The 138,273-nt window shown below is 40.8% G+C and overlaps 10 protein-coding genes, 1 long non-coding RNA gene and 2 pseudogenes across 14 annotated transcripts; all 13 read right to left on the bottom strand.

The window, feature by feature from the left end:
* Positions 1-59,640: 59,640 nt before the first annotated feature.
* Positions 59,641-67,318, bottom strand: LOC119477835. The gene is made up of 3 exons (XR_005204325.1): positions 67,019-67,318; positions 61,029-61,117; positions 59,641-60,201 (listed from the first exon to the last, which is right to left on the bottom strand). It is a non-coding gene; the product is annotated as an uncharacterized LOC119477835 (long non-coding RNA).
* Positions 67,319-69,288: 1,970 nt separating this feature from the next.
* Positions 69,289-72,021, bottom strand: LOC119478084 (E3 ubiquitin/ISG15 ligase TRIM25-like). The gene has a single exon (XM_037752509.1). The coding sequence runs from the start codon at positions 71,881-71,883 to the stop codon at positions 70,195-70,197; it is 1,689 nt and encodes a 562-aa protein (XP_037608437.1). The 5' UTR covers positions 71,884-72,021; the 3' UTR covers positions 69,289-70,194.
* A 1,596-nt stretch (positions 72,022-73,617) lies between these two features.
* Positions 73,618-76,179, bottom strand: LOC119478095 (E3 ubiquitin/ISG15 ligase TRIM25-like). Its single transcript, XM_037752525.1, has one exon. It carries the CDS (start codon positions 75,985-75,987, stop codon positions 74,368-74,370), a length of 1,620 nt encoding a protein of 539 aa, XP_037608453.1. The 5' UTR covers positions 75,988-76,179; the 3' UTR covers positions 73,618-74,367.
* A 2,248-nt stretch (positions 76,180-78,427) lies between these two features.
* On the bottom strand, positions 78,428-80,317 carry LOC119478092 (tripartite motif-containing protein 16-like). The gene is made up of 2 exons (XM_037752521.1): positions 78,854-80,317; positions 78,428-78,823 (listed from the first exon to the last, which is right to left on the bottom strand). Exons 1-2 carry the CDS (start codon positions 80,107-80,109, stop codon positions 78,430-78,432), a joined length of 1,650 nt encoding a protein of 549 aa, XP_037608449.1. The 5' UTR covers positions 80,110-80,317; the 3' UTR covers positions 78,428-78,429.
* Positions 80,318-82,707: 2,390 nt separating this feature from the next.
* On the bottom strand, positions 82,708-85,410 carry LOC119478091 (E3 ubiquitin/ISG15 ligase TRIM25-like). The gene has a single exon (XM_037752520.1). It carries the CDS (start codon positions 85,249-85,251, stop codon positions 83,584-83,586), a length of 1,668 nt encoding a protein of 555 aa, XP_037608448.1. The 5' UTR covers positions 85,252-85,410; the 3' UTR covers positions 82,708-83,583.
* Positions 85,411-87,072: 1,662 nt separating this feature from the next.
* On the bottom strand, positions 87,073-89,715 carry LOC119478085 (tripartite motif-containing protein 16-like). 2 transcript variants are annotated; one of them, XM_037752512.1, is made up of 2 exons: positions 88,522-89,715; positions 87,073-88,461 (listed from the first exon to the last, which is right to left on the bottom strand). In XM_037752512.1, exons 1-2 carry the CDS (start codon positions 89,575-89,577, stop codon positions 87,892-87,894), a joined length of 1,626 nt encoding a protein of 541 aa, XP_037608440.1. In that variant the 5' UTR covers positions 89,578-89,715; the 3' UTR covers positions 87,073-87,891. The 2 variants fall into 2 exon arrangements, with proteins under 2 accessions (XP_037608440.1, XP_037608439.1); XM_037752511.1 differs by having other exon boundaries at positions 87,073-89,715.
* Positions 89,716-91,377: 1,662 nt separating this feature from the next.
* LOC119478096 (E3 ubiquitin/ISG15 ligase TRIM25-like) lies at positions 91,378-93,931 on the bottom strand. Its single transcript, XM_037752526.1, has one exon. It carries the CDS (start codon positions 93,744-93,746, stop codon positions 92,127-92,129), a length of 1,620 nt encoding a protein of 539 aa, XP_037608454.1. The 5' UTR covers positions 93,747-93,931; the 3' UTR covers positions 91,378-92,126.
* Positions 93,932-95,471: 1,540 nt separating this feature from the next.
* Positions 95,472-111,021, bottom strand: LOC119478083 (tripartite motif-containing protein 16-like). Of its 2 annotated transcripts, none has more exons than XM_037752507.1 (2): positions 109,448-111,021; positions 95,472-96,617 (listed from the first exon to the last, which is right to left on the bottom strand). In XM_037752507.1, exons 1-2 carry the CDS (start codon positions 110,759-110,761, stop codon positions 96,243-96,245), a joined length of 1,689 nt encoding a protein of 562 aa, XP_037608435.1. In that variant the 5' UTR covers positions 110,762-111,021; the 3' UTR covers positions 95,472-96,242. The 2 variants fall into 2 exon arrangements, with proteins under 2 accessions (XP_037608435.1, XP_037608436.1); XM_037752508.1 differs by lacking the exon at positions 109,448-111,021 and adding an exon at positions 100,843-102,291.
* LOC119478086 (tripartite motif-containing protein 16-like) lies at positions 103,953-106,594 on the bottom strand. The gene has a single exon (XM_037752513.1). The coding sequence runs from the start codon at positions 106,454-106,456 to the stop codon at positions 104,771-104,773; it is 1,686 nt and encodes a 561-aa protein (XP_037608441.1). The 5' UTR covers positions 106,457-106,594; the 3' UTR covers positions 103,953-104,770.
* A 1,468-nt stretch (positions 111,022-112,489) lies between the features above and the next one.
* Positions 112,490-132,858, bottom strand: LOC119478089 (tripartite motif-containing protein 16-like). Of its 2 annotated transcripts, XM_037752519.1 has the most exons (3): positions 131,487-132,858; positions 126,336-126,495; positions 112,490-113,478 (listed from the first exon to the last, which is right to left on the bottom strand). In XM_037752519.1, exons 1-3 carry the CDS (start codon positions 132,789-132,791, stop codon positions 113,267-113,269), a joined length of 1,677 nt encoding a protein of 558 aa, XP_037608447.1. In that variant the 5' UTR covers positions 132,792-132,858; the 3' UTR covers positions 112,490-113,266. The 2 variants fall into 2 exon arrangements, with proteins under 2 accessions (XP_037608447.1, XP_037608446.1); XM_037752518.1 differs by lacking the exon at positions 126,336-126,495 and having other exon boundaries at positions 112,490-113,638.
* Positions 114,198-115,034, bottom strand: LOC119478098 (annotated as a pseudogene).
* On the bottom strand, positions 126,985-127,873 carry LOC119478099 (annotated as a pseudogene).
* Positions 132,859-135,318: 2,460 nt separating the features above from the next.
* On the bottom strand, positions 135,319-137,927 carry LOC119478088 (tripartite motif-containing protein 16-like). Its single transcript, XM_037752517.1, has one exon. It carries the CDS (start codon positions 137,773-137,775, stop codon positions 136,099-136,101), a length of 1,677 nt encoding a protein of 558 aa, XP_037608445.1. The 5' UTR covers positions 137,776-137,927; the 3' UTR covers positions 135,319-136,098.
* Positions 137,928-138,273: the final 346 nt, after the last annotated feature.

Genomic DNA, 138,273 nt, shown 5'->3' with positions numbered 1-138,273 from the left:
AGGTGATAAAATTTTCCTCTAAGCTTGTTATCATTTCCTGCACCGAGTCAGCGAGCTGCAGCACACCTTTGGGGGAAACTTGGCAGAACTGATGAGGAAGGTGTGAAGACGAGAGAAGGAGAGAGGGAAGGAAAAAAGAGAGACTCCCTTTGGGTAAATTTTCACCTCTGATGAGGGAGGAGGGTGAGAAAAGAAGAGAAGAGACGCTCAACAAGAGTAGGAAAAGAGGGAGGGCATGAAAATCTTGAAGATTGAGCAGAATAAAAAAAGCTATGATGTGAGCTGATAATTTGATCTCTACCGGGGAATTATTTATTTCCCCTCGATTATGGTGTTGTGAAGTTGTCAGAGAATAATTGTGGAAGTGAAGAGTGGAAAACTGTTTATTAGACTCTAATAAGAAGGTGACGCTCTTTACACAAATAAACAGATTCCTCTAAACAAGCCTCTGGCTGTGAATTGTATGTTGTATGTTTGTTCCATTTATAATTATGTGTCTGCTGTTGTGATCTACAGAGATAGAACGCTTCTGTAAGTATCAACAGGTAAAGTTATATTAGTACTTGACTTGTAATTGAGCATTTAAGTTTATTCTTGAGCTTGGAAAGCGTAGTTTTACGAATCAATCCTAACTCGAGGTCATCTCACAGACTTCAAAAGCAGATGGAGTTTGCTCAGTTGTCACGGCGATGACATCACGTGACCCTAAGTTTGGAACTTCAGCATACTAGTAATACTATAGTATAATAGTGTAGCTCCATAGTGTAATCATTTGGTTAAAGGGCATCATAATGCACTTATATATGACATGACATATGGCAGAAGTATGCATTATGTACTACAGTAATAATGTAGTTCTATAATTTAAAAATGGCAATCTGTGGTATCATAATGTCGTCCTGCAGTATAATTATATGATCTTGTATTATGTGTGTAAAGCTTTTGTCCACCTGACAGATCAGTTCATCACTCAGTCAGTCTGTCAAAGAGAACTTTATTAAACCACAGACAAATTACAGGCTACAGACCATCTGTGTGTGTGTGTGTGTGTGTGTGTGTGTGTGTCTGATGTGAAGTCCATATGAGAGCTCTAATAGAGTGGAGTGTGGGATCAAAGGGCTCTACAGGCTGCCACTGTGGCCTGGTTCACCACCGATACTGACGTCAACACAGAGAGACGGGAGAGAGGGGGTGAGAGAGGGGTGAGAGCGGGTGAGGACTACCGAGGCACTTCATCAACAAACGCACACAAGCACATTTTTAGTCTGCGTAGCTTTTATTTTCTCCATTACATATTTTTTAGGGAGAAAAGAAAGTAAAATTCAGTAAAAAGATGAATTTTACATGTGCTATTTTGAGCATTTTATCAAGATTCAATACTTTTATATTGTAAAATCTGGTTAACCGGCTGAATATAATAGAGTTGAACACAGTTCATAACTAAAATAACTATATTTATTTGTCTCATTTTCAATCTGCACTATACTGTAGATATCCCTTCAACACTCACTTTACAGTTGCTCTACAACTATCTCTACAAAGCACACTTTAGAGCAGCTCTTCTCAACCAGTGCCTACTAAGAATTCCCATGAATAAAAAAACGCTAATTTCAATGACCAGTTCCGTTTTAATATCACCATGCCAATCACGATACATCATCAGTAGAGGCAAACGTGTTTTGCCACTGTTAGCCAAGTCCCCGGTGAGAGCAGCGGGCTTTGAAGCAAATTTTCATGGTGGCCAAACAGTGGAATTACAACTACCGTGTCCGTCACGTGATGCCACAAAAAGACTTTTTCCCAAACACTTACATTGGTAAAGAGATGTCCTAAAAGTTGTAAAATGCACTAATTGCCGAATCCAGAGTTATTTCCCTACCTCCGTTCATATGAACGACACCCACACCGTGAACCGCCAGAAAATCCGGGTACTTTATCATTTGCCAGTCGAGCCATTTTGGCTTCATGCGCCACTGAGCAACTCTCATAGGAAAATGGGAGCTCGCCTCCAATGCTGTATCCAGTTCTCTTTACACATCCATGCTGTTAGCTAGCTAACGTTCTCTCGGATGCAGTGACACAAAATGGATCGGTTTTTGAAACCAAAATGTGCCAGTAAAGCTCCAAAGAATGTGGTGAGGAAATATGACCCTGACTACATTCAAGTTGGATTCATAATGGCAGGCAAGGATGCTGAGCGGAAAGCACTGCGTGTTGAATGTGATGAAATCCTGTCAAATGAGGCGTTAAAACCATCGAAGCTCAAGATACGCATAACCATAAAGCACCCGGGATGTGTCGGGAAGCCAAAAGAACATTTCCCAAGGAAAAGAAACAGGCACAACAGAAAGTCACCACAACATTAACAACTCAGTCAAAAGCCACTTTCATAACTGCTTGTGTAGCCCGTAGCAAGAAACCCTTTACGATCGCAGTGGAGCTTATCTTGCCTAGCGCTATACGGATATGTGCCGAGAGATACTGGGGAGTTATGACATTGAATACCAACTTGTGGAAAGCATAAAGGCAAGCCCATACTTTGCCATACCTCTGAATAAGTTGACTGACATTAGCAATGCTGCTTTATTGTTGTACACTGCAGGGACAGTAATCTTCACGAGGATCTACTCTTTTGCAAAGAGCTTCCCACGAAAACAACAATAATGCGCTGCGTTGATGATTACTTCACCGAAAAAGGACTCGATTGGAAATACTGCACAATGATAGGAAAACATCGTGGTGTTGTCAAACAGATCCAAGAGAGGACGCCAGTCTGGGTATGCCACGGTGAGGAAATTTCCCTGCTGGTCAATAAACTCGTGACAACACCGGTGTCACCGACTACACCGAACATTTGACAAACCAAAATGATGCTCAATATAGAGAGTCAATTTAAGATATTTCTTTTTCATAACAGTATATGTTCTAAGAAATGTTTACATTTGTGCAAATCTGTGGTTGTACTCACTGGTTTTCAGCTTTCTTCAGCCCCATGCGCAATGTATTCTGGGATGCCTCTTCTACCACTGGTTTTGGTTTGGAGTCTGCATGTGGAACAGCTCAGTTAGTCAGAACATCTGGAGGGCTGGATGACCAGTAACCCACCCATCCCAAATAAGGAAAACCAGAGGGAGGGCAAAATATGAGAACATGCACTAAAACACACAAAACCGTAAAGCAGGACATGAAAACCCTCAAAAATACACATGAAAACGTACCGAAACACACAAACCACACAGTGAGAGTGCAGCTTGGAACCAGAAGAAAAAGCTGCTTATTTTAGATCCTGTCAACCTGGACACACACACACACACACACACACACACACACACATCTAGCCACCAATGAACTCTTGTCAAGGGAAAATTACCTGTGGATGCACAGCGAGTTGAAAGGTTCCTCTAAATGTGTAAAAAGTCCAATTTTTATTTCCATTAATACAAACTGAGTCAGTAACAGTTATGCAGATAATATTGGGTTCAGACTACACAGTATTTTTGTCAGTTAAGATGGTCATTGTGTCAGATTAGGCAATTATAGAGTCATAATTTCTTGCCGTGACTTTCCCGAGAGACATGACAGACTAAACGTCGGTCGCCAACCAATCATGGTAAGCTGCCTGTCACGACCTATACGGGATGTCATCGATAAAGAGGTTCTATGGACTAGGATACAATTTCTACATAATGAGTTTACGAAAATTAATATTAGACTAATAGTCAATGTTAGCATAACTATTATTTATAATGGCAGAGTTATAACATTGGCTGAAAATTACAGAATTTGCAGTAGATCTAATTTTCTTTTTTTACTTTTGATGAAGCTAGGCTGGCACTTTTCCCCTCTGCCTCTCATCTTTGTACTAAGCTATGCTAAAGACATCCTAGACCTATCTCTGTCCCGGATGCACAGAGATGATCCATTTTCTCATCCAACTCTGGGGGGATGTCAGGATTCCTTTAATATTCTGTTTACACAGGCTCAAAAGGCAAGAAGCTGCTTGCAGTTAAATTGCTCTAAGCCAATATTTTTTTTATGATCGTAATAAATAACTAGAAGGGCAGTCTGAGAGCACAGACTTTCGCCAAGGCCGTTTCCATGAGTGAAAAATAATGTGTGTATCCGCCCTGTGATTCGGATCCACTCCAAAATTTTATAGGTTCTCTCTTGGATCATGCTACATCCTTCCACCAAGTTCAACGAAAATCGGGTCAGTAGTTTTTCCGTAATCCTGCTGACACACAGACAAACAAACAAACAAACACCAAAAACACAACCTCCTTGGCGAAGGTAATACACTTTTTAACACACAGCTATAGTCTAGAGAGCAAGTTGCAGGAAATCCGTTTTTAAATCTCGATGCACTTCCTGCTAGCAACCAATAGAGGTCATTAAAGGTCAAAGATCAACAAGTGCATCTTTGCAGAACAGAGTTGACTGAGGGTTGTGAGAGTGTTCGCTTCAACACACAGCTACAGAGAGAGCACGCATCCTGCTGAATGGTGACCAGATGGGGACAAAAATGTGTGTGCGTGTGTGTGTGTGTGTGTGTGTGTGTGGGCCACAAGTTGGGTTCTAGTTGCCATGAATGTCTCTTTGAAAGAATAAAAGCTTTGAAAAGAATTCAAATGGGAGACAGATATGATGATGGTGATGTACTGTACGGTGTAGCTCTGGGGTGTTTCGTGTGTTTGTTAGTGTGTGTGTGTGTGAATGTGTATTCGCACGCTCATTTGCCTGTATGTGTGTTTGTTATGCTGACCATGAGTGTGTGTGTCTCAGTAGGGTTGACGTCAGGTGCAGCGCAGGTGGGCAGCAGGGGGAAGGGATGAAAAGGTCTACAAAATAAACACACCTGATCTCATTGGAATCGCAACAGAGTGTTTGACTGCAGTCATGCTTGAATGTTTATTTTTCACATAAAAAAAAACTGTATACAGAATTTTAATTTGCTTCAGACTAACACTGTAAAGGGCTGCTAGCGTCCTCTAGAGGCTGAAGCGTTCATTAAAGACACAAAATAAAAGTGTCGGACAGAACAAACAATATGCTGATGATTCAGTTATTCTCAGAGCTAAACGTGTGAAGTTTGTCCTCAGCATGGTACTCGAGGAAAGGTCATTAAAATCTAAAGAGTTTATCATCTGGGGATAAAGAATAATCACACTACATTTCACTGCAATCAGATGAATGTTGCCATCTCATTCTGCCAGCCTTTTGCCAATGGCTTTTTCTGGATGTAAGCGGTTCTACTCCTGAGATCACCTCTGTCCTCTTTTACGCCTGGTGGACGTACTGTCTTTCAGAGGCTGTAGTTGGCTCTTTTAAAGCTAGAGTGAAGATACTGGTATCATAACACGTTCTCACTCCCAACTCGTCAAATACCGCTGCTTGGTCAATGCCCCTTGGCATCGGAAACCGACGGACTCATTGCATGCAGAGTGTCCTTTAAAGATAAACGTACATTTTCACAGGAAGTTAGGTTTAGACAACACAACCACTTAGTTAGGGTTAGGAAATGATCGTGGTTGACGTTAACTTCACTAACTAGCGACTCACGGGACTCACGGGACTGACGGGACTGACGAGTCACATGAATAAAGACTGACACGACAAAATAAGTCAACGTTACTCTACGGGTACCTCCGAGTGTTGGTTTACGATTCCAAGGGGCGCTGCCCAATTGGCGGTGTTTGACGAGTTGGGAATGAGACCGGGTTGGGTATCATATGAAACTAGACGACCTAAGGAATCCATTGGTACCTCCTAGCTGGCATGGACATTAAAGGGGTCCCTTGACAGGGCATTCAGAGGATGTACGACTTTTTTATTAACAATAAAAGAGTTTCTGAGCAGTTTCCAGAACAGTGCTCGCCATCCAATTGCCAAAAAATGCAATTCTTACAGAAATATCCACATGTCAAACGTTTTTTACTGACACACTGACAGCTGTTGTTGCCTGTTGGGCTTGAGTTTGCCATGTCATGATTTGAGCATATTTGTCTATGCTAAATGCAGTACCTGTGAGGGTTTCTGGGCAATATGTATCATTGTTTTGTGTTGTTAATTGATTTCAAATAATAAATACATAGATACATTTGCATAAAGCAAGCATATTTGTCCACTCCCATGTTCATACGAGTATTAAATACTTGACAGATCTCCCTTTAAGGTACATTTTGAACAGGTAAAAAATGCAATGTGATGCGATTAATCGCGATTAAATATTTTAATTGATTTACCCAAATAATAATAATACTGAAAACAAAGAATAATAATGCTGCCATTAGAAATGTATGAGTCTGTATACATGCACAGGTAGTATTAGTATCCAACCTTTTAATATTGCAGGTGATTTCTATTATTTATTTTCACTTGGTGAGTGAACAACCTGACAACAGGAACTGAGTGGAAGTGAAGTTTATTTTTGACCAAAGTTATTTGTCACTTGTGTCTTCTTCTCCTTTTGTTTCTTTCCGTGTGTGTGTGTGTGTGTGTGTGTGTGTGTGTAGTTTTGCTACAAGGACAAACAGTGCCCCCTGGGGATGAGTCTCCTTCCAGTCTCCTCTCCTGTTATTTCTTCCTTTTCAGCTTCCCGCTTTCTCATCTTTTCCCCTTCCCTCCTTTTTTCTCTTCCCTCATCTCCTCATTTGTTTCATCCTCTTTTCCTCCAACATTCATCTAATCTGTCCTCCTTTTTTTTCCTCTTGTCATACAACCTCATTTATGTTCGCAGTAGAAGGGGAGGAGAGGGAGTGACACAGTGAGGTTGAGAGGAAGAGTGAGGTAGACACACAAAGAGAGAGAGAGAGAGAGAGAGAGAGGGAGGGAGGTCAACTGGCTAAAGAAAATCCACCTGCAGCCTCAGCAGACTGAAAACATCATCTTACTCCTCCCTTCACTCATTTTTTTTACTCTACTCCTCCAATTTCCACCTCATTTTTACTCCCCCTCGTCTCTCCGTCTGCTACTCTCAGTTTGTGTCTGTGTGAGTGTGTGTGTGTGTGTGTGTGTGTGTGTGTGTGTGTGTGTGTGTGTGTGTGTGTGTACAGGTATGGGTGTTAGTGGAGTAAATTGAGGGGAGGGCCGAGCAAATTTCCCCAAAATTGACATTGGTTCTAATATATCACACACACACACAGTACATGCACACACTCATGCATGCAGATACACATACACACACATTCTCATTAAAAGCAGCCGAACAAACCGACCGAAAGAGGGTCAGAAATGAAGACACGATGGAGGAAAAGCAAATAAATGAAACACTTTACCAATGTGACGGATGGATCGAGGAAATGTTTCATTTTTAGAACTTAAAATATACTCAGCACTAATAATAGAAGAATGAAAGGAGAGGATGAAGAAAAAGGATGAAAGAAGACAGTCATAAATCAAGAGTGGGAGCAGCTGAGGATGGAGACATGGAGTCTCAGAGTTGATGAAATCAAATAAGTTGTAAAAATGATGACAATAGGTCTATTTAAAGCTGCTACGAGGAACTTTCATTTTGTGTTGATTTTAGCGGTCCCTGTGGACAAAAGCGGTACTGTTTCCGAGCACCAGACTCCCTTTAGAAAATCTCTCATTCTACTGCAGCAGGGTCTGACAGTCTGCCCCGCGCAGTCCTGGTTGTGGTTCTCCCGTGCCTCCCTTTCCTCCAGCGGGCCCGGAATACAGCCTGGGCCTCTAACAGCGTGGTGTCGGTGTTGGCTCCCAGCAAGGACCGGCGGAGCAGCGAGACGAAGCTCTGCACCTGGCCGGAGGAGGAGCTGCTGCTGCCGAGCGTGGAGCTCCGACTGCAGGTCGAAAGCGACAGCAAAGCCAGATCTGCGTCTGTCTGTGGTGGTTTGGCCGCTGCCGGAGGACCCGCTGGAGTCTGAGCTGGAGGAGTTTCTGGTGAACCCGCATGATTTCATCTGAATTTGCACGGAATTCGACCCGGTGGCACCGATCACAAGCATTAAGAATAACTATATAGAAATAGCCAATCTTCTTGCTGATACATTTTTTTTACATGTGTATGTCATAAAGAGGCATCAATATTAAATTAAGACTGTTTTATAACCGGTTAAAAGTTCCTCACTGTAACTTTAAATAAAGGCCAAAATATTTCAATTGATAGTACATTTTAAAAAAGCAAAAAGCTAAATCAAGAGAGTGAATGAAAACTGAGTCTTAAAAACATATAAGAGAAGAACTCAGCAACAGGCTGAAGAAAGAAAATTTTATAAATGACAGCAAACTGACTTTAAAACAGGAAACAGCAAAAAAAAGAGAACTGAACTAATGCAGTTGCTTCGACTGGATTGTTGTAAATTAATCACACAATTTAAAACTAACTATGTGCAATGACAAATATTCTCCAGAAACCCTCACAGGTACTGCATTTAGTATAAAAAATATGCTCAAATCATAACATGTGATTATCATAAAGTGGGCATGTCTGTAAAGGGGAGACTCGTGGGTACCCATAGAACCCATGTGCATTCACATATCTGGAGGTCAGAGGTCAAGGGACGCCTTTAAAACAACCTAAAAATTACAAGTTGCGTTATTGCGTTAAAGAAATGAGTGGCGTTAAAACGAAATAGTGTTAACGCGTCATTATCGCATTAACTATAACTTAAATATTTGCACCTATTACTGTGAAATAGTGTTGTACAGGTACTGTTAGGAAACAGTTCAGTCTAAAGCTAAAATTGACCAAAATGAAAAGAGCTAGATTTAAACACAGCTGGTATGGTCCTTTGAAAAGATGTTGCGGTGTTCACAGCACTTTTATTTATTGTCGGCCATTGTTGTTTAATTGTCTGAGTTTTGTTTTTCTCTTTTCAGGTTAATACTATAAGGCTGTACTGAGTGAGGTAGTTGTATATTTATAATTAATAATCAGGCAGCCTGTCTAAACAGAATTAATATTGGTTTGGACATAAGGACCTGGTGGTGTGGGACGCACCTGGGCCCGACCTGATGTTGTTTTCTTCCCTTCTCAATATTGCTTCCTGAATGACAAACAGAAAGGACGGCCAACTAGAAGTTCCCTTGAACTGTTCAACAGTGTCTAACATCACTCTCTATTTGTTAATTATTAATATTTTAAGTGTGTGTTATGCACTATGTTGTTGGTAGTGCCCATGTACACTACTTTTTCCTAACAATCCCATGATGCATTGCTTTTCCTTTAACCAGCTTTCAGTGATGAGGCCCAAAGATGAAGATTCATAAGTGTTGCTCACTGTAGAGTAAACGTCTTTATCATGAAACATGCTTGTGATCCCTTTAGGGGTCTGAAGAGGTATATTTCACGAAAAATAAGGATTAGAGAAAAAACTAAATAAATAATACACATTATTTTAATACTCATGACCCCTGAAATCCTCTCATGAGCCCTTGTGGGAAGCGAATGAGTGAAGGAGGGAGAGATGTAGAGATGATGCTATAGGCTTTGATTAGGGCTGAGGATGGAGCGCCGAGCATCATGTAGGGCCTACACTAACACATTTTGGGCAATGAGGGAGAAAGGCAGTGATGGAGGGAGGTGAAGAAGAGGAGAAAGAGGTGGTGCAGCCCCTCCGCCCCCCTCCTGCCCTTAAATAAATTCCACTGGCGTCTTGTAAATTTTTATTTTTGTGGCGCTGCCGCTGCTGCTTTTTTGGCTGCGGGCCCCATCTGTCGGCCAGCTGCTAGATGTTTGGGAGGAGGAGGAGGAGGTGGTGTGTGTGTGTGTGTGTGTGTGTGTGTTTTCTCCCCTTAACCCTTCACACACACACACACACACTAATACAGGGAGGGATTAAACGCTATTGGATGGGAATGTTTGCAGGTTTATGAATATGCATAACAGGCGAGAGAGGTTTAGAGAGAGGGAGATGGGGGGGGTGTAGGAATGGAGAGGTAGGAATGAGGGATGAAGGATGAGCAAAAGATACCAGGTAAGGAGAAAGAGGGAAAATAGGAAAAGGGAGGGAAGAAGAAATTCCGAGAGAGGGAGGAAAAAGACGAGAGGAAGAAGAGAGGAAAGAGGGATGAAAGATGCAGGAAGGGAGAGGAGAAAGACGAAGAAGAAGAGGAGGAAGAAAATAGAGAAGAAGGCATACACATGGGGTGAGGAGGGAGGAAGGAAGGGAAAAGAGGCAAGGATGCAAGGAAAAAAAGGAAAGAGGAGAGAGAAAGGGAGTGAGAGGGAAAAGGGTGGGAAGAAGAGGAAGAACACAGAAGGGGACAAAGTGGGAGAAGCAAGCGAGGATGAAGAAGAGAGAGGAAGGAAGGAGAGAAAGAGCTGAAAAAGGAAAGAAGATAGAAAAAAAGGGGAATGAGTACAAAGGGAGAAGGGATGAGAACGGAGGATAGAGAGGAGGAAGAAGGGAGGACGGAGGAGAGAGAGTGAGATGAGGGGAGGAATGGAATGGGTAGGGAAGGAGAAGGTGGGGGGAAAGGGATGGATGGATGGATGTGTTTGGGCGTGGTGCCAGTCCCAGGATGGGGGGACCTTTGGGCAAGGCATCAGGGAGAAAGAGAAACAGATGGTTTGGGAACCTTTTATTAGGCGTCGGTAAAGAAAAAAAAAAAATCACCAAAAAAACATTAATCAAGCGCGCCCTGGAAACGGCAGCTACTTTCTGTCGCTGTGCAGTTTTTCTGGAGGTGCGTTTGTTTTTGTAATTTTTTCCTCATTTTTACCTGATTTTTCTTTTTGAAAGGTGTTTTTTTTTTTCATGCACACACTTGCCTGTACTGTGTTTGTGAAGATCCTCGTTGTAGCCGTATCCCATAATCCTCCTGGTTTATTACAACTTCGGTACTCCGGCGGTTTGGTTATCGACGTCCATATGGGGAAGCTGTGAGAGACGGGTTAAGAAAAAGAAGGTTGAAAATCAAAGCAGCAGAGGCAGAAGATATCCTCCAGATCCCAAAACACTGAATCCTACATTTCCCATAATGCAACTTGATGGTGCCTTTCTTAAGATTCTTTCAATTCAGTTTTTCCTCGCCAAAATTTAGCGAAAGTTTGCAGCGTTATTTAGCCTCCTTCACGACAAGCTAGTATGACATGGTCGGTACCAAAGGATTCATCAGGTTTTATAGTTTCATATGATGCCAGTATCTTCATTCACCTTTAAAACTACAAGCTACAATCCTAAAATCTAAAAAAACTTGGAGCTTTTAGTGCAAAAAAATATTTTAATAATCAAGAAAAAAGGCAAACCAAACCCAATGTACACAACACGTATGTCAATGTGTGTGTAGCTGTATTTTTTTTGTCCAGGTCAGACACTGTTGTGTGTGTGTGTGTGTGTGTGTGTGTGTGTGTGTGTGTGTGTGTGTGTGTGTGACCTACTTTTACTGAACGGACATCCTAAAACACAACATCCTCTCTCTCTCTCTCTCTCTCTCAGTGGGTTGATAAATCCGTTCGGGGTGATTCTTTCTTTCTTTTTTTATTTGTTTGTTCCAATGTTGTTGCTTTATACGGCAGTGGACAAAGTGTGTGTGCGTGTGTGTGTGTGTGTGTGTGTGTGTGTGTGTGTGTTTGGTCCTATTTATGGGACAAAAGCCTTCAGTGACCCAATAAGGGAAACAGAAATCAGAGCGTTCTATTGTAAAACAGCTCTGCTGCTTTTATCAACAAACCCTGTTTAAAAGAAGAAGAAGAAGAAAAACAGAAACTGCCCTGACACCATTTTTCACAAATTACTAACATACATTCTACTCTTATCTGATGCATAAAAATATTGTTTTCTTTGGTAGAGGGATCTTTTTTAGACAAAAAACAAACAAGTATACCTTCAATTATTTGACCCTAAAATCACTCAGAACAGAGCTGGTCATCCACTGACACTCTTCACCCCAAAACACACAACATCATGGCCTTAGCTTTCTATCAAACATGTGCACAGCAATCAATCATGTCCTAAAGTGTCAGAACACCCGGTGCTTGAAGTGGAAATAAGTGCCAGTACTCCTTTTATTCACATGTTGGCGTGTTTATCGGCCGCTATCAGCAATCTCTTGTGACTTATTCCTATTTATTTAAGCATGTTATACTGTGTCAGTCATAATCAGTTTTTTGTTCCAGGCTGTAAACATGTTTATTTCTGCTGTAACGTCGGTCATTTTAACATGGGGGTCTATTGGGATTGACTCGCTTTTGGAGCCAACCTCCAGTGGCCATTTGAGGAACTGCAGTTTTTGGCACTTCCGCGTTGGCTTCATTTTTCAGCACCGGAGGTTGCCGCTTGGCAATTACACATTTTACTGTGTTCCGTTAGATTTTTTTTCCTGTTTCTCTTTTCTTGATTGTGTGCATCTTATGCACAGGTGGAAAGCCAAAGAGGGATATGTACTAGTGACTCCTACTGGTTGGTCTCAAGCCTTCACCGCTGGGGGAAGAATCTTGGGCAGATCAACGTCAAACAACCAGGTGCTAGAGAACGCCCTCCAGGTGTTGCCCCTCACAAGCAGGTGAAAAGAAGCAGCTGGAGACACCATGTCTGACAGGCGTTGAACATGATTGTCTGCAGCCTCCACATGATGATGTTAGAGTCACAAGGACTGTAGTTCAGGAGGGAACTGGACATTGCAAAAAAAAAAGACTGGGTCCAATATTGGCATTGGACATTTTGTGATATATGTACATTGTGTACCATCCAACATGCATAGCTTGTTTGCTTGCTTGTCCTAATTTTCCAAAATGCCCTAACTTTCCCAAAGTGTTGTCATTTCTCAAAAATGTCCACACTTTCCAAAAACATCCTGACTTTAAGCAGATGTCCTCTTTCCAACATGTCCTTACTTTTCCAAAATGTTGTCAGTCTCCAAGAATGTCCACACTTTCCAAACATGTCTTGACTTTAAGATGTCCTCTTTCCAAAAATGTCCTGACTTTAAAATGCCAAGACTTTAAGATGTCCTCTTTCCAAAATGTCCTAACTTTCCCAAAGTGTTGTCACTCCAAAACTGTCCACACTTTCCAAAAACGTCCTGACTTTAAGAAAATGTACTCTTTCCAACATGTCCTCACTTTTCCGAAGTGTTTCCACTCCCCAAGAATGTCCACACTTTCCAAAAACGTCCTGACTTTAAGATGTCCTCTTTACAATAATGTCCTGACATAAAAATGCCCCGACTTTAAGATGTCAACTTTTCAAAATGTCCTAACTTTCCCAGTGTTGTCTCTCTCCAAAATCTCCACACTTTCCAAAAATGCCCTCACTTTGAGATGTCCTCACTTAACAAATATGTTCTCCTTCTAAAATGTCTTAACTGTCTAAACAAATGGGATCACTCCCCAAAATGTCCTCAATTTCCAAAAATGCTCTCACTTGCTTGCAATTTGAACGCCAGTTATCTGTGAAATGTCTCCTTTTGTTTGATTAAAACGGAAAAATCAATCAGAATTTAAATGTTTGTAATCTCAGCCTGGCTGAAAAGAAACTGACCACTAAATGTTTCTGAGTGCATTTGGACATTTTGGACAAACCAATTCTTGATCCCTTTTTTTCAGTTGAAGTGTGACCTGGCCGAGAAGCCTCCGTGTGTGATTGAGCAGACGTTACATTAGAGGCTCACTCTGGCTTTGGCACCATAACACAGCAGGCTCTCTGGCTGCAGAGTGATTTAACATAATGTAGTTCACCGACCGGCCTTTGTAAATCGCTACCTTAAGCAACACCTCCACACACATACAGTTACCTACCAGCAGCCCCCTTTTTTTAAATTCCTCTTTTAAAACATATTTTGCTGGTTTGAACATTTGGACTTTCAGCCTCATTTTAATTAGTGATTTCCTTCAAGTAGAGCTTAAATGAATCATTAGCCAGAAATCCATCAGCAGTGCCAATTTTTTACTGAAATAAAAACCTCAGGGGTGCACCAACCTGGCATTACCTATACAGTCATTTTATTCTAGTTTTCTCCCTTTTTTTCCTGCCGCTTTTTCACTTAACACAACTCCCCTGACTGAACGGGAGACAGGCCCTAATTGGTGGAATATTAGAAACCATTATTCCTAATTAAACATCACAGAACACACTGTCAGAGTTGGATCGGCGGAGTGATTTAAGACGTGCTGAACCTCTGGCTTCGTAACAAAGTCTATTAGTGGAGACGGACGAGGGACGCTTCGAATTGGCAAGCAGACGAACAGGCACAACAAAACTCTGCCAGGGTTTCACTAAAACAGGTGTGACTGTGTGTGTATGTAAACGCATGTGTGACTACACTGACAAAACACACACACACACACGCACACACACACCCTTCTTCATTCCTGTCTGTCTTTGATAAGGCGACAGAAAGATTTAATACTTATATATGTATGCATTAATTATCATTAAATCAAATGACAACGTATAATGTGAAAGTGTTCTAACCCTGCATCTCTACAGCGCTTTTTAGCTTCTTTTAGCATATCGTTTTGGTTTTCTGGCACTTTACTGTTGGTTCAGTCCTAGCGTTCTCATCTGCCTTGTTTTCCAGCAGCAGCAGACAGATGTTTTTAGCAAAAAAAGCTCTGATTAACCCAGTGTATACTACCTGCATATACAGTATGGCGAGAGCGCAATTAGCTGGTTATTGTGTGCTATTATACAATATTTAACTTGGCGAATCCTAGACACAAGTAAGCAAGTGAGCATCTACTAGGGCTGTGTATTGGCTAGAATCTGGCGACTCAATACATGTCGTGATACAGGGGTAACGATTCAATATATTGCGATACTGTAAGCAAGGAGATATATTGAGTTTTTTATCTGTCATAGTATAAAGACAAACCATATGTATAAAATCTGAGTTAAAAAAAGTCACTATGTGAAATGTCTACTGTGGGGACTAACGTCATTACACATGAATACGCTGGACTCATTGGATCCACAAGAGACAGTTTAGTGACCCCAGTATGCAGAAATATTCAAATACACCGTTTTAGAATAGGTGAAAATAACACATTTATTCTGCTTTCAAAAAACTGCATGCGATTATCATAAAGTGGGCATGTCTGTAAAGAACAGACTCGTGGGTACCCATAGAACCCATTTTCATTCACATATCTTGAGGTCAGAGATCAAGGGGCCGCTATGAAAATAGTCATGCCAGTTTTTCCTCGCCAAAATTTTGCCTATATTTGCAGCGTTGTTTTTCAGACACAAAATATATCTTTGGAAACTTTGGGATTAGAATTGAAAGTAATGTTTTGTACATTTGAATAATACTTGGACACAATGTGAGTTTGTCAGCAACATGAGGTTCCAGCTGAGTTCAAGAAAAAAAATATTTTGTTTCATACCTGTGTGGACAAAAGTATACGGACACCTGAACATTCCAGCCATAAAACCTATATGATAGTTGATGTTGGATACGCACAGTGGTGTTACAGACTGTAGGACACTTTGGCTGTGTAATAACCGAGCTGATGTTGTCCCAGTGTTGATGTTCAAACTCTCCTTCTGCTTTAGTGTCCCCACGTCTCTCAGTCCCAGCGTGACGCCTTCCTGATGATTTCAGGTTTGGGTTTATTGGTGCTTTACGACCTCAGACCTGCTGTCACACACATTAAACACAGACACACACGTCGCAGGCGACGACACACACACTCGACGCTCGATGCTACACGCTTACATGTGAATCTGGCAAACGTGCACACGACCACAAATAATGCAAGCGTTGGCTTCATTATCATTCTGCACCACCGCGTCTTCTACCCTTTAACGGCACACAGACGCACGCGGGCTGCTGATGGAGAATGCATCGTGAAAAATTTGATGTCACAATGAATGATAGCTTCATTGCAAAATTGAGATCAAACATGTCAAATAAGAAAAAACAAATATCAGGCAAGTGATAAGCAAAGAATGTTATCTGCAGGTTATCACTGCTGTCAGTGCAAAAGTGTGAAGGAGCTTCTTGACACTAGTTGGAGATGTAAAATACATCTAGTCACGTCAAACCCGACACCACAACATCCTCTAACTGTCAATCTGACAGAGCGTCTTCCTCAACAACCTTTTCCCTTCTACCAGTCATTTATTAATAGATCCATGCCAATTAACACTAATGAGCATTAGCACTAACAAGCATCCACCCTGACAAGAGTTTGGTACAAAATGTTGTGAACACAACCTGGGTAAGAGACTGCTCGTTTCTTCTCAGTGCTCAGCTACAAGTGGAGCAAAGAATGTAAATATGTCATCCTGGTTGGAAGAAAAATTCTACAAAATAACCTAAGTAAGGGATAATGTAAAGCGAGCGGTGGACTCTCACCGCCCTGAAGGGGATTCTTTTACAACAATGACCTGCTAGCTGTACATTATCCCGTTTATTACACGGCTACTTACTGAGGAAATCAATAATTTGACACAAAAATAGTCCGCCAGAGTCCGACATCAGAACTGCGCCCATAGCAATGGTCTGTTATACATAGCAACGGTCTGCTATACATAGCAACGGTCTGTTATACATAGCAACGGTCTGCTATAAAGAAATAACAGACCGTAGAACACCGTGATTAACCAATCAGAATCGAGTATTCTTGAGTTGAGTACTTTCAACTCTCTTCTCAAATTCATCCTCTCAGATTATGTTTTTTTCTGCCCCGGGACGACGAAATGTCCTCGAGCTCGAGCCCTGCAGCTAGCCACCGACTTGGAGAAGTTATCGGAAGTACTCTGTGTGACTAGGTCCGTTTTTCAAAATAAAGTATAACAAACGGTACTGTATACACAAAATACATATATGGAAATAAGACTGATTGGATTATATTCACCAGAAGTATAAAAAAATTACACGTCCCTTCAAAATGAAAAATAAAATACCACTAACTTGTGAGGGAAATGTCTTTAGTCTTTGATTTTTTGGTTGCTGAAAAAAATAAAATAATGAGAAAGAGATATATTTGACTTCTGGACGTCTCTGACTACATACATGCTGGAAATCAAACATCTTTACTGTATTAATTTGGATGTTTTCCAAAGTAAAAGTCTCTAGAAGTGTATGATTCAACAACTTTATACGCAATAAATCGTATTATCAAATGGCACCAAAGTATCGTGATAGCATCGGATCGGGAGATAGGTGTATCGTCCCAGCCCTGAATGATGCTCAGATGTGTTAAGTAGTAGCCTAGAGGCTGATGTATCTTATAATATGAGCAGAATACCCTAGTATGTAGTAGAACACAACCACACAAACACACAGAGACACACTCTGCCAACCATTCAACAGGTGCAGGTTTGTGGTTGCGATGGCGGGGGCGTTTGTGTGGGAATGTTAATTTCCTGTTTTGTTTTTTTGGGAGGGTAAAATTGGCTGCTGAGAGCCAGCCAGCTGATGTCAGAGTCTCTCTCTCTCTCTCTCTCTTTCTCTTTAAACATACTCTCACAACACACACTTAAGCTCTGCTCACACTTTTTTTTCTCCACTTTTTCCTCACACATTATAAACACCAGCCTCTCATATGGATCTGGCATGTCTCTATCATTTATAAACACACATAGCATAAACATAAATTACCTGCTCTCTCTCTCTCTCTCTCTCTCTCTCACACACACACACACACACACACACACACACACACTGACTGACCAGTCTCGTGCCAAAAATCCAATTACTCAGTCTGCTTTTTAAACAGAGCGTGCTGCATTAGCGTCGGGCCGTGTGCTTAAACAGGTCTAATAGTTGAAAGGTTAATTACTGATGCAGCAGTAAGCAGTCTGTCGCAATCAGCAGCTATTATCTCACACTGGAACTGCAACACCAAGACACCGGAGTAAGATGTTTATATTTCACAGAGAAAATGACCGAAGTTGTATTTAATACAGCGACCAATAAAACAGTATGTAGTGATGGTAGTGTAACAATTATAGTAATACTCTTAGTAGCAGCGGTATGTGTGCTCAGGTGTGTTCAGACTAGGGGTGTCACGATTTTGATTCTAAATCGTAAAACGAACGAAATTAGCTTCCGATTTCAACCATCGATATCAAAAGCAGGATTGTCGTTCCTCCCTGTATTTTATTTCTCGCCGCCCCCCGCCTACTTTTGTACGTCTGAAGGCAAAAATACACCTCAAAGACGATACAGCGTATCTTACCGGTAGCCTGCAGCTGCACTTTGAGACACCGTGGCAACTGCTGAAGTCGGAGATGACAACAGAACTGCTTCCCTGAGTCATGTAAACAACACGTTGACAGTAAAACTACAGTTTGTAGGATGCAGAAGATTTAAGGCCGGTTTATGGTCGCGGTAGTGAAGCCAACACAAGTTGCGGCTTCTGCGTGGTGCACGGAGGCTCCGCAAGTTATCGCGGCGCTTGGTCGGCAATGGTCGGCAACAAAACTACTTGGTTAGGTTTAGAGAGAAAACCTTGAAGGCTATTTTACCCATATGCAATAAATTCCGGGAAGGTCCATCATTCTGCATAATAATTAGTTATGTGCTTCTGTTTGTTGCAGGGAGAGTGTGTGTTTTTCAGAGCAATGGGCCTTCGGAACAGCGGGTGTTTGTTTTCATGATAACGGGCTGTCGGACAAATGGACTTTTGGTCCAATGGGACATTTTTCTGACTACAGGGGTCTCGGAATAATGGTCCGTCGGCACAATGGTCAGTCCCCAAATAAACGATCCAGTGGTCAACTTCGCAGGAATAGCGCAAGGCGAAAATTTGGACTTTGGATTTAGGATAACACAACATGGCCAAAAGTATAATAGTATCATTGTATTAGCGGTAGCAGTAGTACTAGCAGAGTAGCAACAGTAGTATCAGTAGTAATAACAAAAACTGAGTAAAAGTGAAATTACTTCATTGTTCTTTCCAGTGAATTCATCAATCCTTTAGTTCCTTCTAATGTTCTTGAACAAGGTGAGTAATCTCACTCCCTTAAACCTGATTCTCCCTGTCTGCATTTACTCCTCATCACCCTCCCCCTTATTTGTTCTCCCCCCTCTCTCTCTCTCTCCACACATTTGCCTGGACTGTGACATATGTTAATTTCTCAGTTGTGTTTCTCGCGGCCAAGAAAATATATTTCAGTCACATGAAGAAATCCACATCACGCCACCTATTGATTTCCTCTTGGCAATGACTTGTTTGTGTTTGTGTACACGTCTATGTGCATGTGTGTCTGTGTGTGCGTGCGCGTTATGTAAAGACGTATGTTTTGACACAGGAAATAGTGAATATGTGGGCATCATGTGTGTACATCAAGTCTCAGTATGGTTACTACACTGTTACAACACACACACAGAAACAGCAGGGCGTCCATTGTCTTGATGAAATAGTTGTTTTTCCTTCTAAAGGTGAAAACTATTTCAGTTATTTAGTTCTGATTCTATGTAGTTTTATTTGTTATTATAATTATTATTATTACTAATTCCATTATAATTATCATTCCTGACTGTACTAGTAGTAGCCATAAATTGTAGAGTTGTTCCAATGCCGATACCAGTATCGGAAATGCGTCCGATACTGCCAAAAATTTGGGATCGGGTATCGGCGAGTACATCAGTCTACGCGCCGATGCGATACCTTAATTTATTAACCCAGAAAAAAATCAACTTGTTTAAACGGAAATCAATTCTTCTTTGCCGACTCCAAAACAGTCGCCTTCACTGTGCTGTCGCCCTGGATGTATCATGGCTGCCACTGACAACTACTGTTTTAGAGCAGCGAAGAAGAACTGATCGCATGTAGTTTGTCACGTCACGATAGCAAACAACAACAGTGCGGTGCCAATGGCGAGTGTAACGGTAGTCAGAGAGAGGAAAATGTCAACCATTTAGCAACACTTCACAGTAAGTAAAACGATATGTACAGTATTTGCAGGCTTCCGTTTCTAGGGGTGGCATTCGCGTTGCCAATTTCAACACCAGCTACAGTATCTTATAAAACTGTCATCAGATCACGCGGAAAAAAAGGGACGAACCACAGCAGCAACCGCTGGAAACCGCCTTCCAACGACATGATAAATCCCACAATTCCATGTATTTGATTATGTTTTACAAAGGGTTTATCCTCAGCCGTGCCATACAACAATCACGCTAGTATTGGATCGGTACTCGGCATCGGCCAATACCGCAAATGCAGGTATCGGAATCGGGAAGGAAAAATGGTATCGGAACATCTGTAATAAATCGCATTCAATCGTAGTCATTTGAGTCCAATTTAAAAAATAAAGGAAAGTGAGAAGGATTATACTGGAAGTGATTGAGGGAGGGAGGGAGAGGGAGAGGAAGTGAGAGAACTGCAAGGAGGAGGAATGAGAGAGAGATTGATAGATTAGAGAGAGAGAGAGAGAGAGAGAGGAAGAGGGTAAAAAAAGAAAATGAGCGAGAATTAAGGGTAGGGGAGCGGAGGAGGGAGGGAGGGAGTGAGGGATGACAGAATGAAAGAGAGAGATTAATAGACGACAGAGGTAGTTCAGAGAGGAATGCTGACAAGTCTCTTTCAAGTGTTGGAGACCGACACACACACACACACACACACACACACACACACACATATACTTGTGTCCCAGCGGAGGGCAGGTGTAGACAGCACCACCATCTGTGTATCAAAGCTTCAAATATTACTACTGACACACACATTTTAATATAGGGGTGTGTGTGTGTGTGTGTGTGTGTGTGTCTTATAGATATCAATAGCAGGTATAAAAAAATACTTAACTAAACCTCTCTCTCTCTCTATCTCTCTAATATAGAAGGTTTTTGAGCGGGTTTTGTTATTTAATTGTTACCAATTGGGGCAGGTTTTGGATGGTACCAATAGAACCACTCGACGAGGTTCCAAGCGAGCCGATACTAGAAGACGGAGTTAAAACACTGAAGCCCACTGAGTGGTCAGACAGGAACGCCACTAGCGCGTTACGGGACATCCTGCACAAACCTGTCATTTATAAAATAACCAAACTGTCGTCAATAGCGACCACAATGTTTAATTCACCCGTTGAAGATGATATCATGTCACCATATTATAAACCATCTCAAAACTTTCTGAAACCTCATGCTATCGGGTTATTCATTTAATTAAAGTGTATTCATGGTTTATTAATTCTACAGGAGCTAAGCAGCTTAGTCATAAACTGTGATTGACAAGCTCAGTGAATTAGGCAGAGGCTAATACAACATACCATATACAGGCCAGAGTCAAATTATATTCAAGGTCTAGACGTATTTAGATCATCAGATACTCTTTTTAAATAGTACCAGCTCCTTCAGGGTGTATTGCATTATGGGTTGTTTGTAGTTGTAATGTTGCAAGGCTAGTGAGTTTGTTTAAAGTCTGTTTATAGTGTGTCGTTCAGAGTAAATCAGCCCTTAAAAGTAGTTTCTGACTCATGCAACGTCTTTGGCTGCCACCGGAAAATAATTTCCTGGCGACTAAAAAAGCATCTTCTGTCGTCTTTACTTCAGAAACGGACTGAATCATCTGTCAGGCTGCCGAGACTCACCGGTGTCACAAAATGTCAGTATTATACTTGGACATGCGACACAAATGTGGGATTTATGTTGTGCTTTAGCCTTTAATGGCAGTATTTCATGTTTCATTTGTAAAATGTTTCACTTTTACTAGGTGGATGGGAAAAGGAGACTCTCTTCTTCTATAGTGTCTCTGGGAAACTTTAGCAGGAGTGACTCAAGCCTAACAGGCAACAACAGCTGTCAGTGTGTCAGTGTGCTGACTTGACTATGACTTGCCCCAAACTGCATGTGATTATCATAAAGTGGGCATGTCTGTAAAGGGGAGACTCGTGGGTACCCATAGAACCCATTTTCATTCACATATCTTGAGGTCAGAGGTCAAGGGACACATTTGAAAATGGCCATGGCAGTTTTTCCTCACCAAAATTTAGCACAAGTTTGGAGCGTAATTTAGCCTCCTTCGCGACAAGCAAGTATGACATGGTTGTTACCGATGGATCCCTTAGGTTTATCTAGTTTCATGTGATACCTGTATCTTCACTCTAGCTTTAAAACTGAGCCGTTACAACCTAAAAATCGCAATTTGCAGTAATGTGTTAAAGAAATTAGTGGCGATAAAACAAATTTGCGTAAACGCGTTATTATCGTGTTAACTTTGACAGCTCTACTATATAGTTTAACTAGTTTACGGAGAGCCTTCCCACCCTGACCGTCATATAAGAGCAAAACAGCCGCCGTGTGAATATGGTGAATTGACCAATCTTAACCTTAAAAGGGGCGGGACTTAGGAAGGGTCAATTTGTCTGTTTACACGCTAATAATGAGAGTGTGTGTGCGTTCGTGACAGCAGAGCGGCTAAGCTTATGCCCTGGTATTCATTGTGGGGGGGGAGGTTATCCTCCTAAGGATGTTCTGACATGGCCGCTAATCTCAGTGCAGACTCTTCTTTTAATTTAATTACAGTTAACCGTGTTAATATTTCATTAAAGTATTAAGACAGAAGACCGTGTGGTTCAATCAGACCGACGCTGGTGCTGCAGCGTTCATACAGCTTCGTGTCACGCTCCGTCCCTCCCTCGCCATCATCCGCTGTCTGCTCATCCGTTTGTTCTCTCGAGACTTCCTCATCCTTTCATCCCCTTTTCTGACAGACGCTGGCGTACACACACACACACACACATGCACACACACACAAATGAATACACATATACAAAAATACTAAAAGAAACACACTCTTATGCAACTGCACACATGAAGAGTGTCAGCTAAATGCCCAGGAATACATGTAAATGAGAAGTTTTTTGTGTAACCCCCGACTCTAAACACACACACACACACACACACACACACACACACTCGTAGCTTGTTCTCTCCACAGGCCAGGGCAGATGTCTCTTGTCAATGTGCACAAGCGTCAAACGACCAGCCTGTCATATTTTCATATTTAACTATTCATCTCATTCTAATTTATGGAGTTCAAACACACACACACACACACACACACACACACACACACACATCGTCATATCATATTTAACATTAAGCAAGAAAGGTTTCTCGCAGGACACTTGAAGTATTTGCATTTTATTATGACCTTAAGTGTAGCATCTATTACCTACAGTCAAGTTGACTCTTCTCAAACTGAAACGTAACTGTCATCACACTTTATATAACAGAATTATAGTCTTAGTTTAGTCTCATTTTGATTAATATTATTATTATTATAACTTTAGTTCCGTATAGTTTTCTTGGACTTTTGAATGGACATTCATGTCATGAGTGCGCATTTTCGCATGTCAATTGTATGCCACTTTTCTCATGTCATTTGTACACCACAAAACGTAGAAAACCACTTAGTTAGGGTGAGGGAAACCGTCATGGTCGGGCTTAAAATAAGTAGAAAAGTAAGTAAAATACGTACGGAAACAACTATGGAAAACGTGACAATCGGCACGTGACAAACGTCACTAATGCAACTTACAAAACAAAACACAGGTCAACAACGGTCTCGAACACGGGTCTCTTGGTTAAAAGTCCGGGGTTTGTTGGGCTCGTCCACCTCCCCACCTCCCCACCATAAATGGCAGCATAGTATAGCATAGCACTGTAGCAGTTATATGCGGATGCATTTACATTGCAGTCAGTACAGGATACATGGTGTACAAATCACACGCAAAAATCAAGAAAGGCGTATTTGTTGCACGCTAAACACCTTACGCATTGTCGTGGCATTTATGCGCCTTTTCGTGTGAACGGGCAGCTTACGCACCAGTCTGGTCTCACACCCAGTGCGTCAAATACCGACGCTTGGTCAGTGGCCCATGGTGTCTTGATACCGATGCACAAGGCACCCTTCAGAATATGTATGAGATGCACCGAGCTTTCAACTAACTCCAATGTAAACCCATCCGCGGGAATATTAGATGCCCAGAGCAACGAACATAGTATATAAAATCAAGTCCTCTAAGGGCGGGGTGGTGGATGGGACAAACAAAGTTAAGGGATTTTTACTAGCAAAGTATGACCACATAACATAACATAACCACGTGTTACAACGTGACCAAATATGAACCTTCAGCATCAAGATACTACGCAAAAAGGCGTCACTATAATGACGCCGGGGGCTTCGGCAAAATATGACAAGTAGGGATGAGATCAAGCACACACACACACACATATTGAAATGAGAGGATTACCTTTGTGTGTGTGTGTGTGTGTGTGTGTGTGTGTGTTTGTGTGTTATAAGAAATTAGCTTTTACTGTTAATCATGAAGGGTATTAGGCTCTAATAATGACTAGACTAAATAGACTCTGAATGACAAGTAATAACATTAAGTGTGTGTGTGCGTGTGTGTGTGCGTGTGTGTGTGTGTGTGTATGTAGGGGGGGTTGTGGGATAAGTCGGCCTGATACTAAATTAAAGCTTCCAATTAGCCGGAACTATTTGATCTGCATTCACTAGGCCTGACCCAAAACACACACACACACACACACATCTGAAAGCATGTTTGACTTAGAGTGTGTGTGTGTGAGAGAGAGAGAGAGAGAGAGAGAGAGAGAGAGAGAGAGAGAGAGAGAGAATATGTGTACTGTGGTAAAGAGATGCAACATAAATGCCTGGATAATTAAAAATAAAAATAATGGTAATTTTGAAAATTGAAATATGATAGTTATTATGTAAATCCATGAATTTCAGCATATGAGTTATATTGATATAGAGAGAGCCAGAAAGAGAGAAAGCAAGAGAGAGAGAGAGAGAGAGGGTTTAGAGGAGTGAGCGAGCGAGTGTGTTCGCCTGGTTTAACAACATTATCATAATTAATCAGATAACACTGACATTATTGGTGTAGCAATTACCATTACACTTATCAGTCGCCTGCTAGTTGTTATTGTCCTTTCATTGTTTCATGTAATCATGACCATCATCATCATCCTTTATATGCTGATTAGTAATATCGACAATTAATTTACTCTATTTAATATTTAATTCATATCCTAAACCCTGATCTGAGCTGCTGCTGTGTGACGTTTTATCTGACTGGGACTTTGTCTTCAGTTGTAATTAAAGGATAAAGCTGGCGAGCCTTAGAGGACTCTAACCCCCCCGTTAGTGGCACTCAGACCCATTGGTTCCTCCTGGAGACGTATACTTTCTTTCCCCCATGTATCGTTATGTATGATTTATTTTTGATTTTTTAATGCCAGTATATATTTGCCACATTTGAGTCTATGCGGAGGTAGAAGGAAGTTACCGCTTTTATTGTTGTAGGCTGAGTAACCTGACGTCATATCTGTTCCGTATCCGTCAACCAAAACAAACCGCAGTCGGCCGCAACGAGCCAAAATGAGAAAGCAGAAAACTGCGGAGGGTCCACGTGGATACGACCTGCACCCTCACATGTTAAATCCAAAGTGGTAAACACTACACATCCAGTAAAGTATGGAAACACTTTGGGTTTCACACATTACCAGGAAAAGCAGAGCTAGACATCACGGCTAAAGCTACATACTAACTCTGTCGTGGACAGGAAACGTTATCGTATTGCGGTATCGTGTGGTCAAGCCAGCCGTCTCTCTCATCTCCGTGGTCAAATCCACAGCATATTTCACTCACTTTGCTTTTTTTCAGGTCTGGGCTCTTTAAATGCTGCATTTTGGTCTTATACTTCAACAAGACTCGATCAAAACTGAGTATATGTCTGGACCGTGTATGATCAGTCTGTGAATTTGTGGCTAAATTGTTAAACAAATAGTCAGCGGTCATGTCTGTAATGTTAAATCCAGCGGTACATGTCCACCAGGTCCGGCAAGGACACTAGGGGACAACGCTGCTCCGCTCAACTGACCTAGATGACAGCTTGGTCTAAGTTTCGTGAGCCAGACACGTTGCGCTGGACGGGCTCATTTGCATAAAGGACTGTTCTTCGCCATTTCATTTTGAAAGAGCAACGGCCAATGAGGAAACTCCAACACTCGGTCGACCAATCGTTCACTCAGTCAGTCACAGACTAGGCCAAAAATCAACTGTTCACACAGTGGCAGCTTTAAGCACTTGAGCAGAAGTGATTTTTGGAAGACATGTTGCGGCCGAGTACGGCATAGATCCGAAGAAATGTGCATTAAAATGGAATTAAATGTTCCCCTGACACCGAGTCTTAAACAAGAGAGTTAAGGAATGCTTTGTGGTTCAGAAAGCCTTCTGTGAAACGTAGGAAGTGGAACACAGCGTGGTCAGAGAAAGAAGAAGCAACCAGAGAACAATCCAGATGGACCTGGAGGAACTTTACTTACAAACCGTCCACCTTGTTTGTCCTGATGAGCGAGACGCAAATCCGCCGCCTCCCTTTTTTCCATTGGTGGGAATACCTTGTTCCGCCCGGCGACCGGATGGTGATGGATGATGATTGGCCGGCCGGATCAGGGTCTGCCGTGTATTTCCATACATCATCCGACTCTCTCTCTCTGCCCCGACGATCTGCACCTGCGCCGCCTCGCTTCCCCCGAAAATACCTCTGATTAATGTCCGGAGCCGGAGAGGGGAGCAGAGCGGGGAGATGCTGTGGTATTAATTAAACCAACCCTAACACCCACACCCCCCCTCATACATGTGAAGGAGGAAAAGAGATAGAGAGAAGGAGAGAATTGAGAGGGGGGGAGAAACAAATATTAAAAAAAACAGAAGGGGAAGAAAAGTGACAAGAGAAATAGAAGAGGGGAATAATGAGAAAGACAAAATGGAAAGACTGATAGAGAGAAGCATGGAGAATGTAAAGAGTGATGGAGTGAGTAAAAGGAAAGACAGATAGAGATATACAGAAGAAGAGACCACAAAAAGAGAAAGAGGAGGAGACAGATATTAAGAAACAGGAATTGGAAAAGAAATGGAAATAATGAAAGAGGAGGTGAGTTGTATGGAGATTGATGGGAGGGAAGGAATGAAACAGATATAGTAAAAGCCAAAGGAATAGAGACCCAGAGAGAGATAATGTGGATGAATGAAGGCCCCTCTGTAACCATGCCGGTTGCTTCTTTTGGTCAAGAGGCGTACCTGCTGATAATAAAAACCTGCAGCTATAGCTGCTCAGATAAATAACCCTTCTCTTGTAAACTTGCACACGGCGTGTGTTTGTGTGTGTAAATATAGTTTGGTATAACATCTGTGTTTGCAAGGTCACATTAGCCACTTAGCCTCATCTGATGACAAAAAAACACTAAGCAGCAGCTGTAGTCCTGTAGTAAAGGCAAAGGATTCATTCACTATTCATTAATGGGCTGGGACGATACACCTATCTCCAGATTCAGCACTATCACGATACTTCGGTGCCGATTCGATTTGTATTGCGATTTTTAAGTATTGCAATTTTTGTTCACTTTTTTAACACTAGAACATGGGAAAAATTTGAATCATACACTTCTAGGGACTTTTATTTTGGAAAATATCTAAATTAATACAGTAAGAATGTTTGATTTTCAGCATGTATGTAGTCAGAGATGTCCTTAAGTCAAATATATCAGTCATTGTCGCGCATTATTTATTCATTTTTAACCCCAAAATCAAATTTTCCTTCACAAATTAGTGGTATTTTATTTTTAATTTATAAGGGACATGTAATGTGTTATACTTCTGGTGATTATAATCCAATCAATCTTATTTCCATATATGTATTTTCTATATACAGTTCCCTCTTTGTTAACACTTTATTTTGAAAACCGGACGTAGTCACACTTGCATACTTCCGCTAACTTCGCCAAGTCCGTCTCTAGCTCTCCCGACAGCTCCGTTCTCTTTAACTATCCATGGTCAGCTTTGAATGCATTTAATATAAATGTCAGTATATGGGTGCTCTACAGTTGTAGCGTCGGCTGATTTGACCACGGAGATGAGAGTGGCGGCCGGCTTGACCGCACATTATGTAATACAATAACGTTTCCTGTCCATGACAGAGTTAGCATGCAGCTTTAGCCGTGATGTCTAGCATTGCTTTTCCTGCCAATGTGTGAAACCCAAAGTGTTTCCATAGTTTACTGGATGTGTAGTGTTTACCACGTTGGATTTAAAATGTGAGGGTGCAGGTCGTATCCTCGTGGACCCTCCGCTGTTTTCTGCTTTCTCATTTAAAGTGGAGCTCTTCTTTAACCTACTTTAGGTTTGAAGTGTAGACAGGGTTATAAGTCAGATGTGTGTTTCAGTGGGACAAAGACAGGAAGAAACAAAAGCTGACTCCATTGAACGCACCAAAAAAAACAATGAGTAAACAAAACGTTTCCCATCACTGAAAGACATTTCAAACTTTTTGAAGGGCAGCAGCGTCTCCCTAGTTTAAACCTCTGAAATATAATACTAATATTAATCCTAAAAATGATGAGATAATATATCAGCTTATTAAAAAGCTGAAACGATAATCTGAAATGAAAACAGGCAGAATATATAAAAAAAAAAAAGAGCAGCTCCCCCTGTGTGTGAGCGACTCTGCAGTTTACACCTAGCAGCCACTGTCTACAGCAAACACATTTATTTTTCAGCGGCATTATTTAAAAATGCAAATAGATGCAATTACACCCGCCTTGTTTATCAGCAGTTATTACCAGTATTTTGGCGTCGCCGCACTGAAGAGGAGCCATATTTCAAAGCGTTCGCCGTCGGCCGCTCGCTAACGCAGATAACGAGTTTCCCCCCTCGCAGATGTAATTACAAAACTATTTTCTGGAAAACAACTCCAGTCCCACGACCCCCACTAACACACACACACGCACACACATACATATATATAGATATACATGAGGAAACAAACACACACACACACACATATATTCCCTTGCAGCAGTTCTAAAAATAGCCTGGTCCTTACAGATAGAGATCAGTTGATGGATTCATAGTGAGGCCGTTATCACTGGGATTAATAATAATTTACTTTGTGTGTGTGCGTGTGTGTGTGTGTGTGTGTGTGTGCGTCGGAGGGGGGGGGGTAAATAAACTGTATATATTTCGGCATTTGTGTGTGTGTTTTCTGTCTCTGGATTAATCATGTTATTAAGGCTCATCATTTTCATGGATTTCTTAAAAAGAAGATCGCCTATAGGCTGTTTTTCATGTTTATTACCACAGTTTACAGTAGAAGAGGTTACCTCTCAGCTTTACCTGATAGGGAATGAAAGAAAAGGAAAAGAAAATACAAATAAGCCACTGATTGTTCCTTAAAGTCTCTGAACGTCATTGGAAAAATAACAAATAGTTAAAATAGAGTTTTGTGATGCAAGTTTGTTTATGTAATCCAGTTTTCACACAGGTTTGTGTATTCATCAGTTCCTTGAAAATCCTAAATAAACACCAAACCTAAAAACAGGGCTGGCTAAAGGCAAAGGCCATATAGGCGGTCGCCTAGGGCGCCACCTTTCTGGAATTTTTCAAATGAACAAAAGTAAGAAATAATGACAGAAAAAAGAAATAAACACAGAAAGAAAGAAAGAAAGAAAGAAAGAAAGAAAGAAATGACCCTGCCTCTTTCCTTCAGAGAGAGAGAGACAGAGAGAGAGCGAGGGGTGGGGAGGTGGGGGACAACTGTAGATTCGGCGTTTTTTTCACATTAAACTCGGTGAAATTACAGTTAAGTTCGACCAAAGCACTTTTGGTGATTGTTGGAAAGAGTCGGTTTAGGTGACTTTTATTTTGTTTCTGTCCAGTTTGAATGAAGTGTTTTACGCTGCTCCGCTACGTTCAGCTGATCTCAACATAAGGCGATCGTACTCGGGCACCTTGGGGGAGGTCTGCACTCTCCGAGTGCCATTCTAGTTGATCATGTTTTTCTTCTTTTTTGGACTTTGCTGTTTTATTTCTGTCCTTATTGTATTTCAAGTTAAGTCCAAGTCATTTATACAACCTCTATTCTTAGACTCTCCATTCAGAGGGAACAAATTCAAGAAACTTCAACGACAGAAGAGGGATCCTCCTTCCAGGATGGACAGACATGACATGTCTTTTTGTTTTGTGTGTGTGATTTTGTTACATTTGCTGCTGCAGTGATCAAAACACCGCATACGGATCAATAAAGTTGGTTCTAATTTGATTAATTTCATTCCTCTCATATGTGCTTTAAATAACTGTTGTCATGTCAACATGTAAAGTGTGAAGTGAAATTCATATGTTCATCATCCGCCATCTGTGCACACGTCAATCTGTCACACAAACACACCCAACAAACATACAGTCAAGGATAGTCTCCAGCCACTCACACACACATCTGCACACACACCTGCAAACATGTACATATGCACATGCTAAAATGTCACAGATATACATCATGACACACATCTGAACACACATATGAAAGCCCAGATGCCCAGTTAAACATATTTCACACACGCTCCTGCAGCGGAGGCGTTGCGGTGCAGATGTGTGTGTTGAATGCACAGGATGCGACGCCACACATGAGTGGTTGTCACGGCGTTTGGATGACAGATGTAGTACTCTGGTCTAGGCTCGGTTCCAGACGCACAGACGCGCGCGCGCACACACGCGCGCGCGCACACACAGCTAAAGCCACTCTTCATTTATCAATAATTGGTTTTTAATTCCATTTGGCAGCCAGCAGCGCGAGCGGCAGAACAACGACAATAATTAGTCCATCAGAGAGAAAGAAAAAGAAGGAGAAGAAGAGATGGGAGGCAAAGTTTCAGGGACCGGCTGAAACAGCGACAGAAACCCACCTGACCACTGATCGTTTTTTGTTGTTTCTTTAGACGGTTCATAATAAGAGAACAAAATTAGATGCTTAATTCAAACTGGGGACAGTTACATGATATGCACCAACACAGTCTCATGGTAGTTCGTGAAATAGTCACGAAATCTAATATATTTGATTCGTGTACATAGACACAAATTTCCCTTTTTCGTGACGCTCAGCACGACTTACAAAAACATGTTTTTTGTGTTTTCCTACTAATGCAGCAACATGTGACGCAAGTGTCAATATCCGCTCCAGTCTTTTCAAAATAAAACTACTTACTTTGACTTGTGGTTTCACACGGGACATGAACACCGGTCTCCTGTGTTTTTTGACCCATCCATTCACCGTGACCTCCTCCCTACGTGGCATTCTACAAACGAATTGATTTTGTGCTGACCATCACGAAACAAATGTGAAACTCGTGTCTATGTACACGAATCAATTAAATTTCGTGACTATTTCACAAACTGCTGTGCGACTGGGTTTTATGTACAGTACCTGAGACTACTGACCAACAGGATGCTCCAAGATGCCTTGACTTCATGAGCTTCTTTGTTTTTTACTTCTTCTTTTTTTCAAATGTATGCCCTAGTGGCCCCTAACAGGTTAATTTAACAAAGGCACTGACAATCCAGGTGTTAGGGACTTCCTCCGTTCATGTGAATGAGACCCAGTCCGAGACTGGACCGAGGGCTGGGAGGCGGGGTTAAAGAAAACCGCTAGTGCGCCTGCTCTATGGGCCCAATGGATGCGGAAGATCACCGGAAGATCCGGATACTTCATCACTCGGCAGTCGAGCCATTTTGGCTTGATGCGCCACTGAGTAACTCACACACATTCGGAACCGCTCTCTCTCTCTTGCTTCACCACTCACTTCCCACGTACACACACACACTCTACGTACTGGCTCTACTCCAAATGACCTACGCTACTCTTACAACACCTGGCTCTAGAGAGGGACATTCGCTTTTTCACGTCGACCACCGTAGTTCTCCTACACACTTGGCACACGGGAGAAGTTGCAATCTGCAACCTCACCGCTAGATGTCGCCAGATGTTACACACTGGACCTTTAAATACATTTCTACTGAAAACACTGTACCTTAATGAAAAATCACACAGACTATTTCTTACATCCAAACTAACCCAAGTACTTCTCCGTGTTTCTGTCCTAGAGATGAGCTCCTCGTGGCCCTGCAGTCGTTCATTATGACATCACATAATCAGCATAAAACCTTTAATCCTCCACAGAGATGATTCCAGATTGTTCCTCCGCTCTGGCCTCAGTTCATTACATTTTATTCATATTAACTAGATTAATTGTAATTAATTTCATTAGTAAAAGTGGAGCTGCCGAACATGGCTCTGACCGGCGGGACCTTTGACCTTTTGATCTGCAGAACAGCAGATTGCAGACAACACTCGGCCGGCGGGATGCGACCTCATTTAGAGTTTAATTACACACAAAACCACAGAGCAGACAAAATAAAACATCAGGTTTTTATTGTAGAAATCTTAAAGCATTTATTTGTTTCCATATTGTTGGTGAAGTGGATGTTAAACCCTATCAAACACAGACACTCAGGTGTTTTAACCTCAGCTGCTGACAGTGTGAACAAGAGTGTCAACGCTCTCGGAGAACTGTCGGAGTCAGCACACCGACAGGGTGATAACGGAGACAGAGACACAAATAAGAAAAAGATTCTCTGAAAGATGTCTAAAACATGTAATGTATCAATGTATTCATGTATTTTATTCTGTTATTTATAGGCTTTGGAAATGGATCATAGTTAATCGCGATTAATCGCAAATTAATCACACATTTTGTATCTGTTCAAAACGCACCTTAAAGGGAGATTTGAAGTATTTAATACTCTTATCAACATGGGAGTGGACAAATATTCGCGTTTTTCGCAGATGTATGTATATATTTACTATTGGAAATCGATTAACAACACAAAACAATGATAAATATTGTCCAGAAATCCTCACAGGTACTGCATTTAGCATAATACATATGCTCAAACCATAACATGTCAAACTCAAGCCCAACAGGCAACAACAGCTGTCAGTGTGTCAGTGTGCGGACTTGACTATGACTTGCCCCAAACTGCATGTGATTATTATAAAGTGGGCATGTCTGTAAAGGGGAGACTCGTGGGTACCCATAGAACCCATTTTCATTCACATATCTTGAGGTCAGAGGTTAAGGAACCCCTTTGAAATCGGCCATGCCAGTTTTTCCTCGCCAAAATTTAGCGTAAGTTTGAAGCGTTATTTAAACTCCTTCTTCACAAACTAATATGAAATTGTCGGTACTAATGGATTCCTCAGGTTTAGTTTCATATAATACCAGTATCTTTACTCTTGCTTTAAAACTGAGCCAGATACAACGAAAAAAAGTTGTGATAATTTGTTAAAGAAATGAGTGACGTTGAAACAAATTTGCGTTAGCGCGTTATTGTCGCGTTAACTTTGACAGCCCTGATAAAAACGAATAAGTAGTAGTCTCTATCTACAGTAGGAAAGTAAACATGATTGTAGGGTTGATGCCTTAAAATGCAGCAGTTAAAATGCCATTTTCGCTAACCAATTTCCTTTGTTACGTCAAAGTGCTTTTTTTTCTTTTTGGTTGCAAACCCTACACTTTTGGTTTAACTATAACACCAGTGGCGGCCTAAAAATAGAGAAGAAGGCTTGTGACTGCAAGGTTGCTTCAGGTCTGGCTGGTTTGGACCGGCAGGATAAATCAAGTTAAAGAGCAGCACCTTCCCCTTCCCTAATTACCACCGCCTAATTACCCACGAGCAAAGGCCTTAACCCCCCAACTGCTGAATTATTGACAAAACAAAGACATTTTTGCACACACAAAATAGAACTCATTTCCAGTGAGATCAGGCTCAGTTTGAACTGAGAACGCATTTCTGTTTGTTTCAGACTAAACTCCTGACTCAGATTATAATTTTAGTCCGAATGTTGCTGAGTTTAAACCTCACCTGGCCAGACAGATTTACACAGGGGAGGAGTGTGTGTGTCCTTTTATAGCCACAAGGCCAGATGTTCATGGTGAACGCCTCCCTCCCTCATTTTTCTCTCTCTCTCTCTGCTCTTCCTTTATCTCAATTGTCCATCCCCGTTCTCCCTTTTCTCATTTTACATTCTGTAAATACAACAGAAACAAACAACTATGAAATCTATCTATCTATCTATCTATCTATCTATCGTTTGTTATTCTCCTTTTGTTCCTCTCACTTTCCCACTACCACCTCTCACACACACACCTTCCTCCACAGCAGCAAGTTGAACAGCTGCACCTGCAGTCTGACAAAGGTGGGGGTTGTGTGTATGTGTGTGTGTGTGTGTGTGTGTGTGTGTGTGTGTGTGTGTACATTCTTCCTAACCTCCGACCTCCAGCTGCCATCACAGTAACATCACACCTTAGATATGTTAGATAAATCAAATCAGGCTCTACACGTCATTCTCTCTGCTCTTCTCTTCTCATCTTCTCAGTTAAATACTATTTATATTAAAACACATTAAGGTGCTGCTAACTCCCCTAGAAGCTGCAGTGTTCGAGAACAGCCACAATATGAAGGTGTTGTAACAAACAGGCAGCATGTAAATGATTTTTGCTATAGAGCCTTACCAGAAGAGGAGCTAGACATGTAAAGGTTGTCAATGGGATCATTAAGATCTAAAGGGTTCATCCTCTGGAGAGCAGGGAGGCAATCAGGCAATTGACCATTTAGTTAGTTAGTTTTGGATATTTTTGTTAAGAAGAGGATACTTTGTACTGATTAGGGGTGTAAATGGTAAATGGATGTGCATTTATATAGTGCTTTTCTAGTCTTCCGACCACTCAAAGTGCTTTACACTACATGTCAGCATTCACCCATTCACACTAAAGGCAGAGGCTGCCATGCAATGTGCCAACCTGCCCATCAGGATCTAAGCCAGGGATCGAACCGCCAATCTTCCAATTGGTGGACGACCTGCTCTACCTCTAAGCCACAGACCAGTTTCATCACAATACGATATTTTATCGATTCTTTGGACAACGATACGATATTTGCCGATATCACAAAGTCTGCCACGATACAATTCTGATTCGACTCACTTCAGAGGCCTGCGATCGATATGAGACAATATCATATACTCATTTAACACAATCAGTTACATTTATATCATGTCACAAAAAGCAACTAAAATATGATTCAACAATTTTACTTTACTTCCAGACATTTAAATGACAAACAATGTTGTTTTTAATAAAAAAAACAATAAAAATAGACCTTGCCAGACATTGCCATCAACTCATGTCCGTGTGGCTGTCCTATCGGAAAGCCTAACCAAAGCTCAGCGCCACTAGCACTGTTGGGATGTTTAGCTGCTCTTGGACGAAAATGGTGAAACAGACGTGCCACGGGAATTTCAAAGTAAAGGCATTTATTATAGACGATGATATGTATCAATGTTTTCACTTTGCATCGATGATATTGGATCGTTGATCATTCAATCGATATATCAATCCAGACTGATGGAACGTCTTTCCACTGGTAGTGATGGTGGCCCTAAAGGGAAGATCAGCTGGTAACCGAAATCATGAATCATCCTCTGGAGAGCATGAATATCAATAGCATAATAACTAAAGAATCTTCCTCTGAACCAAAGTTGCGGTTGGACCAACTGACCAGTGTCACCATCAGCCAGTGAACCTGCAGCGAGATTCTCAATCCACAAATCCCTTTAAATTATGAAAATGCCCTTTTTAGAGACTAGCTGGTGAAGAAAGTGGAACATATAGCAGCATAAAAGCCAGATGTTTGTTAAAGTTGTTGTTGAGTTTTGGACTTCCATTCATCTGGTCCAATGGGATGATAGAGTTACTCTGTGTCTGCTGGATTGGTCGTAGGTTAATGTTTGCTAACATTGAGCCAGAATAACTTTATAACATGATAATACTGTGTGTCGGACTGTGTCTGGAAGCTTCTTGTGAAATACCTCTGCCACCAAGTGGCCGAAAAAAATCGAATTCCACATCAAAGATAATTACAATTTTGACAAATTCTCTAATTTTTCAGCATTCAACGGCTCCCTTTCTTTCTTCTTTTAAATCATACATTTCAAGAACAATCAGTGGCCTTTAGCACCGAGTGAACTTTGTGTCTGATATTGTGACTTTTGAGCTTTAAGGCGGAAATGTAATGAAATGTAAACCTGCAGGTTTTAAGGATAATCCATTTCCCATACAGTCAGCTGGTGAGAAAATATGCTCTGCTATCCGATCCCTCACTCTCACACACACACACACACACACACACACACTCACACACTGGAGTGGTGAGTTGAAGCAGCTGCTGTGGACTGAGAGAGAGAGAGAGAGACATATGAAGATGTAATCAGAGAGAGTTGGTCAAACTCCTCCATTGAGGGAAATATTTCTTCCCAAGTTTATTTTCTTCCCATCCTGACTTCAGTTAGTCAAGTAAAAAAAATGTTGATGAGTAGGACAAACGTTTAATAAGTCCACGATAGGGCTATCACAATATCAGATTTTGACTGCATGACTATCATGGTCTAAAGAATTCACACTAAAGATATTAACGTGATATCTACCAAAAATTTGAAAAAAAAAAGAATGCTGTCGGTCAAGTTCATCTTTGTTTACTGTGTGTTTTGTCTCTTTTTTTGGCAAATGAATTACACATATACGTAATATGACTGCGACGATACACCTATCTCCCGATTCAATACAATCACAATACTTGGGTGCCGATTCCGTATGTATTGCGACCGGCTGCGGTTTGTTTTGGTTGACGGATACGGAACGGAAATGACGTCACGTTACTCAGACTACAACAATAAAAGCGGTAACTTCCTTCTACTTCCGCATGGACTCAAATGAAGCAAATGTATCGATTCTGGCATTAAAAAAAATCTATTTTAAAATCAAAAATCACTGTAGCCATCAAATGAATGAGGGTTTTCAGAATACATTTGATAGCTACAGAAATGATACGATGGCTCAGTGACATATTGGTGCCAACAAGACAAACTATAGAGCAAAAAGTCAGCCTCCTCACCAGTTCATGATGCATGTAGAAGATCAGGCAAATGAATGATTTATTTAAGGATTAATGATTTAGTCTGAGACTTAACTTTGGCATGAGAGGAGACAGCCAAAGTAACTAAAGTTTCATTTTGTTGATTTTCCTGCTTAGCCGTCTTAACTCTAAAGCTCAGTGAACGGAGAGAAAGACAAACATGGAGAGAAATAAACGGCTACAGACTGAAAGTCAACTTGAGGACAGACAGACAGATGAAAACAAAGACAGACAGATGTCAGGAGGGTGAGACAGAGCCCTCCGCCATCAGTTCACCAGTTGAACAAACTCCCCACATCCTTAAATATTTACTCGGTCGCCAGGACAACAGACATTCTTCCTGTCCCGGTATTTTGACGTTTGGGTTACCCCGTCTGGAAAACGTTGCTGTGATGAATGAGGGTATCAGATTTAAATCTGACCACTGGTGACGTTACGTTTTTGCCTTGTTAGGTTTCTTTTTTCCCCTCCAGTCTGAAGCAGGTGTGTGAAAGAACATCGTCAGCTTAAAGAAATGTTGAAAGGTCAAAGGTTAAAGGTTCTGCCTAGTGTCTAAACTCTACTAAATTTAACATATCATTATGTGTCCTCTCACATTTTCAAAACCAGTTAATATTAGAAAAATCTTTTACCGCGGGACAGCCTTAAGCTGCTTTTTAGTTTGATTTCACCATTACTATTTTTGGTAGCTATTTTTGGCCGTCTCCAATGAAGGAGTGAATCCAATGAATGCTCATCTTACAGTTAGAAGGAAAATAATACTACTCATTTAAAGGCTGTTAGAAGTCTCTTATGGTGTCTAAGTGGCTTATAATTGAAGTTGGACAGACTGATTTACCATCTGACGGAATAAAAATCTAAAAGTAGTCAGGAAATTCACTGTCTCATGTTTCTGTGGGGTGTTTGGATAATTCCCAGATATTCTCTGGGTTTCATAAAGAAGTACATTTTAATATGATATTCAAGTAAATCCACAGCGAGATGTAACCCAGTTGTGAAAATGATTCACAAATACTTTTAATAAATGATCGTAAAAGCAATCAAATTTTAAACTGTACTCTCAGCACTACACTATTAAACTTTAATCACATATTAGTGTACGATAATAGCGCCGAAGGAAACTGAATGGAACAAGATGGTAATGGCACAGAAGGGAAACGGAGGTTAGGAAATAGTAAAATATATTAGGTGTTTGGGAAACATTAGCTGTTTTTCTTTTTTCTTTTTCTTTCTTTTTTCAAACAGCCTTTCTCCTTCTCCTCCTCCCTCTGCTCTTTCTTCAGGCAGAAAAGTAATTTTTTTTTTTTTTAAATGTCCATGAGTAGAGAAATATCAAATTCAAAAAGTACTCCGCTGTCCATCATGTGGAGGCAACGCAGGAGAAACACAGACTCTTTCCAGCCGTGACTGTCTCACTTTACGATAATCCAGTGGTTCTCAACCTGAGGGTCGGGACCCCTAAGTGGTCACGAGATCATTTTAGCGTTAACTTGCTGCTCGCACGCACAGAAATGTAGCATGCTAAATATCTCAACCTGTCGGGGACTCCGGCCACGAGCTACAGCCAATGAGAGCGCAAGGTTGAGGGTAAACCTTGGTGGGGGAGGGGGGTCGCCTGTAACAGTAGGAACTTACTGTATGTGTTGCATTTGCAACATGAAGCAAAGTTGTTGTTGCATCTAGAGGAATAAACAATAATAAAGAGTGTGGAAACTGGCATAAACCGGCTATTTTGTGAACACGGGCCAATGACAATATAAGCAATGTGTCTCGCGTATGGTACCACGTCATTTACCAGGTATTTCTCGAATCTGAAAGTCATGTAGTGTGAACTTGGCTTAACCTGCTCAGTCAAAAACAGAGTCTACAAAGTGCTTAGTAGTTATTAAAAATACAAAAACAATTTTTAAAAAAATCATGTTAAAGGGACTGTTTGTAAGAATCAGCAATGACTTGTTAACAGCGACACCTGTGGCCGTTAAGTCAACGAAAGTCAGCGTCGGGCTCGCGCTTGTGCTCGCTCTACATAGACATGAACGAGCATCGTTTAAAACAGTGAGGCGACACCCATCAGCTAAAACCACAATATCACCCTATATTTCAGCTGCTTGGCAGTAATGTTAGCTGACCAGACGAAGGTCTCTCCATGAATCAATGCTGATCCTAGTGTTGGCTTTTCCTGCTTCAGACAGGGGAGACACGGAGTTTTGTCGGAGACGATAACATTACTCGCTGCGGAGCCCCGTCACTTCACAAGACACGGGAAACCTCTGTTGGTCTGGAGGAGCTGCAGAATTTATTTCTGCAGAAACGTCCACTAGATATTCTCAGAGCTAAACTAAATCTTCTGCAGTGTGTAGTGTGCGTGCATGCACGTGAGGGTGGAGCGAGAACGAGCGCAGTGTGTGAGTGAAGGCAAGCAGGCAGGCAGAGGAGCAGAGTACAGCAGAGACTCCGGCCCTGGAGACCAAAGCTACGGTCTCCCCCGCGTCCTCCGACTGTAACCAACACTGTTTTGCACGACAGGCTTTACTAGATATAACTTTGCGGTTTTGGTGCTTCTGTGTAGTTTGTTTTGGAGTCTTGTCTGAACAGCGTAGCCACACACGAGAGCGCATGGAATACCGACCCGCAATGATTTATACAGTACGTGTAAGAAGTTAAAAACAATCCCTTTAAATCAAACCTGTAAAAGTAATATCCCACCAAAGGAGGTCTAAGATTTGAAAAGTGATCCTGATTCTGATGAGGACCTGCTGACCTCATCAGGCAGGTTCCCGTAAGAGTCCTGTGGGCGAAACCCGTTTAAAAAGCTGAAGCACACAGCGTTCAAGGTTGGTGCGTCGGCTGCAGCTGTCATCCTGCATGGAGCTGCACGCTGCAGCGGAGCGGCGGCAGCTGTTGATTGGCAGCTCTAATGACATGCAGCAGTATTCAAACCAGAACGGAGGAGAGGAAGACGCTGCTATTTGGACAGATGCCAACAATTCGCTCTCCTCTTTTTCTCTCCTCCTCTTCTTCCTCCTCTCCTTTGTGTCTCCTTTTTCATGTCTTTTGCATCACTCTTCCTTCCCTCCACTCATCCCGTCCTCTCACCTTTCCTTTCCTATTTCTTCTTTTCCTTTCCTTCTTTATTATCTCCAGACTTTTGCACTCTTCCTTTCTCCTTGTGTTATTTTCTAAATTCCTTCCATATTTTTCACCCCTCATCGCTTCTCCTTTTACACTTATCTTGTTTTTCCTTTTACTTTCTTTTCCATCTTTTTATTTTTCCCTTTCTTCGCACTTTTCTTATCTATTATTCAATTTCACTTTCCTTTTCTCTCACTTTTTCTTGATTTTTTTTTTCTATTTCCCATCCATGTCTCTCCACCCCTCCTTCTCTATGCTATCTCTCTGTGTGTGTGTTGCTGACAGCTGCAGATCATTAGTGTAGCAGGTAGACACACACACACACAAACACACAAACACACACACCAACCACTTTGCGCACGCAAACACACACATCGCGGACGGACACACTGCTGCACCTGGCCCGTTGCATACAGTGTGTGTGTAAGAATGAGTATGCAGAGCTGAGGATGACAGAGATAAATAAACATTTTTAAAAAAAGATTTCAAACGGGCTTATTTTTAGTCGAGGCAAACACACACACACACATACACACACATACACACACATGCATGTTCAGATACAGGCTATAACCTCTGTGTAGTTAAGAGACCCAAAACAGGGCGAGATTAATGTTGCTACCCGCCACCAGAGACTACTGCACAGAGGCTACCCCGCCATGCACAGGAAACACACACACACACACACACACACTTTATCTGCTGACGTCTACATTTCCCATTGTGGAATTTATGCTAAATATGCATATCTTAATTGCATTATCTGAAATAATTAGCCAGTGTATTTTTCCCGTCCGTCCGCGAGCTGAGCAAACAGCGCCGCACTGCAGGGGGCGGGGCCCCGCCCGCTGCCGCCACTTCGACCAAATTAATCCAGTCCCCGTTTGCTAATTATGATCAGTTCTGCTGTGCGATTACACAAACTGAGAGCCAGGGGCAGATAGAAGGGAATTCATCCTTCCTTTTTCTTCCTTTCCTACCTCCTATGTCAAATAAAGCAATAGAATAAAGGTGAAGCAATAATCAGAGGAAAGGAGGGAGGAGGGAAAGGAACGATGGAAGGGAAGTTGTGAAGTAGTGACATGCATGAGGCATAGATAAAAACTTCTTCTGTGTCATCATAATCAAGAATGTGAAGTGATAACCGTATAAACATTAAAGAATAAGGAGGGGAAGTGTTGGTTAGAAGGGTGGAGGGAAGGAAAGGAAGGATTGATGTTAAGGAATGTATTGACAGAAGTGAATAAGGAAAAGGTGAAAGTAATGGATAAAAGGGGGGTGAGAGTGAAAAAGGAGGCCAGGAGGGATGGTGATACAAGAGTTTAGGATGGAGTGAGGAAGTATAAGGGGTAACATGATATTGATTGACAAAGAAGAAAAGAATGAGAGTGTATGTCAAGAGTAAAACAAAGAAAATTGAAACAGGTAGGAAGAAAGATTAGATACAAGACTTTGGGAAAAATATATGCAGTGAGTAAAGAAAAAACATTAAGCATATACATAATAAAATAAATAAAAATACATTTTAGAGGTATTTTAAAGATATTAATTTCAAAGATAATTTATGCTGAATAATTTAAAAGTCAACGGCGTTCTTAAAGTCAACAACAGCTGCTGTTTCCAAAAGGCGGAGGGAGGAAATACATTTTAATTCCTTATATTTCAGTGAAGAAAAAAAAGTATGGATGTACTTAAATGCAGCATTTGCAAAACACCAGGAAAGTAAACAAAAAAGAACATTTAAATAAGTTTGATTAAATATTATATATTCTAATTTTAGATTAGTAAGACTACTTACTAAACAGGGAGGAGAAATAAACCTTCTTCATTACATTTGGTCTTTTGGTGGATTTAGCTTATTCGCTGCATCTGAGGTATTGAGGATGTAACCTGCCAAAAAAAAAAAAAATGAATGAAATAAATGACTCGATAAATAAAAATTATTTCATTAAAAGTAGGAAAAATAATATTAAAAATAAATGTAGTCATTAATTAATTGATAAAATGTGACATAAATTGATATTTCTGTTTAAATTTGCTTTTTCATTTTTCTTACCTTTGTTTTAATTCACTTATTTATTTACTCGTGTTTAATTTCCACTTTTATTAATTCATGTATTTATTTTTCTGAATTTTTTTAATTAATTTTATTATTTTTATTTCTTTATACATTTATAAATGTATAGAGAAGAAAACAGAGATAAATAAGTTTGGAGAAATAAATATGGGGTGAAATGCTAAGGGAAAATCATGCAGAAATAAATACATACATTTAAAAATAAATATAATATGAACTTTAAAAAAACTATGTAAAAATAGATAAATAAATGAAAAAAAATGAAAAAATAAATACATAAATGAAAATAAATAAATAAATAAATATATTTAAAAAATCATAAAAATAAATACATGAATAAATAAAAATAGAAATTAATCAGATTCAGAACAGTAAATAAAAAAGGGAATTAATACAAAGGTCACATTTGATCAATTAATGAATGACTACATTTATTTTTAATGTTAGTTTTGCTATTTTTAATGGCATATTTATTTATTTATTGAGTCATTTATTTACGTTCACGGTTCCGTCCGCCATGCTAAGGTACTAGGAAATGACCTAAATATATCGCACTCACCGACACCAATTAATCACATACACAGCTAATGAATATTTCTTTACTTCCCTTAAGTACGGAACACGTTATCTCCTCCCTGAAGATGAAAAGGTTAGTGTGATCCTTTAAGCCTCCGAACACACTTCAGGGTTTCTGAAGTGGTGAAAGATTCCTGCTGAGGCCTTCAGGGACACACTGGAGACTGTGAAAATCTGATTGCTGACTGAAAATAAATAGTCACACGTACGACGACAGATCATACAGGTTTGTTATATCACTTAGTGGTTAATGTGTTAAGCAGATGATCTAGCAGGATGAAGAGTCACACCTGTAACACCTCTGTTCTGGAAACTGCTCAGAAACCCCCTTATTGTCAAGCTATCCATCCTCTGAATGCTCTAGGTTTCTAGTTTGTGGTTGTAAAGTTTCATGAGGCTGTGATTATCCTAGAGGTCACCACAGGTCATTTTATACAGTGAGGTCAACATTTAAAAAATGGTCTCATTACAATGAAATGGCTACTATGGGGACTAACATCATCACACATGAATACAGTTGAGCTCATTGGTTCCACAAGAGTCTCAGCCGTCCAGTCATACTCAATTTCATACTGTAATTTCAGGAGTGTTTAGGGACCCCAGTATGCAGAAGTATTTAAATACACCATTTTAGAGTAGGCAAAAATAACACATTTGTACTGCATGCAAAAAACTGCATGTGATTATCATAAAGTGGGCATGTCTGTAAAGGGGAGACTCGTGGGTACCCATAGAACCCATTTTTATTCACATATCTTGAGGTCAGAGGTCAAGGGACCCCTTTGAAAAGGGTTTCCTCGCCAAAATGTAGCATACGTTTGGAGGGTTGTTTGGATTCCTTAGGTGTTCTAGTTTCATACCATCTACCTCTAAAACTGAGCCTGCTACAACCTCTGAAAAACGTGAAGTCGGCCGAGGGCACCGCTGCCCTTAAGGAGTGGAAGAGGTTAAAGAAGTTGGAGTGGTAGTTGAAGTGTAAGAATGAAAAGAAGTAGAAGTGGCAACTGAAATTTAAGAAACTAAAGGGAGTCAAAGTGACAGTTGAAGCGTGGCAAGCCCTGAACTAGAGGTAACATTATTAGTGCTACTACACTGGAAACCGCTTATAATGATCAAAAAGCTTAGGACCGAATCATTCCAAAGGGGTCCCTTGACCTCTGACCTCAAGATATGTGAATGAAAATGGGTTCTATGGGTACCAACGAGTCTCCCCTTTACAGACATGCCCACTTTATGATGATCACATGCAGTTTGGGGCAAGTCATAGTCAAGTCAGCACACTGACACACTGACAGCTGTTGTTGCCTGTTGGGCTGCAGTTTGCCAAGTTATGATGTGAGCATATTTTTTATTCTAAATGCAGTACCTGTGAGGGTTTCTGGACAATATTTGTCAGTTTTGTGTGTTAATTGATTTCCAATAATAAATACAATCAATTAATCACAATTAAATATTTGTATTGATTGAAGCCCTAATAAGAATGAACTGGCTCCAATGGCTAGGAGTATGTGATGTCCCTTATAAGGACTTTATAGGCCCTAACTGCAGTGGATTATGGGAAAAAAAACATCCCTTCACTTCCTCTGAAGTGATCATTCTGCAGGAAACCCAGTGCAGTGATCACAACACTGATTACAGCGGTGTATCTGCCTTTAGTTGGCGTCATTTGAATGGACCTTCAGTCAGAACCTACAAACTGATGTAGGTCAGATCCACTGTTCTGCTCTGAATGATTATTGGCTGTTCAGCTGCCATGACAACCAACCATCCCCCTCCCGCCCCCCCCTCAAAACCAAGAGGCCCGGGAACAATGTTCCTGTTTTAGAGATGCAGACCGACGCTGCTGCATCCGATCACAAGTTAATGTCTGTTTTACATGGTCACCGGCACCCTCGTTTAAGGTGTTTGGGCCTCACCGGGACACCTACTGCTCAGCCTCCATCCCGAGCGGTCCACCTTAACAACACTCTGCCTGGCACTCAAACAAGCTTTGTTTACTGACAGGATTTGGCAGTCAGCCATTTTGTTTTTGCACATTTACATAAACACCAAATGGTGCCTGTTTCCTGTGTGTGTGTTTATGTGTGTGTGTGTGTGTGTAGGGGCCCCAGCTAGACCCCTCCCTCGCCGCTGCAGATGAAAATCGGAGGCAGTTTGAGATTCATTAAAGCGCGGCGGCTGCCTGGACGGCGTTTTTCCTGCAAAAGCCGATGAACTTGACACAAATGCTCACGAGCTGCAAGTTCATCTCTCCGTACCTTAATTTAGTTGATTACTAAATTATGCAATGACCCAGCCAAAGACATCGAGGGGGATGTGTGTGTGTGTGTGTGTGGGGGGGGGGGGGGATGTTTAGCTGCCAGTGATTTTTCCCAGAATTGCCCTGTTTTTAGAAATACTTCCTGCTCGCCGTCACCCCGGGCTAAACATGTGTGCCAGGCAGCACAGCAGAAAATAAATGAAGAAGTTTCTCTCTCCCCCCCTCCCCTCCAGTGGACTGTAATATAACCCTCATACATCAGGTGGACAGGGATACATACCATAAACTTAAATGTTCAGTGTTATTAATTTTACCACTTTAAGCGGCGTATACACACACACACACACACACACACACACACACACACACACACACACACACACACAAAGTGGATCTACTGTGTTCTGCATTAAATGTGTAACATTAAACCAGGTTCAAACTGCTTTTAACTGCCTGAAGATGAACTATTTATTCTCAGTTGTTCCATATATGAAGTGTTAGACTCTCGTTTCAGTTGTGGTATGTGTGGATTTGCTCTGTGTTTAGTCTGTTATTTAACTGTTTTCCACTGTTTATTCAACCTTTGAAGTCAGTATGAATGCAGTATTAATACACTTGCTATTTGACATATTGATTCACTTTATATTATCAGTAACGTATGTATAACTAGGGCTGTAAATCGGTTAAAATTTTAATCGCGATTGATCGCATGATTGTCCAAAGTTTGACGCGATTAATCACAAATTGATCGAAATGTACCTTAAAGGGAGATTTGTCAAGTATTTAATACTCGTATCAACATGGGAGTGGACAAATATGCTTTCTTTATGCAAATATAAGTATATATTTATTACTGGAAATCAATTAACAACACAAAACAATGACAAATATTGTCCAGTAACCCTCACAGGTACTGCATTTAGCATAAAAAATATGCTGAAATCATAACATGGCAAACTGTAGCCCAACAGGCAACAACAGCTGTCAGATGTCACCACACTCCTGGCGCACTTTCTCGGAGCGTTTCCTGTTGCCGCGGATGGCTTTACATAGGTGCTGTGTGTGGCGGTACCGAACGCCCACGGTCGTGACAAAGCCTCGGTATTTAATGCCCTGGGAATGAGAATGGGCAGGCTCAGGAGTTCACCTAACAACTAAGTGAAAAAAACAAACACCATTTAATAAAACGCCAATCAAAAGTGAAGTGGTGGTCGAGACGTAAAGGAGTTGAAGTGGAATAACTTACAGGAGCTCTATTCGATATCCAGAGCATTATACACACAGAGTCTATAACTCTTATATTGCCATACTTGATGACTGTTTTATAAAAGCAATAGGTCATTGCAGACCGTGATATGTTGTGATATCACAATATATCACGGTCTGTCATGATGATATTGCTTAAACAACCTATTCTGTCGTTTAGGCAAAGAGTATAGAAGCAAAGAGACGAAACTATGGTGCTTTTTTGACAATGGCCGCTAGATGGACGCCATTTTGGACTGAAAACACCAATGAGTCCGTAGCCATGGATGTACAAAGAGACGTCTGTAAATCAGAGGATCATTTTTTTTTTGGAGGTAAATTAACTTCCTAGTACGAACACTTTAATATCCCTCATTTAAATTATTATGAACTAAAAGCCAGAATTGCTTTCCTCGGCGTAATGAACATGCATCAGACCTACGGGACGGCACCGCCCTGCACGCTTATATGACATATCTGGTTCTGCCAGCTTCCTGCTGGCTGTCTGCGGCTGTAATAATGGATATCTTGGCCATAATTCATCACTTTATTATCTTATAATACACCCATGGGCTGTAAGCTGTAAGCCTGTACCGTGGTGGATGTATTAACGTCTCTGTTCCCAAACAACCGGCTATCGGCCAGTAGCTAGTAGTGCAAGTAGCATGACATAAACTTTGAATTTAATGTATTTGTAGGCTATTTACTAACACATAGGGCAAAAGCACAGGACACAACCTCTTATACATCCATGGTCTGTGGTCTGTTGGACATCGATGTTGGAGGTCCTTGACATGAAAAAGTTTGAGATTGTTCTCAAAATCTGTGTGCTAGATTTTTCTAACTTCCATTTATGTCCATCGCTCACTTAATGCTCCTCTGGGAAGCGGCCGGGCAAAAAAAGTTGAATAAATAAGTAAGTAAATAGTTACAATGGTGTGCATATTTATACTATTTTTACTGTTCAACACAGGCCATTTCATTAAAATGATGACAATAGAATAGAAATTATTTTGTTTTGCTTTTGTACGACACTTTTTAGGCGAATGTTTTACTGGCGTCCGGTAGTCGCTTTCAGTCCAAAATGGCGGAGAATGCTGGGCGCTGATGTTGCAATGGAACAAACCATTGACTTTCACTTCTTATCAATATGCGTTCTTTGGTTTCGGTATGAGGACGGGTTGTAAAGGACACACTACTTCCTGCATTGGCACTAAATGTTGGCATTGGATGCAAATCGTGATATGTGGCTGGTTCAACTATATCATTCACTGTTTGTTGTTGTTTTCTTGATAGATAATTCACCACGGGTTTGTACACTGTGATGTTTTTGGTTACATGTAGTCACTGTGCTGTGTAGTTTGGTTTATACTCACAGTAAAGTGTACTCAATTTGTGATTCTTCATTGAAACGTTTATTCATATTTATGCATTGCTTCCCAACACACTTGTACTTCTCGTTCTCAGTTGTTTAGATTTGATCATTTTTAGATCTCGGTTAAATTAGAGCTGAATACATTTGTGTTGTGTTGTGTTGACGTTTATTTCCTGTGTGTGTTATTCTTGTTTGGAGGTGACGTTTTGTTTTTTTATAAGCCTCCTGGGTTGTCGTGTTTTTATTTCACCATCATAATTCATCCACTCCCCCTTCTCTCTGTTTATTCACAAGTACGTGTGACTGCATGTGTGTGAGTGTTTGCGTGAACTGTGAGGTGATTTATGGTTCTCTGTTTTGTTGCATTTCACAGGTACATCAGAAGGAATATCTAATAAACAGGTGAAGATTCCATTATGAGTATTTTTAGACAAACTCCTGACTTAACATCGGATCAGCTTATTCATACTTCCTTCCTTTCCTTCCTCGCATCCTTCCTTCTTTCCTTCCCCAGACTAAAAATCACTTCCTTCCTTCCTCCCTCCATTTCCGCTCTGATGAAGACTCCCATCTCTTCAGGCTGTAATTAAGCAGCTCTGCCTCTGTCTCTGCGTTCAGTCATGGGTGGCTCATTGTGCACATGGATTCCTCTGCAACGCTTAATTGGCTAAACATTGTTTAGCCCACTTAGTCAGTTTTTACTTTTATTCTTTTTATTATTATTATCATTATTGCTACCCCATCCTGCCTCCCTCCTCTCCTCTCCCTGTTTCTTTGTCACTCAGATTATTCTTTTGAGTCTACACCACTTTCTTTATGTCCATTTTGACTTCTTTTTTTCCCTGGGTCGTCACGTTGATTCTGCTCTCTTTTGCCTTCTCTCTCGGTTTCTCTCTGTCCTCCTCTCATCTGGCTGTGCTCCAGATCCAGCAGGGTTTTAGCCTGTGGTCCTAATTGTCAGGATGAGGCTGGATACTGTATGAGACAGCCATATGGTGCCTGGCTTCAGGGCTAAACTCCCCGGGCCTTTTAAGGTGAATGTTTATGAAATGGCTACACTGCAAACGAAAGTAGAAAATACTTGTAAAGGTTAATGTTAATGCAAAGTCGTTTTAAATTTAATTAATCCTTTAATTGTTAAAGCTAGAGTGAAGATACTGGTATCATATGAAACTAAAAAACCTAAGGAATTCATCGGTAACAACCATGTCATACTAGCTTGTCATGAAGGAGGCTAAATAACGCTCCAAACTTACGCTACATTTTGGCGATGAAAAGATGGCACGGACATTTTCAAAGAGGTCCCTTGACCTCTGACCTCAAGATATGTGAATGTAAATGGGTTCTACAGGTACCCACGAGTCTCCACTTTTCAGACATGCCCACTTTATGATAATCACATGAAGTTTTGGGGCAAGTCATAGTCAAGTCAGCACACTGACACACTGACAGCTGTTGTTGCCTGTTGGGCTGCAGTTTGCAATGATGTGAAAATGTGAAATTTAGCTTTAATAAGTGCAGTTATTATTTAACACATGTCCTTTTATTACATGTGATTTTTGTTCAACTTAAAGCTTCCGTTTCCATCCGTTACTGCTGAAGAAAAAAAGAAACTTTTCCAGATGAAGTTCGTACGCCGCTCTGAAAAACTTCTTTCAAAGGTTTGTTGTTTAGCAAATAAAATGTGTGATTGTGTGTGTGTGTGTGTGTGTGTGACCTGTGGTTAATGTATGCAGGTAATCTGCTCCATATGTTAACGGTCAGCAGTTCAGCTCTGCTAATATCCACACAAACACACACCACCTCGTCACCTCCACAACCATCAGGGAACACAACTAAACCTTTTGGTCTCTGACACACACACACACACACACACACACACACACGCACACACTCGCACACAAACTGTCCCACATGATATCTCCTTATGTGTGTGTGTGTGTGTGTGTGTGTGTGTGTGTGTGTGTATAGTCTACAGGTAGGGCTGGTGGTTGGCAGTGTGTGTGTGTGTGTGTGTGTGTGTGTGTGTGTGTGTGTGTGTGTGTGTTGTAGACATTAAAGGTCCCACTGGGAACTTAGGATCCAGCTGCTGATTTCAGAACAAATGACATCTGCTGCTCCACACACACACACACACCACCACCACTTCACTACCACCATCACCACCAAGAGTATATACAAACACACATGCACATGCTAACCGGTGGTGCGACACACACGTTGGAGTGTAACAGATGTAGTGTGGGCCTGAGACACATGCTCGCCCTCCTCCAACTCAGGTGGTGAGAGAGCAGAGGGAGAGAAAGAGAGAGAACTTGTCCTCTGAGTGAAAAAAAAGTGTCCAGAAGACGTCCATCACTTTCTGATTTTTTTGTACTGAACACTATTTTTTTTGGGTGATGAATTATGAGGAATAATGAGAGGAGGATATGTGGAATAAGCAAAGATAAGATAGTAGAGAGAAAAAATTTAGAGAAAAAACAAAGTAAGAATTTCATTATGTACTTTGAGCGATAGGAATTCACAAAAAAAAAAAGAAATCGATGTATCACAATTTTTTCTTTTACGATTTTGAAATAGATTTTTTAATGCCAGAATCAATATATTTGTTTCATTTGAGTCTATGTGGAGGTAGAAGAAAGTTACCGCTTTTATTGTAGTAGTCAGAGTAACATGACATCATATCTGTTTCCGTATCCGTCAACCAGAACAAACAAACCGCACGAGACGAAACAAGAAAGTAGAAAACAGCGGAGGGTCTGTGTGGATACGACCTGCACCCTCACATTTTAAATCCAGCGTGGTAAACACTACACATCCAGTAAAGTATAGAAACACTTTGGGTTTCACACATTGCACGAAAAGCAGAGCTAGACATCACGGCTAAAGCTGCATGCTAACTCTGTCATGGACAGGAAACATTATCGTATTGCAGTAACGTGCGGTCAAGCCGGCCGTCACTCTCATCTCCGTGGTCAAATGGGCCGACGCTACAACTGTAGAGCACCCATATACTGACATTTATGTTAAATGCATTCAAACGGCCCCGATGGAGCTGACCATGGATGTATAAAGAGAACGGAGCTGACGGCAGAGCTAGAGACGGACTTGGCGAAGTTAGCGGAAGTATACACGTGTGTCCCGTGAACACATGGGTTTCCTCCAGGTGCCCCAGTTCTGTGCGCTTGGTTATTCGGAATCCCCCTTCCATTGCCCTTGAGCAAGGCACTGGTCCCAGAAGCTGAAGTCGGTCCATAAGGTGCTGTGCTGTGGCCCCTGCTGCTCTTACATTTTTAGATTTATCCTGAATATCCACCTTTGCGTCATCGGTTCTTGTTGTGTAGTTGCAAGAGCGGGTATGTTTCTTTCTTTTGTCTTCAGGCAGGAACGATGGGTTTAAATACGTGTTAATGTTTTAAATGAACCAGGAATTAATTGTATGATTTTTGTGAAATTTGTTGTAAAAAAAAGTGTGTTTTTGTGTTAATTTTTGCCTTTTTTTTTGGGAATTTAGTTTGTATTATGTGCTGTAGCTGTGTCCTCTGCGTATGCATTTTTCCTCCATGCCCAATCCGCTGTTTATCCTGTTCATTTTTACATTTATCTGTGGCTTTATGTTTGTGTATGAATGTGTGTTTGTATGTGTGTGTGTATGCGGAGGGGGGGGTCAGTGGATCAGAGTGGCAGGTGCAGGGATCGTGGCGACGCCCCCGGGCCGACCGCAGGGCTCGAACGCTCGCCGCGGCGATTAATCACCCGGCAAAATGCTTCTGACGTGCCGAAGAGGGAAAGAGAGGAGCTTCATGTCTCTGCATCCTTCACTGGTCACGTGTGTGTGCGCGTGTGTGCGCGTGTGTGTGTGTGTGTGAGAGACTGAGAGGAGATGGGGATTACACACACACACATTTTAAAAGGAAAATTCTGGTTTTATACAACTTTATCTCATCATTTCATCAGTAATAACAACATTGTGCAGCGCAGATCTGGCAACACAGTGACTGGGCTCTTCCAGCAATTTAAATGAAAAAACAAAATTTGCGTGCAGCCCGTTTAGGAATAAACTGCACTTGGACGGAAATGGTGAAACAGACGTGCCATGAGAATTTCAAAATAAAGGCGCATCTTAAAGATGATGATATGTATCGAAGTGTTCCCTTTGCATCGATGATATTGGATCGCTGATCATTCAATTGATACGTCAATCCAGATCGATTGATCGTTACACCCCTAACAGTGAAGTCTGACGGGTCAACAACCACGAGCAGTGAGACGATCAGACGGGTTGTAAGCAAACCTCCAGGTTAGTCTGAGTTATTTGAAAGAGAAAAGGAATGTTAACAGTTAACAATTATGCCCAAACTGTTGGTTGTAAACATCCAGCACGGTTTACAGACCTGCTTCCTTCCTCAATGTTTGGCTCTTGCACTTTTTCTCCCTACTTCACAGATATCCCAGGTGCTATCATTTTGAGTTTTACGTCCAATTTGCAAGATCAGCGGCTAGCATGGCTAAAATAATCTTGTATTTTTGCACCAGCAGACACATTAAGGTTCACACAGCGAGAACGCTGAAGAGGAAACAAAAGACGAACGCAGACAAAACAGATGCTGCTAACTGAATCTGTATTGGTATTATTCTGTCAGCCTGACACGTTTTCAACAGAAACATTAGTACTGATGAGAACCATAAATCTTTGCATATTATTTGTCCTTTATTAGGTTAGGTTTACAGCAATATCACATCTCTCTCTCTTTCTCTCTTCTGTCACTCTACAAAAGCATCTAATGAGGCAGGAAATCACACACAAAAGAACAATATATGAACATTAATATGTCCAAACGTGGCAATAAAACCAGGTTTCAACAGTAAAACTAATGAGCTTAGCTGCTACGAATCAAAGCAAAAAATATATATTGTTGACAGCAAAAGATCTATAAGATGATTTATTCAATACAGATCATTATTAACAGGTCTAATATCAGTTTGTTTACAGAAAGTTTAAGTTTGAAAAATTTAATTTAATTTTGAATTGATTTGATTTCGAAAAAAAAATCTTAGTAATGTACTTAATGCATGTGTTTTTATTCCAAGCTAACAACTTACATTCCATTCTGTCCTTTAAAAGTATCTTTATATATATTTTAAAACTCGTCAGTGATTTAGTAAGTGATCAGTAAGGTGGCCGACAAGGTCAAATGCGCTACAACGGCCCAAAACATTTCCATTAGGAGAAACGTTCTGCAGCTTCAGAAACGATGCCAATTCAAAAACACATGCGAAAATACCAAAGAAATACAACAACGGAAACGTGCTGCAGATAAAAAAGCGTGCCGCAGGAATCCAAAACTAAAAAATTAACAGCAAACAAGCAGTAAAAACAGAAATGATGCAAAGTCAAAAACACACAAACCCTGAAAAGAAATGCAACAGAAAGACGCTGCACATCCAGTCAACACAACGGAAGTCCTCCAGACCTCTAGGGGGAGCGATCAGTGGAACAGATTGATTTTCAAAAAAGCAAACACAGTCCCTCATTTGGTCTCCCTCTCTCTATCGGGTTGATTATCGTGTTTTAGCGTGTTTGTCAGTCATTAAAAATCTATTATTTCTACCTTAGATTTTTACCGTCTGTTAAAAAGTTCCTTTTTTAAAATGTGTTTTTTTTTATGTGGTACTTTTACACAACTTTATTTAGTAATATGAAACAACATTAAAGAAGATAATACTTACATTTTAATAAATTAAAGCAGATTTTACCCAAGGCCCCTCTGCAAGACAGGGACCCACAGTGACAATGCAACTCATATATATTGTATTTTAGTTTATATTGTACTTCCAGTACTGGGACTGTCAACTGCACCAGTAAATCACTGTTTTGGTGCAGTAATCCAGCCTTGAGTATATGTAAAAGTATACAAACAGATGTTAATGCGTGTGTTACTTGAAGCTGCATTCATTGTCCTTTGGAGGCAAGCTGAAAAGACACCATCTGACGTATTATCAGCGTATTACTGTGAGTTTTGGCAAAATTGCACATTCAGCAGAACACCATTATCATGCCATTGGAGTTGTGTCCACCTGATGAATGTCTAATATTCACTCTCCTTCAGCTCCGTCTTTAGCTGCTAAATGCTCCAATATGTTCACCAGCTAGTCTCTATCTGAGTCTGTCTGCTGCTGAGCAGGTAGTGTAAAGTGGCTTTTTTACAGCTTGTTTGCTGAAAACAGCTGCCTGCTGCTGAGAACAGAGAGACTGGGAGATAATTCTCTGTGGGTTCATCAGAGCGACACCTTTCATTTGATCCATTGTTTATGTCAAAATATTGATTAGGAGCAGCTTTCATTACGAAAAAAAATTTAAAATCCAGATTTTTTTTTTCTGTGTCGGTTGCAAAAAAAAACAAAAGCTGAAGAGCAGCAGAGAGATAGTGACATATGTCGGGAAAAAGAGAGACAAACCTTGTATGGTAACTGTGTGACAGAGGTGGAGAGAGATGACATAGAGAGAGGTGGATGAAAAGAAAGAGAGAGAGAGAGAGGGGGATTGTCTGTCCTGAAGAAAGAGAATAGTTTTATTATTTATTTTTTTATTGTTCAGGTCTCCGCTGGCTCTTCTATGTGAGTGTGTGTCTGTGTGAGATGCATGCAGACCTATACTTACATCAGCACTAAGTGAAACTGCCCTCCGAGGTTAAAATTTACATAACGATACTGTAACAGTTTGATTTATCGCTTCAAATCCACACCTCCTCTGTTTTTCTTTTTTGTTGTTTCTTTAATCCCCTGGGTGAAGCAGTTTACTGGTCCGCTGTCCTTAATCAGCACTAACACAGCCAGGGTGAGAGTTCGATTCCCTGTGGGGCCACACATGCTAAAAATGAGCGCTAATTTTGTCCAGCTAAATGGGACATAATATTATAAATGTTTAATAATAATAAAGTATTTGAATATGAGAGGAAGAGATTCAGAGTCAAAAGGGGAACCCTCGGGGGACGAAGTGCGCCGAGGGTGTTGAAATGTTATGAAGAATGAGGTTAAACATAAAGGAGAAAGCGTTGTAAAGATAGAGTAGACATCTTTAGAGAGCATATCCTGTACTACATACATAGTGCAACTGTTAGAGTACCTGATAGATTTATGTTGCATCTATAATGTTGTGTTAAAGGGACTATTTGTAACTTTTAGAAATGCTCGTTAACAGCGACACCTGTGGCCGTTAAGTCAACGAAAGTCAGCGTCGGGCTCGCGCTTGCTCGCTCTAAATAGACATGAACGAGCATCGCTCAAAACAGTGAGGCGACACACGTCAGCTAAAACCACAATATCACTCTATATTTCACCTGCTTGGCAGTAATGTTAGCTGACCAGACGAAGGTCTCTCCATGAATCACTGCTGATACTAGTGTTGGCTTTTCCTGCTTCAGCCTCCGGGGCTCCCGACCCGGTAGATTTATACGTGTAAAAAGTTACAAACAGTCCCTTTAATGCATACTGTTGACACTCCTCAGGGAGAATCGCAGAAATCGGAAGCTGATTTCGATCAATTTCCAATTTAGAATCAAAATCATGACCCTATTTACAGTACCTAATGAACTGTGGATGGATGGATGGATGGATGAGGGTTGTCAACAGGTATAAGAGCGCAATCAACCTGCAGGGGGTCTTCACAGCTGCACACACACATTTTAAATGTTTTAGTTGAATCCACCAACACACACACACACACACACACACACACACAGATTAGCAAACAGAGCGTATTTAATGCAATTGCATCTCCACATCTCTATGGCGCATCAGACCTCTGAGCTTAATAATGTAAAATCCAAATGAAAAATATCCAAATAGAAATCCCTAAATGTCCTAAAGGTTATGGGTGCATTATTAATTTTTGCTTAATGTAAAAACACCTCGATAGAAAAGTCAGAGAAATGACTTTCAATTAATTACAATTTCCCTACTCTGCTGCTCCAGAAATCTCTAAAAAACAAAAACACGGTGTAATGATTCCAAAATCAAACTTACTTCAGACCGACACATGCAGGGAAGGTTTACTTCACCTTGAATTCAGTCCGATGGAGCCAGTGGGTCACTGCTGCAGTACTACTTTTTACAGTAGGCACCGCAACAACAGACATTGTAGCCGCCTGTCGTGCCACTAGTGTTTAAGTCAGTTATGCCGGGTTTCCACCTAAAGTTCTTGAGACTTTTAGTCCTTAGAACTACTTTTCAAAGAACTAAAAGGTTCCTTCGACCCACCGTAAACTCTAAAGACCCGCAAAGATTAGACAAACTAGTCCGCTGACGTTTGAAAAAGCAACATGACGTGACGAGGGCTGCTGGTAGTCACAGCGGTAAACACACTCTGCAGCTTGCAGTTCAGTGTGTTAACACGTTAGAACAAAAAGAAGCGTTTTTGTCTCACTACGACGATATCTACCGCTGCATATATTTACTGATGCACGTTGGATGTAATGAATGAAATGCAGCAGAGGAAGATGAAACTAAGAGCGTCTGTCTCTGCAGTAAATCACCTGTTGAGTGTTTGATGGTTACTTATTTGTGCTCTAGAATGTAACCGCTGAGAAAACAATCAGATAATGACTTTGCTTTTTCTCATTCACAGCACCATCGCACTGTATCCCTGTTCTAATGTTAACGCTCACCCTCGCAAACTCTCTCTCTCTTTTTCTCTCTTTAATGAGTCGGGAAGCCGACAGCAGAGCCTCAACTTCAATTTCAGTGTTATCGAAAGAAGAGAAATGTTCTCCCCTCGTCCTAAAATGGTCCTAAATCAATACCAGAGGACTTCCTTGTTTAGGAGTGAAGCAGTACACAAGTTGAAGCCGTTGGCCATGCCAGTTTTTCAGTTTGGAGCGATATTTAACCGGGCGACAAGCTAGTATGACATCGATGGATTCCTTAGGTTTTCTAGTTTCATATGATGCCAATATCTTGGTATTGGCTCCTACAAATGTCTGTAGTATAACATATTTTAGAAGAGCCCAAAATTGTATTCATTTATCTTCATGACATTCAAAAGAAATACATTTTTTTATTCCTATTTGTCACAAAACGGCCTTAAACCCCTGAATATGTTATGAACTTGCAACTAAATTTAGATAAGACCTACAACTCTGAGATGCAATCTGAAGGCATTTCATAGCAGTACAGCAACATGATTATTCTGAGTGGCTAGAAAACGGTGCTCATGAGTCGAACTCACTTTTGAATGATCACATTTTGCACAGGTTGATCAAAGTGTCAACATTCCCAGGTAGGGTTTTAGTTGTCTAGCAATATCTGCACTTTAAGGGCTGATCAATAAAACATTTCTATCATCATTTCTTTGACGTCTACCTACTCATTCGCTCTTGTCTCATTTGTTCATCCATTCATTCATTGCTCTCTCACTCCTGTGTGCATTTATTCATGTTAATGCTGTTTTTCTTTAATATGCATGTTGAGTGCACTCGCCGTGGTTGACTTCAATCAAACATACATTTTAATTTAATACGTTTGATCAGCAGTTTAATGAATTCATCTGTTCGTTCGTTCGCTCGTCAGTTCCATACTCTCCCAGTCAACGCGATTTAAATCTTTCAGCTGTGATCTGTGCAGGTGTCTGCCGTGACTATCAAACTCACCTCAAAGAGAATAACACTCCTCTGAGGTCGCGCACACACACACACACACACACACACACACACACACAAACCCCCAGTGTCAGCCCCCCCTGTGATTGGATGGAGTCACTCGATCCCACATCACACTAATTTGATCAACTCTGTTGAAACAAACAACAAATAAGAAAATAACTAAATTTAAATACATTTGTAGAATTTTGTTTTCGTTGTTTGCAAAGGGATGATGTATTATTCATCCCAAATGAGATTTTACACACAAAAAGAAGCTGAGTGTGCGTGTGGCTGTTGTAATGAATACATTTGCAGAACAGCCTTTTAAATAGGGCTGTGTATTGGCAAGAATCTGGAGATACGATACGTATCATGACACAGGGGTAACAATTCAATAGATTTTGATATATTGCGATACTGTAAGCGAGGCGATATATTGGGATGTCTGTAAAGGTTAGACTTGTGGGTACCCATAAAACCCATTTTCATTCACATATCTTGAGGTCAGAGGTCAAGGGGACCCCTGTGAAAACCACCATGCCAATTTTTCCTCACCAAAATTTAGCAAAAGTTTGTAGCGTAATTTAGCCTCCTTCGTGAGAAGCTACAATAAATTTACTGAATTGTTGTTTATTATTAAAATAATAAATCGTACACCAGCAACTTGGTAGAAAAAATCTTCAAAATTAACAGGAATTATAATTCAGGTTTAAACCCTTTTTTTAATGCAGCAACAAATTTGGCCAAAACGTAAACAGGAACTTAAATTCTAGCACATAATGTAAATAGTATACAAACATAAAATTGAATTTAATAGATCGGCCCGATCGGTGCATCCCTATATCGCACAACATAATATCGCGATACTCATGTGTATCGATATTTTCTTACACCCTTAGCTTTAAAGGCTTCAGCTTTGTTGTGAACACGATCGTCTGTGGACCAGAGAGTCTTCAATTAATCAATTAATCGATCAGTTAAACGATCAATCAGTGCTTTTATCTGCTTTTTCAACACCTCCAGGTTGATTAAATCAACTATTATTCAAGAGGACATGTCATACAAACTGTTTGATCACGAACAAAACTAAAACCTTTGATGTTTACATTTTTTGTTCACATTTTTCAATGTGTTTTTATACGGGACTCAATAAGTGTGTCTTCCATTAGCATGAGCAAGCCTTTCCCGTTTTCCTGCACTTCTCCCTCTGTGTGTTTCTATAGTAACCTTGGCTAAAATCCAAACAGCCGGTAGGGCCCTCTGAAGGGCACTACACAGGCAAGATGAAAGATTTCCACCAGGCGACTGCAGCTTCCAGGCAACAGATAAATGTGATTTTTTTAAAGGAGGACATGCTTCCACTGAGCAGAGGAGCGACTGTGAATATCAGGGTGACAGTGGCCCGTCCAACGTTTTTTATATGAACTAATAATAGCCTGCTTCCACATTAGCCATATTTACTGACACGCTTAACTGCTTCCAATCTGATCAAATCTCAAAAATTGAAAACACGGTCATACAGACCGACTGGCAGCAACACAGAAAAATTTGGCAAAGCTATCACTAATAGTGGTGCATTTAATGCCTCGTTGCAAAGCTCTGGTGCAGTGACTACTATGGCAGCTAAAAATCCCACTTAGTACAAAGGAGTAACAGCACGGGACTGATATTTTGGCACAACCGTGACCTGAACCATCCCCCCCCCCCCCCCATCAATTCATTCAGACTGCAAAAAATAAATGATTTGAAAACCATTTTCCCATTCACTTCAATACAGTCAGAGTTATCTGGCAGCAGCATCTAGTGGCCACTAGAGGAACTGCAGATTACAGGATGCGATTAGAAAAAAACATTACGATACACAATACACAAAAACAATATAAATGTAAGATAGCACATTTTGTTGTTCACCATTTCGCACCACTCAATAAAAACGTTATTGAAGAGGGAAAATGTGTTTGGGACGGAATAAACTCACTATCCGTGAAGTCTGTGTTGAAATCAGCAGGGCGAGAGCTAGTCAACGTTAGCTGTTGGCTCCGTGCAGGATTGTGCTGCTAACTGTTAACTAGCTTTCGTCCTGCAGATTTCAACACGGCAGGTGACATTTACATTATGATACGTTCAGGCTCTATTCAGTAAACATGAGTATTGGGCGAAGGTAAGTTCTATCATGGTGTGTTCAAATGTAATCTTGTAAAATGTCATTTTTGGAAAGAAACTTGAATAAATACAGTTGTTTTGTAGGAGATGTTTTGACAGCAATATAAAATAGATAATAGAGAGGGAAATATGACCTGTTTAACTTCCTAAACAGCGTGTAATATATAATTGCTACGATTTATTTTTTTTAAATCAAAGCAAATATTTAAATAAAAAATACAATAATTTATTTCCAAATCATTTGAATTGTGTGTTTTTATATAAAAAAATACTAAAGATGACAATAACTATAGTAAAAGTGTAACATTTAGAGTTTTGGATGAATGGAACGTAGCACAACATGGAAGTGAAAGCAGCGCTCTGTTTATTTAAATGTGAAATTGAAATAAAAATATTTTGTCCCTAAAATCTATGAATAATCGTGATAAATAATCGTGATCTCAATATTGATTTAAATAATTGTTATTATCATTTTGGCCATAATCGTGCAGTCCTAGTGTAACCATTGGAAAAAACTAAGAAACCTAAATGTATCAAGAATTTCCAGAATTTGACATGTAGAGAGAATAATATCCAAATCGTTAACATTCTGTCGAGCTATACAAATATTCCTGTGACCCACAGAAGTGCTTAGAAAATAAATCAGAGAAATAACAAAGTGAGGAGGAGGCAGGTGGGGTTATTATTCCCATGCTCGCTTCACCGTTTGTCCTGTTCCCAGACACTCGGTTGGGCTGCTGGAGCGGCGACCAGCGAAGGAGTTTAAAGCTCTGAGCGTCAGTGTTTCTGTTTGTTCCCTGAAAGATTCATAAGCGCCACATCCACATGAATCATTCACTAAGGAAATGATTGTCGTAAACATGAAGTGCCATCTCTGCCACTGTGCCCTGAAAAATTCATGCTTTTTAAGGCATAAATTATGACACGGCGCTCTCTCCCTCTGCTGAGGATGGAGGGGAGGCTGTGACTTCCTCCTCCTCGAACTACCTCCTCCTGACCGAGGCTCACTGCCTCACACACACACACACACACACACACACACACACATACCTATACTAGTAGAATTAAAGGTGCAACATGTTAGAAACATACCAATACAGAATGAGACATCTAGAAGTTGGACCACTCCAATGGAAATATTCTCCATTACAAGGATGGAGGTAAGAGAGAATCTGAACTTCCAGTTTCATTCAACTTGGGTCTTATTTTGATAGTTTTCTATAATTTACATCAGTTATAATGACATTGTACTCACCTAGTTAATTGCTCAGATTTAGGAACATGAAATAAGGCAAACTAAATTATTATTATTGTTAGGGATGTCAAAGTTAACGCGATAATAGCGCGTTAACACAAATTCATTTCAACGCCATTAATTTCTTTAACGCATTAACGCAACTTGCAATTTAGGTTGTAGCAGGCTCAGTTTTAAAGCTAGTAGTGAAGAAACCGGCATCATATGAAACTAGAAAACCTAAGGAATCCATTGGTACCAACCATACCATATGTAACATTGAACCATACCCGCACAACCAATAAACTGTGCACGAGTGAGAGCAGCGATGACAAAAATTCCCAAATTCCAGCCAAATAATGCCATCGAAAATCACACAAACAATGAAGATGTGACGACACATCTTATCGTACCAACATTAGGACCACCAAAGGACAGCATTAAAGATCTCTCAACATCAAATACCTACTGCCTACTCTTGACCAAAACAACACCAACATGAGGAGAATACATGCAGTGAACGGCGCACTGCCAATACATGTCAGCCAATACAGCAATCAGTAATATAACAATAAATCTGACTCACCGATGAAGTTCACTTCTTAAAGAGGAATGCGGTGCAGTTGTCCTTTGTGTGTGCCAACTTCTCTATGACCTGAAGATCATTGTTCAGATCTACAAACACAAAATAAGTCAGACAGTAAAATTATTACAAGCGCTGACAAGGTTAACGTGATAATAACAGCGCTTTTCTAGTCTTCCGACTACTCAAAGCGCTTTACACTACAGGTCAGCATTCACCCATTCACACAAACATTTATACACTGATGGCAGAGACTGCCATGCAAGGTGCCAACCTGCCCATTGGGATCTAATCCAAACACTCATTCACACACCGATGGCACAGCCTTCGGAAGCGATTTCTTCGACGTGACTGGAAGAGCCGCCGACCTTCCGATTGGCGGGCGACCCGCTCTACCTCTGAGCCACATGCCGCCCCGAGTTGACGACAACTACGCTCGTTACTGTAAGTGCAATAAACCCTTCGCGATTAAAAAGCCAATACTTTATTGATACAACTGATACAACAAGCATAAACATGACGTAAACATGTAGAAAAGCGTCATTTCAATCCGCTCTGTCCGCGATCTCTCATCCACCGCTGCTACGTTTTACACAAGCACGGCGCGCTAGCTCGGCTAATAACGAACTGTTACAAACAAGCTAAAACTGTTTAGCTTAGTTTGCCACGTATCTTAAAATTCTTGTTCTCAAGAATATTATTTATTTTATTGACATTCTAGATTATTGAGTTTATATATAATTTTGCTGTTGTAAAAATGTCCTGTTGCTGCTCTAGAAACAGTTATATTTAAAATATAAATAAATCTAATCCTGCTCTGAATTTATTCTTTTTTTAAATAACATATTAAAAAAACAATTATTTAGTAATGAAAAAGAACCGATAAGAGTATTAATAAAGAACTGAGCCAATAAGGAGTGTCGAAAAGAGTAGCAGTATCAATAAAATCCTGCCCACTGACATGATCTTAAAGCTATTTTTATCCAATTTTTACTCTCCAAACGTCTTAAAGTGCTCATATTTAGATAAGGGAAATCTAAAATGTGTCGGGGGGCATGTCCCCAAACCCTCCAGGCAAGCTCAGTTTTTGGACCTCTGTATTTCTCAAACAGACGATTTCAATTTAACAGTTTCCATTTCTCTGTTTCTCTCTCTCTCTCACACACACACACACATTTCCTCTTTCATTACCATCGTTATCATAGCAGGTCCTTGTTTTCAGTTCTTCATTTTGAAGTGTGTGTGTGTGTGTGTGTGTGTGTGTTCCTCCGTCTATCTCTTTCCCGCTCTCACTGCCAGGTCCTGATTTTTTCTGGGGACTGTGTGGTCCTATCTGTGTGAGCACGTTCCCGTCTTTGTGTGTGTTCCTCTCTCTCTCTCTCTCTCTCTCTCGCCGTATATTCGGCCCTCACCTCGAGGCGAGTCGATCCTCTTACAGTAATACCATTGCCTAATCTCAGAGGCGTATCAGAGGGAGCTCAGAGCGCTCAGCACTAATAGGTTCACACAAATGGGATCTAGTCAAAAACCTCCCAATCCTCCTGCCACTGTAAATATGGAGAGCATTATCTAAGTCCGCCTGGAGGCCTCCGATGTGGAACTGATGCAGATTTGACAGAGAGACTGAGAGATAGCGGCCAAAAAAAAAAAAAAAAAAGGTGATTTAACATGCTGTTAGCAGTGTTACAGCGGTAATTTTACTAGTTGTAGGGATGAATCGAATAAAATGTAAACTTTTAAAACCCCGATGGAGTCTGATGTCATTCATGCAGGATTGCTTTAACGAACAGAAACCATTAAATGTTAATCTAAAAATGTGTAAGGGGCATAGAAGGTACAAAATTGAGTATTATTATTAAACTCAAAATTCACTTTAAGGCCCTAAAAAAAAAAAAAAAAAAAAAAGTTTTGGTTATTTCACATGAGAGAATTCTGCATTTGTGTTTTTGTGCTCTTCTTATTGGTTTGAAGTGGAAGGGACCCCGTTGAACAAAGGGGATTTCACAAAATCAAAGAAATCTGATGACAATTGTTGGGTTATTTATTTATTTTTCAAATTCGGATCAAGCCACACTTTTGCGAGTTCACAGAGGAGACAGTGGATTGAGAGGCAAGCTGCGGTCGAAAAAGTGAAATGACCCGGAAGTATCTACAGTAGCAGCCATGATAAGAGCTGTTTGAATTCACTAAACGTTAAGGAAAGGTGCTTCAATGCTTCCTTCATTATCTCCTTCAGCATAGGATACACTGGACCATCCTTTACCAAAGCAAAGGAGATAACGCCGCACCACAATTCCTTGCGGCCGCAACTTTTAAAGCGACGCACCATTCTGCCGTTGGTGAAAACAAACGCTATGCTTATCTTGCATAATATTTCCATACAGTCATATAGTAATTGGAATTCATATTGATGAATCTGTAACTTTTAGGGCTGTCTTCGACAAAAGAAAGCCGACTAACACTCGAATTTGTCGATTGATTGATTTAAATCAACAGATCTGTGAAGCTTAGTTTCTAAACAGAGAATCACACAAAAGCGCAACTGTAAATCTTGAGTTTACCAGAGATGTGCTCACAAGTTTTCTTGGAAATAAGTCATTCAGCATGAAAAAAAGACTAAAGAAATCTAATCTAATCGACCGATTAGTCAAATAATCGACTGAGAGGGGGCAGCCCTAGTAACTTTATTCTTTATAATACTATATAAAGAATATAATCTCATTATTACTTGACGCTTTGGCAATATTTTCCCTGTTACATTCATGCAAATAAAGCCTAATGACGATGTTCACTCACATCGCTCTCACGTCATTTTTAGCTGCAGCTAGCGGTTTTCATAGAATAAGCTGTAAAAAGCCCACTGTTCACTATAGCTGCTCAGCACCAAACAGCTGACAGATACAGTTAGAGACTGGCTGGTGAACATATAGTGGAGCATTTAGCAGCTAAGGAGACAGATATCTCCCTCAGGAGTTAAAAGCAGTTAACAGAGAGAGAATATTAGACATTACATTCATCAGGTGACCAGAGACACGACTCCAAATGAATGATCATGTTGCTCCGTAACTGCTGGATGCGTAAATAAGCAACGTTGTGCAGCAAAGTAGAAAGCAACTTCTTCCCACCGCCCAAAAGTGGCTAAAAAAATAATTTATTGCATGTCAAATAAATACTAACATGGATTATTTTCTCTGTCTTTGATTGTTGCTTATTTAATCATGAATATTTCATAAATACTTAAGATTATAAACCAAGTTATCAGGGGCTTTAATGACTAATAGTTTATTTGACAGATTATTGTTTGACGCAGCATGTTTCAGATATCATTTGTCCATCCTCTGAACATTTGTCTCCCCCATGAAAGCTGCTCAAGCCTGCGTAGCACAAGAAGTGGGTGCTTTTGTGGTGGCTCAGTACAGTATACAGTTGTCTCAGTGTTCACATGACGATATAATGTTCAAGTGGAGAACAAAAGAGACTTTTCAGTTGATTTTGTGTGGACTATTACCGATTGTCACTTTAAAATGTCATAGACTGATATTTCTTTATTTGCCACCTCCAGGTGTTTTACTGTGTCCGGCTCATGTTCTTCAAAGCCTTTTTTTATCATTTTAACTGTATATGATTCGGCATTTATTGTTGTCTTTTAATTATTTTACCTTTTCTATTTGCATGCATTACATTTGTCTTACATTTACAGAACGCAAAACTGAGAAACTCTGCATCAAAAAGGAAACAAAATCTGGGGTTACCTGGTGCTCCTTTTTAATGTAGCTTCTATCAGTGTATTGTGTTTTTATGTGAATGTATTTTACTGTGTTTTAATGTGTCCTGTCTAGATGTGATATTTTGTTTTAATGTACTCTTTTAATAGCAGTTTTTGCACATGTGAACATAAGACAAATGTCTGCTTTGTGTATGTTAAAAGCAGAAAATAAAGTATTTTCTATTCTATTCTCAGGACTTTTAGTGATGGATACAATAATAAAAAAAAAAAAAATTATGTGGATTCAGTGGTGTACATGTTAACTCATTTCACCAGAAAAAGCTGTGGATGCAAGTATTGAAGTTTGATATTTTTAAAATACTATAAGCACTACCACAGCAGAAATGATGATCTGAGAAAGACTGTATGCTATGTTATATTGTGTGTATGTAAATAAGATAAATAAGCACAAACTAAAATATGCTACAGCTTGTGCAGAATGAAGACGCTCTATCAATAGGGACATATCAAGAGATTGATTTGTTAGATAAAAAGTAAACATGTACATCTAAAGCTATGAATCAAAGACACATGATATATTAAGAATCATATAATCTGTCCAGTATGGCTCGGCCCAGCTGGGTGTATACTCCTCCGGCACAAAAATGTAAAAATGCGGTAAAATAAATAAATAAAAATCAGATTCTTCATTGATGGAGTGAGGGCTATGTCGGCTGCCTGGGGGGAACAATGTTGATGAAAAAGTGTTGAACAGCCCTTAAACTGCACAGTCAGGTGAAGATGCGGGGATATATGAGGAAAATGTGAGTGCTGGAACCTGATCAGATGTTCAGATGTTCAGATGCAGAGCTGGAAGAGGCAGACGCAGTCCTGCAGTGACACCCAGAGTCTGCAAACAGTACTGCTACAGTAGGCCCTTTACCATTGTTCACTATGATGCCAGTGTCAGTAAGGATGGCGTTCAGTCTTCACAGTTCACATACATTTACACAAAAAACTATTTTTTCTCCTGTTGTTGTTAACTTGTGTTTGTCTTCCAGTAACTCATTTTATGAATGACTGAAACATTCCCTTCAGTAACCACCCAGGACCATCATGCACAGCGTGATGGTCCTGTATCAGCTGGTGTTTGTTGTGCAAAAGGCCAAAGTGAAATTGAGGAAATATACCACAGAGCTATTTGATGTTCTCAGTTTTTTCGTCCATTTTAGCTGACTTAAACAGTTCTGATACAGATCCATGTACCTTTATCATTGTTGATTTTTAGCCTGTGATGTGTGTAGTGCTGCACAGTATAGATACTAGTAAGGTAAAGCGATACCCCGCCCGGTTATATTAGTACTGGTACTTTAAAAGGGACTGTTTGTAACTTCTTACACGTATACATCAATCCGAGTCGGTGTCCCATGCGCGCTCGCGTGTGGCTACGCTGTTCAGACAAGACTCCAACACAAACTACACGGAAGCACCAAAACCACAAAGTTCTATCTAGTGGAGCCCGTCTGTTAAACAGTGTTGGCCACGATCGGAGGACGCGGGGGAGACCGTAGCTTTGGCCTCCAGGGCCGTAGTCTCTGCTGTACTCTGCTCCTCTGCCTGCCTGCCTTCATTCACACAGCGCGTTCATTCTCGCTCAGCTCCACCTCTACATGTGCATGCGCACAAACCACACCCTGCAGAAGAGTTAGTAGCTCTGAGAATATCTAGTGAATGCACAGTGGACATTTGTGCAGAAATAAATGCTGCAGCTCCTCCAGACCAACAGATGTTTCACGTGTCTTGTGAAGTGACGGGGCTCTGCAGCAAGGTACTTTATCGTCTCTGACCAGGTGCCAGTGTCTCCCTCCGGTCGGGAGGCTGAAGCAGGAAAAGCCAACACTAGTATCAGCATTGATTCATGAAGAGACCTTCGTCTGGTCAGCTAACATTACTGCCAAGCAGCTGAAATATAGAGTGATATTGTGGGTTTTAGTTGACATGTGTCGCCTCACTGTTTTGACGGATGCTCGCTCACATTCAGTTAGCGCGTGCACACGGGCGAGCGCGAGCAACAGGACGCTGACTTAATGCTGATTATGACTGACACAGTGTAACATGCTGAAAGAAATAATGAATAAATAGGAATTAAGTTGCAAGAGACTGCTGCAGATCCATCCTATGACAACAACCTTGATAGATAAGCATGGATACACTCTTCCATCTATATCAATCAATCCAGCACCACAAAAGTTAAAGACAGAAAAGAAGAAAATGTGCTTTCACTCACCAAAGCTGAGGGTCCATTTGAAGAGAAAGGTGGCATGGTGGTTCATCCTCTGGGTAAACTTCTCCATGACTACTGGTCTCCTCTTCAACGTGGAAATGTTCCTCTCTGGTCCAGAGCTTTCATTTGTATGCTTACCGAAAAAAAGTCCCCCTCTTCTGCTTATTCCCAAACTAATGTTCGCGCCGCATGGCCACTGTAGTGATGCCCTACGAGCCACCGTAGTGACGTAGTGACGAGCCCGTTGCGGCGATACGTCAGCGTGGACGCCATATTGGACCGGGCAAGACCAACACTTTTTTTTTTTTTTTTTTTATGTTTTTTTTTTTTTTTTTATTATTATTTCAAAATTACAGTATGCATATTAACAGCAGAAAACATTAAAACATTTACATACAAAGGAAGCATATCGAAAACTTAAACAAAGAGCTGTGACAAACAAAACAAAACCAACATAAAATAAAAAAAAAATAAAAAACACACACAATAAAAATAAATAAATAAATAAATTGCGTTGGAATAGTCCTTTTTGCTTAGGAAGGTTCCTAACGGAGTGAAATGACCCGGAAGTATCTCAATAGCAGCCATCATAAGAGCTGTTCGAATTCACCAAATGTTAAGGAAAGAGGCTTAGATGCTTCCTTTATTATCTCCTTTAGCATAGGATACACTGGACCATCCTTTACCAAAGGAAAAGAGAGTAACATCCCACAATTCCTTGCGGCCGCAGCATTAAAAGTGACGCACCATTCGGCCGTTCATAATTTGTAAAAAATGGCTATGTTCATCCATCAAATCAACAATATATAAAACTTTCTTTTTCATATCATTCATGTTTAAATAAGGTCTTTCTATTAACTGTAATGGTTCTTTTGTTCCACAAGGTGGAGCCATGTGGTGCCTACTGTGGACACAAATCGAGAGAATGCAGTCTGAAGCACTAGGCCTACCAAACATGAATTTATATCCTAACACAAATGATATCTCATTTAGGAAGATGCTACATTCATGGATAATGCATAGTAATCTTTGATAATTAATAACACCGTAATTTTTTTTGCACAGTTCTTCCTGGTGAAACAGGTGAGTTTATGCCAGTCACCAGTGGATTGTTGTTAGTGTTGTGTAATACTTTTTCTTTTTACTTTTAGTATGTACTGCAGCTGCCCTTACAAAGTAGGTACTGTTGCATGCTGTGTGAATACAATTGGGACATACTATTTCCTCATAACATTGTGCCTTGAACTTTGACCCTCACACTCATATATCCACTGCACAGAGGATTGTGGGTCAGAATAGCCAGAAAAGCATGCTGGCTTGGATACTGCAAAATGCAACCGGATATAGTAAGACATCCTGATATTTTTGTATGGTAGTATGGGTATTGGAACGCACAGTGTGTTTAAGGGCACACCAGTTTTATCAGAGGAGCAGTTTGAACTTCGACCTTTTGTGTTTTTTGTCCCTGTTTACAACATCGTGATCATCTTTGTTGTTATGATGTTGTCCTGTTCCCAGATCTCAGCAATGAGCATGATGAGTACCATGTCATTATTACCAATAGGATGGATAAAGATGGTAGTATTATGTAAGGGATTATGTACAGCGAGCTGGTAATTGTTGGATCTTGGGTCTTGCATCACCCTGAAGGGGTTTATTTCACAACAATGACCCCACCAGCTGTATATTATCACGCTTATTACACGGCTACTTACTGAAGAAATCAATAATTTGACAGAAATAACAGATACGGTCTGTTATTTCTTTCAAATTATTGAACGCCGTGATTGACCAATCAGAATCGAGTATTCAACAAAGCATGCATTTTTCCTTCAGTACTCAGAACTCTCTCGACGTACATATGCCATTAAAATATTAGGATAGATTAGATAAAATCTGAACCTACCCTTTAAGAACAATTCTTATTCACAAATATTTGCACATGTGAGGAACAAATCAATGGCCTTTGCGTGGTTAATGAATCAGAGATAGGGTTTTCTTGTTTTACTCCCATTGTGTGTTTGCAAACAAATTTAAGAGAGAACATAAGAAAATGTGTGAATGAGGCCGAATTACTTCATTCAGACGTTTAACTCACCCAGTGTGCTTGATTACACTGCTGCTTCCTTTTAGTCGGGATTCCACTTCTCTATATTCGACTGCACTTTGTTATGTTTTAGTGGGAAAAGGCCCTCAGTTATACTTTCATATTATTTTCATATTTTCTTCTGTAGCTTTAATACTTTCTTGACTAAACACACAAGGATACTGTATTCATTTTGAAAAAACTTTATTGATTAATTTTGTTCACATATCCAATCAGTAAATTGGTAAACTGGTTCACTCTTTCCATACATTCTTATATCCATATACACATTATTTAACCTCCTGAGCTCTAGCCTTATTCCTCAGAAAAATCACGACCAGTTCCTCAATCATAAGGCATGTATGCATATTTGGTCTCATTAGAAAGGTTAGAAACTAAGTAATATGAATAAATGGTTTGTAAACAAAACTACATTAACATGGAGATTCCAATGGAGAAGCAATAAAAAAAAGCATAGTATAAAATCTTAATTTCAAAGGCAATATCACCATTAAAGCCATGATCCCACAGACATGTGATGCAACTGAATGTATTATACTACACTTTGACTACAACAGTAACTATACATTTGATGAAAATACACTAAAATACAACATTTATGATATAATTTATAAAGATATACTCAGGCGCTCTCCATGTTTTGGTCATGTTTATTGTTTACATATTTACTGTTTACTAGAAGTTTTAGTTCAAAATCTATTTATTTCCATATAACCATGTTACAAATAATATAAATATCCCAGAAACATTGAATTAGTAATATACACAATGAATACTGATCAATATCAATGAACAGCTCCATCTCTTTTACCATTAACCATTACATTATGTTGTATATTTCTTTTTGAATATTTTAGTTAATATCTCAGTTTTTAACATTTTTTATTATTTATTTTTTTGTTGTTTTTTTCAGTAGACACAATAACCAAAATTAAAAAGGTATTTGAATAAAAAAGAAAACTCCTGTAGTCATATGATCAGTGATTGTGATCAAACAGTGAAGGCAGCTGAGCAGCAAAGATAGATAAAGATGTATTTACACACTCACAACAAAAACTCACCCAGTGCCTCTTTAACAGCCTTTGTCTTCTGGCTCACAAAACTCAGCAGATGATCTAAAACCCAAAATACTATAAACCCTGAGCCCAGCATAGAGTGGCTGAGTGAATGTGGTCTGGACTCTGTGGAGGAGAGTCATGGTTTCAGAGACGCTGTAGAAACACAGAATACCTGCCCTGTGATCCAGGTACACTCCTACTCTGGAGGACTGAGGACCTGAGATAGAAGTATCACTTCCGTTATGACTGAATTCATAACCTTCAACTGAACAATCTAATGCCCAAGACTTGTCATTGTTTCCAAATTCACTTTCTGCTCCTTTTTTGGCAATATCCTTGTATGTGACAGCTACATGAACACCTATCCCACTCCACTCTACCTCCCAGTAATGACGTCCAGTCAGACTCTCTTGACTCAGGACCTGAGACCTGTTAATAAATCGATCTGGTTGACTAGAATCCGATTGTTTTTTACTCATGTTTGTTGCTTTTCTGTTCTCCTCAGATAATAACAGCCGAGGGTGTGCTGTGTTTGGATCCAGTGTGATTCTTTGTGAATACTTTAAGAATTCATCTCTGCTCTTGGGGTCTTCTTGTGGCAGTAGCACATCCTGGTTAGTCAGTGTATGTGAGATCTTGATCCATTCCTCACTAAGAATGTCCTGTAGTCTATCTCTGGCCTCTGACACAGCCACTGGCACATCCTCCCAATACCTCAGAGGACAGATATTTTTCCTGGGTAAGTCTGTAGATTCACTAAGATGTGACAGAAGGGGGTACCTGAGTAGAAACTGGGTGTGGTCCTCTCCGTGTGACAGCTGCTCCAGCTCAGTGTCTTTCCTCCTCAGTTCGATGATCTCCTCCTCTAGCTCTTTCTGAAGCTCTTTGACTCGACTCACTTCAGTTTTCTGCTGAGATCTGACCTGCTGCTTCACATCTGAGATTCTTTTCTCAATGAGACAGATCAGATCTGTGAAGATATTCTCGCTGTCCTCCACTGCTTTATCAGCGGAGCAATTGATAGCATCCGCCTCCTGCTGGAGCACCTTCACATCTTTTTCTCTCTTCTGGATTCTCTGCTGGATCTTTTGCCGACTCGCCCCGAGCTCTTTCTGTTTCTCAGTCATTTCTGTTGAGGCTAAGACTGTGTCGTGGCCTTTATGTTCATCCATGGAGCAGCGATAACAGATACACTGCTGATCAGTGCGGCAGAAAATCTTCATCACCTCATTGTGACGAGTGCAGATGTTCTCTTGAAGCTTCTTGGTGGCGTCGACCAGCTTGTGTTTTTCAAAGGCAGGGGATTCATAGTGAGGCTGGAGGTGCTGCTCACAGTAAGAGACCAGACACTGCAGACAGGACTTGAGAGCTTTCAGCTTTCTCCCAGTACAGAAATCACAGGCCACATCTCCAGGTCCGGCATAGCAGTGATCAGCTGGAGCAGCTTGGAGTCCTGTCTTCTTCAGGTCCTCCACTAAATCTGCCAACATGGTGTTTTTCAACAGCACAGGCCTCGGTACAAGGAGCAGTCTGCACTGAGGACAGCTGTAGATTCCCTTCTGATCCTCTTCATCCCAGTGGCTTCTAATACAGCTCATACAGTAGTTGTGACCACAGGAAATAGTCACCGGATCCTTCAGTAGATCCAAACAGATCGAACAGCAGAGTTTTTCCTCGTCCATCTGAATTCCTCGCTGCGCCATTTCACCTCTCAGAGATAGTGATTGACAAATAGCTTCACTTCCTCATACAAGAAAGACGTTGGGCACTGATCCGAACCAAAACTGAGTTCCCCTTTTGATGTTCACTCACTGATCTGCGGTGAATGAGGTGTGAGCGCACTTGCATGGTTACACCCATCTGTACACTTGTAGATCTGTGAGTGGCGGAGGAAGCAGGAAACATGTGGACTGACTGGGACTGGCTGAACTTGAGAGCAGTAAGAAGAAGGAAGGGTCATGAGGTATTATATAGATTCCAGGAAGATAAGTCGTTTACAAGCAAGTCAGTGTGTTCTTGTAGCCCCTCTTCAGAACATGATGTGAAGAGATTGAGACTGGATTCCACCTAAAAATACATCCTGCTCTCAACACACAACCTAAGATAACCCTGCTCAGATAATAAGTCAGCTTTAGGTTGATGTGTTGACCTAGTCCTCTCATCATTTAGTTCACTTTGGTTTGTTTGTAGCAGCTATGTGACATTATTAAACACATCTGTTCATTAAACCCATTTCATTACTGATGACCTTTAATCTTGACCTGCTCATGTAGAAGAACACAGACAATGTCGGTGCTGTTAGTGACCTGGCTTTGAACTCTTCAGGGTTTATTACCACATCAGGGACAAGAAAACGTTTTCACAAACAAGTTATAGCAGAGTGCATCTTGATGTATGATCATAACCACGTTGATTCTGAGTGCATTACCAGCAGAGAGTAGAGAGACAGTAAAGGAGTCAGTCAGGGAAGGAGCAAATGAAAAGGTTATTTTCATATATCTGTCTCCACTCCTGGTTGTTTTTCATTTCATGTTTTCACCACCAGGTGTCCCCCCTGGCTTAGTCTTCCCTTGGTGACAGTGATAGGCCTCTTTTACAGCAGACATTTTGACTTGTTTAGTATTTTTCTGTGTTTTTGTGTGGCTCTCTTTGGTATTGTGTTGATTTATTCTCTTTGTTCTCAGCTGTTTAGTTTCCTGTTTGTGCACAGTAAAGTGTATCCATGTACTGAATCCACCCTCTCTAAATATCAAAATAGACGGAAATTTCAATCTTCTGTGGAAAATAAATGAACATAACTAACCTCCTGAGTTAGTTAAGAAGAATTATCACATTTTATAAATTGAATTTTATAAATGCCTGAATGACCAAACACTTGGTTTCACTCTAGTATCCACCCAGGACCATGATGCACATTAGAGTGTGATGGTCCTGTATATCAACTGGTGTTTGTTGTGCAAAATGACAAAGAAAAACTGAGGAAAAATAGAGCTACTATTTGATGTTCTCAGTTTTTCTATCTCTGTCCATTTTAACTGACTTAAACAGTTGTGAAATATCCATAAACCTTTTTTATCATTATTTATTATTATCATTATTATGTCTGTATTTTTAGGGAGAGTGGCCTTCACAATAGTCTCCAGTGGATTGTTGTTAGTGTTGTGTAATGTACAGGTAGACTGTGGTTATGTAGTTTTTATTCATTCAGACTTAGTTAGTGTCACTGCAGGAGGAGCTGCTGCTGTTTTGCTCATTGATCTGTATTTCTTAGTTTTAACTTTTCAGCTCTTTATTTTTACAGTACAACAGCGCAGGTATACAGAATACTACAGTCCCTGTTTTTCAGGCCTGAGTGTGAAAAACTGCTTATTGATAAACCCCTTTTTCTCTTCTCTCCAGCACCTCTAGTAGAGGTTCTTAAATGAACTCACAAGAAATACTTGAAAATCAACTTTATTGATGGATTTTGTTCACATACAATCAGTAAATCCTGGTATAGGACTGGTTCTATCTTTCTATCTGCATATTCACTTCAACAAAAATCAGTCTGTTAAACCAACATGTCATCACTGTGGGGGAAAAACCAACAAGTATCAAAGTAATGATAATGACATAATAACACTTTAACATAATATCACAATAACACTTTATACACTCTGGTAAATATGTGAATCAGGGTTACAATTTACAATTATTTGATTAATCTGATGATTATTTTCTCAATTAATTGAATAATTGTTTGGTCTATAAAATGTTAGAAAACACTGAACAATGCAATACAATAAATAAATAAAAGATTATCCAAACAGATGTCAATTAATTTCCTGTCAATCCAGTAATGGATTAATCAATGAATTGTTCCAGCTAATGTGGATGTTGCAATCAGACTCGACTTCATTTATGTTTTCATTGTTTCAATGTAAAGTTCACAACACAAGTTTTAATTTCATTAATATTTTAAAATGACACAGATTCATACTTTCAAAAGAATTCTTTAAAAATACAGTATATTAACATTATCAACCAAAACCTTCCAACATCTAAACGATATCAACAGAGTTACAATCATCAGGTCATCAGTGGGAAGTGCAGAAACATCATAGCAAAGAGAGGCGAGCAACAAAGATGAAGAAAAGATCTATTTAAATGAAAAACAGAATCTCCCCCATCCACCCAATCATTCCAGTCTACTTGAGCTCAGCTGTGGATCCATTGAAAACCCAAAGTCCAGCATAGAGTGGCCTAGTGAATGTGGTCTGGACTCTGTGGAGGAGAGTCATGGTTTCAGAGACGCTGTAGAAACACAGAATACCTGCACTGTGATCCAGGTACACTCCTACTCTGGAGGACCGAGGACCTGGGATGGGAGTTCTGATGTTGTTGTGTCTGAATTCATAACCATTTATCAAACAATCTAATGCCCAAGACTTGTCATTGTTTCCAAATCCACTTTCATAGACTGCTCTTCTCATATGTGCGTATGTGACTGCTACTGAAACTGCACCCCCACTCCACTCCACCTCCCAGTAATGACGTCCAGTCAAACTCTCTCTGCTCAGGACCTGATGACTGTCAATGTTGCTGCGTGAACCTGGGTGACCCTGTTGTAACATCTTTAGCTCTGTGAATATTGATGGTTTCCTCACTCTTGCTTTTCTGTTTCCTTCAGATAATAACAGCAATGTGTCTGCTGTGTCTGGATCCAGTGTGATTTGACATGAATACTGTAAGAAATCAGCCATGGTCATGGACTCACTAAGAATTTTCTCGAGTTTATCTCTGGCCTCTGACACAGCTGCTGTCACATCCTCAAAGTGTCGCACAGGACGGATATTGATGCTGGATGACTTTTCAGAGACAGCGAGATTTGACAGCGAGGGGTAGTTCTGTAGAAACTGGGTGTGGTCCTCTGTGTGTGAGAGCTGCTCCAGCTCAGTGTCTCTCTTCCTCAGATCAGTGATCTCCTGCTGCAGCTTTTCCTGAAGCTCTTTGACTCGACTCACTTTAGATTTCTGCTGAGATCTGACCTGCTGCTTCACATCGGAGCTTCTTTTCTCAATGAGACGGATCAGATCTGTGAAGATCTTCTCACTGTTCTTCAATGCTTTATCAGCAAAGTGATTGATAGCATCCACCTCCTGCTGGAGCACCTTCACATCTTTCTCTCTGTTCTGGATTCTCTGCTGGATCTTTTGCCGACTCGCTCCGAGCTCTTTCTGCTTCTCAGTCATTTCTGCTGCAGCTGAAACTGTGTCGTGGCCTTTATGTACATCCATGGAGCAGAGATAACAGATACACTGCTGATCAGTGCGGCAGAAAATCTTCATCACCTCATTGTGACGAGTGCAGATGTTCTCCTGAAGCTTCTTGGAGGGGTCGACCAGCTTGTGTTTTTCAAAGGCGGGGGATTCATAGTGAGGCTGGAGGTGCTGCTCACAGTAAGAGACCAGACACTGCAGACAGGACTTGAGAGCTTTCAGCTTCCTCCCAGTGCAGAAATCACAGGCCACTTCTCCAGGTCCGGCATAGCAGTGATCAGCTGGAGCAGCTTGGAGTCCTGTCTTCTTCAGTTCCTCCACTAAATCTGCCAACATGGTGTTTTTCAACAGAACAGGCCTCGGTACAAGGAGCAGTCTGCACTGAGGACAGCTGTAGATTCCCTTCTGATCCTCTTCATCCCAGTGGCTTCTAATACAGCTCATACAGTAGTTGTGACCACAGGGAATAGTCACAGGATCCTTCAGTAGATCCAAACAGATCGAACAGCAGAGTTTTTCCTCGTCCATCTGAATTCCTTGCTGCGCCATTTCACCTCTCAGAGACAGTGAATGACAAATAGTTTCACTTTCTCACACAAGAAAGACGTTGGGAACTGATCCAAACCAAAACTGAGTTCCCTTTTTCATGTTCACTCACTGAGTTGCATTGAATGAGGTGTGAGCGCACTTGCACTTCCCAGTATGATGGTTACACCCATCTGCAGGAAACACGTGGACTGACTGGGATCTTAAGAACAGTGAGAGGAAGGAAGGGGTGTAGCCCCTCTTTACAACATGATATGAAGAGATTGAGACATCAGACTGGATGAATTCCACCTAAAAATACATCCTGCTCTCAACACACAACCTAAGATAACGCTGCTCAGATAATAAGTCAGCTTTAGGTTGATGTGTTGACCTAGTCCTCTCACCATTTAGTTCACTTTGGTTTGTTTGTAGCAGCTATGTGACATTATTAAACACATCTGTTCATTAAACCCATTTCATTACTGATGACCTTTAATCTTGACCTGCTCATGTAGAAGAACACAGACAATGTCGGTGCTGTTAGTGACCTGGCTTTGAACTCTTCAGGGTTTATTACCACATCAGGGACAAGAAAACGTTTTCACAAACAAGTTATAGCAGAGTGCATCTTGATGTATGATCATAACCACGTTGATTCTGAGTGCATTACCAGCAGAGAGTAGAGAGACAGTAAAGGAGTCAGTCAGGGAAGGAGCAAATGAAAAGGTTATTTTCATATCTCTGTCTCCACTCCTGGTTGTTTTTCATTTCATGTTTTCACCACCAGGTGTCCCCCCTGGCTTAGTCTTCCCTTGGTGACAGTGATAGGCCTCTTTTACAGCAGACATTTTGACTTGTTTAGTATTTTTCTGTGTTTTTGTGTGGCTCTCTTTGGTATTGTGTTGATTTATTCTCTTTGTTCTCAGCTGTTTAGTTTCCTGTTTGTGCACAGTAAAGTGTATCCATGTACTGAATCCACCCTCTCTAAATATCAAAATAAGTAAATAGGTTAATGAAAACACATTGTGTACTACATGTTATTGTGGATGCTGCCTCATTAAATAGACAGAAATTTCAGTCTTTTGTGGAAAATAAATGAACATAACTAACCTCCTGAGTTAGTTAAGAAGAATTATCACATTTTCTAAATTGAATTTTATAAATGCCTGAATGACCCAAACATTTGGTTTCACAGGAAAAATAGAGCTACTATTTGATGTTCTCAGTATTTTTCTATCTCTGTCTATTTTAACTGACTTAAACAGTTGTGAAATATCCATGAACCTTTTTTTTCATTATTCATTATTATCATTATTATGTCTGTATTTTTAGAGAGAGTGGCCTTCACAATAGTCTCCAGTGGATTGTTGTTAGTGTTGTGTAATGTACAGGTAGACTGTGGTTATGTAGTTTTTATTCATTCAGACTTAGTTAGTGTCACTGCAGGAGGAGCTGCTGCTGTTTTGCTCATTGATCTGTATTTCTTAGTTTTAACTTTTCAAATCTTTATTTTTACAGTACAACAGCGCAGGTATACAGTATACTACAGTCCCTGTTTTTCAGGCCTGAGCGAGAAAAACTGCTTATTAATAAACCCCTTTTTCTCTTCTCTCCAGCACCTCTAGTAGAGGTTCTTAAATGAACTCACAAGAAATACTTGAAAATCAACTTTATTGATGGATTTTGTTCACATACAATCAGTAAATCCTGGTATAGGACTGGTTCTATCTTTCTATCTGCATATTCACTTCAACAAAAATCAGTTTGCTAAACCAACATGTCATCACTGTGGGGGAAAAACCAACAAGTATCAAAGTAATGATAATGACATAATAACACTTTAACATAATAACACAATAACACTTTATACACTCTGGTAAATATGTGAATCAGGGTTACAATTTATGATTATTTGATTAATCTGATGATTATTTTCTCAATTCATTTATTAATTGTTTGGTCAATAAAATGACAGAAAACACTGAACAATGCAATACAATAAATAATTAATAGATTATCCAAATAGATGCCAATTAATTTCCTGACAATCCAGTAATGGATTAATCAATGAATTGTTCCAGCTAATGTGGATGTTGCAGTCAGACTCTACTTCATTTCTGTTTTCATTGTTTCAATGTATTGTTATTTTATATTTATTTTAATATTTTGAAACAAATTAGATTCATACTTTTAACAGAAGATTCTTTCAATATACAGTATATCGTCACCATTTTAACATTAACGGCAAAAACTAAAATAAAAATGCTTATTAATTCAACCAAAACGTTCCAACATTTAAACAATATCAACAGAGAATCAAAGGTAGAAGACAGCAGAGTCATGATTATCAGGTCATCAGTGGGAAGTGCAGAAATATCACAGCAAAGAGAGGCGAGCAGTAAAGATGAAGAAAATATCTATTTAAATGAACAGAATCTCCCCCATCCACCCAATAACTCCAGTCTACTTGAGCTCAGCTGTGGATCCATAACCTACAAAAAGTCCAGCATAGAGTGGCTGAGTGAATGTGGTCTGGACTCTGTGGAGGAGAGTCATGGTTTCAGAGACGCTGTAGAAACACAGAATACCTGCACTGTGATCCAGGTACACTCCTACTCTGGAGGACTGAGGACCTGAGATGGGAGTTCTGATGTTGTTGTGTCTTAATACATAACCATAATCTGAACAATATACTGCCCACGACTTGTCATTGTTTCCAAATCCACTTTCACAGACTGCTCTTCTCATATACGCGTATGTGACTGCTACTGAAACTGCAAACCCACTCCACTCCACCTCCCAGTAATGACGTCCAGTCAAACTCTCTCTGCTCAGGACCTGAAAACTTTCACTGTTGCTGCGTGAACCTGGGAGACCAAATTGTGACATGATTAGCTCTGTGCGTGTTGATGCTCTCGTCATTGTTGCTTTTCTGTTCCCTTCAGATAATAACAGCTGTGTGCTTGCTCTGTTTGGTTCCAGTGTGATTTGACATGAATACTGTAAGAAATCATGCCTGGTCTTGGGCTCTGCCTGTGGCAGTAACATATCCACTTCAGTCCCTCTCAGTGAGATCTTGGTCCACGCCTCAGTAAGAATGTTCTCAAGTTTATCTCTGGCCTCTGACACAGCTGCTGTCACATCCTCAAAGTGTCGCACAGGACGGATATTGATGCTGGATGACTTTTTAGAGACAGCGAGATTTGACAGCGAGGGGTAGTTCTGTAGAAACTGGGTGTGGTCCTCTGTGTGTGACAGCTGCTCCAGTTCAGTGTCTCTCTTCCTCAGATCAGTGATCTCCTGCTGCAGCTTCTCCTGAAGCTCTTTGAATCGACTCACTTTAGATTTCTGCTGAGATCTGACCTGCTGCTTCACATCTGAGATTCTTTTCTCAATGAGACGGATCAGATCTGTGAAGATCTTCTCGCTGTTCTTCACTGCTTTATCAGCAGAGTGATTGATAGCCTCCACCTCCTGCTGGAGCACCTTCACATCTTTCTCTCTGTTCTGGATTCTCTGCTGGATCTTTTGTCGACTCGCCCCGAGTTCTTCCTGCCTCTCAGTCATTTCTGCTGCAGCTGAAACTGTGTTGTGGCCTTTATGTTCATCCATGGAGCAGAGATAACAGATACACTGCTGATCAGTGCGGCAGAAAATCTTCATCACCTCATTGTGACGAGTGCAGATGTTCTCCTGAAGCTTCTTGGAGGGGTCGACCAGCTTGTGTTTCTTTAATGGAACAACTTCATAGTGAGGCTGGAGGTGCTGCTCACAGTAAGAGACCAGACACTGCAGACAGGACTTGAGAGCTTTCAGCTTCCTCCCAGTGCAGAAATCACAGGCCACATCTCCAGGTCCGGCATAGCAGTGATCAGCTGGAGCAGCTTGGAGTCCTGTCTTCTTCAGTTCCTCCACTAAATCTGCCAACATGGTGTTTTTCAACAGAACAGGCCTCGGTACAAGGAGCAGTCTGCACTGAGGACAGCTGTAGATTCCCTTCTGATCCTCTTCATCCCAGTGGCTTCTAATACAGCTCATACAGTAGTTGTGACCACAGGAAATAGTCACAGGATCCTTCAGTAGATCCAAACAGATCGAACAGCAGAGTTTTTCCTCGTCCATCTGAATTCCTCGCTGCGCCATTTCACCTCTCAGAGACAGTGAACGACAAATAGTTTCACTTCCTCATACAAGAAAGACGTTGGGCACTGATCCAAACCAAAACTGAGTTTCCTTTTTCATGTTCACTCACTGATCTGCATTGAATGAGGTGTGAGCGCACTTGCACTTCACAGCATGATGGTTACACCCATCTGTACACTTGCAGATCTGTGAGGGGCGGAGGAGGCAACATGTGGACTGACTGAACTTGAGAGCAGTGAGAGGAAGGAAGGGTTATGAGGCTTTAATACTTTCCAGGAAGAGGAGTCGTTTACAAGGTAGTCGGTGTGTTCATGAAGCCACTCTTTACAACATGATATGAAGAGTTTGATGCGTCAGAATGAATGAATTCTACCTAAAAATACATCCTGCTCTCAACACACAACCTAAGGTAACCCTGCTGAGATAATAAGTCAGCTTTAGGTTGATGTGTTGACCTAGTCCTCTCACCATTTAGTTCACTTTGGTTTGTTTGTAGCCGCTATGTGACATTATTAAACACATCTGTTCATTACACCCATTTCATTACTGATGACCTTTAATCTTGACCTGCTCATGTAGAAGAACACAGACAATGTCGGTGCTGTTAGTGACCTGGCTTTGAACTCTTCAGGGTTTATTACCACATCAGGGACAGGAAAACGTTGGGAGATTTACAATGGCGATTCATAACGGCACAGCGCCAGCGTATTTGGGGTTCACATAGGGAACGGAAGCGCCGCGCTATGTTATGGTCGCGCGAGCTGAAGCCTGGCTGTTCACATCAGAAGCGCATTTCTCTGCTCTGGTCAACAAGCGAGTGGGGGGGCGAGAACGAGGGTGCTGTAATTTATCGATACAAGGTCATGTCCTTTTTGTAAAATAATTCGCCTAGTAAGGCTGTCCCCAATACCATTTGTTTGGGCTTCGAAGCTTCGGTGAGAAATATTCAAAGGCATTCGATGCTTCCTTATTTCATACTTACATAAAAAAAAAGAAAGAAAATGAAGCATTTGAATACTGATTTGGAGGTTGATTACCAGATTCATCCTATGACAACAACCTTGATAGATAAGCATGGATACACTCTTCCATCTATATCAATCAATCCAGCACCACAAAAGTTAAAGACAGAAAAGAAGAAAATGTGCTTTCACTCACCAAAGCTGAGGGTCCATTTGAAGAGAAAGGTGGCATGGTGGTTCATCCTCTGGGTAAACTTCTCCATGACTACTGGTCTCCTCTTCAACGTGGAAATGTTCCTCTCTGGTCCAGAGCTTTCATTTGTATGCTTACCGAAAAAAAGTCCCCCTCTTCTGCTTATTCCCAAACTAATGTTCGCGCCGCATGGCCACTGTAGTGATGCCCTACGAGCCACCGTAGTGACGTAGTGACGAGCCCGTTGCGGCGATACGTCAGCGTGGACGCCATATTGGACCGGGCAAGACGAACATTTTTTTTTTTTTTTTTTTTTTAATTATTTCAAAATTACAGTATGCATAGTAACAGCAGAAAACATTAAAACATTTACATACAAAAGAAGCATATCGAAAACTTAAACAAAGAGCTGTGACAAACAAAACAAAACCAACATAAAATAAAAAAAAATTTAAAAAAAAAAAATTGCGTTGGAATAGTCCTTTTTGCTTAGGAAGGTTCCTAACGGAGTGAAATGACCCAGAAGTATCTCAGTAGCAGCCATCATAAGAGCTGTTCGAATTCACCAAATGTTAAGGAAAGAGGCTTAGATGCTTCCTTTATTATCTCCTTTAGCATAGGATACACTGGACCATCCTTTACCAAAGGAAAAGAGAGTAACATCCCACAATTCCTTGCGGCCGCAGCATTAAAAGTGACGCACCATTCGGCTGTTCATAATTTGTAAAAAATGGCTATGTTCATCCATCAAATCAACAATATATAAAACTTTCTTTTTCATATCATTCATGTTTAAATAAGGTCTTTCTATTAACTGTAATGGTTCTTTTGTTCCACAAGGTGGAGCCATGTGGTGCCTACTGTGGACACGAATCGAGAGAATGCAGTCTGAAGCACTAGGCCTACCAAACATGAATTTATATCCTAACACAAATGATATCTCATTTAGGAAGATGCTACATTCATGGATAATGCATAGTAATCTTTGATAATTAATAACAACGTAATTTTTTTGCACAGTTCTTCCTGGTGAAACAGGTGAGTTTTCTTTTTACTTTTAGTATGTACTGCAGCTGCCCTTACAACAAATCAATGGCCTTTGCTTGGTTAATGAATCGGAGATAGGGTTTTCTTGTTTTACTCCCATTGTGTGTTTGCAAACAAATTTAAGAGAGAACATAAGAAAATGTGTAAATGAGGCCGAATGACTTCATTCAGACATTTAACTCACCCAGTGTGGTTGATTCCACTGCTGCTTCCCTTTAGTCGGGATTCCACTTCTCTATATTCTACTGCACTTTGTTATGTTTTAGTGGGAAAAGGCCCTCAGTTATACTTTCATATTATTTTCATATTTTCTTTTGTAGATTTAATACTTTCTTGACTAAACACACAAGGATACTGTATTCATTTTGAAAAAACTTTATTGATTAATTTGTTCACATATCCAATCAGTAAATCCTGGAGGTAAAGGACTGGTTCACTCTTTCCATACATTCTTATATCCATATACACGTTATTTAACCTCCTGAGCTCTAGCCTTATTCCTCGGAAAAATCAGGACCAGTTCCTCAATCATCGGGCATGTATGCATATTTGGTCTCATTAGAAAGGTTAGAAATTAAGTAATATGAATAAATGGTAAGTAAACAAAACTACATTAACATGGAGATTCCAATGGAGAAGCAATAAAAAAAAGCATAGTATAAAATCTTAATTTCAAAGCTAAAATCACCATTAAAGCCATGATCCCACAGACATGTGATGCAACTGAATGTATTATACTACACTTTGACTACAACAGTAACTATACATTTGATGAAAATACACTAAAATACAACATTTATGATATAATTTATAAAGATATACTCAGGCGCTCTCCATGTTTTGGTCATGTTTATTGTTTACATATTTACTGTTTACTAGAAGTTTTAGTTCAAAATCTATTTATTTCCATATAACCATGTTACAAATAATATAAATATCCCAGAAACATTGAATTAGTAATATACACAATGAATACTGATCAATATCAATGAACAGCTCCATCTCTTTTACCATTAACCATTACATTATGTTGTATATTTCTTTTTGAATATTTTAGTTAATATCTCAGTTTTTAACATTTTTTATTATTTATTTTTTTGTTGTTTTTTTCAGTAGACACAATGACCAAAATTAAAAAGGTATTTGAATAAAAAAGAAAACTCCTGTAGTCATATGATCAGTGATTGTGATCAAACAGTGAAGGCAGCTGAGCAGCAAAGATGGATGAAGATGTATTTACACACTCACAACAAAAACTCACCCAGTGCCTCTTTAACAGCCTTTGTCTTCTGGCTCACAAAACTCAGCCGATGATCTAAAACCCAAAATACTATAAACCCTGAGCCCAGCATAGAGTGGCTGAGTGAATGTGGTCTGGACTCTGTGGAGGAGAGTCATGGTTTCAGAGACGCTGTAGAAACACAGAATACCTGCCCTGTGATCCAGGTACACTCCTACTCTGGAGGACTGAGGACCTGAGATAGAAGTATCACTTCCGTTATGACTGAATTCATAACCTTCAACTGAACAATCTAATGCCCAAGACTTGTCATTGTTTCCAAATTCACTTTCTGCTCCTTTTTTGGCAATATCCTTGTATGTGACAGCTACATGAACACCTATCCCACTCCACTCTACCTCCCAGTAATGACGTCCAGTCAGACTCTCTTGACTCAGGACCTGAGACCTGTTAATAAATCGATCTGGCTGACTAGAATCCGATTGTTTTTTACTCATGTTTGTTGCTTTTCTGTTCTCCTCAGATAATAACAGCCGAGGGTGTGCTGTGTTTGGATCCAGTGTGATTCTTTGTGAATACTTTAAGAATTCATCTCTGCTCTTGGGGTCTTCTTGTGGCAGTAGCACATCCTGGTTAGTCAGTGTATGTGAGATCTTGATCCATTCCTCACTAAGAATGTCCTGTAGTCTATCTCTGGCCTCTGACACAGCCACTGGCACATCCTCCCAATACCTCAGAGGACAGATATTTTTCCTGGGTAAGTCTGTAGATTCACTAAGATGTGACAGAAGGGGGTACCTGAGTAGAAACTGGGTGTGGTCCTCTCCGTGTGACAGCTGCTCCAGCTCAGTGTCTTTCCTCCTCAGTTCGATGATCTCCTCCTCTAGCTCTTTCTGAAGCTCTTTGACTCGACTCACTTCAGTTTTCTGCTGAGATCTGACCTGCTGCTTCACATCTGAGATTCTTTTCTCAATGAGACAGATCAGATCTGTGAAGATATTCTCGCTGTCCTCCACTGCTTTATCAGCGGAGCAATTGATAGCATCCGCCTCCTGCTGGAGCACCTTCACATCTTTTTCTCTCTTCTGGATTCTCTGCTGGATCTTTTGCCGACTCGCCCCGAGCTCTTTCTGTTTCTCAGTCATTTCTGTTGAGGCTAAGACTGTGTCGTGGCCTTTATGTTCATCCATGGAGCAGCGATAACAGATACACTGCTGATCAGTGCGGCAGAAAATCTTCATCACCTCATTGTGACGAGTGCAGATGTTCTCTTGAAGCTTCTTGGTGGCGTCGACCAGCTTGTGTTTTTCAAAGGCAGGGGATTCATAGTGAGGCTGGAGGTGCTGCTCACAGTAAGAGACCAGACACTGCAGACAGGACTTGAGAGCTTTCAGCTTTCTCCCAGTACAGAAATCACAGGCCACATCTCCAGGTCCGGCATAGCAGTGATCAGCTGGAGCAGCTTGGAGTCCTGTCTTCTTCAGGTCCTCCACTAAATCTGCCAACATGGTGTTTTTCAACAGCACAGGCCTCGGTACAAGGAGCAGTCTGCACTGAGGACAGCTGTAGATTCCCTTCTGATCCTCTTCATCCCAGTGGCTTCTAATACAGCTCATACAGTAGTTGTGACCACAGGAAATAGTCACCGGATCCTTCAGTAGATCCAAACAGATCGAACAGCAGAGTTTTTCCTCGTCCATCTGAATTCCTCACTGCGCCATTTCACCTCTCAGAGATAGTGATTGACAAATAGCTTCACTTCCTCATACAAGAAAGACGTTGGGCACTGATCCGAACCAAAACTGAGTTCCCCTTTTGATGTTCACTCACTGATCTGCGGTGAATGAGGTGTGAGCGCACTTGCATGGTTACACCCATCTGTACACTTGTAGATCTGTGAGTGGCGGAGGAAGCAGGAAACATGTGGACTGACTGGGACTGGCTGAACTTGAGAGCAGTAAGAAGAAGGAAGGGTCATGAGGTATTATATAGATTCCAGGAAGATAAGTCGTTTACAAGCAAGTCAGTGTGTTCTTGTAGCCCCTCTTCAGAACATGATGTGAAGAGATTGAGACTGGATTCCACCTAAAAATACATCCTGCTCTCAACACACAACCTAAGATAACCCTGCTGAGATAATAAGTCAGCTTTAGGTTGATGTGTTGACCTAGTCCTCTCATCATTTAGTTCACTTTGGTTTGTTTGTAGCAGCTATGTGACATTATTAAACACATCTGTTCATTAAACCCATTTCATTACTGATGACCTTTAATCTTGACCTGCTCATGTAGAAGAACACAGACAATGTCGGTGCTGTTAGTGACCTGGCTTTGAACTCTTCAGGGTTTATTACCACATCAGGGACAAGAAAACATTTTCACAAACAAGTTATAGCAGAGTGCATCTTGATGTATGATCATAACCACGTTGATTCTGAGTGCATTACCAGCAGAGAGTAGAGAGACAGTAAAGGAGTCAGTCAGGGAAGGAGCAAATGAAAAGGTTATTTTCATATCTCTGTCTCCACTCCTGGTTGTTTTTCATTTCATGTTTTCACCACCAGGTGTCCCCCCTGGCTTAGTCTTCCCTTGGTGACAGTGATAGGCCTCTTTTACAGCAGACATTTTGACTTGTTGAGTATTTTTCTGTGTTTTTGTGTGGCTCTCTTTGGTATTGTGTTGATTTATTCTCTTTGTTCTCAGCTGTTTAGTTTCCTGTTTGTGCACAGTAAAGTGTATCCATGTACTGAATCCACCCTCTCTAAATATCAAAATAAGTAAATAGGTTAATGAAAACACATTGTGTACTACATGTTATTGTGGATGCTGCCTCATTGAATAGACAGAAATTTCAGTCTTTTGTGGAAAATAAATGAACATAACTAACCTCCTGAGTTAGTTAAGAAGATTTATCACATTTTCTAAATTGAATTTTATAAATGCCTGAATGACCCAAACATTTGGTTTCACTCTAGTATCCACCCAGGACCATGATGCACATTAGAGTGTGATGGTCCTGTATATCAACTGGTGTTTGTTGTGCAAAAGGACAAAGAAAAACTGAGGAAAAATAGAGCTACTATTTGATGTTCTCAGTTTTTCTATCTCTGTCCATTTTAACTGACTTAAACAGTTGTGAAATATCCATAAACCTTTTCTATCATTATTTATTATTATCATTATTATGTCTGTATTTTTAGGGAGAGTGACCTTCACAATAGTCTCCAGTGAATTGTTGTTAGTGTTGCGTAATGTACAGGTAGACTGTGGTTATGTAGTTTTTATTCATTCAGACTTAGTTAGTGTCACTGCAGGAGGAGCTGCTGCTGTTTTGCTCATTGATCTGTATTTCTTAGTTTTAACTTTTCAGCTCTTTATTTTTACAGTACAACAGCGCAGGTATACAGTATACTACAGTCCCTGTTTTTCAGGCCTGAGTGTGAAAAACTGCTTATTGATAAACCCCTTTTTCTCTTCTCTCCAGCACCTCTAGTAGAGGTTCTTAAATGAACTCACAAGAAATACTTGAAAATCAACTTTATTGATGGATTTTGTTCACATACAATCAGTAAATCCTGGAATAGGACTGGTTCTATCTTTCTATCTGCATATTCACTTCAACAAAAATCAGTCTGTTAAACCAACATGTCATCACTGTGGGGGAAAAACCAACAAGTATCAAAGTAATGATAATGACATAATAACACTTTAACATAATATCACAATAACACTTTATACACTCTGGTAAATATGTGAATCAGGGTTACAATTTACAATTATTTGATTAATCTGATGATTATTTTCTCAATTAATTGAATAATTGTTTGGTCTATAAAATGTTAAAAAAAAAAACAGTGAACAATGCAATACAATAAATAATTAATTGATTATCCAAATAGATTTCAATTCATTTCCTGTCAATCCAGTAATGGATTAATCAATGAATTGTTCCAGCTAATGTGGATGTTGCAGTCAGAATCTACTTCATTTCTGTTTTCATTGTTTCAATGTAGAGTTCACAACACAAGTTTCATTGATATTTTGAAACAAATTAGATTCATACTTTTAACAGAAGATTCTTTCAATATACAGTATATCGTCACCATTTTAACATTAACGGCAAAAACTAAAATGACAATGCTTATTAATTCAACCAAAACGTTCCAACATTTAAACAATATCAACAGAGAATCAAAGGTAGAAGACAGCAGAGTCATGATTATCAGGTCATCAGTGGGAAGTGCAGAAACATCACAGCAAAGAGAGGCGAGCAGCAAAGATGAAGAAAAGATCTATTTAAATGAAAAACAGAATCTCCCCCATCCAACCAATAATTTCTGTCTACTTGAGCTCAGCTGTGGATTCATAACCTACAAAAAGTCCAGCACAGAGTGGCTGAGTGAATGTGGTCTGGAATCTGTGGAGGAGAGTCATGGTTTCAGAGACGCTGTAGAAACACAGAATACCTGCACTGTGATCCAGGTACACTCCTACTCTGGAGGACCGAGGTCTTGGGATGAGAGTTCTGATGTTGTTGTGTTTGAATTCATAACGATTATTAAAACAATGTACTGCCCAAGACTTGTCATTGTTCCCAAATCCACTTTCATAGACTGCTCTTCTCATGTGCGCATATGTAACTGCTACTGAAACTGCAACCCCACTCCACTCCACCTCCCAGTAATGACGTCCAGTCAAACTCTCTCTGCTCAGGACCTGAAGACTATCAATGTTGCTGAATGAACATGGGCGACCAAGTTGTAACTGCACTGACATCTTTAGCCCTTTCACTATTGATGTTCTCGCTGTTGCTTTTCTGTTCCCTTCAGATAATAACAGCTGTGTGTTTGCTCTGTTTGGATCCAGTGTGATTTGACATGAATACTGTAAGAAATCAGCCCTGGTCTTGGGCTCTGCCTGTCGCAGTAAAATATCCACTTCAGTCCCTGTCAGTGAGATCTTGGTCCACGCCTCAGTAAGAATGTTCTCAAGTTTATCTCTGGCCTCTGACACAGCTGCTGTCACATCCTCAAAGTGTCGCACAGGACGGATATTGATGCTGGATGACTTTTTAGAGACAGCGAGATTTGACAGCGAGGGGTAGTTCTGTAGAAACTGGGTGTGGTCCTCTGTGTGTGACAGCTGCTCCAGTTCAGTGTCTCTCTTCCTCAAATTAGTGATCTCCTGCTGCAGCTTCTCCTGAAGCTCTTTGACTCGACTCACTTCAGTTTTCTGCTGAGATCTGACCTGCTGCTTCACATCTGAGATTATTTTCTCAATGAGACGGATCAGATCTGTGAACATCTTCTCGCTGTTCTTCACTGCTTTATCAGCAGAGTGATTGATAGCCTCCACCTCCTGCTGGAGCACCTTAACATCTTTCTCTCTGTTCTGGATTCTCTGCTGGATCTTTTGCCGACTCGCCCCGAGCTCTTCCTGCCTCTCAGTTCTTTCTGTTGAGGCTAAGACTGTGACGTGGCCTTTATGTTCATCCATGGAGCAGCGATAACAGATACACTGCTGATCAGTGCGGCAGAAAATCTTCATCACCTCATTGTGACGAGTGCAGACGTTCTCCTGAAGCTTCTTGGAGGGGTCGACCAGCTGGTGTTTTTCAAAGGCGGGGGATTCATAGTGAGGCTGGAGGTGCTGCTCACAGTAAGAGACCAGACACTGCAGACAGGACTTAAGAGCTTTCAGCTTCTTCCCAGTGCAGAAATCACAGGCCACATCTCCAGGTCCGGCATAGCAGTGATCAGCTGGAGCAGCTTGGAGTCCTGTCTTCTTCAGGTCCTCCACTAAATCTGCCAACATGGTGTTTTTCAACAGCACAGGCCTCGGTACAAGGAGCAGTCTGCACTGAGGACAGCTGTAGATTCCCTTCTGATCCTCTTCATCCCAGTGGCTTCTAATACAGCTCATACAGTAGTTGTGACCACAGGAAATAGTCACCGGATCCTTCAGTAGATCCAAACAGATCGAACAGCAGAGTTTTTCCTCGTCCATCTGAATTCCTCGCTGCGCCATTTCACCTCTCAGAGATAGTGATTGACAAATAGCTTCACTTCCTCATACAAGAAAGACGTTGGGCACTGATCCGAACCAAAACTGAGTTCCCCTTTTGATGTTCACTCACTGATCTGCGGTGAATGAGGTGTGAGCGCACTTGCATGGTTACACCCATCTGTACACTTGTAGATCTGTGAGTGGCGGAGGAAGCAGGAAACATGTGGACTGACTGGGACTGGCTGAACTTGAGAGCAGTAAGAAGAAGGAAGGGTCATGAGGTATTATATAGATTCCAGGAAGATAAGTCGTTTACAAGCAAGTCAGTGTGTTCTTGTAGCCCCTCTTCAGAACATGATGTGAACAGTTTGAGACTGGATTCCACCTAAAAATACATCCTGCTCTCAACACACAACCTAAGATAACCCTGCTGAGATGATAAGTCAGCTTTAGGTTGATGTGTTGACCTAGTCCTCTCATCATTTAGTTCACTTTGGTTTGTTTGTAGCAGCTATGTGACATTATTAAACACATCTGTTCATTAAACCCATTTCATTAATGATGACCTTTAATCTTGACCTGCTCATGTAGAAGAACACAGACAATGTCGGTGCTGTTAGTGACCTGGCTTTGAACTCTTCAGGGTTTATTACCACATCAGGGACAAGAAAACATTTTCACAAACAAGTTATAGCAGAGTGCATCTTGATGTATGATCATAACCACGTTGATTCTGAGTGCATTACCAGCAGAGAGTAGAGAGACAGTAAAGGAGTCAGTCAGGGAAGGAGCAAATGAAAAGGTTATTTTCATATCTCTGTCTCCACTCCTGGTTGTTTTTCATTTCATGTTTTCACCACCAGGTGTCCCCCCTGGCTTAGTCTTCCCTTGGTGACAGTGATAGGCCTCTTTTACAGCAGACATTTTGACTTGTTTAGTATTTTTCTGTGTTTTTGTGTGGCTCTCTTTGGTATTGTGTTGATTTATTCTCTTTGTTCTCAGCTGTTTAGTTTCCTGTTTGTGCACAGTAAAGTGTATCCATGTACTGAATCCACCCTCTCTAAATATCAAAATAAGTAAATAGGTTAATGAAAACACATTGTGTACTACATGTTATTGTGGATGCTGCCTCATTAAATAGACAGAAATTTCAATCTTTTGTGGAAAATAAATGAACGTAACTAACCTCCTGAGTTAGTAAAGAAGAATTATCACATTTTATAAATTGAATTTTATAAATGCCTGAATGACCCAAACATTTGGTTTCACTCTAGTATCCACCCAGGACCATGATGCACATTAGAGTGTGATGGTCCTGTATATCAACTGGTGTTTGTTGTGCAAAAGGACAAAGAACAACTCAGGAAAAATAGAGCTACTATTTGATGTTCTCAGTTTTTCTATCTCTGTCCATTTTAACTGACTTAAACAGTTGTGAAATATCCATAAACCTTTTTTATCATTATTTATTATTATCATTATTATGTCTGTATTTTTAGGGAGAGTGGCCTTCACAATAGTCTCCAGTGGATTATTGTTAGTGTTGTGTAATGTACAGGTAGACTGTGGTTATGTAGTTTTTATTCATTCAGACTTAGTTAGTGTCACTGCAGGAGGAGCTGCTGCTGTTTTGCTCATTGATCTGTATTTCTTAGTTTTAACTTTTCAGCTCTTTATTTTTACAGTACAACAGCGCAGGTATACAGTATACTACAGTCCCTGTTTTTCAGGCCTGAGTGTGAAAAACTGCTTATTGATAAACCCCTTTTTCTCTTCTCTCCAGCACCTCTAGTAGAGGTTCTTAAATGAACTCACAAGAAATACTTGAAAATCAACTTTATTGATGGATTTTGTTCACATACAATCAGTAAATCCTGGTATAGGACTGGTTCTATCTTTCTATCTGCATATTCACTTCAACAAAAATCAGTCTGTTAAACCAACATGTCATTACTGTGGGGGAAAAACAACAAGTATCAAAGTAATGATAATGACATAATAACACTTTAACATAATAACACAATAACACTTTATACACTCTGGTAAATATGTGAATCAGGGTTACAATTTATGATTATTTGATTAATCTGATGATTATTTTCTCAATTAATTGATTAATTGTTTGGTCTATAAAATGTTAGAAAACACTGAACAATGCAATACAATAAATAAATAAAAGATTATCCAAACAGATGTCAATTAATTTCCTGACAATCCAGTAATGGATTAATCAATGAATTGTTCCAGCTAATGTGGATGTTGCAATCAGACTCGACTTCATTTATGTTTTCATTGTTTCAATGTAAAGTTCACAACACAAGTTTTAATTTCATTAATATTTTAAAATGACACAGATTCATACTTTCAAAAGAATTCTTTAAAAATACAGTATATTAACATTATCAACCAAAACCTTCCAACATCTAAACGATATCAACAGAGTTACAATCATCAGGTCATCAGTGGGAAGTGCAGAAACATCATAGCAAAGAGAGGCGAGCAACAAAGATGAAGAAAAGATCTATTTAAATGAAAAACAGAATCTCCCCCATCCACCCAATCATTCCAGTCTACTTGAGCTCAGCTGTGGATCCATTGAAAACCCAAAGTCCAGCATAGAGTGGCCTAGTGAATGTGGTCTGGACTCTGTGGAGGAGAGTCATGGTTTCAGAGACGCTGTAGAAACACAGAATACCTGCACTGTGATCCAGGTACACTCCTACTCTGGAGGACCGAGGACCTGGGATGGGAGTTCTGATGTTGTTGTGTCTGAATTCATAACCATTTATCAAACAATCTAATGCCCAAGACTTGTCATTGTTTCCAAATCCACTTTCATAGACTGCTCTTCTCATATGTGCGTATGTGACTGCTACTGAAACTGCACCCCCACTCCACTCCACCTCCCAGTAATGACGTCCAGTCAAACTCTCTCTGCTCAGGACCTGATGACTGTCAATGTTGCTGCGTGAACCTGGGTGACCCTGTTGTAACATCTTTAGCTCTGTGAATAGTGATGGTTTCCTCACTCTTGCTTTTCTGTTTCCTTCAGATAATAACAGCAATGTGTCTGCTGTGTCTGGATCCAGTGTGATTTGACATGAATACTGTAAGAAATCAGCCATGGTCATGGACTCACTAAGAATTTTCTCGAGTTTATCTCTGGCCTCTGACACAGCTGCTGTCACATCCTCAAAGTGTCGCACAGGACGGATATTGATGCTGGATGACTTTTCAGAGACAGCGAGATTTGACAGCGAGGGGTAGTTCTGTAGAAACTGGGTGTGGTCCTCTGTGTGTGAGAGCTGCTCCAGCTCAGTGTCTCTCTTCCTCAGATCAGTGATCTCCTGCTGCAGCTTTTCCTGAAGCTCTTTGACTCGACTCACTTTAGATTTCTGCTGAGATCTGACCTGCTGCTTCACATCGGAGCTTCTTTTCTCAATGAGACGGATCAGATCTGTGAAGATCTTCTCACTGTTCTTCAATGCTTTATCAGCAGAGTGATTGATAGCATCCACCTCCTGCTGGAGCACCTTCACATCTTTCTCTCTGTTCTGGATTCTCTGCTGGATCTTTTGCCGACTCGCCCCGAGCTCTTTCTGCTTCTCAAACATTTCTGCTGCAGCTGAAACTGTGTCGTGGCCTTTATGTTCATCCATGGAGCAGAGATAACAGATACACTGCTGATCAGTGCGGCAGAAAATCTTCATCACCTCATTGTGACGAGTGCAGATGTTCTCCTGAAGCTTCTTGGAGGGGTCGACCAGCTTGTGTTTTTCAAAGGCGGGGGATTCATAGTGAGGCTGGAGGTGCTGCTCACAGTAAGAGACCAGACACTGCAGACAGGACTTGAGAGCTTTCAGCTTCCTCCCAGTGCAGAAATCACAGGCCACTTCTCCAGGTCCGGCATAGCAGTGATCAGCTGGAGCAGCTTGGAGTCCTGTCTTCTTCAGTTCCTCCACTAAATCTGCCAACATGGTGTTTTTCAACAGAACAGGCCTCGGTACAAGGAGCAGTCTGCACTGAGGACAGCTGTAGATTCCCTTCTGATCCTCTTCATCCCAGTGGCTTCTAATACAGCTCATACAGTAGTTGTGACCACAGGGAATAGTCACTGGATCCTTCAGTAGATCCAAACAGATCGAACAGCAGAGTTTTTCCTCGTCCATCTGAATTCCTTGCTGCGCCATTTCACCTCTCAGAGACAGTGAATGACAAATAGTTTCACTTTCTCACACAAGAAAGACGTTGGGAACTGATCCAAACCAAAACTGAGTTCCCTTTTTCATGTTCACTCACTGAGTTGCATTGAATGAGGTGTGAGCGCACTTGCACTTCCCAGTATGATGGTTACACCCATCTGCAGGAAACACGTGGACTGACTGGGATCTTAAGAACAGTGAGAGGAAGGAAGGGGTGTAGCCCCTCTTTACAACATGATATGAAGAGTTTGAGACATCAGACTGGATGAATTCCACCTAAAAATACATCCTGCTCTCAACACACAACCTAAGATAACGCTGCTCAGATAATAAGTCAGCTTTAGGTTGATGTGTTGACCTAGTCCTCTCACCATTTAGTTCACTTTGGTTTGTTTGTAGCAGCTATGTGACATTATTAAACACATCTGTTCATTAAACCCATTTCATTAATGACGACCTTTAATCTTGACCTGCTCATGTAGAAGAACACAGACAATGTCGGTGCTGTTAGTGACCTGGCTTTGAACTCTTCAGGGTTTATTACCACATCAGGGACAAGAAAACGTTTTCACAAACAAGTTATAGCAGAGTGCATCTTGATGTATGATCATAACCACGTTGATTCTGAGTGCATTACCAGCAGAGAGTAGAGAGACAGTAAAGGAGTCAGTCAGGGAAGGAGCAAATGAAAAGGTTAGTTTCATATCTCTGTCTCCACTCCTGGTTGTTTTTCATTTCATGTTTTCACCACCAGGTGTCCCCCCTGGCTTAGTCTTCCCTTGGTGACAGTGATAGGCCTCTTTTACAGCAGACATTTTGACTTGTTTAGTATTTTTCTGTGTTTTTGTGTGGCTCTCTTTGGTATTGTGTTGATTTATTCTCTTTGTTCTCAGATGTTTAGTTTCCTGTTTGTGCACAGTAAAGTGTATCCATGGACTGAATCCACCCTCTCTAAATATCAAAATAAGTAAATAGGTTAATGAAAACACATTGTGTACTACATGTTATTGTGGATGCTGCCTCATTAAATAGACAGAAATTTCAATCTTTTGTGAAAAATAAATGAACGTAACTAACCTCCTGAGTTAGTTAAGAAGAATTATCACATTTTCTAAATTGAATTTTATAAATGCCTGAATGACCAAACATTTGGTTTCACTCTAGTATCCACCCAGGACCATGATGCACATTAGAGTGTGATGGTCCTGTATATCAACTGGTGTTTGTTGTGCAAAAGGACAAAGAGAAACTCAGGAAAAATAGAGCTACTATTTGATGTTCTCAGTATTTTTCGATCTCTGTCCATTTTAACTGACTTAAACAGTTGTGAAATATCCATGAACCTTTTTTATCATTATTCATTATTATCATTATTATGTCTGTATTTTTAGGGAGAGTGGCCTTCACAATAGTCTCCAGTGGATTGTTGTTAGTGTTGTGTAATGTACAGGTAGACTGTGGTTATGTAGTTTTTATTCATTCAGACTTAGTTAGTGTCACTGCAGGAGGAGCTGCTGCTGTTTTGCTCATTGATCTGTATTTCTTAGTTTTAACTTTTCAGCTCTTTATTTTTACAGTACAACAGCGCAGGTATACAGAATACTACAGTCCCTGTTTTTCAGGCCTGAGTGAGAAAATCTGCTTATTGATAAACCCCTTTTTCTCTTCTCTCCAGCACCTCTAGTAGAGGTTCTTAAATGAACTCACAAGAAATACTTGAAAATCAACTTTATTGATGGATTTTGTTCACATACAATCAGTAAATCCTGGTATAGGACTGGTTCTATCTTTCTATCTGCATATTCACTTCAACAAAAATCAGTCTGTTAAACCAACATGTCATTACTGTGGGGGAAAAACCAACAAGTATCAAAGTAATGATAATGACATAATAACACTTTAACATAATAACACAATAACACTTTATACACTCTGGTAAATATGTGAATCAGGGTTACAATTTACAATTATTTGATTAATCTGATGATTATTTTCTCAATTAATTGATTAATTGTTTGGTCAATAAAATGTAAAAAAAAAAACACTGAACAATGCAATACAATAAATAATTAATTGATTATCCAAATAGATTTCAATTCATTTCCTGTCAATCCAGTAATGGATTAATCAATGAATTGTTCCAGCTAATGTGGATGTTGCAGTCAGACTCTACTTCATTTCTGTTTTCATTGTTTCAATGTAGAGTTCACAACACAAGTTTCATTGATATTTTGAAACAAATTAGATTCATACTTTCGAAAGAAAACTGTTTGAGTATACAGTATATTAACATTATCAACCAAAACTTTCCAACATCTAAACAATATCAACAGAGAATCAAAGGAAGAAGACAGCAGAGTCATGATTATCAGGTCATCAGTGGGAAGTGCAGAAACATCACAGCAAAGAGAGGCGAGCAACAAAGATGAAGTAAAGATCTATTTAAATAAACAGAATCTCCCCCATCCACCCAATAGTTTCTGTCTACTTGAGCTCAGCTGTGGATCCAAAACCTACAAAAAGTCCAGCATAGAGTGGCTGAGTGAATGTGGTCTGGAATCTGTGGAGGAGAGTCATGGTTTCAGAGACGCTGTAGAAACACAGAATACCTGCACTGTGATCCAGGTACACTCCTACTCTGGAGGACTGAGGACCTGAGATGGGAGTTCTGATGTTGTTGTGTCTGAATTCATAACCATTTATCAAACAATCTAATGCCCAAGACTTGTCATTGTTTCCAAATCCACTTTCATAGACTGCTCTTCTCATATACGCGTATGTGACTGCTACTGAAACTGCAACCCCACTCCACTCCACCTCCCAGTAATGACGTCCAGTCAAACTCTCTCTGCTCAGGACCTGAAGACTGTCAAAGTTAATGAGTTTTAGCTCCCTGAATGTTGATGCTGTCGTTATTGTTGCTTTTCTGTTCCCTTCAGATAATAACAGCAGTGTGTTTGCTGTGTTTGGATCCAGTGTGATTTGACATGAATACTGTAAGAAATCAGCCCTGGTCTTGGGCTCTGCCTGTGGCAGTAAAATATCCACTTCAGTCCCTGTCAGTGAGATCTTGATCCACGCCTCAGTAAGAATGTTCTCAAGTTTATCTCTGGCCTCTGACACAGCTGCTGTCACATCCTCAAAGTGTTGCACAGGACGGATATTGATGCTGGATGAGACAGCGAGATTTGACAGTGAGGGGTAGTTGTGTAGAAACTGGGTGTGGTCCTCTGTGTGTGACAGCTGCTCCAGGTCAGTGTCTCTCTTCCTCAGATCAGTGATCTCCTGCTGCAGCTTCTCCTGAAGCTCTTTGACTCGACTCACTTTAGATTTCTGCTGAGATCTGACCTGCTGCTTCACATCTGAGATTCTTTTCTCAATGAGACGGATCACATATGTCAAGATGTTCTCGCTGTCCTCCACTGCTTTATCAGCAGAGTGATTGATAGTCTCCACCTCCTGCTGGAGCACCTTCACATCTTTCTCTCTCTTCTGGATTCTCTGCTGGATCTTTTGCCGACTCGCCCCGAGCTCTTTCTGCCTCTCAGTCATTTCTGCTGCAGCTGAAACTGTGTCGTGGCCTTTATGTTCATCCATGGAGCAGAGATAACAGATACACTGCTGATCAGTGCGGCAGAAAATCTTCATCACCTCATTGTGACGAGTGCAGATGTTCTCCTGAAGCTTCTTGGTGGCGTCGACCAGCTTGTGTTTTACAAAGGCGGGGGATTCATAGTGAGGCTGGAGGTGCTGCTCACAGTAAGAGACCAGACACTGCAGACAGGACTTGAGAGCTTTCAGCTTCCTCCCAGTGCAGGAATCACAGGCCACATCTCCAGGTCCGGCATAGCAGTGATCAGCTGGAACAGCTTGGAGTCCTGTCTTCTTCAGGTCCTCCACTAAATCTGCCAACATGGTGTTTTTCAACAGCACAGGCCTCGGTACAAGGAGCAGTCTGCACTGAGGACAGCTGTAGATTCCCTTCTGATCCTCTACATCCCAGTGGCTTCTAATACAGCTCATACAGTAGTTGTGACCACAGGAAATAGTCACCGGATCCTTCAGTAGATCCAAACAGATCGAACAGCAGAGTTTTTCCTCGTCCATCTGAATTCCTCGCTGCGCCATTTCACCTCTCAGAGATAGTGATTGACAAATAGCTTCACTTCCTCATACAAGAAAGACGCTGGGAACTGATCCGAACTTAAACTGAGTTCCCCTTTTTTCATGTCACTCACTGATCTGCATTGAATGGGGTGTGAGCGCACTTGCATGGTTACACCCATCTGTACACTTGTAGATCTGTGAGTGGCGGAGGAAGCAGGAAACATGTGGACTGACTGGGAATGGCTGAACTTGAGAGCAGTAAGAAGAAGGAAGGGTCATGAGGCATTATATAGATTCCAGGAAGATAAGTCGTTTACAAGCAAGTCAGTGTGTTCTTGTAGCCCCTCTTCAGAACATGATGTGAAGAGATTGAGACTGGATTCCACCTAAAAATACATCCTGCTCTCAACACACAACCTAAGATACCCCTGCTGAGATGATAAGTCAGCTTTAGGTTGATGTGTTGACCTAGTCCTCTCATCATTTAGTTCACTTTGGTTTGTTTGTAGCAGCTATATGACATTATTAAACACATCTGTTCATTACACCCATTTCATTAATGATGACCTTTAATCTTGACCTGCTCATGTAGAAGAACACAGACAATGTCGGTGCTGTTAGTGACCTGGCTTTGAACTCTTCAGGGTTTATTACCACATCAGGGACAAGAAAACATTTTCACAAACAAGTTATAGCAGAGTGCATCTTGATGTATGATCATAACCACGTTGATTCTGAGTGCATTGTCAGCAGAGAGTAGAGAGACAGTAAAGGAGTCAGTCAGGGAAGGAGCAAATGAAAAGGTTATTTTCATTTATCTGTCTCCACTCCTGGTTGTTTTTCATTTCATGTTTTCACCACCAGGTGTCCCCCCTGGCTTAGTCTTCCCTTGGTGACAGTTATAGGCCTCTTTTACAGCAGACATTTTGACTTGTTGAGTATTTTTCTGTGTTTTTGTGTGGCTCTCTTTGGTATTGTGTTGATTTATTCTCTTTGTTCTCAGCTGTTTAGTTTCCTGTTTGTGCACAGTATAGTGTATCCATGTACTGAATCCACCCTCTCTAAATATCAAAATAAGTAAATAGGTTAATGAAAACACATTGTGTACTACATGTTATTGTGGATGCTGCCTCATTAAATAGACAGAAATTTCAATCTTTTGTGAAAAATAAATGAACGTAACTAACCTCCTGAGTTAGTTAAGAAGAATTATCACTTTTTATAAATTGAATTTTATAAATGCCTGAATGACCCAAACATTTGGTTTCACTCTAGTATCCACCCAGGACCATGATGCACATTAGAGTGTGATGGTCCTGTATATCAACTGGTGTTTGTTGTGCAAAAGGACAAAGATAAACTGAGGAAAAATAGAGCTACTATTTGATGTTCTCAGTTTTTCTATCTCTGTCCATTTTAACTGACTTAAACAGTTGTGAAATATCCATGAACCTTTTTTATCATTATTCATTATTATCATTATTATGTCTGTATTTTTAGGGAGAGTGGCCTTCACAATAGTCTCCAGTGGATTATTGTTAGTGTTGTGTAATGTACAGGTAGACTGTGGTTATGTCGTTTTATTCATTCAGACTTAGTTAGTGTCACTGCAGGAGGAGCTGCTGCTGTTTTGCTCATTGATCTGTATTTCTTAGTTTTAACTTTTCAGCTCTTTATTTTTACAGTACAACAGCGCAGGTATACAGTATACTACAGTCCCTGTTTTTCAGGCCTGAGTGTGAAAAACTGCTTATTGATAAACCCCTTTTTCTCTTCTCTCCAGCACCTCTAGTAGAGGTTCTTAAATGAACTCACAAGAAATACTTGAAAATCAACTTTATTGATGGATTTTGTTCACATACAATCAGTAAATCCTGGAATAGGACTGGTTCTATCTTTCTATCTGCATATTCACTTCAACAAAAATCAGTCTGTTAAACCAACATGTCATCACTGTGGGGGAAAAACCAACAAGTATCAAAGTAATGATAATGACATAATAACACTTTAACATAATATCACAATAACACTTTATACACTCTGGTAAATATGTGAATCAGGGTTACAATTTACAATTATTTGATTAATCTGATGATTATTTTCTCAATTAATTGATTAATTGTTTGGTCTAAATAAATAATTAATTGATTATCCAAATAGATGTCAATTAATTTTCTGTCAATCCAGTAATGGATTAATCAATGAATTGTTCCAGCTAATGTGGATGTTGCAGTCAGACTCTACTTCATTTCTGTTTTCATTGTTTCAATGTAGAGTTCACAACACAAGTTTCATTGATATTTTGAAACAAATTAGATTCATACTTTTAACAGAAGATTCTTTCAACATACAGTATATCGTCACCATTTTAACATTAACGGCAAAAACTAAAATGACAATGCTTATTAATTCAACCAAAACGTTCCAACATTTAAACAATATCAACAGAGAATCAAAGGTAGAAGACAGCAGAGTCATGATTATCAGGTCATCAGTGGGAAGTGCAGAAACATCACAGCAAAGAGAGGCGAGCAACAAAGATGGAGAAAAGATCTATTTAAATGAAAAACAGAATCTCCCCCATCCAACCAATAATTTCTGTCTACTTGAGCTCAGCTGTGGATTCATAACCTACAAAAAGTCCAGCACAGAGTGGCTGAGTGAATGTGGTCTGGAATCTGTGGAGGAGAGTCATGGTTTCAGAGACGCTGTAGAAACACAGAATACCTGCACTGTGATCCAGGTACACTCCTACTCTGGAGGACCGAGGTCTTGGGATGAGAGTTCTGATGTTGTTGTGTTTGAATTCATAACGATTATTAAAACAATATACTGCCCAAGACTTGTCATTGTTCCCAAATCCACTTTCATAGACTGCTCTTCTCATGTGCGCATATGTGACTGCTACTGAAACTGCAACCCCACTCCACTCCACCTCCCAGTAATGACGTCCAGTCAAACTCTCTCTGCTCAGGACCTGAAGACTATCAATGTTGCTGAATGAACATGGGCGACCAAGTTGTAACTGCACTGACATCTTTAGCCCTTTCACTATTGATGTTCTCGCTGTTGCTTTTCTGTTCCCTTCAGATAATAACAGCTGTGTGTTTGCTCTGTTTGGATCCAGTGTGATTTGACATGAATACTGTAAGAAATCATGCCTGGTCTTGGGCTCTGCCTGTGGCAGTAAAATATCCACTTCAGTCCCTGTCAGTGAGATCTTGGTCCACGTCTCAGTAAGAATGTTCTCAAGTTTATCTCTGGCCTCTGACACAGCTGCTGTCACATCCTCAAAGTGTCGCACAGGACGGATATTGATGCTGGATGACTTTTTAGAGACAGCGAGATTTGACAGCGAGGGGTAGTTCTGTAGAAACTGTGTGTGGTCCTCTGTGTGTGACAGCTGCTCCAGTTCAGTGTCTCTCTTCCTCAAATTAGTGATCTCCTGCTGCAGCTTCTCCTGAAGCTCTTTGACTCGACTCACTTCAGTTTTCTGCTGAGATCTGACCTGCTGCTTCACATCTGAGATTCTTTTCTCAATGAGACGGATCAGATCTGTGAAGATCTTCTCGCTGTTCTTCACTGCTTTATCAGCAGAGTGATTGATAGCCTCCACCTCCTGCTGGAGCACCTTAACATCTTTCTCTCTGTTCTGGATTCTCTGCTGGATCTTTTGCCGACTCGCCCCGAGCTCTTCCTGCCTCTCAGTTCTTTCTGTTGAGGCTAAGACTGTGACGTGGCCTTTATGTTCATCCATGGAGCAGCGATAACAGATACACTGCTGATCAGTGCGGCAGAAAATCTTCATCACCTCATTGTGACGAGTGCAGATGTTCTCCTGAAGCTTCTTGGTGGCGTCGACCAGCTGGTGTTTTTCAAAGGCGGGGGATTCATAGTGAGGCTGGAGGTGCTGCTCACAGAAAGAGACCAGACACTGCAGACAGGACTTAAGAGCTTTCAGCTTCTTCCCAGTGCAGAAATCACAGGCCACATCTCCAGGTCCGGCATAGCAGTGATCAGCTGGAGCAGCTTGGAGTCCTGTCTTCTTCAGTTCCTCCACTAAATCTGCCAACATGGTGTTTTTCAACAGAACAGGCCTCGGTACAAGTAGCAGTCTGCACTGAGGACAGCTGTAGATTCCCTTCTGATCCTCTTCATCCCAGTGGCTTCTAATACAGCTCATACAGTAGTTGTGACCACAGGAAATAGTCACCGGATCCTTCAGTAGATCCAAACAGATCGAACAGCAGAGTTTTTCCTCGTCCATCTGAATTCCTCGCTGCGCCATTTCACCTCTCAGAGATAGTGATTGACAAATAGCTTCACTTCCTCATACAAGAAAGACGTTGGGCACTGATCCGAACCAAAACTGAGTTCCCCTTTTGATGTTCACTCACTGATCTGCGGTGAATGAGGTGTGAGCGCACTTGCATGGTTACACCCATCTGTACACTTGTAGATCTGTGAGTGGCGGAGGAAGCAGGAAACATGTGGACTGACTGGGACTGGCTGAACTTGAGAGCAGTAAGAAGAAGGAAGGGTCATGAGGTATTATATAGATTCCAGGAAGATAAGTCGTTTACAAGCAAGTCAGTGTGTTCTTGTAGCCCCTCTTCAGAACATGATGTGAAGAGATTGAGACTGGATTCCACCTAAAAATACATCCTGCTCTCAACACACAACCTAAGATACCCCTGCTGAGATAATAAGTCAGCTTTAGGTTGATGTGTTGACCTAGTCCTCTCATCATTTAGTTCACTTTGGTTTGTTTGTAGCAGCTATGTGACATTATTAAACACATCTGTTCATTACACCCATTTCATTACTGATGACCTTTAATCTTGACCTGCTCATGTAGAAGAACACAGACAATGTCGGTGCTGTTAGTGACCTGGCTTTGAACTCTTCAGGGTTTATTACCACATCAGGGACAAGAAAACATTTTCACAAACAAGTTATAGCAGAGTGCATCTTGATGTATGATCATAACCACGTTGATTCTGAGTGCATTACCAGCAGAGAGTAGAGAGACAGTAAAGGAGTCAGTCAGGGAAGGAGCAAATGAAAAGGTTATTTTCATATCTCTGTCTCCACTCCTGGTTGTTTTTCATTTCATGTTTTCACCACCAGGTGTCCCCCCTGGCTTAGTCTTCCCTTGGTGACAGTGATAGGCCTCTTTTACAGCAGACATTTTGACTTGTTGAGTATTTTTCTGTGTTTTTGTGTGGCTCTCTTTGGTATTGTGTTGATTTATTCTCTTTGTTCTCAGCTGTTTAGTTTCCTGTTTGTGCACAGTATAGTGTATCCATGGACTGAATCCACCCTCTCTAAATATCAAAATAAGTAAATAGGTTAATGAAAACACATTGTGTACTACATGTTATTGTGGATGCTGCCTCATTAAATAGACAGAAATTTCAATCTTTTGTGAAAAATAAATGAACGTAACTAACCTCCTGAGTTAGTTAAGAAGAATTATCACTTTTTATAAATTGAATTTTATAAATGCCTGAATGACCCAAACATTTGGTTTCACTCTAGTATCCACCCAGGACCATGATGCACATTAGAGTGTGATGGTCCTGTATATCAACTGGTGTTTGTTGTGCAAAAGGACAAAGATAAACTGAGGAAAAATAGAGCTACTATTTGATGTTCTCAGTTTTTCTATCTCTGTCCATTTTAACTGACTTAAACAGTTGTGAAATATCCATGAACCTTTTTTATCATTATTCATTATTATCATTATTATGTCTGTATTTTTAGGGAGAGTGGCCTTCACAATAGTCTCCAGTGGATTATTGTTAGTGTTGTGTAATGTACAGGTAGACTGTGGTTATGTCGTTTTATTCATTCAGACTTAGTTAGTGTCACTGCAGGAGGAGCTGCTGCTGTTTTGCTCATTGATCTGTATTTCTTAGTTTTAACTTTTCAGCTCTTTATTTTTACAGTACAACAGCGCAGGTATACAGAATACTACAGTCCCTGTTTTTCAGGCCTGAGTGAGAAAAACTGCTTATTAATAAACCCCTTTTTCTCTTCTCTCCAGCACCTGTAGTAGAGGTTCTTAAATTAACTCACAAGAAATACTTGAAAATCAACTTTATTGATGGATTTTGTTCACATACAATCAGTAAATCCTGGTATAGGACTGGTTCTATCTTTCTATCTGCATATTCACATCAACAAAAATCAGTCTGTTAAACCAACATGTCATCACTGTGGGGGAAAAACCAACAAGTATCAAAGTAATGATAATGACATAATAACACTTTAACATAATATCACAATAACACTTTATACACTCTGGTAAATATGTGAATCAGGGTTACAATTTACAATTATTTGATTAATCTGATGATTATTTTCTCAATTAATTGAATAATTGTTTGGTCTATAAAATGTTAAAAAAAAAACAGTGAACAATGCAATACAATAAATAATTAATTGATTATCCAAATAGATTTCAATTAATTTCCTGTCAATCCAGTAATGGATTAATCAATGAATTGTTCCAGCTAATGTGGATGTTGCAGTCAGACTCTACTTCATTTCTGTTTTCATTGTTTCAATGTAGAGTTCACAACACAAGTTTCATTGATATTTTGAAACAAATTAGATTCATACTTTTAACAGAAGATTCTTTCAACATACAGTATATCGTCACCATTTTAACATTAACGGCAAAAACTAAAATGACAATGCTTATTAATTCAACCAAAACGTTCCAACATTTAAACAATATCAACAGAGAATCAAAGGTAGAAGACAGCAGAGTCATGATTATCAGGTCATCAGTGGGAAGTGCAGAAACATCACAGCAAAGAGAGGCGAGCAACAAAGATGGAGAAAAGATCTATTTAAATGAAAAACAGAATCTCCCCCATCCAACCAATAATTTCTGTCTACTTGAGCTCAGCTGTGGATTCATAACCTACAAAAAGTCCAGCACAGAGTGGCTGAGTGAATGTGGTCTGGAATCTGTGGAGGAGAGTCATGGTTTCAGAGACGCTGTAGAAACACAGAATACCTGCACTGTGATCCAGGTACACTCCTACTCTGGAGGACCGAGGTCTTGGGATGAGAGTTCTGATGTTGTTGTGTTTGAATTCATAACGATTATTAAAACAATATACTGCCCAAGACTTGTCATTGTTCCCAAATCCACTTTCATAGACTGCTCTTCTCATGTGCGCATATGTGACTGCTACTGAAACTGCAACCCCACTCCACTCCACCTCCCAGTAATGACGTCCAGTCAAACTCTCTCTGCTCAGGACCTGAAGACTATCAATGTTGCTGAATGAACATGGGCGACCAAGTTGTAACTGCACTGACATCTTTAGCCCTTTCACTATTGATGTTCTCGCTGTTGCTTTTCTGTTCCCTTCAGATAATAACAGCTGTGTGTTTGCTCTGTTTGGATCCAGTGTGATTTGACATGAATACTGTAAGAAATCATGCCTGGTCTTGGGCTCTGCCTGTGGCAGTAAAATATCCACTTCAGTCCCTGTCAGTGAGATCTTGGTCCACGTCTCAGTAAGAATGTTCTCAAGTTTATCTCTGGCCTCTGACACAGCTGCTGTCACATCCTCAAAGTGTCGCACAGGACGGATATTTATGCTGGATGACTTTTTAGAGACAGCGAGATTTGACAGCGAGGGGTAGTTCTGTAGAAACTGTGTGTGGTCCTCTGTGTGTGACAGCTGCTCCAGTTCAGTTTCTCTCTTCCTCAAATTAGTGATCTCCTGCTGCAGCTTCTCCTGAAGCTCTTTGACTCGACTCACTTCAGTTTTCTGCTGAGATCTGACCTGCTGCTTCACATCTGAGATTCTTTTCTCAATGAGACGGATCAGATCTGTGAAGATCTTCTCGCTGTTCTTCACTGCTTTATCAGCAGAGTGATTGATAGCCTCCACCTCCTGCTGGAGCACCTTAACATCTTTCTCTCTGTTCTGGATTCTCTGCTGGATCTTTTGCCGACTCGCCCCGAGCTCTTCCTGCCTCTCAGTTCTTTCTGTTGAGGCTAAGACTGTGACGTGGCCTTTATGTTCATCCATGGAGCAGCGATAACAGATACACTGCTGATCAGTGCGGCAGAAAATCTTCATCACCTCATTGTGACGAGTGCAGATGTTCTCCTGAAGCTTCTTGGTGGCGTCGACCAGCTGGTGTTTTTCAAAGGCGGGGGATTCATAGTGAGGCTGGAGGTGCTGCTCACAGTAAGAGACCAGACACTGCAGACAGGACTTAAGAGCTTTCAGCTTCTTCCCAGTGCAGAAATCACAGGCCACATCTCCAGGTCCGGCATAGCAGTGATCAGCTGGAGCAGCTTGGAGTCCTGTCTTCTTCAGTTCCTCCACTAAATCTGCCAACATGGTGTTTTTCAACAGAACAGGCCTCGGTACAAGTAGCAGTCTGCACTGAGGACAGCTGTAGATTCCCTTCTGATCCTCTTCATCCCAGTGGCTTCTAATACAGCTCATACAGTAGTTGTGACCACAGGAAATAGTCACCGGATCCTTCAGTAGATCCAAACAGATCGAACAGCAGAGTTTTTCCTCGTCCATCTGAATTCCTCGCTGCGCCATTTCACCTCTCAGAGATAGTGATTGACAAATAGCTTCACTTCCTCATACAAGAAAGACGTTGGGCACTGATCCGAACCAAAACTGAGTTCCCCTTTTGATGTTCACTCACTGATCTGCGGTGAATGAGGTGTGAGCGCACTTGCATGGTTACACCCATCTGTACACTTGTAGATCTGTGAGTGGCGGAGGAAGCAGGAAACATGTGGACTGACTGGGACTGGCTGAACTTGAGAGCAGTAAGAAGAAGGAAGGGTCATGAGGTATTATATAGATTCCAGGAAGATAAGTCGTTTACAAGCAAGTCAGTGTGTTCTTGTAGCCCCTCTTCAGAACATGATGTGAAGAGATTGAGACTGGATTCCACCTAAAAATACATCCTGCTCTCAACACACAACCTAAGATACCCCTGCTGAGATAATAAGTCAGCTTTAGGTTGATGTGTTGACCTAGTCTTCTCATCATTTAGTTCACTTTGGTTTGTTTGTAGCAGCTATGTGACATTATTAAACACATCTGTTCATTACACCCATTTCATTACTGATGACCTTTAATCTTGACCTGCTCATGTAGAAGAACACAGACAATGTCGGTGCTGTTAGTGACCTGGCTTTGAACTCTTCAGGGTTTATTACCACATCAGGGACAAGAAAACATTTTCACAAACAAGTTATAGCAGAGTGCATCTTGATGTATGATCATAACCACGTTGATTCTGAGTGCATTACCAGCAGAGAGTAGAGAGACAGTAAAGGAGTCAGTCAGGGAAGGAGCAAATGAAAAGGTTATTTTCATATCTCTGTCTCCACTCCTGGTTGTTTTTCATTTCATGTTTTCACCACCAGGTGTCCCCCCTGGCTTAGTCTTCCCTTGGTGACAGTGATAGGCCTCTTTTACAGCAGACATTTTGACTTGTTTAGTATTTTTCTGTGTTTTTGTGTGGCTCTCTTTGGTATTGTGTTGATTTAATCTCTTTGTTCTCAGCTGTTTAGTTTCCTGTTTGTGCACAGTAAAGTGTATCCATGGACTGAATCCACCCTCTCTAAATATCAAAATAAGTAAATAGGTTAATGAAAACACATTGTGTACTACATGTTATTGTGGATGCTGCCTCATTAAATAGACAGAAATTTCAATCTTTTGTGAAAAATAAATGAATGTAACTAACCTCCTGAGTTAGTTAAGAAGAATTATCACTTTTTATAAATTGAATTTTATAAATGCCTGAATGACCCAAACATTTGGTTTCACTCTAGTATCCACCCAGGACCATGATGCACATTAGAGTGTGATGGTCCTGTATATCAACTGGTGTTTGTTGTGCAAAAGGACAAAGAAAAACTGAGGAAAAATAGAGCTACTATTTGATGTTCTCAGTTTTTCTATCTCTGTCCATTTTAACTGACTTAAACAGTTGTGAAATATCCATGAACCTTTTTTATCATTATTCATTATTATCATTATTATGTCTGTATTTTTAGGGAGAGTGGCCTTCACAATAGTCTCCAGTGGATTGTTGTTAGTGTTGTGTAATGTACAGGTAGACTGTGGTTATGTCGTTTTTATTCATTCAGACTTAGTTAGTGTCACTGCAGGAGGAGCTGCTGCTGTTTTGCTCATTGATCTGTATTTCTTAGTTTTAACTTTTCAGCTCTTTATTTTTACAGTACAACAGCGCAGGTATACAGTATACTACAGTCCCTGTTTTTCAGGCCTGAGTGAGAAAAACTGCTTATTAATAAACCCCTTTTTCTCTTCTCTCCAGCACCTCTAGTAGAGGTTCTTAATGAACTCACAAGAAATACTTGAAAATCAACTTTATTGATGGATTTTGTTCACATACAATCAGTAAATCCTGGTATAGGACTGGTTCTATCTTTCTATCTGCATATTCACTTCAACAAAAATCAGTCTGTTAAACCAACATGTCATCACTGTGGGGGAAAAACCAACAAATATCAAAGTAATGATAATTACATAATAACACTTTAACATAATAACACAATAACACTTTATACACTCTGGTAAATATGTGAATCAGGGTTACAATTTACGATTATTTGATTAATCTGATGATTATTTTCTCAATTAATTGATTAATTGTTTGGTCTATAAAATGTAAAAAAAAAAAAAACACTGAACAATGCAATACAATAAATAATTAATAGATTATCCAAATAGATGCCAATTAATTTCCTGTCAATCCAGTAATGGATTAATCAATGAATTGTTCCAGCTAATGTGGATGTTGCAGCCAGCCTCTACTTCATTTCTGTTTTCATTGACTCAATGTATTGTTATTTTATATTTATTTTAATATTTTGAAACAAATTAGATTCATACTTTTAACAGAAGATTTTTTCAACATACAGTATATCGTCACCATTTTAACATTAACGGCAACAACTAAAATAAAAATGCTTATTAATTCAACCAAAACGTTCCAACATTTAAACAATATCAACAGAGAATCGATGGTAGAAGACAGCAGAGTCATGATTATCAGGTCATCAGTGGGAAGTGCAGAAACATCACAGCAAAGAGAGGCGAGCAGCAAAGATGAAGAAAAAGATTTATTCAAATAAACAGAATCTCCCCCATCCACCCAATCATTTCTGTCTACTTGAGCTCAGCTGTGGTTCCATAAGAAACCCAAAGTCCAGCATAGAGTGGCTGAGTGAATGTGGTCTGGACTCTGTGGAGGAGAGTCATGGATTCAGAGACGCTGTAGAAACACAGAATACCTGCACTGTGATCCAGGTACACTCCTACTCTGGAGGACTGAGGACCTGGGATGGGAGTTCTGATGTCGTTGTGTCTGAATTCATAACCATTTACCAACCAATATACTGCCCAAGACTCGTCATTGTTCCCAAATGCACTTTCATAGACTGCTCTTCTCATGTGCGCATATGTGACTGCTACTGAAACTTCATCCCCACTCCACTCCACCTCCCAGTAATGACGTCCAGTCAAACTCTCTCTGCTCAGGGCCTGATGACTTTCAATGTTGCTGGGTGAACCTGGGAGACCATGATTTAACTGACTTGATAACATAACCATTTTACGTAATGAAGCACTCCTCACTGTTGCTTTTCTGTTCCCTTCAGATATTAACAGCCGTGTGGTTGCTGTGTCTGGATCCAGTGTGATTTGACATGAATACTGTAAGAAATCAGCCCTGGTCTTGGGCTCTGCCTGTGGCAGTAACATATCCACTTCAGTCCCTCTCAGTGAGATCTTGGTCCACGCCTCAGTAAGAATGTTCTCAAGTTTATCTCTGGCCTCTGACACAGCTGCTGTCACATCCTCAAAGTGTCGCACAGGACGGATATTGATGCTGGATGACTTTTTAGAGACAGCCAGATTTGACAGCGAGGGGTAGTTCTGTAGAAACTGGGTGTGGTCCTCTGTGTGTGACAGCTGCTCCAGTTCAGTGTCTCTCTTCCTCAGATCAGTGATCTCCTGCTGCAGCTTCTCCTGAAGCTCTTTGACTCGACTCACTTTAGATTTCTGCTGAGATCTGACCTGCTGCTTCACATCGGAGATTCTTTTCTCAATGAGACGGATCAGATCTGTGAAGATCTTCTCGCTGTTCTTCACTGCTTTATCAGCAGAGTGATTGATAGCCTCCACCTCCTGCTGGAGCACCTTCACATCTTTCTCTCTCTTCTGGATTCTCTGCTGGATCTTTTGCCGACTCGCCCCGAGCTCTTTCTGCCTCCCAGTCATTTCTGCTGCAGCTGAAACTGTGTCGTGGCCTTTATGTTCATCCATGGAGCAGAGATAACAGATACACTGCTGATCAGTGCGGCAGAAAATCTTCATCACCTCATTGTGACGAGTGCAGATGTTCTCCTGAAGCTTCTTGGAGGGGTCGACCAGCTGGTGTTTCTTTAATGGAACAACTTCATAGTGAGGCTGGAGGTGCTGCTCACAGTAAGAGACCAGACACTGCAGACAGGACTTGAGAGCTTTCAGCTTCCTCCCAGTGCAGAAATCACAGGCCACATCTCCAGGTCCGGCATAGCAGTGATCAGCTGGAGCAGCTTGGAGTCCTGTCTTCTTCAGTTCCTCCACTACATCTGCCAACATGGTGTTTTTCACCAGAGCAGGCCTCGGTCCAAAGGTCTGTCTGCACTGAGGACAGCTGTAGATTCCCTTCTGATCCTCTTCATCCCAGTGGCTTCTAATACAGCTCATACAGTAGTTATGACCACAGGAAATAGTCACCGGATCCTTCAGTAGATCCAAACAGATCGAACAGCAGAGTTTTTCCTCGTCCATCTGAATTCCTCGCTGCGCCATTTCACCTCTCAGAGACAGTGATTGACAAATAGTTTCACTTCCTCATACAAGAAAGACGCTGGGCACTGATCCAAACCAAAACTGAGTTTCCTTTTTCATGTTCACTCACTGATCTGCATTGAATGAGGTGTGAGCGCACTTGCATGGTTACACCCATCTGTACACTTGTAGATCTGTGAGGGGCGGAGGAGGCAAAAATGTGGACTGACTGGGACTGACTGAAATTGAGAGCAGTAAGAGGAAGGAAGGGTCATGAGGCATTATATAGATTCCAGGAAGATAAGTCGTTTACAAGCAAGTCAGTGTGTTCTTGTAGCCCCTCTTTAGAACATGATGTGAAGAGATTGAGACTGGATTCCACCTAAAAATACATCCTGCTCTCAACACACAACCTAAGATAACCCTGCTGAGATAATAAGTCAGCTTTAGGTTGATGTGTTGACCTAGTCCTCTCACCATTTAGTTCACTTTGGTTTGTTTGTAGCAGCTATGTGACATTATTAAACACATCTGTTCATTACACCCATTTCATTAATGATGACCTTTAATCTTGACCTGCTCATGTAGAAGAACACAGACAATGTCGGTGCTGTTAGTGACCTGGCTTTGAACTCTTCAGGGTTTATTACCACATCAGGGACAAGAAAACGTTTTCACAAACAAGTTATAGCAGAGTGCATCTTGATGTATGATCATAACCACGTTGATTCTGAGTGCATTACCAGCAGAGAGTAGAGAGACAGTAAAGGAGTCAGTCAGGGAAGGAGCAAATGAAAAGGTTATTTTCATATCTCTGTCTCCACTCCTGGTTGTTTTTCATTTCATGTTTTCACCACCAGGTGTCCCCCCTGGCTTAGTCTTCCCTTGGTGACAGTGATAGGCCTCTTTTACAGCAGACATTTTGACTTGTTTAGTATTTTTCTGTGTTTTTGTGTGGCTCTCTTTGGTATTGTGTTGATTTATTCTCTTTGTTCTCAGCTGTTTAGTTTCCTGTTTGTGCACAGTAAAGTGTATCCATGTACTGAATCCACCCTCTCTAAATATCAAAATAGACGGAAATTTCAATCTTCTGTGGAAAATAAATGAACATAACTAACCTCCTGAGTTAGTTAAGAAGAATTATCACATTTTATAAATTGAATTTTATAAATGCCTGAATGACCAAACACTTGGTTTCACTCTAGTATCCACCCAGGACCATGATGCACATTAGAGTGTGATGGTCCTGTATATCAACTGGTGTTTGTTGTGCAAAAGGACAAAGAAGAACTGAGGAAAAATAGAGCTACTATTTGATGTTCTCAGTTTTTCTATCTCTGTCCATTTTAACTGACTTAAACAGTTGTGAAATATCCATGAACCTTTTTTATCATTATTCATTATTATCATTATTATGTCTGTATTTTTAGGGAGAGTGGCCTTCACAATAGTCTCCAGTGGATTGTTGTTAGTGTTGTGTAATGTACAGGTAGACTGTGGTTATGTCGTTTTATTCATTCAGACTTAGTTAGTGTCACTGCAGGAGGAGCTGCTGCTGTTTTGCTCATTGATCTGTATTTCTTAGTTTTGACTTTTCAGCTCTTTATTTTTACAGTACAACAGCGCAGGTATACAGTATACTACAGTCCCTGTTTTTCAGGCCTGAGTGAGAAAAACTGCTTATTAATAAACCCCTTTTTCTCTTCTCTCCAGCACCTCTAGTAGAGGTTCTTAAATGAACTCACAAGAAATACTTGAAAATCAACTTTATTGATGGATTTTGTTCACATAAAATCAGTAAATCCTGGTATAGGACTGGTTCTATCTTTCTATCTGCATATTCACTTCAACAAAAATCAGTCTGTTAAACCAACATGTCATCACTGTGGGGGGAAAACCAACAAATATCAAAGTAATGATAATTACATAATAACACTTTAACATAATAACACAATAACACTTTATACACTCTGGTAAATATGTGAATCAGGGTTACAATTTACAATTATTTGATTATTCTGATGATTATTTTCTCGATTAATTGATTAATTGTTTGTTCTATAAAATGTCAGAAAACACTGAACAATGCAATACAATAAATAATTAATTGATTATCCAAATAAATGTCAATTAATTTTCTGTTAATCCAGTAATGGATGAATCAATGAATTGTTCCAGCTAATGTGGATGTTGCAGTCAGACTCTACTTCATTTCTGTTTTCATTGTTTCAATGTAGCGTTCACAACACAAGTTTGAGTTTCATTGATAGTTTAAAACAAATTAGATTCATACTTTTAACATAAAATTCTTTGAATATACAGTATATTAACATTATCAACCAAAATTTTCAAACATTTAAACAATATCAACAGAGAATCGAAGGTAGAAGACAGCAGAGTCATGATTATCAGGTCATCAGTGGGATTCCAGAAACATCACAGCAAAGAGAGGCGAGCAGCAAAGATGAAGAAAAGATCTATTTAAATGAAAAACAGAATCTCCCCCATCCACCCAATAGTTTCTGTCTACTTGAGCTCAGCTGTGGATTCATAACCTACAAAAAGTCCAACATAGAGTGGCCTAGTGAATGTGGTCTGGACTCTGTGGAGGAGAGTCATGGTTTCAGAGACGCTGTAGAAACACAGAATACCTGCACTGTGATCCAGGTACACTCCTACTCTGGAGGACTGAGGACCTAAGATGAAAGTACTGATGTTGTTGTGTCTGAATTCATAACCTTCATATGAACAATGTACTGCCCAAGACTTGTCATTGTTTCCAAATGCACTTTCATAGACTGCTCTTCTCATATACGCGTATGTGACTGCTACTGAAACTACCCCACTCGACTCCACCTCCCAGTAATGACGTCCAGTCAAACTCTCTCTGCTCAGGACCTGAAGACTGTCAAAGTTAATGAGTTTTAGCTCCCTGAATGTTGATGCTGTCGTTATTGTTGCTTTTCTGTTCCCTTCAGATAACAACAGCTGTGTGTTTGCTCTGTTTGGCTTCAGTGTGATTTGACATGAATACTGTAAGAAATCAGCCCTGGTCTTGGGCTCTGCCTGTGGCAGTAAAATATCCACTTCAGTCCCTCTCAGTGAGATCTTGGTCCACGCCTCAGTAAGAATGTTCTCAAGTTTATCTCTGGCCTCTGACACAGCTGCTGTCACATCCTCAAAGTGTCGCACAGGACGGGTATTGATGCTGGATGACTTTTCAGAGACAGCGAGATTTGACAGCGAGGGGTAGTTCTGTAGAAACTGGGTGTGGTCCTCTGTGTGTGACAGCTGCTCCAGGTCAGTGTCTCTCTTCCTCAGATCAGTGATCTCCTGCTGCAGCTTCTCCTGAAGCTCTTTGACTCGACTCACTTTAGATTTCTGCTGAGATCTGACCTGCTGCTTCACATCTGAGCTTCTTTTCTCAATGAGACAGATCAGATCTGTGAAGATCTTCTCACTGTTCTCCACTATTTTATCAGCAGAGTGATTGATAGCCTCCACCTCCTGCTGGAGCACCTTCACATCTTTCTCTCTCTTCTGGATTCTCTGCTGGATCTTTTGCCGACTCGCCCCGAGCTCTTTCTGCTTCTCAGTAATTTCTGCTACAGCTGAAACTGTGTAGTGGCCTCTATGTTCATCCATGGAGCAGAGATAACAGATACACTGCTGATCAGTGCGGCAGAAAATCTTCATCACCTCATTGTGACGAGTGCAGATGTTCTCCTGAAGCTTCTTGGAGGGGTCGACCAGCTTGTGTTTTTCAAAGGCGGGGAATTCATAGTGAGGCTGGAGGTGCTGCTCACAGTAAGAGACCAGACACTGCAGACAGGACTTGAGAGCTTTCAGCTTCCTCCCAGTGCAGAAATCACAGGCCACATCTCCAGGTCCAGCATAGCAGTGATCAGCTGGAGCAGCTTGGAGTCCTGTCTTCTTCAGTTCCTCCACTAAATCTGCCAACATGGTGTTTTTCAACAGCACAGGCCTCGGTACAAGGAGCAGTCTGCACTGAGGACAGCTGTAGATTCCCTTCTGATCCTCTTCATCCCAGTGGCTTCTAATACAGCTCATACAGTAGTTATGACCACAGGAAATAGTCACAGGATCCTTCAGTAGATCCAAACAGATCGAACAGCAGAGTTTTTCCTCGTCCATCTGAATTCCTCGCTGCGCCATTTCACCTCTCAGAGACAGTGAATGAAAAATAGCTTCACTTCCTCATACAAGAAAGACGCTGGGAACTGATCCGAACCAAAACTGAGTTCCTTTTTTCATGTTCACTCACTGATCTGCATTGAATGCATCTATACACTTGCAGATCTGGGAGGGGGGGAGGAAGCAAAACATGTGGACTGACTGGGACTGACTGAAATTGAGAGCAGTAAGAGGAAGGAAGGGTCATGAGGCTTTGATAGATTCCAGGAAGATAAGTCGTTTACAAGCAAGTCAGTGTGTTCTTGTAGCCCCTCTTTAGAACATGATGTGAAGAGATTGAGACTGGATTCCACCTAAAAATACATCCTGCTCTCAACACACAACCTAAGATAACCCTGCTCAGATAATAAGTCAGCTTTAGGTTGATGTGTTGACCTAGTCCTCTCATCATTTAGTTCACTTTGGTTTGTTTGTAGCAGCTATGTGACATTATTAAACACATCTGTTCATTAAACCCATTTCATTAATGATGACCTTTAATCTTGACCTGCTCATGTAGAAGAACACAGACAATGTCGGTGCTGTTAGTGACCTGAGGCCTGTACTACGAATCAGGATTTGGCGTTTTCGAGGTAACTTCAGGGTTAACTCTGGGTTTTCCGTACTACGAAACTGGTTCACTTCTTATCGAGGTAGATCTCCATGGTAACTGATGCTGAACGGCTAACCTGCTCCGGAGCAGGTTATGTTCCAGATAAGAGATCAACTCGGATGATGATTTTATGGTAATATTACACACATATGAAGAAATTTAAGTCATAATCCAGGCTAAAACCAACACAGTTAAAACTGACAAATGCAAAAAGGACAGTTGGATTTATGTTGTGGGTGTTTACCGCTTTGAATTATATTTTTATATTTATTTATTTTTACTTCCTCTTGAGTCCGTTTCGTCACAGAGGAGGAAAGCAGGTAAAAGGAGGTTTAAAAAGTCATTGACGCCAATTTCTTACCGCAGGTTTAAAATAGGTGTAATCCATTCATCTATTACACTCTTTAAAGCTATTTATATTTAGACGACTATATCTGACTTTTGAGTGTTCCGTTAAATTAATAAATCTGTTAATTTACGCATTCACACATCGGGAGTTTTTTCTTTCACCAGCTGTCCTTCCTGCATTTGGCAGCTTCAACTGTGTGACTTTTAGTCTGGATTAAGTGTTTAACTTCTTCGTATTTGTCTGATATAGTTTACTCTTTGTTAAATGTGCCTCTCTGTCTGCTGTCAGTAGACTTGTCAATGTCTCTGGTTATATGTTGCAAACACCTCCTCGTTCATGTGAACGCGCTCATAACGAGATTGGAAAACCCTGGGTTGATTTACCGAGTTGATAACCAGCTTCGTAGTACAGTTTAGCGAGATCTCGTTTGTTAGGTTAAGTGAAGCCAGATAACGAGAAGATACCCTGGGTATGTTGAACTCACTTCATAGTACAGGCCTCAGGTAGACTGTGGCGGTACTGAGTTCCCCAGACTTTAGTTGTTCAGTCAGAAGACTGAAAAACAGTTCCCATCCACATAATAATATAAAATAAAATGCCTTCTTAATAATAATAATGAACAAATGCCTCTTCAATAATGAACAAATGCCTCTATATTAACAAACAATTAAGGAAACTGAAATATTGGTTTGTGTTTTTCCTTTTACCCTCCTTTAGAGTTTTCCCAAATAAAATACACTAAAAGAAATGGGTATAAAGGGTTTCATTGAAAATCAACAAATGAATAGAATACAAAAATACAGCCTGCAGGCGTTAGGCTATTGTAAGGCAAGCCAGATCGTTGCACAAATAGTACCTAAACGTCCCAGCGCAGGTAACCCAATTGGTTGGCACTTAACTTGTTTCCCCAACTAGGAGTCAACACTCTCAACAAACAAAACACAAAGATCACAGAATCCCAAAAGGGCCCAAAACAGACTAGAGTTTCTGGTAAAGCTGATAACACATGTTGCATTGAGTGAAGGAGAGATCAGAATGACACTGGGTGTGCAGTTTCCCTCCTCTTTTAAGCCCTACAGAAAGGGCGTCGTTACACCCTGATTGGCCAAGAGGGGAATGCACCAAGCTGCTCTCAACTATCATTTAAGAGCCAGTCCCCACACCCTGCGCAACAGGTGAACTGAATAACCCTCTAATCACTCAGCAACTCAACCAAAAAAACACCAGGGAAAAGGGAAACAACAGCAAGCACCAGAGAATTGGCAGCTGCCACACTCCCTCCCCCATATAATAAACACCGCCTCCAAGGTGTTTTATACACATCCTTTAGACAGTTATTTACCTTTAATACAATGTCACAAAAAACCCATAAATTCATCCTCATCACTAGTGTCACTATCCAGAAAAATGCGCATGACCGCCTCTCTCTCCTGAGCCTCCACTTCAACAGAGGTTGGGCGACACTCCTTCAAATCACACACATTAACCACCCTTAGATCCTTTCCGATGTCCTCACGCACAATCCTGTAATTCACAGGGCCTACCTGCTCAACAATGCGGTACGGACCAATCCATCGTGGGGCCAGTTTAGCTGTGTAATTTTTGGAAGCCTTGGAGACGGGATGGGCTTTCATCCAGACCCTATCCTTCATTTCATATGTGACATGTCGCCTGTTTTTGTTGTAGGTATGAGCCTGTTTCCTTTTTGCCTGTGCCAGATTGGACTCTACCAGAGCTTGGACATTTTTCAGCGCATGTGGGACCTGAGAAGAGGGCTCAAAAGCTCTGGCAAAAGGTCCCTTCAAAGATCCTCTAAGCAGCAACTCAGCTGGGGAAAAGCCGGTGGCTTCATTGACTGCGGAGTTCAGGGCAAAACACAACTCCGGTATGAAATGATCCCAACTCTTATGCTTCTCTCCAACATACGAAGCTATCATGCTTTTTAGTGAGCGGTTAATACGCTCAGTCATGTTAGTCTGTGGATGATAGGCAGTTGTGAGTTTATGGACAACCCCCCAGCTATCACACAACTCTTTGAAAACCTCTGATGTGAACTGAGGTCCCCGATCTGATAAGACATGTTTTGGGACACCCCAACGTGTAAAGATGTCCTTCCGCAGACATTTGCTGATTGTGGAAGCAGTAGCATTACGTAAAGGAAACAACTCAACCCAACGACTATAATAATCTACCACAACAAGTAATTGGGTGTTTCCCAGGGAACTACGAGGCAGAGGGCCCATGAGGTCCAAACCAAGCATTTCCCATGGCTCCGTTACCTTTGTCTGCTGGAGCAAGCCAGCAGGCTTCCTGGACTCAGGTTTATATTTCTGGCAAATAGTACAAGATCTTACATATTCTGCGACATCTGTCCATATTTTCGGCCAGTATGTAACTTCACGAATCCTTTGCTGGGTCTTATATCGTCCAAAATGACCACTCAAAGGGTTATCGTGGTATGCATGCAAGACGACTGGACGAAGTGACTGTGGAACATATACCTGGTATAGGTCACCACGGTCAAGATGTTTGGTTTTCCTGTAAACCGTATCCTCCAAAATGACAAAACCGGAGTCTGCTTCACCGTCAGGTTTGTCATCAGTGAGCAGTGCCTGATATATTTTCTGGATGTCTGGATCACTCCTCTGGGCTTTCCAGACATCCTCATCAGTCAGAGGAAAAGGTACAAACTTCTCATCCCGTGCCAGGGAACGAGTGTACAATGCAAGGGAGGCCGGACCAGTGGCCCGCGACAGAGCATCCGGTGCGTTGTTCAACTTACCCTTACGATATTCAATCGTAAAAGAAAATTCCTGCAGACGCAGTGCCCAGCGTATAAGCCTGGAGCTAGCTTTATTGGTGTTAAAGACCCACAACAACGAAGAGTGGTCAGTGACAACAACGAAAGGTTTCCCTTCCAGATAGTGTCTCCATTTCTCCAGACTCCACACCACAGCCAGACATTCCCGTTCTGTCGTGGAGTAATTTTGCTCTGACCTTGTTAGAGAGCGGCTGCCATAAGCGATAACCTCTTCTCTAGAGGAAGTGTTCGATCTCTGAGCCAAAACTGCCCCTAGACCCGTAGAACTTGCATCGGTGTAGACGACAAATGTGTTACACATATCAGGGTGACCAAGGACAGGAGGAGAGGTCAGATGGTCTTTAAGACATTGAAATGCCTTCTGACACTCCTCTGACCACTTAAACACGACTCCTTTCTTTTTCAGCGCATTCAGGGGCTCCGCAATCATTGAAAAGTTAGGGACATAACGGTGGTACCATCCAGCCAGACCCAAAAACCTTTGAACTTCCTTGAGGTTTCTAGGCACAGGGTAGTCACAAAGTGCTTCTGTCTTTGCTGGATCTGCCTGCACTCCCTCCTTGCTCACTACATGACCCAGGAATTTAAGCTCGGGACAACAGAAGTGGCATTTCTTAATATTGAGTGTAAGGCCAGCCTGCTGGAGGCAATCAAACACTCGCTGGACGTCATGAAAGTGATTCTGGACGTCTTTGGAATAGATTATGATGTCATCCAAGTACACCATACAGCACTCTCCTAGGCAGCTCCTCAGCACTTGAGTCATTAGCCTTTGGAAGGTAGCTGGAGCTCCCTTCAAGCCGAAAGGCATAACCCGAAAATGGAATAATCCAAAACATGTGACGAATGCCGTGAGGTGCTGGCTTTCCGGGTCCATTTCTACCTGCCAATAACCACTGTTGAGATCTAAGGTGGTGAACACAGCTGAACTTGCCAGAGATTCAAGTATCTCAGAAATCGTTGGTAGAGGATAGGCATCTCCCTCGCTACGTTCATTAACACGGCGGAGATCAACACAAAATCGGGGTGTTCCACCATCTTTTCTAGGCACCACTACAATCGGGGATGCCCATGGTGAATGGGAAGGTACAATGATACCCTGTTGAAGCATCTCTTCGATCTGCTCCTTAACCATCTTCCGCTTTTGTAGGGGTAATCGATAGGGGCGCTGGGTAACCACAACATCACTGTTTAATTTGATTTTATGTTTCAGCACAGAGGTACGGCCTAAAGTGGTGGTGCAGACCCGCGGGTTGTTTAGCAAGAGTTGGTACAATTTCTCAGCCTCCCTCCCTGTTAAACCACTGTCTGCAACAGCAGTATGGAGCAGACTGAGTAAGTCATCACCTTTAGGAATACAAGCTAGGTTACACCAGTCATCACTAACAGCAGGCAAGAGCGGTAATGTAGGTGGTAAGGTAGTATACAAAGCAACACTGCTCACACTCAGAACACCCCAACCATCGCTAGGGCACAGGGCAGGCTGGAAAGGGAAAACCCTGGTGGTGTCATCACCAGCAAAAGAGTATACCTTGTCCCGGACGTTGACCTGGAGCCCACTCATGCTCATAAAATCTAAACCAAGAACTAATGGATACACCAACACATCTGCATCCAGTACTGCGGTAGGTACGAACCAACTGTTACCATGCATGCTGAACTCCAGCACTTTACATCCAATAGGATTTGCTTGCTGGCCATTCGCAAGATACATTGGTCCACCCTGCCATGATACAAGGGACTCATTGGGGCCTTTGATCTTATTCCACAGACTCACATGTAATAAAGTGTAAGTAGCACCTGTGTCCACAAGCGCTTTCCCATGACACTGACGTACCGTGATGGGCACAACCAACTGTTTTAGACTAGTGGGCGGGTGAGATGGAGATCCCACCACACTAGTAGACTTTTGCTTCTGGCGGTTCTTGGCTGCAGGCTGACTAGCAACAGTAGCCATGGAACCTTTTTTACTGGACTCTGAAGTCTGTTTTGACTCTGACTTTTGCTGTCTACTGTATTTTGAGCTACCTGGGAAGACATGAAACTGAGGGCAGAACCCTGGTGCATGCTCACCATGGCAACGCCAACACAAAACCATTTCAGGTCTCTTTATAACCTTCTTTTCAGTTGTACCATTAGCTTTGTGAGATTCGTTCAGAGTTCTCCTGTACCTTTTCTGGTTTTCATAATCTACTTCTATTTGACTCCCAATGCGGATCATCTCATCTATGGAGGTAACCCGACCACGGAGCTGACATGCCAGAAAGGGATTCATAGCCTTCAATATTCTTTTTAAAATCTCATCATCTGTGGCCGAAGAGTGCCAACGTTTGATAAGTGCTTGAAAGGAGAAAACAAAGTCTCGTAGTGACTCATTTCTTCCTTGCACCCTGGTTCGAATCTGTTCTTCCAGAACATCAACATAGTCCTCGGGAAGAAAAGATGATAGGAAAGCTCTCTGAAATTCCTCCCATGAATGGATTTTCTCCCTAACAGTCTCCCACCAATCACGTGCAGAACCATGCAATACACTTCTCATGGTCGCTAGAATCTCACCATGGGTAAGTGGTTTCAGAGACAGGAAGTCACTGCATCTTTGCAAATACACCAAAGGATCTTTCTCATCCTGAGGCCCGCCATAGCAAGGGAAAAACATCTTAATTGGAAGTTTGCCATCAGTCACTCTACAACCATCATCCTGGAAAATTTCACCCTTAGGAGCAGCAGCTCCTGAGCAATCTGAAGGAACTCCCACAGGTGCGAAGGTAGGCAACAAAACCACATTTTTAACAACTGGAGAAACAGGATATGTGTGTGCTTGAGACGAAACTGCAACAGGTGTGACTGCTTCTTTAAGGACCCATTTCTCTCGCTTATGTATTGAATTGACCTGAGAATTGAGTGCACACTGTTGACGCACAAGAGACTCAAGGGTAGCCTGCACTGAACCCATCTGCTGTTGCAATGTATGCACCTCGGTCACCAGAAGTTGTACATCCTTGTTTTCAGTGACCGCGGATGTAATGGAGGTCATCAAGTTTTGACGGTCAGTAATCAGGGACTCTTGGAACTCAGACTGTGTTTGTTGTGCATTCCACTGAATGGCATTTATGCACTTTGAACCAAAATCCCTTACTTCTGCGAGCAAATGGTTACTTGCTTTCTCCACCACATTTGTTATGAGAGTAGTACACATTTTTAGAGCTTTATCGATGGGTATGCCCTTTGAAATGTTTGACAGCCACTCACGCTGCCAATCCACTGTATTTTTAAACACAAGTTTCATCGACTCTACAGCATTAGCAAAAATGACTCAATCCGAATCTGAGTGTTCCTGGGTGTGAGGAGCTACAGGAACTGGGGATGAAGGCGGAAGTAATAAGCCCTCTAAAGCCAAAAGAGGATGAGTGTCCACAGACAATTGTGGTTCTACTGGAGCATCTACCCATCCCTCTTCATCATCATCGTCATCATCATCATCCAGTAAGTGCACCTCCTGCCCAACTACAGGCATATCCAAGCTAACATTTAAAGAAAGCTCGGATTCCAATTCCGCAAGCGACGGTTCCAATGCGGTCATTGTAATGTCTGGATCTTCCCAAGACATGATGGATAGTCACTAGTAATTATTTGGACTAATAGTCAAGCCACACTCCAAATACACATTTCAGAAATATACACTCAAATACACTTGCTAAATAGATATCAGAAGATGGGACACAAAACTAAATCTCTTTATTGAAAGATTATGCTTTGTGTTACGTGTCCCTTCGTGGTTGCCAATTATGTGGCGGTACTGAGTTCCCCAGACTTTAGTTGTTCAGTCAGAAGACTGAAAAACAGTTCCCATCCACATAATAATATAAAATAAAATGCCTTCTTAATAATAATAATGAACAAATGCCTCTTCAATAATGAACAAATGCCTCTATAATAACAAACAATTAAGGAAACTGAAATATTGGTTTTGTGTTTCCTTTTACCCTCCTTTAAAGTTTTCCCAAATAAAATACACTAAAAGAAATGGGTATAAAGGGTTTCATTGAAAATCAACAAATGAATAGAATACAAAAATACAGCCTGCAGGCATTAGGCTATTGTAAGGCAAGCCAGATCGTTGCACAAATAGTACCTAAACGTCCCAGTGCAGGTAACCCAATTGGTTGGCACTTAACTTGTTTCCCCAACTAGGAGTCAACACTCTCAACAAACAAAACACAAAGATCACAGAATCCCAAAAGGGCCCAAAACAGACCAGAGTTTCTGGTAAAGCTGATAACACATGTTGCATTGAGTGAAGGAGAGATCAGAATGACACTGGGTGTGCAGTTTCCCTCCTCTTTTAAGCCCTACAGAAAGGGCGTCGTTACACCCTGATTGGCCAAGAGGGGAATGCACCAAGCTGCTCTCAACTATCATTTAAGAGCCAGTCCCCACACCCTGCGCAACAGGTGAACTGAATAACCCTCTAATCACTCAGCAACTCAACCAAAAAAACACCAGGGAAAAGGGAAACAACAGCAAGCACCAGAGAATTGGCAGCTGCCACAACGTTACACTACGTTGTCTCTCATCCCGTCATCTACCGCTTTTTTCTTTCTCACCGCGGACGGCCAGCAGCTCCCGCACACACATCCAGACACGTATCTCTCTGCTCGAAGAAGGAAGAAGGTGGGGTCATGCGTCATCAACGCGTCATCAGTCACACTGTGCATGTGTTATACCCAGTGGTCTTAATGCTCAGGCTGATTGGAATTCTTAAAAAAATTCCTGAATCCGGATCATGATTCGGATCGCCACCAAAATCTAATGGATTGTTCATTGTGCTACACTCCACCCCTCCAAAAAAAATGTCACTCAAATCCATCTTGAACTTTTGGAGTAATCCTGCTAACAGACAGACAGACAGACAGACAGACAGACAGACAGACAGACAGACAGACAGACAAACCAACGCCGGTGAAAACATAACCTCATGGCCAAAAACCTTTGGCCTTGGCGGAGGTAATGAGAGGCATGAGTCACCACAATAAAATAAAAACAGTCGTTTCAGATTGCTAAATGTGCCCTTGGCTTTTATTAACAACCACGTGATAAAATACCATCATATGACAGAGATCAAACTGTAGCAGTCCTCATCTGCTGCCTCCATTCATTCAGTAATAAAAAGACATCATCTGCATACAGTAACACTAGCATGAAGGGGATACAGTCAGAACAGGAATGTGTCAGTTTTGGCTTAGCACTGTTTAGAGGATATCCTAAATCTGATTATAGGACTGGAAAAAGACAAACATCTGCTTTGGGTTCGTTGTAAACAACCTGCGACACACACACATTATTTTTCATGACTAAAGGAACGTATGATTTAATTTCCAAGAAATAAAAAAAAAAGAAATGGAAAGAAAAGAACAAACTACTAAGACATAATCAATCGAAGATAAACCTAAACTCCCCTTGCTGTGTTTCTTTCCCCATTAGAATATAAGGAGCACTTGAATTTACATTCTGCAAACACTGTTGTTGAAGGAAGACAAACTGGAGCTCCTTGCAGGTTCCCTACAGAGTGGGTTTACAGCACCTTAGGTCAAATCAAGAGGACAAAAGGTAACAAATAATATTAGGATTCAGGTTTGAAAGAGGTATTTAAAAGATTAGTGACTACAACATCCATCTGTAAGGACACTTGGGACATTTGATGCAGCAGAGGAGGAAGCAACACTATTTACAAGTTATTTTTAAATTAAGACACTTTATAACATCCGACCACCTTGCATAGCCTGGCATAGTAACATCCCACCATTATTTATAATAAAACATTAAAAGAGGATACCTTGACATGTTTAGCTTTAGCCCATTGTTTTAATGTGAAGGAAAATCTTTGGATAAGCATCTCAACGGATGGAAGTAAAACGAACGGATGTCTGATTTCATGGAGATAACGGACAAATTTACCGGAATATATATTTTTAAATTTGAATAAAACACTTGCAGATATCGGGCTAAAACTGTGAATGTCAAAAAAAGGTACCATATTAAATAACGTTAGGGCTCCACATCCAGCCACAGTAGTGGTGAACAGGGACAAACTGACTAAAAATAAAGCTTTTGTTTTTAAAAAAAAAAAAAAAATCCTGAGTTAAACAACATTGTCAGTCACACAGTCGGTGCATGACGTCAAACCCCAGTAACGGCGGTCGTCTCTTCGGTGAGCTTTTCTTTTTTTTCATTTGCATTTTAACAAAGTCTGTGCATAGAAGAGGAACTGGAGGCAGTGGAGTCACAGACTGGAGCAATCTCCAGTGGATTGTTGTTAGTGTTGTGTAATGTACAGGTAGACTGTGGTTATGTAGTTTTTATTCATTCAGACTTAGTTAGTGTCACTGCAGGAGGAGCTGCTGCTGTTTTGCTCATTGATCTGTATTTCTTAGTTTTAACTTTTCAGCTCTTTATTTTTACAGTACAACAGCGCAGGTATACAGAATACTACAGTCCCTGTTTTTCAGGCCTGAGTGAGAAAAACTGCTTATTAATAAACCCCTTTTTCTCTTCTCTCCAGCACCTCTAGTAGAGGTTCTTAAATGAACTCACAAGAAATACTTGAAAATCAACTTTATTGATGGATTTTGTTCACATACAATCAGTAAATCCTGGTATAGGACTGGTTCTATCTTTCTATCTGCATATTCACTTCAACAAAAATCAGTCTGTTAAACCAACATGTCATCACTGTGGGGGAAAAACCAACAAGTATCAAAGTAATGATAATGACATAATAACACTTTAACATAATAACACAATAACACTTTATACACTCTGGTAAATATGTTAATTAGGGTTACAATTTAAGATTATTTGATTAATCTGATGATTATTTTCTCGATTAATTGATTAATTGTTTGGTCTATAAAATGTTAGAAAACACTGAACAATGCAATACAATAAATAATTAATTGATTATCCAAATAGATGTCAATTAATTTCCTGTCAATCCAGTAATGGATTAATCAATGAATTGTTCCAGATAATGTGGATGTTGCAGCCAGCCTCTACTTCATTTCTGTTTTCATTGTTTCAATGTATTGATATTTTATATTTATTTTAATATTTTGAAACAAATTAGATTCATACTTTTAACAGAAGATTCTTTCAATATACAGTATATCGTCACCATTTTAACTTTAACGGCAAAAACTAAAATGAAAATGCTTGTTAATTCAACCAAAACGTTCCAACATTTAAACAATATCAACAGAGAATCAAAGGTAGAAGACAGCAGAGTCATGATCATCAGGTCATCAGTGGGAAGTGCAGAAACATCACAGCAAAGAGAGGCGAGCAGCAAAGATGGAGAAAAGATCTACTCAAATAAACAGAATCTCCCCCATCCACCCAATAGTTTCTGTCTACTTGAGCTCAGCTGTGGAATCACAACCTACAAAAAGTCCAGCATAGAGTGGCCTAGTGAATGTGGTCTGGACTCTGTGGAGGAGAGTCATGGTTTCAGAGACGCTGTAGAAAAACAGAATACCTGCACTGTGATCCAGGTACACTCCTACTCTGGAGGACTGAGGACCTGAGATGGGAGTTATGATGTTGTTGTGTCTGAATTCATAACCAGACCTCAAACAATGTACTGCCCAAGACCTGTCATTGTTCCCAAATTCTCTATCATATACTGCTCTTCTCATATCTGCGTATGTGACTGCTACTGAAACTACCCCACTCCACTCCACCTCCCAGTAATGACGTCCAGTCAAACTCTCTCTGCTCAGGACCTGAAGACTTTCAATGTTGCTGAATGAACCTGGCCGACCAAGTTGTAACTGCATTAACATCTTTGGTCCTTCCAGTATTGATGTTCTCGCTGTTGCTTTTCTGTTCCCTTCAGATAACAACAGCAATGTGTTTGCTGTGTCTGGTTCCAGTGTGATTTGACATGAATACTGTAAGAAATCAGCCCTGATAATGTGCTCTGCCTGTGGCAGTAACATATCCACTTCAGTCCCTGTCAGTGAGATCTTGGTCCACGCCTCAGTAAGAATGTTCTTGAGTTTATCTCTGGCCTCTGACACAGCTGCTGTCACATCCTCAAAGTGTCGCACAGGACGGATATTGATGCTAGATGACTTTTTAGAGACAGCGAGATTTGACAGCGAGGGGTAGTTCTGTAGAAACTGGGTGTGGTCCTCTGTGTGTGACAGCTGCTCCAGTTCAGCGTCTCTCTTCCTCAGATCAGTGATCTCCTGCTGCAGCTTCTCCTGAAGCTCTTTGACTCGACTCACTTTAGATTTCTGCTGATATCTGACCTGCTGCTTCACATCTGAGATTCTTTTCTCAATGAGACGGATCAGATCTGTGAAGATCTTCTCGCTGTTCTTCACTGCTTTATCAGCAGTGTGATTGATAGCATCCACCTCCTGCTGGAGCACCTTCACATCTTTCTCTCCATTCTGGATTCTCTGCTGGATCTTTTGTCGACTCGCCCCAAGCTCTTTCTGCCTCTCAGTCATTTCTGCTGCAGTTGAGACTGTGTCGTGGCCTTTATGTTCATCCATGGAGCAGAGATAACAGATACACTGCTGATCAGTACGGCAGAAAATCTTCATCACCTCATTGTGACGAGTGCAGACGTTCTCCTGAAGCTTCTTGGAGGCGTCGACCAGCTTGTGTTTTCCAAAGGCGGGGGATTCATAGTGAGGCTGGAGGTGCTGCTCACAGTAAGAGACCAGACACTGCAGACAGGACTTGAAAGCTTTTAGCTTTCTCCCAGTGCAGAAATCACAGGCCACATCTCCAGGTCCGGCATAGCAGTGATCAGCTGGAGCAGCTTGGAGTCCTGTCTTCTTCAGGTCCTCCACTAAATCTGCCAACATGGTGTTTTTCAACAGAACAGGCCTCGGTACAAGGAGCAGTCTGCACTGAGGACAGCTGTAGATTCCCTTCTGATCCTCTTCATCCCAGTGGCTTCTAATACAGCTCATACAGTAGTTGTGACCACAGGAAAGAGTCACTGGATCCGTCAGTAGATCCAAACAGATCGAACAGCAGAGTTTTTCCTCGTCCATCTGAATTCCTCGCTGCGCCATTTCACCTCTCAGAGACAGTGAATGACAAATAGTTTCACTTGCTCATACAAAAAAGATGCTGGGAACTGATCCATATCAAAACTGAGTTTTGCATATCTGGGGGTGGGGTGGGCGGAGGAAGCAGGAGACATGTGGACTGACTGGTTGAACTTGAGAGCAGGGAGAGGAAGGAGGGTTTGACCTAGTCCTCTCATCATTTAGTTCACTTTGGTTTGTTTGTAGCAGCTATGTGACATTATTAAACACATCTGTTCATTAAACCCATTTCATTAATGATGACCTTTAATCTTGACCTGCTCATGTAGAAGAACACAGACAATGTCGGTGCTGTTAGTGACCTGAGGCCTGTACTACGAAGCAGGATTTGGCGTTTTCGAGGTAACTTCAGGGTTAACTCTGGGTTTTCCGTACTACGAAATTGGTTCACTTCTTATCGAGGTAGATCTCCATGGTAACTGATGCTGAACGGCTAACCTGCTCCGGAGCAGGTTATGTTCCAGATAAGAAATCAACTCGGATGAAAGTACCTCCTACTGACCAATCAGAGCTCGGTGTGGTGATTTGATGGTAATATTACACACATATGAAGAAATTTAAGTCATAATCCAGGCTAAAACCAACACAGTTAAAACTGACAAATGCAAAAAGAACAGTTGGATTTATGTTGTGGGTGTTTACCGCTTTGAATTATATTTTTAAATTTATTTATTTTTAATTCCTCTTGAGTCCGTTTCGTCACAGAGGAGGAAAGCAGGTGAAAGGAGGTTTAAAAAGTCATAGACGCCAGTTTTTATATGCAGGTTTAAAATAGGTGTAATCCATTCATCTATTACACTCTTTAAAGCTATTTATATTTAGACCACTATATCTGACTTTTGAGTGTTCCGTTAAATTAATAAATCTGTTAATTTACGCATTCACACATCGGGAGTTTTTTCTTTCACCAGCTGTCCTTCCTGCATTTGGCAGCTTCAACTGTGTGACTTTTAGTCTGGATTAAGTGTTTAACTTCTTCGTATTTGTCTGATATAGTTTACTCTTTGTTAAATGTGCCTCTCTGTCTGCTGTCAGTAGACTTGTCAATGTCTCTGGTTATATGTTGCAAACACCTCCTCGTTCATGTGAACGCGCTCATAACGAGATTGGAAAACCCTGGGTTGATTTACCGAGTTGATAACCAGCTTCGTAGTACAGTTTAGCGAGATCTCGCTTGTTAGGTTAAGTGAAGCCAGATAACGAGAAGATACCCTGGCTATGTTGAACTCGCTTCGTAGTACAGGCCTCTGGCTTTGAACTCTTCAGGGTTTATTACCACATCAGGGACAAGAAAACGTTTTGTTCAATGTTTAAAGATTACCAGTTGTTCAATTTTACAAACAAGTTATATGTAGGGCCTATAGCAGAGTGCATCTTGATGTATGATCATAACCACGTTGATTCTGAGTGCATTACCAGCAGAGAGTAGAGAGACAGTAAAGGAGTCAGTCAGGGAAGGAGCAAATGAAAAGGTTATTTTCATATCTCTGTCTCCACTCCTGGTTGTTTTTCATTTCATGTTTTCACCACCAGGTGTCCCCCCTGGCTTAGTCTTCCCTTGGTGACAGTGATAGGCCTCTTTTACAGCAGACATTTTGACTTGTTGAGTATTTTTCTGTGTTTTTGTGTGGCTCTCTTTGGTATTGTGTTGATTTATTCTCTTTGTTCTCAGCTGTTTAGTTTCCTGTTTGTGCACAGTAAAGTGTATCCATGTACTGAATCCACCCTCTCTAAATATCAAAATAAGTAAATAGGTTAATGAAAACACATTGTGTACTACATGTTATTGTGGATGCTGCCTCATTAAATAGACATACATTTCAATCTTTTGTGAAAAATAAATGAACATAACTAACCTCCTGAGTTAGTTAAGAAGAATTATCACATTTTATAAATTGAATTTTATAAATGCCTGAATGACCCAAACACTTGGTTTCACTCTAGTATCCACCCAGGACCATGATGCACATTAGAGTGTGATGGTCCTGTATATCAACTGGTGTTTGTTGTGCAAAAGGACAAAGAAAAACTGAGGAAAAATAGAGCTACTATTTGATGTTCTCAGTTTTTCTATCTCTGTCCATTTTAACTGACTTAAACAGTTGTGAAATATCCATGAACCTTTTTTATCATTATTCATTATTATCATTATTATGTCTGTATTTTTAGGGAGAGTGGCCTTCACAATAGTCTCCAGTGGATTGTTGTTAGTGTTGTGTAATGTACAGGTAGACTGTGGTTATGTAGTTTTTATTCATTCAGACTTAGTTAGTGTCACTGCAGGAGGAGCTGCTGCTGTTTTGCTCATTGATCTGTATTTCTTAGTTTTAACTTTTCAGCTCTTTATTTTTACAGTACAACAGCGCAGGTATACAGTATACTACAGTCCCTGTTTTTCAGGCCTGAGTGAGAAAATCTGCTTATTAATAAACCCCTTTTTCTCTTCTCTCCAGCACCTCTAGTAGAGGTTCTTAAATGAACTCACAAGAAATACTTGAAAATCAACTTTATTGATGGATTTTGTTCACATACAATCAGTAAATCCTGGTATAGGACTGGTTCTATCTTTCTATCTGCATATTCACTTCAACAAAAATCAGTCTGTTAAACCAACATGTCATCACTGTGGGGGAAAAACCAACAAATATCAAAGTAATGATAATTACATAATAACACTTTAACATAATAACACAATAACACTTTATACACTCTGGTAAATATGTGAATCAGGGTTACAATTTACAATTATTTGATTAATCTGATGATTATTTTCTCAATTAATTGATTAATTGTTTGGTCTAAATAAATAATTAATTGATTATCTAAATAGATGTCAATTCATTTTCTGTCAATCCAGTAATGGATTAATCAATGAATTGTTTCAGCTAATGTGGATGTTGCAGTCAGACTCTACTTCATTTCTGTTTTCATTGTTTCAATGTAGAGTTCAAAACACAAGTTTCATTGATTTTTTGAAACAAATTAGATTCATACTTTTAACAGAAGATTCTTTCAACATACAGTATATCGTCACCATTTTAACATTAACGGCAAAAACTAAAATGAAAATGCTTATTAATTCAACCAAAACGTTCCAACATTTAAACAATATCAACAGAGAATCAAATGTAGAAGACAGCAGAGTCATGATTATCAGGTCATCAGTGGGAAGTGCAGAAACATCACAGCAAAGAGAGGCGAGCAGCAAAGATGAAGAAAAGATCTATTTAAATGAAAAACAGAATCTCCCCCATCCACCCAATCATTTCTGTCTACTTGAGCTCAGCTGTGGATCCCAAACCTACAAAAAGTCCAGCATAGAGTGGCCTAGTGAATGTGGTCTGGACTCTGTGGAGGAGAGTCATGGTTTTAGAGACGCTGTAGAAACACAGAATACCTGCACTGTGATCCAGGTACACTCCTACTCTGGAGGACTGAGGACCTGAGATGGGAATTCTGATGCCGTTGTGTCTTAATTCATAACCTTCATATGAACAATGTACTGCCCAAGGCTCGTCATTTTTTCCAAAACTACTTTCATGGAATGTTCTTCTCATGTGCACATATGTGACTAATACTGAAACTACCCCACTCCACTCCACCTCCCAGTAATGACGTCCAGTCAAACTCTCTCTGCTCAGGACCTGTTGACTGTCAATGTTTCTGAATGAACCTGGGTGACCCTGTTGTAACATCCTTATCCCTGGGAATAGTGAGGGTCTCGTCAGTCTTGCTTTTCTGTTTCCTTCAGATAATATCAGCTCTGGGTTTGCTGTGTTTGGATCTAGTGTGATTTGGCATGAATACTGTAAGAAACCAGCCCTGGTCTTGGGCTCTGCCTGTGGCCATAAAATATCCACTTCAGTCCCTGTCAGTGAGATCTTGGTCCACGCCTCAGTAAGAATGTTCTCGAGTTTATCTCTGGCTTCTGACACAGCTGCTGTCACATCCTCAAAGTGTTGCACAGGACGGATATTGATGCTGGATGACTTTTTAGAGACAGCGAGATTTGACAGCGAGGGGTAGTTCTGTAGAAACTGGGTGTGGTCCTCTGTGTGTGACAGCTGCTCCAGGTCAGTGTCTCTCTTCCTCAGATCAGTGATCTCCTGCTGCAGCTTCTCCTGAAGCTCTTTGACTCGACTCACTTTAGATTTCTGCTGAGATCTGACCTGCTGCTTCACATCTGAGATTCTTTTCTCACTGAGACGGATCAGATCTGTGAAGATCTTCTCGCTGTTCTTCACTGCTTTATCAGCAGAGTGATTGATAGCCTCCACCTCCTGCTGGAGCACCTTCACATCTTTCTCTCTCTTCTGGATTCTCTGCTGGATCTTTTGTCGACTCGCCCCGAGCTCTTCCTGCCTCTCAGTTCTTTCTGTTGAGGCTAAGACTGTGTCGTGGCCTTTATGTTCATCCATGGAGCAGAGAATACAGATACACTGCTGATCAGTGCGGCAGAAAATCTTCATCACCTCATTGTGACGAGTGCAGATGTTCTCCTGAAGCTTCTTGGAGGGGTCGACCAGCTTGTGTTTTTCAAAGGCAGGGGATTCATAGTGAGGCTGGAGGTGCTGCTCACAGTAAGAGACCAGACACTGCAGACAGGACTTGAGAGCTTTCAGCTTCCTCCCAGTGCAGAAATCACAGGCCACATCTCCAGGTCCGGCATAGCAGTGATCAGCTGGAGCAGCTTGGAGTCCTGTCTTCTTCAGGTCCTCCACTAAATCTGCCAACATGGTGTTTTTCAACAGAACAGGCCTCGGTACAAGGAGCAGTCTGCACTGAGGACAGCTGTAGATTCCCTTCTGATCCTCTTCATCCCAGTGGCTTCTAATACAGCTCATACAGTAGTTGTGACCACAGGAAAGAGTCACTGGATCCGTCAGTAGATCCAAACAGATCGAACAGCAGAGTTTTTCCTCGTCCATCTGAATTCCTCGCTGCGCCATTTCACCTCTCAGAGACAGTGAATGACAAATAGTTTCACTTGCTCATACAAAAAAGATGCTGGGAACTGATCCATATCAAAACTGAGTTTTGCATATCTGGGGGTGGGGTGGGCGGAGGAAGCAGGAGACATGTGGACTGACTGGTTGAACTTGAGAGCAGGGAGAGGAAGGAGGGTTTGACCTAGTCCTCTCATCATTTAGTTCACTTTGGTTTGTTTGTAGCAGCTATGTGACATTATTAAACACATCTGTTCATTAAACCCATTTCATTAATGATGACCTTTAATCTTGACCTGCTCATGTAGAAGAACACAGACAATGTCGGTGCTGTTAGTGACCTGAGGCCTGTACTACGAAGCAGGATTTGGCGTTTTCGAGGTAACTTCAGGGTTAACTCTGGGTTTTCCGTACTACGAAATTGGTTCACTTCTTATCGAGGTAGATCTCCATGGTAACTGATGCTGAACGGCTAACCTGCTCCGGAGCAGGTTATGTTCCAGATAAGAAATCAACTCGGATGAAAGTACCTCCTACTGACCAATCAGAGCTCGGTGTGGTGATTTGATGGTAATATTACACACATATGAAGAAATTTAAGTCATAATCCAGGCTAAAACCAACACAGTTAAAACTGACAAATGCAAAAAGAACAGTTGGATTTATGTTGTGGGTGTTTACCGCTTTGAATTATATTTTTAAATTTATTTATTTTTAATTCCTCTTGAGTCCGTTTCGTCACAGAGGAGGAAAGCAGGTGAAAGGAGGTTTAAAAAGTCATAGACGCCAGTTTTTATATGCAGGTTTAAAATAGGTGTAATCCATTCATCTATTACACTCTTTAAAGCTATTTATATTTAGACCACTATATCTGACTTTTGAGTGTTCCGTTAAATTAATAAATCTGTTAATTTACGCATTCACACATCGGGAGTTTTTTCTTTCACCAGCTGTCCTTCCTGCATTTGGCAGCTTCAACTGTGTGACTTTTAGTCTGGATTAAGTGTTTAACTTCTTCGTATTTGTCTGATATAGTTTACTCTTTGTTAAATGTGCCTCTCTGTCTGCTGTCAGTAGACTTGTCAATGTCTCTGGTTATATGTTGCAAACACCTCCTCGTTCATGTGAACGCGCTCATAACGAGATTGGAAAACCCTGGGTTGATTTACCGAGTTGATAACCAGCTTCGTAGTACAGTTTAGCGAGATCTCGCTTGTTAGGTTAAGTGAAGCCAGATAACGAGAAGATACCCTGGCTATGTTGAACTCGCTTCGTAGTACAGGCCTCTGGCTTTGAACTCTTCAGGGTTTATTACCACATCAGGGACAAGAAAACGTTTTGTTCAATGTTTAAAGATTACCAGTTGTTCAATTTTACAAACAAGTTATATGTAGGGCCTATAGCAGAGTGCATCTTGATGTATGATCATAACCACGTTGATTCTGAGTGCATTACCAGCAGAGAGTAGAGAGACAGTAAAGGAGTCAGTCAGGGAAGGAGCAAATGAAAAGGTTATTTTCATATCTCTGTCTCCACTCCTGGTTGTTTTTCATTTCATGTTTTCACCACCAGGTGTCCCCCCTGGCTTAGTCTTCCCTTGGTGACAGTGATAGGCCTCTTTTACAGCAGACATTTTGACTTGTTGAGTATTTTTCTGTGTTTTTGTGTGGCTCTCTTTGGTATTGTGTTGATTTATTCTCTTTGTTCTCAGCTGTTTAGTTTCCTGTTTGTGCACAGTAAAGTGTATCCATGTACTGAATCCACCCTCTCTAAATATCAAAATAAGTAAATAGGTTAATGAAAACACATTGTGTACTACATGTTATTGTGGATGCTGCCTCATTAAATAGACATACATTTCAATCTTTTGTGAAAAATAAATGAACATAACTAACCTCCTGAGTTAGTTAAGAAGAATTATCACATTTTATAAATTGAATTTTATAAATGCCTGAATGACCCAAACACTTGGTTTCACTCTAGTATCCACCCAGGACCATGATGCACATTAGAGTGTGATGGTCCTGTATATCAACTGGTGTTTGTTGTGCAAAAGGACAAAGAAAAACTGAGGAAAAATAGAGCTACTATTTGATGTTCTCAGTTTTTCTATCTCTGTCCATTTTAACTGACTTAAACAGTTGTGAAATATCCATGAACCTTTTTTATCATTATTCATTATTATCATTATTATGTCTGTATTTTTAGGGAGAGTGGCCTTCACAATAGTCTCCAGTGGATTGTTGTTAGTGTTGTGTAATGTACAGGTAGACTGTGGTTATGTAGTTTTTATTCATTCAGACTTAGTTAGTGTCACTGCAGGAGGAGCTGCTGCTGTTTTGCTCATTGATCTGTATTTCTTAGTTTTAACTTTTCAGCTCTTTATTTTTACAGTACAACAGCGCAGGTATACAGTATACTACAGTCCCTGTTTTTCAGGCCTGAGTGAGAAAATCTGCTTATTAATAAACCCCTTTTTCTCTTCTCTCCAGCACCTCTAGTAGAGGTTCTTAAATGAACTCACAAGAAATACTTGAAAATCAACTTTATTGATGGATTTTGTTCACATACAATCAGTAAATCCTGGTATAGGACTGGTTCTATCTTTCTATCTGCATATTCACTTCAACAAAAATCAGTCTGTTAAACCAACATGTCATCACTGTGGGGGAAAACCAACAAATATCAAAGTAATGATAATTACATAATAACACTTTAACATAATAACACAATAACACTTTATACACTCTGGTAAATATGTGAATCAGGGTTACAATTTACAATTATTTGATTAATCTGATGATTATTTTCTCAATTAATTGATTAATTGTTTGGTCTAAATAAATAATTAATTGATTATCTAAATAGATGTCAATTCATTTTCTGTCAATCCAGTAATGGATTAATCAATGAATTGTTTCAGCTAATGTGGATGTTGCAGTCAGACTCTACTTCATTTCTGTTTTCATTGTTTCAATGTAGAGTTCAAAACACAAGTTTCATTGATTTTTTGAAACAAATTAGATTCATACTTTTAACAGAAGATTCTTTCAACATACAGTATATCGTCACCATTTTAACATTAACGGCAAAAACTAAAATGAAAATGCTTATTAATTCAACCAAAACGTTCCAACATTTAAACAATATCAACAGAGAATCAAATGTAGAAGACAGCAGAGTCATGATTATCAGGTCATCAGTGGGAAGTGCAGAAACATCACAGCAAAGAGAGGCGAGCAGCAAAGATGAAGAAAAGATCTATTTAAATGAAAAACAGAATCTCCCCCATCCACCCAATCATTTCTGTCTACTTGAGCTCAGCTGTGGATCCCAAACCTACAAAAAGTCCAGCATAGAGTGGCCTAGTGAATGTGGTCTGGACTCTGTGGAGGAGAGTCATGGTTTTAGAGACGCTGTAGAAACACAGAATACCTGCACTGTGATCCAGGTACACTCCTACTCTGGAGGACTGAGGACCTGAGATGGGAATTCTGATGCCGTTGTGTCTTAATTCATAACCTTCATATGAACAATGTACTGCCCAAGGCTCGTCATTTTTTCCAAAACTACTTTCATGGAATGTTCTTCTCATGTGCACATATGTGACTAATACTGAAACTACCCCACTCCACTCCACCTCCCAGTAATGACGTCCAGTCAAACTCTCTCTGCTCAGGACCTGTTGACTGTCAATGTTTCTGAATGAACCTGGGTGACCCTGTTGTAACATCCTTATCCCTGGGAATAGTGAGGGTCTCGTCAGTCTTGCTTTTCTGTTTCCTTCAGATAATATCAGCTCTGGGTTTGCTGTGTTTGGATCTAGTGTGATTTGGCATGAATACTGTAAGAAACCAGCCCTGGTCTTGGGCTCTGCCTGTGGCCATAAAATATCCACTTCAGTCCCTGTCAGTGAGATCTTGGTCCACGCCTCAGTAAGAATGTTCTCGAGTTTATCTCTGGCTTCTGACACAGCTGCTGTCACATCCTCAAAGTGTTGCACAGGACGGATATTGATGCTGGATGACTTTTTAGAGACAGCGAGATTTGACAGCGAGGGGTAGTTCTGTAGAAACTGGGTGTGGTCCTCTGTGTGTGACAGCTGCTCCAGGTCAGTGTCTCTCTTCCTCAGATCAGTGATCTCCTGCTGCAGCTTCTCCTGAAGCTCTTTGACTCGACTCACTTTAGATTTCTGCTGAGATCTGACCTGCTGCTTCACATCTGAGATTCTTTTCTCACTGAGACGGATCAGATCTGTGAAGATCTTCTCGCTGTTCTTCACTGCTTTATCAGCAGAGTGATTGATAGCCTCCACCTCCTGCTGGAGCACCTTCACATCTTTCTCTCTCTTCTGGATTCTCTGCTGGATCTTTTGTCGACTCGCCCCGAGCTCTTCCTGCCTCTCAGTTCTTTCTGTTGAGGCTAAGACTGTGTCGTGGCCTTTATGTTCATCCATGGAGCAGAGAATACAGATACACTGCTGATCAGTGCGGCAGAAAATCTTCATCACCTCATTGTGACGAGTGCAGATGTTCTCCTGAAGCTTCTTGGAGGGGTCGACCAGCTTGTGTTTTTCAAAGGCAGGGGATTCATAGTGAGGCTGGAGGTGCTGCTCACAGTAAGAGACCAGACACTGCAGACAGGACTTGAGAGCTTTCAGCTTCCTCCCAGTGCAGAAATCACAGGCCACATCTCCAGGTCCGGCATAGCAGTGATCAGCTGGAGCAGCTTGGAGTCCTGTCTTCTTCAGTTCCTCCACTAAATCTGCCAACATGGTGTTTTTCAACAGCACAGGCCTCGGTACAAGGAGCAGTCTGCACTGAGGACAGCTGTAGATTCCCTTCTGATCCTCTTCATCCCAGTGGCTTCTAATACAGCTCATACAGTAGTTGTGACCACAGGAAATAGTCACCGGATCCTTCAGTAGATCCAAACAGATCGAACAGCAGAGTTTTTCCTCGTCCATCTGAATTCCTCGAAGCGCCATTTCACCTCTCAGAGACGGTGAACGACAAACAGTTTCACTTCCTCATACAAGAAAGACGCTGGGCACTGATCCAAACCAAAACTGAGTTTCCTTTTTCATGTTCACTCACTGATCTGCATTGAATGGGGTGTGAGCGCACTTGCACTTCACAGTATGATGGTTACACATATCTGTACACTTGCAGATCTTCGAGGGGCGGAGGAGGCAAACATGTGGATTGACTGGACTGACTGGGACTGATTGAAATTGAGAGCAGTAAGAGGAAGGAAGGGTCATGAGGCTTTGATAGATTCCAGGAAGATAAGTCGTTTACAAGCAAGTCAGTGTGTTCTTGTAGCCCCTCTTTAGAACATGATGTGAAGAGTTTAAGACTGGATTCCACCTAAAAATACATCTTGCTCTCTACACACAACCTAAGATAACCCTGCTGAGATAATAAGTCAGCTTTAGGTTGATGTGTTGACCTAGTCCTCTCATCATTTAGTTCACTTTGGTTTG

This window comes from Sebastes umbrosus, chromosome 19 (genome assembly GCF_015220745.1).
Source record: "Sebastes umbrosus isolate fSebUmb1 chromosome 19, fSebUmb1.pri, whole genome shotgun sequence".
Lineage (NCBI taxonomy): Eukaryota > Metazoa > Chordata > Actinopteri > Perciformes > Sebastidae > Sebastes > Sebastes umbrosus.
The sequence above is the reverse complement of the archived record's forward strand: the minus strand, read 5'-3'. Positions and strand labels throughout refer to the sequence as shown.

What these genes read in the sequence shown, in the direction of transcription:
- LOC119478083 (XM_037752507.1), bottom strand. Translation starts at nt 110,761, where the DNA reads ATGGCGCAGCGAGGAATTCAGATGGACGAGGAAAAACTCTGCTGTTCG. An exon ending in GCAACATTGAAAGTCATCAG is followed by an intron (nt 96,618 to 109,447) that starts GCCCTGAGCAGA and finishes GACAGTCTTCAG; the next exon opens with GTCCTGAGCAGAGAGAGTTT.
- LOC119478089 (XM_037752519.1), bottom strand. Translation starts at nt 132,791, where the DNA reads ATGGCGCAGCGAGGAATTCAGATGGACGAGGAAAAACTCTGCTGTTCG. An exon ending in GAAACATTGACAGTCAACAG is followed by an intron (nt 126,496 to 131,486) that starts GTCCTGAGCAGA and finishes GAAAGTCTTCAG; the next exon opens with GTCCTGAGCAGAGAGAGTTT. An exon ending in AGTACATTGTTTGAGGTCTG is followed by an intron (nt 113,479 to 126,335) that starts GTTATGAATTCA and finishes GTTCATATGAAG; the next exon opens with GTTATGAATTCAGACACAAC.
- LOC119478085 (XM_037752511.1), bottom strand. Translation starts at nt 89,577, where the DNA reads ATGGCGCAGCGAGGAATTCAGATGGACGAGGAAAAACTCTGCTGTTCG.
- LOC119478096 (XM_037752526.1), bottom strand. Translation starts at nt 93,746, where the DNA reads ATGGCGCAGCAAGGAATTCAGATGGACGAGGAAAAACTCTGCTGTTCG.
- LOC119478088 (XM_037752517.1), bottom strand. Translation starts at nt 137,775, where the DNA reads ATGGCGCTTCGAGGAATTCAGATGGACGAGGAAAAACTCTGCTGTTCG.
- LOC119478086 (XM_037752513.1), bottom strand. Translation starts at nt 106,456, where the DNA reads ATGGCGCAGCGAGGAATTCAGATGGACGAGGAAAAACTCTGCTGTTCG.
- LOC119478091 (XM_037752520.1), bottom strand. Translation starts at nt 85,251, where the DNA reads ATGGACGAGGAAAAACTCTGCTGTTCGATCTGTTTGGATCTACTGAAG.
- LOC119478095 (XM_037752525.1), bottom strand. Translation starts at nt 75,987, where the DNA reads ATGGCGCAGCAAGGAATTCAGATGGACGAGGAAAAACTCTGCTGTTCG.
- LOC119478084 (XM_037752509.1), bottom strand. Translation starts at nt 71,883, where the DNA reads ATGGCGCAGCGAGGAATTCAGATGGACGAGGAAAAACTCTGCTGTTCG.
- LOC119478092 (XM_037752521.1), bottom strand. Translation starts at nt 80,109, where the DNA reads ATGGCGCAGCGAGGAATTCAGATGGACGAGGAAAAACTCTGCTGTTCG. An exon ending in ACACGCACAGAGCTAATCAT is followed by an intron (nt 78,824 to 78,853) that starts GTCACAATTTGG and finishes AGGTTCACGCAG; the next exon opens with CAACAGTGAAAGTTTTCAGG.